This window comes from Amphiura filiformis, chromosome 19 (assembly GCF_039555335.1).
Source record: "Amphiura filiformis chromosome 19, Afil_fr2py, whole genome shotgun sequence".
NCBI lineage: Eukaryota > Metazoa > Echinodermata > Ophiuroidea > Amphilepidida > Amphiuridae > Amphiura > Amphiura filiformis.
Genome location: NC_092646.1, coordinates 26,324,639 through 26,445,963, shown reverse-complemented (window position 1 = coordinate 26,445,963; position 121,325 = coordinate 26,324,639). Strand labels below are relative to the sequence as shown.

The 121,325-nt window shown below is 38.3% G+C and overlaps 3 protein-coding genes across 3 annotated transcripts in view; all 3 read right to left on the bottom strand.

The window, feature by feature from the left end:
- Positions 1–22,724: 22,724 nt before the first annotated feature.
- On the bottom strand, positions 22,725–41,718 carry LOC140140313 (transient receptor potential cation channel subfamily M member 5-like). Its single transcript, XM_072162087.1, has 9 exons — positions 41,662–41,718; positions 41,182–41,316; positions 40,092–40,319; positions 38,905–39,079; positions 31,110–31,269; positions 29,267–29,448; positions 28,165–28,270; positions 27,087–27,177; positions 22,725–22,953 (listed from the first exon to the last, which is right to left on the bottom strand). Exons 1-9 carry the CDS (start codon positions 41,704–41,706, stop codon positions 22,936–22,938), a joined length of 1,140 nt encoding a protein of 379 aa, XP_072018188.1. The 5' UTR covers positions 41,707–41,718; the 3' UTR covers positions 22,725–22,935.
- A 2,213-nt stretch (positions 41,719–43,931) lies between these two features.
- Positions 43,932–75,532, bottom strand: LOC140140471 (transient receptor potential cation channel subfamily M member-like 2). The gene is made up of 15 exons (XM_072162231.1): positions 75,280–75,532; positions 74,245–74,484; positions 70,499–70,685; positions 69,612–69,811; positions 69,143–69,299; positions 67,999–68,294; positions 57,736–57,880; positions 56,950–57,115; positions 55,700–55,866; positions 55,145–55,251; positions 50,817–50,969; positions 49,434–49,490; positions 47,314–47,401; positions 45,980–46,184; positions 43,932–44,163 (listed from the first exon to the last, which is right to left on the bottom strand). The coding sequence occupies exons 1-15, from the start codon at positions 75,334–75,336 to the stop codon at positions 43,932–43,934; spliced, it is 2,457 nt and encodes an 818-aa protein (XP_072018332.1). The 5' UTR covers positions 75,337–75,532.
- Positions 75,533–113,506: 37,974 nt separating this feature from the next.
- LOC140140470 (uncharacterized) overlaps positions 113,507–121,325 on the bottom strand; it is a 235,312-nt gene continuing 227,493 nt past the window's right edge. The window contains exons 80-81 of the mRNA XM_072162230.1: positions 119,511–119,814; positions 113,507–117,800 (exon numbers count right to left, since the gene is read on the bottom strand). Coding sequence (XP_072018331.1) covers positions 119,515–119,814 — 300 coding nt within the window. The 3' untranslated portion in view covers positions 113,507–117,800; positions 119,511–119,514. The remainder of the gene's footprint in view (positions 117,801–119,510; positions 119,815–121,325) is intronic.

The window sequence follows — 121,325 nt, the reverse complement described above, 5'->3', positions numbered from 1 at the left end:
ATCACGAGTGCATTCCCAGACAAACGAGCACCTAGACCAGTGACTTTGACTCGCGTAGTGAAGCGGACACTGCTTAGCAACGACTTTGACACGGACGCATACCTGGGCGCAAGCAAGCAGATATGTTCGCGTCTACGGAACATGTTGTATTTGATGCGAGCGATAATGGCGCTGGAATCACACAAACCAGCGCGCCTTTCTCTCCAGTCGCGTGTACAGAACATGTTGCATTTAACACGAGTGATAATGGCGCAGCAATCACGCAAAGCGCGTCTTTCTCTCCAGATATGAACGCTTTTTTTCTCCGCGTCCGACCAACCGACCAAAATCACCTTGGATGGGCTTTTGTCTAACACACGCGTCGCGTCACGTCACGTCACGTCACGTCACGTCGCGTCGCGTCACGTCACGTTGATATCTTCTTAAAAGTTACAAACAAGTCATACGGATTCAGTTCACGATTTCGTTTAGTTTTTCCCGGGGTGTTTCCGCATCGAACCCGTCAGTATCCCAGGCCCACAGTGAAATGGTTATCGGCGTGGCGAACAATCAAACTTGCCCCATTGCCACTGCAGGATTTTGCAATAGAAGCTACCGGGAACCAAATTACATGGACCGGCAATGGCGCCAATGCACGACCCCAATTGAAACCAGCCAGTCCACCTAATTAATTATTCATGAGCCCAGCACATGACCAGATTCGGCAGCCATCGGAAAAAGCCGAGGTGGATTTATGAATGAAAACAAGCTTTTATGAAGATCCGGAAAGTGCCGATTGATGATTTTCGGAAAATTAAAGATGGCGGGCTGTCACTACAGTTTTCAGAATGGGAATACATGCTACCGAACGGAAGTTATAGCTGTTTGAAAAATGACTTTTTACCAGCATGAAAACACACAAAATTTGTGAGTGTCATAGAAGCTTAAATTTCATCCTTTCGTAACTTGATTAAAAAATTTGTTATGGTAAAGAAGGAATTAGTTTAGCGTAAATGCAAGTTTGTTTCATGCAGTCATGCTCTTGTTTACATTGCTCGGTCGTGCATTTCCTTGTTCGCAAGCAATATTCATGATGGTTTTTCTCATGAAATTCTGCCAAAAAGTGACCAATCTCACGCACGTGATTGGCTGGTTTTGAGCATGTGATAGTCATTACTTATTTAGTAGTAGTGCTTTTGCTCATTTGCATAGATGAAATTCGGTTAACGTTGGCAAGTTTGAGTGTGTGGCGATTGCTGACGGCCGCACACCACCAAATAAGCCCCATCGAAATGCACGTAAAAGGGCAAACAGATTCGCGATTTTACCTTCCATGAATTTCCAGACACGATCATTTATTTAAAAAATGACTTTTTTCTATGGCAAAATATTTACTTGTATTTGTATGAAAAAATATTCCTTATTAATTTTACTTGGCCTATACAAATCGTCGGTCGCAACACATAGTGGCGTAGAGTGATTTTCTAAATATTCCGTTTCACATAGTGGCGTATAGCTTTAGAGCTAACTATTATCCTATAACAGTTATTCCTTGTTAACTATTAAAGACACATTTTAGTAGCTTGAACCTTAAACTTCAATTTCAAATGGAATCGGGACACTGAGAGATAACAGTGGAGAAGTATAGACCCCGTTTCTAGCAGCATATCCTTCAAAAACGGTTTGCTGTGAAACGTATTTTGTCCTTCACGTACGCCACTATGTGTTGCGACCGACGAAATGTAGGTCCTACCAGCTTTAAACCACGATGAGTAGGTCAAAGGTCAAATTAGGGTCATGGTCACACAACATTAATGGGGGTGGTCAGTGATTATTGTGACCAAGCCTGGTCAAAATCCGATGTAGTATACGGGTGCTAGACTCATTTTGAAATGTTGCCAGAAAGAAGAAAAATGACCTTTGACCCCTTATTTGTGTACATCCTATATGAAGCATGAGTAGGGGATTCTTCTAAAATATTTTGGTGGAAATCGGCTTAATCGTCTAGAAGCCTTAGTATAAAAAAAAAAAAAAAATCACATTTTCAACTATATAATCAAGGTCAAAGGTCAAATTGGGGTACAAACCATAAATGGGAGTGGTCAGTGGTCATTCTGACCAAGTTTGGTTAAATCCAACTTAGTATGTGGATGTTATAGCGATTTGAAATGTTGCCAGAAGAAAGAAATGCGGGTGAAAGAAAGCATTTGGCAACATTTGTTGCCAAATGCAAAAAAAGGAGCAAAAGACAACCGAGACGAGAGCAAATATCCCCTACTGCGAATTATATGACCAGCTATTTACACCGCCATCAAAGAAGACCAAATAATACCGCATCATATACCTCACAGATTCTGCAAAAATGGCTAACGTGTTTTATAAGTCTGAAACACGCGAATGAGGTAGCTTATTTTGTTTTGATAGGCCATTTTCACGTGTGTTTCAGTGGGAGCATTATTTAGTGGTTTGCGCACTGTACGTAGCCTCCGTCGCAGGCTACTCGTGTTTTTATCACACTCATAGTTTGAGAAAAGCGAAAACGCACCGCCTGCAAAAGAGGCTACACTAAACTAGGATACGGGCTGTGGTTTAAAAGTAGTTCCAGCAATCCCGATTATTTTATTCATTGAAGCTTTGCTGTGCTTTGCGCCCGGCTTTGCGGCATTGATGAAAAGCTGGAATTCCATGGACTATTTCACGGACTATTTATCACGTAGGGAGATAAGGGTAATTGTGGAGTTAATAATTTATTATGAACTTTTGATAACATTTCAACGTGACGCGACGTGACGTGACGTGACGCGACGTGACACGACGTGACGTGACGTGACGTGACGCGACGCGTGTGTTAGATAAAAGCCCCTTGGATGCGTGGCTTCACCTACTGCCCTGGTTAGGGATGGGCACTCATAGGTCTAGGTGGTATGTCTATGAGTGCGTTGGCATGGTTGGATTCACTTCCGCGATACTCACACACAATCGCACACGCTGGCGTATATCGCGCAGTGTACGCAAAAATTCGTCACGCTATTGAAAGTTCATTCAATTGGAATTCCCTCAGCCGAATTCCTACTGAAGACATAAATCATCTACACATGTCAGATGTATATATTGTATTAGCAAATAAGTAGTAATATAGCCTTTAGAGACGTCGCCACTTCCGGTTACGGGTCAAAGGTCAAACCAGGTCAAAGGTCAAAGGTCACTTCCGGATCGTGGGTCATGAGGTCACCCGGAAGTGGTCAAAGGTCAACGGGTGTCAAAGGTCAACCGGAAGTGCCGCCATTTTGAAAGGTCAACCGGAAATACCGCCATTTTGAAAAGGTCAACCGGAAATACCGCCATTTTGAAAAGGTCAACCGGAAATGCCGCCATTTTGAATCGAGAAAAAATTTCCACAAAAAATTCCCCAAAAAAAAATTTCAAAAAAAACAATATCAAAAAAAAAAAATTCAAAAAATTTTCAAAAAAAAAATTTTCAAAAAAATTTTCCAAAAAAATTTTCCAAAAAAAAAAAAAAAAAAAAAAAAAAAAAAAAAAAAAAAAAAAAAAAAAAAAAAAAAAAAAAATAAAATTTCAAAAAAAAAAAATAAAAAAAAAAAAAAAAAAAAAAAAAAAAAAAAAAAAAAAAAAAAAAAAAAAAAAAAAATTAAAAAAAAAAATTTCAAAAAAAAAAAAAATTCAAAACAATTTGGGAAAAAAATCATGAGGACGTGGCTAATTGCCACAGATGAATATGAATGAGCGAATGTAAATAAGGGATGTTAATATTTAGGGACGTTAATATTTAGGGACGGTGAAATGAGTGAATGAGCAGTGAAAATGAGTGAATGAGCAGTGAAATGAGCGAATGAGCAGGGAAATGAGTGAATGAGCAATGAAATGAGCAAATGAGCATCGAAATGAGCAAATGAGCAGGGTAATGAGCAAATGAGCATGGAAATGAGCAAATGAGCAGTGAAATGAGCATGGAAAGGAGTCAATGAGCATGAAAAATGAAATAAACAAACGTAAGATTCTATCTTCTTTTAAAACTTTTATTAGCAACTTCCAGAAAAGAGCGGTCGATTAACGCGCTTTAATCATCGCTTTCCATCTCGTCATCCTCTTCGTCCTGTTGGAAAAGCCCTGTGAATTGAGATCGATGTTTAGCCAACGTTATTTTCACCGCTTTGCCTACGTCCATGCCTTTATCCGTCTTCTCTTCTAGGTCGATCACGATATCCTGATGAGTTTCGTCATATTTCAAATGGACGTTATGTGCCAAAAATGTCCCGTAGCTGTCAAAAAATCTCGTTTAACGGCCCATACAGTCTTCATATTAGCCTTTTCCCCGGCCAGGTCTTCAGCCATACCTTCGTTGACGTACTTTTCGTATTTTTGGGTCCTCATCTCGCGAGTAGCAACTCTGGCCCGTTTAAGCCATTCTCGATACGTGACATTATCCTCCAACTCCACGTCGCTATCTTCTCCGGATGTCGCGCTTCCCCGCTCGGAATCATCCGTCCCCGAATTTTCGGGTTCGGAATCGTCCGTCTCGGAGCGTTCCTCCTCTTCGCCGTGCATCATTTTCACGTGTCTCCTCAAGTTGAATGATCGATCGAAATGTTTGTCGCACGCGTGACAAGAGTGGGGTTTGAACGCTGAAATAGAAGCCATGCATGCGTCGACTCCTCGAGAGTTGATCTCCAAATGACAAGAACGAGGTGAAACCGACCTTTTTATAACCTGCTCTTTGACTCATTTCGCTGCTCATTTGCTCATTTCACTGCTCTTTGACTCATTTCGCTGCTCATTTCATTGCTCATTTGCTCTTTTCACTGCTCATTTGCTCATTTCACTGCTCATTTGCTCATTTCACTGCTCATTTGCTCATTTCACTGCTCATTTCACTGCTCATTTGCTCATTTTACGTGCTCATTGACTCATTTCCCTGCTCATTTGCTCATTTCCCTGCTCATTTGCTCATTTCGCTGCTCATTGACCCATTTTCTTGCTCATTCGCTCATTTTGCTGCTCATTCGCTCATTGCACTACTCACTTGTTCGTCAAAGGTCACGAGGTCCTGTCCGGGTCAAAGGTCAACCGGAAATACAGCCATTTTGAAAAGGTTAACCGGAAATGCCCCTCATTAATATTCAGATATGCTAATTAGCCACGCCCCCTCATTAATATTTATATATGCATGAGCTAGCTCGCGAATATACATGAGAAAATTTTTTTGGAAAATTTTTTGAAATTTTTTTGAAAATTTTTTTGAATTTTTTTTTTTGAAATTTTTTTTTGAAATTTTTTTTTGTGTTTTTTTTTGAATTTTTTTGGGGGAATTTTTTTTGGAAATTTTTTCTCGATTCAAAATGGCGGCATTTCCGGTTGACCTTTTCAAAATGGCGGTATTTCCGGTTGACCTTTTCAAAATGGCGGTATTTCCGGTTGACCTTTCAAAATGGCGGCACTTCCGGTTGACCTTTGACACCTGTTGACCTTTGACCACTTCCGGGTGACCTCATGACCCACGATCCGGAAGTGACCTTTGACCTTTGACCTGGTTTGACCTTTGACCCGTAACCGGAAGTGGCGACGTCTCTAAAGGCTATATTACTACTCAAATATCCACAAAAGCATTCATTATAAATTTATTTTGATGATTTGTCATATTTTATGCCATTATTATATCCTTAAAACTAACCGGTGGATTTGCGAACAATTTGTCGACATAAATGACGTTATTTTTAGTAATATGCAGACGAATGGCCAAATTACCTGTTGTGATAAATTTATCTGTACAAATTGTCGCACTCTGAGTGACATAGGCCTATGGTACGGTATATTTGCAACCCTGCTGTGGATATGTGAACAATTTGTCGACATAAATGACGCTTGCGGAGAAATTATTAGAAAAAAAAAAAGGGTTGTTTTGCCTAGGCCTGTCCTAGGCCTATGCTAGGTATGATCATCAAATTTCGAAGTAGCCTTTTTAGTACTTTTTTTGGTCCTGGTGACAACCCTGCAAGTAGGATATTTCACATTGAAATTGTTTTGTTTAGAAAGGTGATTATTTAACTTGGGCAAATGTATTTTTCCCAATTCTGTGACCATCATTGATGGTACCTTACAATGAATACCTGTACAAAAAAGCAAGTACCCATTATGCAACATTTTTCAGCACAGCAATCAATTTTACAGAAAAGAGATTTTATTTGAAAAAATCTTACTATCAGTATCACTGTATGATAACTTTTGCTGTATAAAGGTGTACCAATTGACACTTTTTGACTTTCAACCTTAAGTTTCTGGTGTCCAAATTTCAATTTTTTTGTATTTCCTACACAGTATATATAATCATCCGGGGCTCATGATACGTGATTATAGCCTAGTTTCCTTGTGTGTAGCCTCAGTACGAAGGCTACAGCATCAATGTATTGAAAAATGCAGGGTCCATCGATCATGTCAGTAAATGAATAGGGCCTAGGCCTAGGCCTATTTTGTTTTGGGACTGATTATTCGGACTACCACCCGGCATGCAGGTATTCCTACATTAAATACAACAGAATTATTACCATTGCAAGATGGCTTAAAGCTAGCATTTCAAGTATATCTTATAAGCTAATAACAAATGGTGCCCGCTGGAATCTCTTGAGGCATTGTCTTTTTTAAAGACATTTCTTGTTTATACTGGGCACCTAAAAAGGGTGGCTCTGTTGCATTCTTACTCATCAAGACATGTTTACATGCATGTCGTTTATTTATTTGATGTTTATTATGAGCTTGTCTAGTACTATTTTGTTCCTTAGACATTGGCCTTTCAATTTCTGAAACACAAATTTATGATTTTCATTTGTACTAATTACTGCAACTCGTTAAGTTTAATTAGTCAGGGGTGGCTCATGTGATGGAGGATCATGTGGTGGAGGATCACAATGCTGTACAATGGTGATCCTCCGCCACATGATCTTCAATAAACATTATTGATGGATTTCTATTTTCTACTTGTTTCTGTACTTGATCTCGGCTAAATGATATCATGTTTAGCATTCATTGCCTCAGTATTTGTTAATTAGACAATTAAAATTTAATAATTATTTGTTGCTACACTAATAAAGTTCATTGACCTCTATGCATTTGAATAGGGATTTAATGTAGGGAACATTCAAAAGGGTGCTACGGGCAAACAAAACATGATAAAAGGCTCAAATTTCTTAAGCAGACCTTGGTTGTGATCCTCTTTACTTTAGTAAACTAAAAACTAGTAAAACATAGAAGGTTTGCGACAAATCTAAAAGAGCGCCCTCACACTCAATTTTGGTCCAAAAAGTCAATTTTTACAAAAACGCTTTGTCGAATTCTCTTTTTTTAAAGAGAATTCGACAAAGCGTTTTTGTTAAAACTTTCAAAACTGGATTGTTGAGCTTAGTTTACATCTAGTTACATCCCTCAATCATGAAAATTTGCATTTCCAGTGCCAAATAAGGTGTGTTTTGAAGAAATTTATATAAATATAGATATTGTTGACAACCCTGTATCTACATTTTGAATTACTTGACCGCCATAAGGGAGCGATCGTTATTTATGGCAGGGGGGAATGGGTAAATTTAGGGGGGAACACAAAATATTTTTGTGGTCTTGAGGGGGGAAACTGAAATTTTAGTTGAACCAGGAGGGGGATTGTTAAATTTTAAATGGAGAAAATTGGGAAAACAAGGGGAACGTGAAAATTTTGAGCGGACGCGAGGGGGAACGCGAAATTTTTGTCGATATTTTTGCCAAAACACCCATTCCCCCCCCCCCCTGCCGTAAATAACGATCGGTCCCTAAGTTCCATATGACTGGGTGGGCAATTAAGTTAGCTATTTTAAACATTTGTCAAATTTTTACATTATCGATGTACGTCGGGGGTGACACCCCTAACTGAATTAATATTTTCATCCTTATTTTGCTTGTTACACCCTGTATATTTTATGGGCCACCCTGTATAATGACTCCCATTGTTTCGTTTCTGAAATCATCCGAGTATATGCTCTCAGAATATATAGGGGAGAGCGGGGAGTGTTCGCCCTATTTTTTTCTGACCAGCCTAGCGATGTCAATTTTAAGGTTATAGGGATGTCCTGATTAGCCCATGTGAAAGCCCCATGTCTTAGCTATATACGGCCACAAGCCCAGAACTATAGGCCTTACAATAGCAACAGGATAGAGCAAACAAAAAAGTTTTGCAAAGTGGCGAACTTGCCCCATATTGGGGCAGGTTCGCCCATATGGTGGGGTAAGTTCACCCTAATCACAAAAAAGGTTTAAACATTGCATAACAATAACATATTAAATGCAAACATTTAGCAAGAGTATACAGGGCATTCATTCTCTTCTGGGGAGTTACTAATTATTTGTTGCAGGGGTCGGGTCAGGGGAAAATGTAGGGGTCCAAAGTGAGCTTAAACGTATCATGTTTACAACTTCGGGGAGATTATGGATTAGGACATTAACGGTGGTATGAGTAATACTGATACCACATAACTTTAAAAAAACATGCTTTTCAGTAGTTTTACCTTGTTTGATGGTATAATTATAAATTATTTGCATAATACGCTGATGGGGCAGGTCCGCCCTCCAGTTTGGGGTAAGTCCGCCCGGGGAAGATAAAGGGCGAACATGCCCCATCCCAAAAGGGCGAACGTGCCCCTTGTGCACATTTTTGTATTTTCTTCAGGGTATGCAAAATACCAATCGAATAAGGAGTTTATAACTGCATTAAATCTTTGACAAATCCCATATGTTCCCTATACAGATTTCCAGTAAAACCATCTGTATTTATAAATCAATGATAATACAACATTATTAATGCAAGAAAAAATTACGTTTTGGTGTAATTTTTTTGTTTTGGCTGTAGTTCGATGAACACGTCCCTATATGTCGCGTAGCTAATATGAGAAATTTATAATGACCTATGTCACCTAATTTTGCCATCACCAAATTCCCCGATAGCCGTAGTGCTGAGAAACAAGGGGTGGGTGAACCTGCCCCCAGGGCGAACACTCCCCGCTCTCCCCTACTTTAATTGGGTTCTAATGTAAACTTTTGAAGTTATAGTACCAAACCTGTAAAAACATGTGATTCGCTTGAAAAATACACATGCATCGCAATTGGTGCCCAACATAAAAAACATGACCATCTTGTAAATATTTAAATGAAGGTAAATATAATTTAAGTAAAACAGGCTTTTCTTCAATTCTCCACGTTCCGCTCAGAAGTAAACACTAATACTCGCGCCTCCCGGCGCGAGGCGAGCAATTAGGATTTTCGCCAGCGTTAGCTGGCTATGATCTAATTCGGAGATCGTCTATGAGCGTGTTTCTACAGGCGCACCGCTAAGTTACCGCTAAATGGATAACGCTATCTTACCGTTATCTTACCGTTTAACCTGCTGTTTCCACAGACAGGTTTTTGCCATTGGCGTGTTCATACCGTTTAATCTGAATGACAAACATAATGTATTTTGTACGGTAGTATGGCCAGAATATTGCATCGTAGGCCTAGAATTAATGCTAGAATGGATTGTTTAATGGTTGATTATTGCTAAATAATCACTTTTTTTTGTTATATTTTGGAAATCAAGAGAAAAGTTTTACATTTTACACAGTTTTTTGTCTATTTTGTAGCATTTACAAATTTCCATGAGCAAACCCCGAATTCTGTGAGTTATTCTGTTTTTCCGTATCACGGATAAATTGTGGCTTTACATAATAGTTTGGACTTGTTATGTTGCCCAGGCTGTTATTAACGTTTCTGTCATGTCGTCTGTCCAATTAACATGTTGATTAACAGCCATTTTGTTTGATTTTGCTCAATAATCGGCAAGTTACCGCTTCGGTCTGTTTCCACAGAAAATCTACCCGCTTCGTCAACGGTAAAACCTACTCCAACGAGGTTTCCGTTGGCGATGAAAAGGCGTTGCAAAAAGGCGTTGGAGGCTGTTTCCACAAGAGCGTGTTTCTACAGGCGCACCGCTAAGTTACCGCTAAATGGATAACGCTATCTTACCGTTATCTTACCGTTTAACCTGCTGTTTCCACAGACAGGGTTTTGCCGTTGGCGTGTTCATACCGTTTAATCTGAATGACAAACATGTTTTAAAAGTGTATTTTGTACGGTAGTATGGCCAGAATATTGCATCGTAGGCCTAGAATTAATGCTAGAATGGATTGTTTAATGGTTGATTATTGCTAAATAATCACTTTTTTTGGTTATATTTTGCAAATCAAGAGGAAAGTTTTACATTTTACACAGTTTTTCACTATTTTGTAGCATTTACAAATTTCCGTGAGCAAACCCCGAATTCCGTGAGTTTTTCTGTTTTTCCGTATCACGGATAAATTGTGGCTTTACATAACAGTTTGGACTTGTTATGTTGCCCAGGCTGTTTATATTAACGTTTTTGTCATGTCGTCTGTCCAATTAACATGTTGATTAACAGCCATTTTGTTTGATTTTGCTCAATAATCGGCAAGTTACCGCTTCGGTCTGTTTCCACAGAAAATCTACCCGCTTCGTCAACGGCAAAACCTACTCCAACGAGGTTTCCGTTGGCGATGAAAAGGCGTTGCAAAAAGGCGTTGGAGGCTGTTTCCACAGGAGTGATTAACGGTTCCATACCGTTTCCAAAGCGGTATTTGGCTCTGTAGAAACACGCTCATTAACGGTTCCATACCGTTTCCAAAGCGGTATTTGGCTCTGTAGAAACACGCTCTTTGTTTGCTAAAGAGATTACGGGGTACTAGCATTGGTTTGAATTACTTTGCGGAACTTTTTATGGTGAAAATATATAATAGACCTATTATTGGATTTGTAAGAAAAAGAAAGTATGTTTTGCCGTTTCAACGAATGAAAACGAGTAAGAATTTCAAAAGTTATGGTTTGAAGGAAATATGACATTAAAAGTTCATGCCAGGCCTATAATAGTTTCCACAGCATATCAACGAAAGAAAATTATAGAATCCTTGTTATCAGGCGTTCTTAGATTTACATTAGCAGACCTCCTGGAGATCAGCACAGCATGAGATGTGAGTGTATTGATAACATGATTAAAACCTTTATGGACGTAAAAGTCAAAGTAAAAATATCCTATATCCTGTATCGTCTTATGGATAAAAATGACTCAAAATGTCATTTATGAAATAATTTATCTTAAACATCAGTTTTGTCTTTTCAACGGGAAAAATTCGATGCAATTTTAGGGCCTATTTTTGATATGGGTATAATTTATATACATGTAGGCAGTAGCGTAGCTAGCGGGGTGGCAAGGGGGGCAGAGTGCCACCCCTGACAAAAAATGAAAGAAAAAGTGCCCCTCCGACAAAAAATGAAAGAAAATCTGGAGGGCAAAGGAAAAGAAAAGGGGCAAGGGCATCCCGATCATGCGCCAAAATAGTGTAAAATACAATTTCTTTGCGCGCTGCGAGCGCATGTTGTCACTATAAAGCCCTTTTTTATCCAGATCATGGGCGAAAATAGTGTAAAATACAATTTTTTGCGCGCTACGCACGCACAACGTCACATACCCAATAAAGCCTTTTTTGGAAGCTCGAAGACATGTACAGTCTCTCTAAAAACAAAACCGGTATAATTATGTATTGTATGATGCAACTGCAATTGTTTTTCGTCTGTGCCCCAAAAAATTATTTTGCCCCCTCTGACCAAGAAAGCTGGCTACGCCGCTGCATGTAGGCCTATTATAATTGAACAATATCAGTCTTTATACATTTTATAATGTGCTATATTAAGTATAAATTGCGAATTAATATAAAATTAATGTGCATGTATAAGGCAAGTAGGATGGCAGTTTTTAGCCAATTAACTAAAAACTGCATTTCTTTATATTAATAATGAGCGAAGGGTAGCCTAAAAGGCAGAAAAGACAAAAAGACAGAACAATTTGGAGTAATTAATTGACAGGAAGTTATAGGAGTTGTTTGGTTTGCTGTTTCTGTGTGCATGTTCTCATCATTGATGGTTTGGTGGACTGTCATGAAACATGATGGATCATAAAAAAGAGTGATCATATAAAAATGCCGCCACCCAAACTTATTACAAGGCATCTTCTGCATTGAAGCTGGCTTTCCCTTTAAAGGGAATTTTTATTAGGGGATGTCCCCAAATAGAAAAAATAGGGGGGGGGGGCGTGTACCCCCATTCTACCGTTTCTGCTGCCTATGATTGGAATATAACATAATGGTCAAAATACAGTAATAATATTATTTGTACTACATAAAACACATATTGTCAAATGTGAACACTAAAGAAGAACAGAGCAGACTAGAAGGAACTGACACATAGCTCAATATAAATATAAATAAGATATCTCTGACAGTAGAGTATTGAACGATTTATCAAAATATATCATGTACCAGGCCCGCGGAATGTTATTGAAAGTGAGGGGGCGAAATTGTTCAGTATACTAAAATGTAATAAATGGCAGCAGAGCGGTCATCGTGTTGCGCTTGCGCGACGCAGGGCTAGGGGGGTCTCTGAATGGAATGTGCCCAATCAGAAGTAAGAAACTTTTGCAGAATGAAGACCTAATTGAAACGATTTGGTGGCCCATTTGGCACTATTATTGTGTAAAATTTTAGTCTGAAAAAGCCGAATTTGTGAAATAAGCGGTCCATGCCGGGACTCCATGAAGCCTTTCGTTGACAATTTTTCCCGGTTATTGTGTTTTAAAACATAAATTGGCAAATGTCAAAAGCAGAAGCGAAAATGGGCACTGTCCACTACGCAGGGGGGTTTTGAAAATTTTTGCGAAATAAAGGTCCAATTGAAGCTATTTGGTGCATCATTTTTACACTATTAAAATCATTGCTTTAAACAGAAAAAAGGGCCCGAACTCTCTTTGCAAAATTTTAAATGTTGCACAAGTCCACTGACATTTCGCAAGACTTGAGACTCAAATACTAAACTCAACTAAAGCATGATGTATGCCTATGGATCGATGTTGAAGTTGGCATGGAGTCCGTCTTAAACTTGATACCGACTTTGATAGCAAAATGTGACGGGCCCTGCATATATCAGCGGGCCCGCAGTAATTTTCATTTAGGACAAGGATCCGCCTTCAAGTAATGCCTAGGACTTACTTCCGATCGACCCGACCGGGCGGGTTTTTAAACATGGGCCTACTGAATTACGTGCAATTTAACTTTTTATCTCCTTTTCTCTTCTCTTTTCTCCTTCCCCCCCTTTCTCTTCTCTCCTTTCCCCTTCTTTTTCTCTTTGCTAAAAAGGGAGGGGCGAATGCCCCTGCCCCCAGTCGCGGTCAGCAAGTGAGCAGTTGCTGACAAGGCCACCCTGTTATTTTGGCCAAATAGCCCCTTTTTTTTTTTTTGCTTTAATTGTTTTCTGCAAGGTTCAAAGGTGCGGTGCGGTAGAATAGAACTGACAAGGTTATATTCTATTTATGCCTGCATTTATGAGTCTTTTCATTAAATTTTGCCCGTTTTGGCCACAGTAATTAAGGTCAAGGGCCCCAACTTTAATATTTGGTAATACAATTTCTATAGAATCAGGACTACGAATGGGTACCTAGAGCATTACACATTCTCAAAATACAAGTAGGTCGTGTGCAGGCCTGTAGCAAGTGGGTGGACAGGGTGGACGAAGTCTAGGGGCCCGAGGGTTCAGGAGCCCGAGCAAAAGCGAAAATGAAATAAAGGCTGATAAAGGAGATGTTAAAATGGCCTCGCACCGCTCCTTGTCCAGCTTTGTCCATGGACCCCCCGAGGCTCTTGCTCTGCCCCTGAGTGTATGTTATTGATTTGGTTAACCGATTTGAGTGCATGCATGGATGAAGTTCCTACTATTTAGAATATCTGAATATTAAAACCCTAACCCAAACGACTTAAGATCGTAGATCCATCCTTATTTTAGTGATAAAGTTTTTATTCGACCATCCATGAATCCAACCATAGTTTTCGACAGCGAAATCCATGATTTTCATTTCAGTCTTGTAAAATAGTTCCAGCAGATATTGACTTTATAGTACTTGTTATTTAGTTTGAAATAGTCATTTTCTTACATTTTTTTGTATTTTATGCCCGAAAAACGAGCTTTTATTCAAATCATTTCATTCGTTGCAAATAAAACAAAACAATAATAATATATACAAGTATAAAAAGAATACTGACAAAAAATACATACAATACAAACAAATGCCAGTCATTTCCTTTTATATATATTTAGGAGAAAATTTGGTGAAAATCGCATGGTCGTAGAAATTTTAGCCGCAAATCAATTTTGCCAATACTTTTGTACATAGTTAACCCCCCAGGTCATGTTTAGGTTCTGGTCTGTAGGCCTATAACCCCCTAAAAAACTCATGGGCGAAGTTCAGGTTTGTAAGAATTAAAAAATTTTACCGTAAAATACACAAGGATTTAAAAAAAATGGTATATCCAAGCACTATGTTTTTATCCCACATTTTTTACTTATGAAGTTTTGCATTTGACCTTTGGAATTACATTATGAGGTTTTTCCTGCCCAGCGGCGATATAGGTTTCTGGTCTGTGTATACCCTAAACCACAAAAAAAAAAAAAAAAAACAACAAAAAACAGCTCATGGGCGAAGTTCAGGTCTGTAAGAATCAAAAATCTTACCGTAAAATACGAAATGTTATGCCTAATTTTAACACTAGGATTTTTTTAAAAAAGGTATATCCAAGTACTATGTATTTATTCCACATTATTAAAAAAAATGAATTATCAAGAGCCACTAAGTCTAAAAATTACATATACAAAACTTTAAAATTACAGATTTAATAAAGTCACCGCAAAAATTAAAAAAAAACCAGTAGGTTATATACAAAACATTAAAAATCTGCAGTCATTAAGTCGCAAGTTAAAATTTGACGGAAATCGTACCGGTACATTAAGGTTTTAAGGCCGTATAATGTTTTGGTTCTCGTCCAGAGGATTTTCATGAATTGATTGTATATATTGTATATTTTATTATAAATCACATAGCAGCCAACGGCTGAATTGCATGACATTTACATTAAAAATAGCATTATGAAAAATACATACATTTATAATTAAAACACTCAAACATTAAAAACATACAAATAAATAAGAACACATTATAATTGCACTTGACTGGATTTGGAACAATATAAAAAAATGACTGGCAATAAAAGCAAATTACATTGCTTTTAGGATGTTGGTGAGAAATGGTAGGGGACTATTTTGAAATCTGTTGGTCCTACATCTAAAAGAGTCAAATTTTGGTTGTCTTCTAAGAGTCATGTGGGAGTGATACTTACTAGGTGGAAACCAGTGTGAGAACCTCACAGACGTGCTTGCTTTCAGGGCAAATTCCTTGCAGATGTTTTGTCTCCTCTCAGACAACGAATGAAGTTCAAGGGTAGCTAAGGAATCTGCATAGGTAGTATACTTTCTACCAAGGATGTATTTGCAAACACGTCTCTGAATTTTCTCAAGCTGGGCCACCTGATTATGAGTAATACGATTGGCCTTCGCATACATTGAATCAACTTGTTCATCCCAACATAAATTGTTTTGGATCATAACACCCAGGAGTTTAACCTTCTCAACAACAGCTAATTTATGATCATCAATGGACAGATCAACATGTGGGGTAGCCTTCTTACCAAAATAAACTTGCATGGCCTGACATTTTGAAGGGTTCAACTTCAATTTATTGCTCTTAGACCACTCATTCAGGGCATCAAGATTCTCTTGGATTGCACTATCATCACTATATGCCCGATTTTCACCTATTGTCAGGTCATCAACGTATTTCCAGACTCTGTTTGTATGCTGGACATCATTCAATGCATAGTTGATCATGGCAAGAAAGGTAATAGGTCCCATGTTGGTACCTTGTGGAACACCTCCAGAGAGAGTAACCCATTCAGAAAAGGTTTGCTTGTACTTAACCCTTTGTTTACGGGAGGAAAGGAAGTCAATCACCCACTCCACAATTGCAGGGGAGACGCCCATCTTCAACAAATTGATGACAGCAATTCTGTGGTCTATCATGTCGAAGGCTTTGGTATAGTCCGTAAGGACAAGAGTGCTAACATTACCAGCCTTTTCAGCTCCAGAAACCATATGATGGTAAACATCAATGAGGCAGTGGGTGGTTGACATTCCTTTCTGATTACCATATTGTCGGTGATCAATGTGGGGCTGAATAGCATCAAGGACCCATTTGGCTACACGACCTTCAGCAACCTTGGCAAGACCAGCTGTAAGAGAAATTGGCCTAAGTTTGTCAATGGAAGGGGGGTTTGCTTTGGAATAGGCACTACATTAGCTTCCTTCCACTGAGAGGGTACTTTACCTTGCCTGAGAGAAGAATTGATAATATCTGCAACAGGCCTACTGAGTTCATAGGCAAATTCTTTCAGAACTCTTGGTGGAACATTATCCGGACCTCCTGCTTTTGAAGCTGATAATTTCTTAAGATCACCATAAATATCCCAGGGTTGAATGATAGGGGGTGGATCTTTACTGGGCAAGTATGCAGGAAGATCATCCAGCTTGAGTGCTGTTTGAGACTGAGAGAAACTGGCTAAGTGGATATTAATTTCATTGGCAACCGCTACATAATTTGTAGGATCAATGTTGGGGACATGAATAGTGTTCTCGACCTTATTCATGTTGGCAAGGTTACGAATCTCCCTGTGCCATTTACCTGGTTCAAGTTTTTGTTACTTTCTGATCTTGTTGATGTTGTGAGAAACTTTTGCTTTCCGAATTTCTCGGATCACTTTATTTCTGAGCTTATTTCTAGCATACTTGTTTCCATCAGCAAAAGCCTTCTGTCTCAGACCAATGAGGGCCTTAACACGATCCGTCATCCAAGGTTTGTCACGAGAGTGTAACTTGACAGTCTTGGATGGAAGGAATGCGTCAATGCCCCCACTTAGAATGTGATAGAAGGCATTTGCCTTGGATTGAACATCATTTATGTCATACACTTCAGTCCAGGTCTGGTTCTGTATCCACAGACCGAAAGCTCTGAGATTAGAGTCCTTAATTGGTTGGATTGTCCTTGACTGTATAGTATTGATAGGTTTAGACTGAATGGGAAACCAGCTGACACAGTTGTGGTCGCTTCGACCAATGGGAGATCTAACACTCGGGCGCTTGTACAACTCCGAAAAGTCAGAAATGATCAGATCTAAAATAGCACCCTCTCTTGTTGGTAAATCGACAACTTGTGTAAGCTTGTTTCCCAGACATAATGACTTAATATTTGTTCTATTAAAGTCTCCTAAAATGACTACACCAGCTTGGGGCTTACTAGTGCGTACAAAATCTACTGTCTCAATTAAGTGTGAAACCAACAAATCTTGATGTGGCGAGTCTGGAGGAATATATACAGCTCCAACAACCAAATATGGTGCTCTCCTGGGCAGCTTGGGATGTGAAACTAGCAGCCATGTAACCTCCAATTCAGCTGGAACCATGTCATTAGCATCTTCCATTAACTCAGCTTTAATGTTATCACGAACGTAAATCAAAAGACCTCCACCACGACGGTCAACTCGGCAATTGCTAAATGCATTATAGTTCTCAAGGGTGTATTGTTCAGGTGCCGTGTCAAGTGTAACCCATGACTCGGTGACGACTGCCAAATCAGCATGGTCATGCTTCATTGCTTGCTCAAGTTCATCGGTCTTTTTAAGAACTGAACGTGCGTTTGTAAGAAAGATTCGTGGCAGGAAACTAGATTCTCTTTTTGTTGGGGGCACTAATGATTTAGGTAAGCTGCGTAGGCACTTGGGCCTACAGGAATCTAGAGGTTTATGAACATCATGATCATGTCTACGGTTCGAGACCACAGTTTGGATTGGTCTTTGCTTGTATTTACCAGCACTGCACCCACGCCGGGTTGTCTTAGCAATGCCAAGTTCCTTAAAGTGATTCCATTTATCTTTATGGAAAGGTTTATTATTGTTATCTTGCATATTTCTACCAATGGACATCAGTTTTTGAATTGTATATTGAATACGTGTCATAATGTTACAGACAGCCTGTAACCCATCAGCAGCGGCGATGAATTCAGCAGTCTTGTTATTGCACTCGTAAAGCTTAAAGTTCTTACCAGTCTTGAATATTGCACAAATCGATAAAGAAAACGACGAACAGCACCATCACACTAGTCACAAGTTTAAGTAGTATAACAACAGCTTACACATAAAGTTAGACGATATCTAAAACGGTGAAAAATTGCACATAAAACAGTTCATCAACGGAGCAAAATAAAATTCCTGTCGGCAGCATAATAGCGCCCCCAATCTCCTCCTGAGGGGTGAGTTTTTAAAAAAATGTAAAATGACTCATAAATGAGCATTGTCAGTACTTTTCGGTCTTTTCCAACAGTACTTGAGGAAAGGATGAGCCCCCCTTTTTTTTCAAATGTGAGATTCTGAGGGATAAACCCCTTATAAAATGCAGTGATCCTTGTTCTCTACTAAACTTATTTTATATGTAGGCCTATGAAGTTTTCATAAATCATTCTTAATTCTTAAAAAAATTCAAAATCTAAACAAAATGGGCAAATCCCAGAAATTAAGGAGGGAAGGGACGAGAACCAAAACATTAATTTGATACGGCCTAACGATGACTACTCCTGTTTCCAGATACAGCATTATTTTTTTGGAATTACACAAATATCATCCTGTTTTACCAGATAAAACATGTAGTCTCAGGATGAAAACCGAGCTCAATCCTAAATCCTTTAGCTCGATCTAACTGGGAATAAAAGTTAAAATTCCATGTTCAATCAATTGTTTTGGGAAAAAGAGCCAAAAACAAAATCCCTTTATTCTGTATGTTTTCTGACAATAACTGTCACTCAAGTTACAGACTTGGCATAAGTCGAGCATTCAAAATCATGCGTCGAGGCTAAAAAGATCAAATGCGTATTCCTATGTTGTCTTTACTTTATAGTGATTGATTATAAAGATCTCACACCACCAAATAAATCCCCATAGAAATATGTACTAAATTTGCCTCAAGAAAACGTCATTTTTTCTTGGTAAGAGCGACTCAGTTCTTAGTCCCTCAGCCTGGGAAAAAATTAGGTTGACCGTCATTACGACTGACCCTCGATATCGTAAGATGTCTAATTTACATGCAAAACCATGCCAGTGTTTCTGTATAGAAAAGGCTGCTCACAATCATTAAAAAATACTCAATCTCTCCCATAGGCCTATTTGGTAGGCCCTACATTTGCAGGAGTTGATAATACTAATCATGACCGATCCAAATTTAGCCAAAATCATGCAAATATCCATGTATGTACATGATCCACCAGTGGAGCTTCTGCGACCCCTACGCAGAACTTCCGTTAGTGGATTAACTGCGCACGGTGGACGCAGGGAATTCACAGTCGGATTTTCGGCGCACGGGCGCTAAAACTCCCCTCCGTATATAGGCGCCGGTGGAGTATTTCTGCGCTCGGTCGCAGGGAATCCACTGACGGATTTTTGGCGCACGTGCGCTGAAACTCCCTTCCGTATATAGGCGCCGGTGGAGTATTTCTGCGCACGGTCGCAGGGAATCCACAGTCGGATTTTCGGCGCACGTGCGCTGAAACTCCCCTCTGTATATAGGCGCCGGTGGAGTATTTCTGCGCACGGTCGCAGGGAATCCACTGACGGATTTTCGGCGCATGTGCGCAGAAACTCCCCTCCGTATATAGGCGCCGGTGGAGTATTTCTGCGCACGGTCGCAGGGAATCCACTGACGGATTTTCGGCGCACGTGCGCTGAAACTCCCTTCCGTATATAGGCGCCGGTGGAGTATTTCTGCGCACGGTCGCAGGGAATCCACTGACGGATTTTCGGCTCACGTTTTTCTTGAATTCTTAATATGATTTAATATTTGCCTACCCTAGAATGTTTAATAAGTGATAAAACATATATAGGCCCTAAAATAATATTTTTACTTTCTACCATTTAATAATGTTAAATCATAACAATTCATGAGATGATTAAATCGTGCGCTGAAAATCCGTCAGTGGATTCTCTGCGACCGTGCGCAGAATTACTCCACCGGAGCTATAATACGGAGGGGAGTTTCTGCGCACGTGCGCCGAAAGTCCGACTGTGGATTTCCCTGCGACCATGCGCAGAAATACTCCATCGTTCTGACTCTAAAAATATATATAATATTTCTTACTTTCTAAGTTATTTTTTTAAACAAGGTTTTTAAACATGAACTGACAGTGGATTCCCTGCGACCGTGCGCAGAATTACTCCACCGGAGCTCTATCATACGGAAGGGAGTTTCTGCGCATGTTTTTTAAACATGAAACTTGATGCGCAGAACTGACTCTAAACATATAGGCCCTAAAATAATATTTTTACTTTCTACCATTTAATAATGTTTAATAGATTAAAGTTAATGATTAAAACGTGCGCCGAAAATCCGTCAGTGGATTCCCTGCGACCGTGCGCAGAATTACTCCACCGTAACTATATACGGAGGGGATTTTCAGCGCACGTGCGCCGAAAATCCGTCAGTGGATTCCTCTTTGCGACCGTGCGCAGAATTACTCCACCGTAACTATATACGGAGGGGATTTTCAGTGCACGTGCGCAGAAAATCCGACTGTGGATTCCTTGCGTCCACCGTGCGCAGATAATCCACTATCGGAAGTTCTGCGTAGGGGTCGCAGAAGCTCCACTGGTGGATAGCTTACATAACTCAAAATATCTGCTCATTTTAATGCTTTCTCTGAGAAATGCATCAAGGGCGCACAACCATATATAATACTATTTGGTGGTGAGAAATCGAAAGGAGAATGTGAACATGGTGAAGCACCATTGCAAAAAATCCGAATGCATAAACTGAAATTAGTCTTTCGGCCTGATTGTCACAGGGCCAAAAACACGTGTTTTCCGCACTTATTTCCAAAAAATGGCCAAATATCAACATTTGACTTTTTATGTAAGTTAAGTCCAACTAAAGGATTAGCATTGAGCTGCGTTTTATTTTGCAGAACGGGTTACATTTTGTTGCTAATCTCCAAAAATTAGTGCTGTATTTTTAATATTCTGGAATCGAGAGCGTCATCAAATTACAATGTGCGCATGGTGCAGGAGAGATGGAAATGGGGACGGAAACGAGCAGGTATGGGCGAGCTGAAAAGAGGGAGAGAGGCCATATGCGATTGTTAGCAGACGCATGCATGAGAGGGGTGAATTTGAAATAAAATGGCTTGCAAAAAATGCCATTACGTTTTGTTACCTGAAGAGATTTGATCATGTCTCACTTCCTTTTCAACTAAATTGATGGTAATAACTCTTGTAGTGAGGGATCAACATTTAACCACAAATTGCCCCAGGCAAAATTCACTTCCTGGGAACCAAATACCACACAGGGTCATTTTTATGCAACTCATTGACCCATTGGAGTTATATACTGCCTCTAGCTATTTATAATAACATCCTTGTAATCTGGTCAGCACATTGACAGATCTATACAAACCGCAGGAGGGAATTCAAGTTTTGATAGTTCTTTTGATTAATTCTCTCCAGGTAGTGAAACGTAATGCTAAAAATTAGGCCATTAAGCCAATATTGTAAAATTTGCAAAATAATAACTGTTATTTCTTTTTCACAAAAATGTTAGTTTTAACTATCACATCAAACGAAGTGAAGTGAAATAAAATCGCCATTTTATTCCGTGTATTGGCGATTCTGATTGGCTAAATTGTAAAATCAGTTTTCAGCAATATTTTTAGATTTTCTGGTTAACGATTGTTATTTCTTTTTCACAAAATGTTAGTTTTAACTATCAGATATACGTATATGAGGTAAAATAAAATAAAACTGACATTTAATTCAGTGTATTGGCGAATCTAGCCTTGATTCAAGGCTTCTGCCTTTTTCTCTTCTTTCTTCCTTTTTAAAAAATTACTTTACCATTTACTTTTGCTCCATGAAACCTTACCCAATTGAATATAAATGCTACGGTTTATATACGCCTATTTGCTTAATATAGATCATTGTTTTTTTCTGAATTGCCATGTCATTCTTGGATGTCAATCTATTCATGCACTGAGCATGCTGGTTTTGACTACAGAGGGGCCTGAGGGTTCATGTGTCTGACCATGGTCTGACCAGGGTGTCACTTCCCTAATCTAACTTGGGAATCCCTGCTGGCTGCTTACAAAAGCATCAAGCACACTGTATACAACAGACAGGGTATTCTCACACTAAGAGGACATTCCTTCAGTTTTAGCAGAAGTTAAATCTTGGAATCCCGAGATGTTTAAACATCTTTAAATTAAGAAGCCTTGTTTTTCACAGGGTTGTTTAACATTACAATCTTGTAAAAATCAGAAATTTGAAAAAACAAATAGGGGCCTCCCAACCAGTAGCCTAAATCTAGTTTAGAATATCAGATACCTGATCAGATCACAGAACACCAAAATAACAGGTGCAAAGGAGACAATGGCAATGGTTATATTGGGTCAAGTTGAGAGGGGCGAGGGCAAGGACGGCACTATACACCAAGCAAGAACAGGACAAGAAAATCCATGTATTCAAGATTAAAAAGGTAAAAATTGGGCATTACCGGTACTAATTTACATCAATGGGAACATTGTATATGTCCTCCCACCCCAATGCCACATACTTATTACAAAGCACCCAGAGCAAAGCACCTATACTAAGGAAAAATACATAGAAATGTTAACATATAAAACATGCAAATATATATATAAATCATGATCTAAGATCTATACATACATAGAGCCCTAAAATCTAAAATTATACAAATTTTTCCAAAATTTCCAAAACTCAGTGTTGTGCCAATTGCCAATTCGGCTCTTTCCTATGGTGCAGATGTAACAGCAATTGCAGATGTAACAGCAATTGCAGATGTAACAGCAGTTGCAGATGTAACAGCAGTTACTTGTACCGCGTTGCTAGATCATGGCAATACCCGCACCTATTAAAATAATTAAAAGGAAATAAATAATGATTAATTGTATGCTTTGAATCCTCTAGAACATTTGCAGTATCATATGTATCAGTAACATTTCTTCTCATTTGATACGTTCTTTGATGTTTGGTAGGTTTATACCAAAGATACTATTGCAAGTAAGTAATTGATAAATTACAAATGATACAAATGGTCAAATGAGTAGTACATAATTACATATCATTTCAAAGCTCAACAGAAAGAAGGCTTCTGATCTGGATAGTACGATGGGATGTATGCAGAGCACATATTGTACGGCAGTTCCACATTGATCCCATAAACAGATCGCTTCAATGACATCCTTAGCTAAGGAACTGGTGATTCCAATCCCAAACAAGGGCAAAGATGCAAGATTGACGGACAACTACCGTGGCATCACCATCGCCTCCATCATCGGGAAAGTCTTAGAACACGTCATTCAACACCGACTTTGTAATGATTATTTAAAACCATAATCATGAAGACAAACACTTTCTACTTCCTTCACATTTGGATCTGTACCAAACCAGACATTCCATAGATATTACAAGTTGGAAACAAGTGTCTTAGAACATCATGACCTTTTATGGTTATGACTAACTTCTCCTAATTATAATATGTTTTTAACTTGAGAAGGGGGATGTAATGATTATGAACATTCCTTAAAACCATAATCATAAAGACTAACACTTTCTACTTCCTTCACATTTGGATCTGTACCAAACCAGACATTCCATAGATATTACAAGTTGGAAACAAGTGTCTTAGAACATCATGACCTTATATGGTTATGACTAACTTCTCCTAATTATAATATGTTTTTAACTTGAGAAGGGGGATGTAATGATTATGAACATTCCTTAAAACCATAATCATAAAGACTAACACTTTCTACTTCCTTCACATTTGGATCTGTACCAAACCAGACATTCCATAGATATTACAAGTTAGAAACAAGTGTCTTAGAACATCATGACCTTATATGGTTATGACTAAATTCTCCTAATTATAATATAAGAATCATCCAATGACTATATTTAATATTAATATTCATAAGACCATACCTGATAACCATGCTTGATAATATAATCAAATCACTTGTATTTGAGATCATGAAGAATCAACAATTCTAATAAAATACTACAATAGTATATATTGAGTCTGGAAGACCATCATTACAGACTTCACATCCAGACCAAACAGGGACAAAGCAAACTGCAGGGAGGCTTCACAAGATCAAGGTACATCCTTAGCTTATGCTGCGCTGTTGGTATCTAAAATTATTGCAGAAGCAGAACTTGAGACCCAAAGAAAGAGCTCCTTGTGACTCCCTGATGCAAGAAAGGCGTTTGATTTCGTCTACCAAAATGAAATTCTGCATAAGCTTTTCTATTCCGGCCTGGATCCACCTCTTTGGATGCTAGTGAAAGGAATGTACCAGGATGCTTCAAGTGAAGTCAAGTGGGAAGGAGAAATGTCAAGACCATTCATACTCAAGCAAGGAGTCAGATAAGGGAGTGTTTTATCAACAAACTGCTACAGAATATTTATTAATGACTTGCTCAAGATGCTCTAAATTTCAGGTGTCGGAGCTTCAGTTGGCAACATATATGTTGGCTCCCCAACAATCCCAACATGTGCAGATGATTCGGACAAAAGCATGCTTCTGATCTACAATTCCAAAACCCCTGCTGATGAGTCATTACGTTTCATACCTAAGGTTGAGCTTTACCAACAGAAACCACTGGTTATCATGTCGGCTTACAGACCAGCAAGAAATGATTGGGACTATACTCCCAGAAATGTTGCCAGGTCATACGCGACATCATGACCAGATTTCCATCTGCTACTGTGTGGGTGAGTGGCGACTCCAATCACCATTAATGAATGCTTCCTGTGCACCTTCCACGATCTCGGCCTAACCCAGATTGTTGATTTTTGTACAGGCAAGACAGTTTTGGTCCTTTACTAAAGGCAAAAGATGTGACAACACTGGAGTCGCCCCCATCATGTAGGATGGTATTATTCAATCTGATTGTCAATCTTCAATCACGACTGATTGGGGGGGTGCAGGGTCACCTTCTTGCATGGATCCGTTTCTTTTTATCTGGTTGACCCCAGCAGGTTGTTTTGGAAGGGAAGAGGAGCACCACATCAAGCGTAACATCAGGTGTTCCCCAAGGGTCCGTTTTTAGTCTATATAAACGACTTACCTAATGCTGTCACACCAGGAAACTTAATGTGGCAGGATTCACAGCATTCTAAGCTTTGCAATGAAGCACTTGGAATTGCCAAGGATTGTGCACACCTTGGAATTCTCCGCTCTACCGAGAAGAGGGCCAACTCCAACGTACTCATCGATCGTATCCAATTAGCAAGAAGAACGATCTATGCTCTGATGGGTGTCGGCCTACATGGCAACAGCGGTGTTAACACACTTCTGTCACAGTGGCGTAACTGCCGGGGGGCAGGGGGCATTCCCCCCTGGCAAAAATTGCCTGTTTGGGCCCCCGCCCCCTAGAGCTATTTGGGCCCCCGCCCCCCTAGTTCAAGGAAAAAAGAGTAAAAAGGAGAAAGAGGAAAAAATATGTTGCTTTTAGGGCGCTAGCTCCTATAATCCTTTTTTTTTTTTGCTTTTTTTTTTTTCAAACCACCGGAAAAAAAATTGGGTCAACCTTTTGAGGAAGGGGCGGCAAAATTTTTTTGTTTGGTGGATTTGGGCACCCGCCCCATACAGGCTTGCCCCACCCCCCGGAAAAAATCCCAGCTACGCCACTGTCAGCCAGGATGATCACTACTCTCATCATCCCCCAGATATGTTCTGGAAACCGTATTGATCAAAGCAACCGATCTTGCTAAGCTTGAGAAATACCACGAAAAGGTGCTTCATCTGAAGCATACCAGATGAAGCATCTACCAGACAGATGAAGCATCTACCAGACCAGACTTAGTCGCTAACGAGGCTGTGTTCCTCCTGATTGGACAGCTCCCTATTGAAGGTATACCAGACAAACGGATATTACAAAACAAATATTTGGAGCGATAACAAGGAGTGACTGCATCAAGAGGGATCTAACACTCAGGCAACTGGCGGGGAAGGATATCAAATCCAATAGCTGGTCTACCAGATGGGCACACCCTACTTGCCGATCCCTTGTCCATGTTGTCCTACAATATAATTGAAGGAAACTGTCTCAAGTACAATCGACATGAATTGCTAAGGGCGTGTGAAGGGGCGTGAAACAAGACAATGCTGAAGACTGGGACTGCATATCATGGGATGAAGCCACATCATGTTTGGTCTACAGTCAACTTGAACACCAAAGATGCTGCTGTAAAAGCATGCCTTTTGACAGGCAACTAGGCAGGAGAAAAAGACTCAATACTACCCAGGGACCGATAGCACGTGTCTTCTGTGCAGGAAAGCCCAGAAAATGTGAAGCCTTTCCGAAACATTGCAGGATACAAGGAAACATCTTCATCAAGTGCAGCAGGCAGTTGAGAATGGCTATACATGGATTGGAGAACACTACAAAAGAGCTCTCGCCCTATAAGTCAGCTTATATTGGACCGCACCATGGAAGGAACTCTCCCATTCCCACCAAAAGGACAAAGACTGGATGCTATAGAAAGCGTAACAAGAAGACTGTGTATTGCACTTCACCGTACTAGGAAATTTCTCGATGGATAAATCTTTGTGGCTGTTTTGTGTGGGGGTGTGGGGGGGGGGGGTGTGGGGGGGTGTTTAATGGATTTTATTAACTATGCTGGATTTTGTGTCGTCAAGTGACTTTTCGTGTTAGATAGAACTTTTTGATGCACTTTTTGGTGTTTTTAATTATGGCCTCCACCTAACCCTGTCTACAGGGGTGCACCTATTGTGAAGCGGGGATCTACGTAACTACTATACTACTACTACTACTACTACATTGTGTACCCTTTGTTTGTTAGACTTCTGCACGTGTCTTGTTGTTTTGTGTTGAGTGTCATTTTTGTAAGGTGGTGCAAAACTTTTTCAGGCTTTTGAATTCTGTTGCATCACCTCTTGTGTTTTTTGCTGTTGTATTATACTTTGTAGTTTTGATGGTTAAAATTGAACTGAACTGAACTTAAATACGTACCGGTACCTTATCAAAGCGCTCATCAACATGACTTTTGAAAAGTTTTAGCTGGCTCTCCAACATGTCAAGGCGATCAGGCATCTGTTCCTTCCTATACGAAAACAAAAGATATCGTCGAATTTAACTTTGCTGCTTTGCTAGATTGATTGAAATCAAAACTTCGAATGTACTACATTATGAAACAGCCCGAAAAGGTTGACCCAAATTTTTTAGATGGTTTGAAAAAGTGAAGAGTAATCCGCCTAATTATAGGCGCTAGTGACCAAAATCCTGTATTTTAGGGTTTATAACCTTAAATATGGCCGTTTTCAATTCATTGTTTCATCTTAATGATCTTATCAGAAATTCTCCGGCTCAAACTGGTATAAACAGTGACCACTTCCCCCGAATGACTATGTTTCCCGACTAATAGGTCAAACTAGGGGGGCTGTTCCCCACACCTTTGCGCATGCCACTGGGAGGACTGTGCCCGTTCGTTTAGCTGACATGTGCAAATGAATTGCAAACAGCATAAAAATGGTTTTGAGAGTGCGTTCTCTATTGTTGATATATTTGTTTTCTTACGGAGAAAAAGGGTATAGCATCACCGGTGCCGATCCGATATTTTAGCAGTATGCGTAAAATCGGTCCGATAGGACATCAAATTTGATTATCGGTTGAGCTCATTAAGGGGGTACTACACCCATGTGGTAAATTTGTGACTATTTTTGCATTTTTCTCAAAAAATAATTACACACTGGTAACAAAAGTTATGTATATTATTGGGGCAAGGAATCCCATTACTACACTGAAATTTCAGTGACTCAAGACAAGCGGTTCAGTATATATGATAGGAAATGAGGTACATCCTAGCGGTACCTTATTTCTGATCATAAATAACAAACCGCTTGTCTTGGGTCACTGAAATTCCAGTGTAGTAATTGGATTCCTTGCCCCTATAATATACATAACTTTTTGTTACCACTGTGTTATTAGTTTTTGAGAAAAATGCAAAAATAGACACAAATTTATCGAGGGGTGTAGTACCCCCTTAACTGTTGAATGTTCAAACTTGATTTGGATATTTGTATAATCCTACCTATCCTGCTCTTGTTCATCTTGTCGCTTCTTCATAATGTAGTCGTATACCACCTGTTTCTCCAATGCTTTGATGTGACGCTGTTGGTCTTCGTTGAACCCAAGTTCTGTAAAAATAACAACTTAATTAAAGCAATAATTCAATATGGATTTTTATTTGTTTCTCACAAAATATTAATTCGCTATCAGATATGTCCCCTTTTAATTTCGCGCCAAAGAAATGAGGTAAAAAACACACAAGAAAATCGCTATTTCAGGGGTACTCATATAGCCCCGTATAATAGCCCATTAGTCTCGAAAACTCTAATGTCCTGCATATTACGTTCTTGCTCAAGTAACATTATAACGTGTATGCGGTGATTTTGAATGAACCTTTCTATTTTACATCCAGCCAACACAAAACATTTTATCGAAAACGTTTATATGTCAAGTTGTAAAAGGGTAAATAAGACATTTTAAAAACATTCAGAAAACTTGATGTAGAACTATAACATAATGTTATTAAAGGAGTAATTCGTGATCCTAGCATCCTCATTTTATGACATGTTTCAGTAGATATCCACAAAAAAGGCTTATTCCCAAAATTTCAGTTGATTCCGATTTTGCGTTTGCGAGTTGTGCTGTTGTAATTTCGTTCTGGTATACCAGAACGTAATTCAAATCTGACGATATTTTTGCTAAACGAATTAATCTGCAGAAAATCTTTAGCAAATAAACATTATGTAGTTAGAGGTTTCCAGTGGTATAAAAATCTCAACTTTTTTGGAGAAAAGTGGGGGAATGAGACTGTGGATCTTTTAAATGTTGCAAAATATTTTGCAAAAATGTTTGTCAAAAATATCTTGCAATAACATTTTGACATTTAAAAAAGTAATGATATTTATTAAGTGTTTCAAAACATTTGCAAAAATGTTTGCCAAAACTGTTTGCCAAAAATATTTTACAATAATATTTTGACATTTTTGTTTTCATATAAAATATTTTGAAAATGGTTTCATGACCTATATTTATTAAATGTCATGAACCGGTGAGCGATAGGATGCGTGAAATAAACAAAGGGTCCCCATGTTTTTGCGCATGACTGCAATGTATTCGAAACTTACTCAATGTTGGAGAATTCCACGTCCAGATATTTCTAAACATAAAGCGACCAAGACGCCAGAAGTGCACAATGATGATGAACGGTGGTGCTAAACTCGGTTTCTTGTAGTACTCCTTTGTAATGCTGTAGCGCATAAATCTCCAGAAAAGTTCATTTTTCTCATTTACTCTCTCGTATGTGTTGCTTAAAAATACAAGCATATTGAAAGGAAAATTCGTTATCGTTATGATATATGACGTCATTGCTAATAATAATACACAAATACCAGTCTTTCATAAATTCGCGACTCAAAGAATGACCCCGGCAATCACAAATTTATGCCTTATATGTTAGAAAAATAATTATCAAGCACGAATCACGTGGTTTTATTTAAAACAAACTCATATTGACCATAACACTGAATAAAACAGCCGGCTCTCAACACGCGATATTTAAAATTCCCGCGCCGAAATTATCCAGTGTAATGACGTCATGGTTATTTGTGCTCAATTGTTGTCAGCCTTCATTGTATTACTGGGGCGTCATTGCAGTCGACAATCTTGGCGTCCGGGAATTTTGAATATCGCGTGTTGAGAGACGGTTGCTTTAATTCGATTTTATGGTCAATGATTTGAGTTTGTTTAAAATAAAACCACGTAATTTGCGCTTGATAATTAATTTTCTAACATATAAAGCATAGCTATCATTTATGTATACTGTGGATTCCATCTCCACCAAAAAAAGTAGCATATCTATATATCTTTACACTTGTACCACTTTTAAAACTAAACAGTATTTGGGTAAATTTATGCTTTTAATAGATACATATTATGAATTCAATGTGACCTCAAGAAGTAAAGGGGGGGGGCTTTGGTGGCGCCAGCGGCCAAAATGAAGGGGCGGCGGAAGAAGGGGCGGCAAAAACGAAGGGGTCGGCAAAAAGAATTAGTAAATAAAAAAGGGCGGAAAAATTTGATAAAGCATAAAATTTTTTGCTCTTCACTTTTTCAAACGACCGAGAAAAAAATTGGGTCAACCTTTTCGGGCTGTTGAGGAAGGGCGGCAAAATTTAATTTTTTCAGCCCCCCCCCAGGTTTGGGCGGCCACGGTACGTCACTGAGGCGGCTGTACTGCAAACATTGTATTATTGCAAGACTAATCTATTGTTACGTTTTTTGTGGAAGGTGTCTGCATGTCGTGTCTTTCGCAAACAAATCACTCATTTTAGAGGCACATAAGTATCTATGTAAGTGGGATTCTATGGTACGGTATTGCATTAAAACGGACCGCGCCCATATCGTACCAAGAGACCGGTCCCATCACTATTTATGCCAGGAGGAGCGTAGCCTTGTTCAAGGTTTTTTGTAAGTTTCCTCCCTCATGACCAGCACTTTAATCCTAGTTTCTATAATCTGCACTGCTTTTGGGGCTCGCCAAGTCCATGATATGAGGGCACAGATTGCGGCTACTATATAATCATGCGTAAGTTGAACGATCGAACTCGGGTTGAGCCTACGAGCCCGTACTAGCCCAAATTCGATTTGTCAGCATACGCACGGTCATTAATAGCCGTAATCTGTGGCCCTCACCTGCTCACTGACTTCGCGAGCCCAAAAATAGTTCAAGCAGGGAGGAAATTGTAGAAGGCCTTGAACAAGGCTAGGAGGAGCGGGGTGATGGACTTAAGAGGAACACGATTTATTTGCAGGAGGAAACAATAACTTCAGAAATCAATGAAATTTTTTTAGCGAAACACAAGGGGGAATCCGTAACCTCAAAATTTTGCGGTTTTTTATTCAGTTAAATTCTTACTAGGGCATGCTTTTTAAACTGAAAACCCGATAAGCAAGATAAATCGTCATTACCTGAACATAGCAATAAGAAGGTTCAGAAGCAGCGCGTTACTTAAAATCATCCAAAGAGCAAGACAGAACACTCCCCATCCAACGTGCTCAGGACATCGCATAGCTCCATCAAGTTGTATCGCTGTCTCATTGGTTGTACAACCACCATCATCTGCCGTGACTAAATAAAAACATCCATAATTAGACCATCTTATTCTTAATTTGATAGTTTGTCTCAAAGCCCTTTCCCAGTTGTAAACATATTAATGCGGCAAGCGGTTTTTTACTGGTTTTTTTTCCTTTAATGTTTTTTTTTTATCTGTGAGACACGCTGTTTTAAATGCTAGAGTGAACAATAGCACATGAGGAGTGACACAAGTCAAGAACTTATACAGCCACCTAGGCACTATGAAAGACCACATGGGCCAATCAGTGGTTCACTGCTGCAAGTTAGAAACAACAAGAGTGAAGGGGAACAGTAGCATCAGACACATGAAATGTAATGAGATGCTTATGCACTCTGCTCTTGAAGGATGGTGCGCGTGCGCCGTTGTCAGTCACGTCTCTGAATACTCCATCTGGTAGGCTATTCCAAACGTGAACTGCAGTGTGGATGAAGGTCCTGCCAGTAGATATATATATATATATATATATAGAAACTTTTACTGTGAGAGCATGACAAGCTGGAGCGGGTAGCTCTTCTGACAATAACTGGTTTTGGTAGCAATGCATGCCTTCAGATCTGGTTGACACAGGCTGGTGTGCATTTTGTAGAGGACTGTTGCTGAAACCTGACGTCTTTGATGGAGAGATGTGATGTTCAGCTCTGTAATCGCTTGATCTTCGGTTACACCTATGATTCGAAGGGCCTTCCTCAGGATAGAGTCTAATGATCCTAGAGCGGTGGCGCTGGCACTCATCCAAGAGAGTGAGGCGTATTCCATCACACTGCTAACTTGGACCATGTAAACGGTTGCTCTGCCTCTCACATTAAGTTTGTTTGCAACTCTCCTCAGAGCGCCCAACATCTGTCCTGCTCTGGATGAGACGGTGGAGATGTGCTTTGTCCAAGTCAGCTTGTCAACTGTGACTCCCAAGATCTCCAGCTCCTCCTTCTCAGCCAGTTTGGTGGTACCAGACAGAAGATCTAGCTTGGTTGGATTCATCTTTCTTGATATTGTCACTGCCTTATATTTTGATGGCTCGAAGGTCACCTTTCATCTGTGTGCCCAGATCCTCACTTTCTCCAAGTCTCTGTTTAGGCTAGCAGTAACAGCTTCAGGGTTGCCTCTAGATGTAATATCGCAAAACAAGGTGGGATCATTTGCATAGAGGTATAGCAGGTTTTCACACTCATCATCCAGGTCATCAATGAAGACAGAGAATAAAAGTGGCCCCAATATTGACCCCTGGGGAACTGGTTCATTGATGGAGGAAGTACTTGATGACTGGCCAGATAGGACAACTTTGATGAAACGATCTGTCAGGTAGCTCCTAATCCAAGTGAGCAGCTTGCCGGATACTCCTTTTGCCATGAGTTTCGAGCAAAGGCCATTATGCCAGACCTTGTCAAATGCTCCTTTGATGTCCAGGGCTATCCGAGGCGCACTTCGCTGCCTCTGTCCAGGGAGTTGGACCACCAGTCAGAATGGTGAGGATGTCAGCTGTGCTGTGCTGTGGCCTAAATCCAAACTGTCTATCTGAAATCAGTTGGTTTCCAAGGAGGTACTTCTGGAGTTGTTCTGTACAACAGCCTCCAACAGACCTTGCTAATGATGCAGAGCAGAGAGATGGGGCGGTACATAGTTGGATTAGACTTTGAATCTCTCTTGTGAATAGGGATGAAAGATGCAGTTTTCAATTGGCTTGGGAAAACTCCCTTGGAGAAGCATAGCTGAAACAGCAGGCTGGATGGTCTTGCAAGTTCTGCGCTGCACTCTTTTAGGACTCTTGAAGGAATTTCGTCAGGACCAGTAGCTTGATCTGGTTGCAGATTCCTGAGAAGCTTCCTAGCATATTTGACCTTGAAGGCTATCTTTTTCATTTATTTATTTATTTATGAAATTGTTTTTAAAAAGGAAGAAAGAAATTTCTCAGGCCTTTATCAACTACAATTTACAGCTGCTTAAAAAAAAAAAAAAAAAAAAAAGAGAAAGAAAAAAATCCTGACTTACCTACCTATTTTTTTTTTATGTTACGCCAATCTGCCAATCAAACAATTTTCTTTTTGTGGCCTTATCCCTGTATTCATTCCTTGTGTTATTCTTTTTTCAGCTACTGATTGTCAGGAATAATGAATGTCGGGATAGGCATCTGAAATCACGTGACGAAACCGGAAGATGTAGCCTAGGTCTAGACAATAGGCGGATTAGCGGCCATTTTGTCTTCTACATGATTTTATTCACGTGTCCTTATATTTTATAGTACACAAATATATAAGTTAATCGGTTTACTATTTTAAAATTATATTTTGAGTATACAATATATTCTGTAGTAAAAAGATCAAATGACGATGATTGTGTAACGGGATTTCCCCTCTATAAGGGGCGCACCATTAGATTTCAGGGGGGCATGGGAGTTTTTGAAAAAAAAACTTTGCCCACTAGTGAAAAAAAAAAAAAACTTTGCCCACTAGTGAGAAAAAAAAAAAACTTTGCCTCACTGATGAGTAAAAAAAAATTTCCCCACCCAACTTTGTATAAAATGTACATTAAAATTGAAAAAAATAACTTCACCGCCGAAGGCGGTGAAAAACAAATTTGGTGCTCTTGGAGGCGAAAAAAAAAAAATTCCGCCGCCTTCGGCGGCGGAAAAAAAAAATTCTGCCTGACCCAAACTCCCATGCCCCCCTGAGAATCTAATGGTGCGTCCCTAAATAGCTTGTTTTTCCATTATTTTGCAAGCCAAATAATCACGTGTTTTGCGGCCACATCAAGGTATTTTTTGTACCACACTTAAGTTGTTATTGTAAAGTTCTGCATTGTATTGGGTGTGTATAGACGACGTTAGTCAGGAAGCGGCTTCGGCCTTTGTGAGGATTTGGAAATCGCGGACGCTGATTGGACGGAGGTCAGCTGATCCAAACTTTGGCGTGGGTCTTGAGCTGGGCGATTTGGAAAACTTGTCAGACGAGACCGAAAGACTGACAACGACTGTGTGCGGACCGTGTTACGTGATGGATAGGCGAGTAGAAAGCGACGAGAGAAGACAATATTTCGACAAATGGACAGATAATATTACTTTTGTATGTTTTTCTGGAGGAGTAAGACGAGAATTTGGAAGAGATGGAGATTACTGTGACAATATTTTCGTGTGTACAAGACAGAGCAAAATTGACAGCAGCAAATGGACAATGCAAATTTACCCAGTTGACGAGTTATAAATTGTGACGACATTTTACTTCGTGGTATGCTGAGAAATGGGGGAAGATTCGCATTATTTGAGTGGATATTATCGCCTAGATTGAGGTTATATCTTCAATGGAGTTTTGGCAGCTCATGACGTATGCAATGGACATGATATTTTCAAGTGATTTAGCGAAGACGCCGTTTTCTTCCATCGCATGGATTTATTAATTTCTTCGAAAGTGCACTCGCGACAACGGCAGACAAGCATCATCAACAGGCGACGACATTGGACATTGTGTGTATATTTTTAATGTGAGTTTATGATTTTTGATATGCATATCTAAATGTAAACAAACAATTTGTGCTTCTTGAGGGGGGGATGAGTTAAACAAATGTTTGCCAAATTGGGATGTGTTTTGTGCAATGTTTTGGGTTGTATTTGTTTTGGACATTGTTTTGAGAGTCAAAATATCTAAAATTGGGTCAGAGTTCAAGTTCAGGTCATTGTTTGGCTGGGATTGGGTCAAAACCTTGTGGAAAGTAAATTGGGTTAAAATATTATGTTTTGTAAAACAAGCAGCACAGATGATTGGGAATTGTCATGACATTTTGTGTACAGAAAGTTGACCTTTGTGTAAATAGAGATTTGAAGCTATTTCATCATGTTGATTGACATTTTATAGCTAAAGTATGGTGCGCCAAAAGCGTCATAATTGCGATTGTGAGCATGGTTCAGATTTTGTGCACTTTGCGAAAAAGTAGGTCAGGTTGAAATAATGTGTGACTTTAAATAACATGTAGTTGCATAATTTACCAAATTTTTGCATGCTGATTGCGTAATCATATTTCAGGTTTGGCTAAATGCTTTGTGTAGAGGTATATTAGTGCACCATTTGATTCAAGATTTGTAGGCCTATAAAAATGTGTTGATAAAATGTGTATTCATGCTTTGTAAATAACTTGTGTACAAGTAAGAAACCATGTTGTGTACTTTGGCAAAACACTGGTAAATACAATTGTGTATTTATAACTTGGTCATGGCAAGCCATTGCTGACAAAATTAGCATTGAAATTGATGATTGGTGTGTGACAAAAATAGATCATTAAAAATGTGATGAATGATGCAGCCATTGTTGAAATATTGTACAAGTGTGTATAAAAAGCTTGTGTTATATTAAAAAGATTGTCTTTCAAGTGGAAATCTGCGCAGTGGTGCAGAATGTGTTGATGTTGTTCCCAGCATCAACTCCCGAAGGTGGTGCGCAACATAGATTACCATGAGGACATTCACTAAACACATGTTCAGTGTGTAGGCGTAATATGGTTTCAAAAATAATGCTTGCAGTGTGCATTCATGTCATTTTTGTGAAATAATTGTAAAATGTAATATTAATGTTGGCAATTGCGCTTTTGTGGCTTATGCATTTAGGAGTTGCAGATTAGACGAGTTGTGAGAGGGCTTTAGTGAGAGTTTAGAGACGCGAGGGTTTGAGGCGCTCAAATTGCGAGTTAACATTGTGTACAGTGTTAGAGTCATAATGGATTGTGTGGTATTAAAAGATTTTACATGTACGTGAAAGAGTCGTAATGTAAATGTATTGCATGGGATTGTGGATTAAAACAGTTATCGCGGGTACGGATTTAATAAGTGAAAAATGGTTTGATTCATGTGTTCGGCAAACTTTCGGGTCATGTGACCATTAAAAATGATTCAACCTACGTGTTTTAATTAACTTTCAGGTGTGACATTAAACATGGTTCGACTCACGCATTTTTGCCAACTTCCGGGTGAGACCATTAAAATAGTTTAGGCCCAGGTGTTGCGGGTAAAATTATTAAAGGAAAGGTGCGAGAATATTGGGAAACGAGAAGTACAGTTGTAGTCGAAGCCATATTGAGTATAGGAGTAAGGTAAAAATCAATTGTGAGGTTTGGCATTTCAAATAGTTTGTGCATGAAGTTAATAGTACAGTGACCTTTGTTTATAATGTATTTACATGTGTCAGGTACTTTGATGAATCCTAAAAAAAGGTACCTTGATAAAAAAGTATTCTTTGTTTATGTAAATTGTGAAACTTTATGTAAAATGATGTAATGCGTTTAATCATAAAAAGGTATGGCAGGCCATTTGGGTCATAATACAGGTATGGTATGCCATTTGCGTCATAACACAGCAGATAAAACACACTGTTGCTAATTGTTTAATTAAACAGCTGTGCATTGTAAACTAAATCATTCCTTTCAGTCAAGTATGGTAAGCCATTTGTGACATAAACTGTTATTCATGTAGTAGATTAAGATGCATTTTGTAGAGTAAGAACATTTAATAAAACTTGTTAACAAATAATAATATTCATTGTTTATTGTGTTTTTAAGCCTGACCAGGATTCCTTTGACGGATACCTCGGTGTGTTCTGCCACACCAACTTACCCTGATGGTGGCAGTATTTCTGTTCGCATAAATCTGCGCTTTTAGAAACCAGTCTTCGCTACTTTTATATTTTACCCTAAAAGGAGGGGTGGCGCTGCTCCAATTAATTTGGCAAATCCGCTCGGCCATCATTTAAAAAAAAAAAAGGGTAAGCCAGCGCTCAACCCTGCGTCCCTTTTACAATTGAATACATGAATACAAAAGCCACTTAAGTCCATGCGAAGTTATTTTGAGAGAAAAAACCATGTATCATTTTAATTCCTTCAGTTAGATTTACCTGGTCAATATGGTAAGTTTTACGTGCAAATGAGTGGATTAACCTGTATTAGGTATGACGATTAGCATTTCAGGGACTTCGTGGGGTTCATTTTAAATTTTGGACTTAGGTGGTTTTTGAATCATATACAAAGACAACAATGTTAGAATGAGATTACCACTAGTAAGATAATACAAAATAAAGCACACAGGTATGTATAATGTTGATAAGCATTCTGCCATGTAATATAAACCACACACTTTCCTTTATTAAACCCATTTTTGTTCAAAAGTCATTCTCTAGCAATGAATGTGTTACAAGTGGACTTTTATACATACTGGATTTCAATCAATGTGTTACTCAAATCATGGAATTGGGTGATTCTTTCATACATGCTATTTTTCACATGCCCAATAGACACAGAGAATGAATTTGAGTTGTTCTTTCATGCATATGACAGGCCTATGTATAGCAACAATTTCCCATGCTTAACTCAATTTGGCCAAAGTATGGACTTAGGTGGCTTTTGTATTCATATATTCAATTGTTCAGGTATTATATGCTTGATAGAATTAAACTGTTTGACCAGCTAGTATTCTCCTCCGCCGTCAGTGTGATTCCAGTCACTCCACGTACCGTGTTGCGAAGGTGGAGGAGTCTAAAGCTGTATTGACGAACACGCATGCGTTAAAAATGATGTAGCCTAGGTCGTAAGGTCGAACAATAGCGTGACGTAGTTTCCGGCATTGTTCCTATGCACTTTCACCCTCCTGTGATTGTGCATTACATTTTTGATACGAATAGATTACTCTCTCATCTCTCAATGCTCAAGGCGCAGGGCCGTTCCGACCATTAGGCCAGGTAAGGCGGTCGCCTAGGGCGGCAAATGTAGAGGGGCGCAAAAAGGGAAAAAAAAAAACGGAAATGGAGAAAGAAAAGTGAAGAAAAAATGACAGCGCCTCCCGTAGGGAACGCCGAATTGACCAATTCAGGATCGATTCTGCGCCCCTCCAAGTGTTGAAAGTCAAAATTTTCCTGCGCAGTTTGTACAAGTTCATTATTTTGCAATATCAATTTAAGACCGATATTCAATATCATTATAACCCAAATTAATTAGTGGTAAAACCCTAGCTCCGCCACTGAAAAAAAAATGATTAACGCTTTTTGGTGGTATGCTCGGGGAGGGAGAGGCTTTGCCTAGGGCGGCAAAATCCCTAGGAACGGCCCTGTCAAGGCGGTTTCACTCTGGTTAAGATGAACAATTTTATTGAGATTTATGATTTAGTCTATTTTGACGTCTGACGATATCAGACTTGAGATTTTTGTGTGGTGGGTAGACAGAACAGTGCGGAAGACAAATTACAGATGATTTGCCGTGGAAAGCGACATATACATAACATGTCGCAGAGCGAACTTATGCATATGAACCTCTATCCCAAACCAACACACACCTGCATGACACATATTTCAGGGCTCCGCTGGAAACCCCTTTCTCGTGAGCCGTCCTGTATAATATGGAGGTCCTATATTAAAACCATTTTTTCTAAGAGTATTTTTTATTTTTACGTGCATTTCAATTTAGTGGTGTGCTCCCACGACAATTCAAAGGTTATGCACGGTTTATAGTAATTTGCCATTCAACGGTATGCAGAAATCACGACGAGTTAGGTAAAATGAATCGCGTATGACATTTCACAGGTTTATGTAGCTGCGGTTTATAGTGATTTGGCATTCGTCGGTACGCGGAAGTCAATTATGCGTTTCCTGCATTTCGTTACTTACCATCGATACTGTCGAGGGCAAGTTCCCCATAGATTTGAAAGTATGGCCGATATATGATGGATGTGACGAGAGACACCGGATCAGAGGTATGCGGATACAGGATTGCAGTTGTTGACATTCCATAGGCGAGGAGCAGAATGATCATAATGGTAAGTATTACAAGCACGTCAAGTATCTAGAAAAGCAATGTCACAAAAAATCTCTTTAAAATGTGAAAGGGTCTGTAACAGTTCCCGTGGAAACATTTGCCTTGATTTTTCGGGATTGGCCTCGGTGATCACTACTCAGCATTCCAAAAAATACAGCACTAATTTTTTGGGATAAAAAAAATATTATCAAGTTCTGCCAAATGAAACAGCTCAATCCTAATCATTCACTTAGTCCTAACTGGAGATAAAAGAAAACGTTCACTATTTTACTATTTTCTTGAAAAAAGAGCCAAAAACATACACTTTTGGCATGTTTTCTGACAATTGAGTCATAAAAATCACACTTGGAACAAGTCTAAGCATTCAAAATCTTGAGTATATGCTGAAATTATGCTCTAATTTTCACTTTTTTTTGTGTTTAATTAAATCGTTGGCTAAGAATGAAACATGTACAAGTCTTTGGGCTTGATTGTCACAGTATACGAAAAACACCCTAATTTCCAAAAGTGGCCAAATATTTAAATTTTACTTTTATTACTAGTTCTAGTAGGGAGTAGTTCTTTATCCATACACATTTAGAAGCATGAAAGAGTAGAAAAAGAATATGATTTTTGGTCGTAAGGGTGTCGATATCCTAAGCAATTGTAATAATAAGCATGTTCTTGTTCCCCTTTCCGAAGAGAAATAAAGGTATTGGTTTTAGCCACTGGTTTCAATCAACGCGATACTCGTACTCGCTATTTGAACCAATCGGAGACGCATAGCAACAACGGGACTGATCGATTTTAAGCCCTAGGTAGTTCCTTGTAAAATATAGGATTTAATTTGATTAAAATTTGTAATACTTATGATATTTCAATTTGAATTGAAGTGTTTAAGAATAAGAATAAAGGTATTGTTTTTAACTGCTGTCGTGCATCTATCGTCTCATATAACACGGGCGAAATCATTATTTTTGGCGTAAAACAACTCGGCTTCGCCTCGTTGTTTTACTTACCTTTATTCTATAATTAATAGCCGGAACATGACCATACATACCATTTGTCCAACCATTAGCACTTTCGGTCCTGTAAATTTAAACGGTGTAAGCTCGTGCAGCAATCGGAAGTAAAACCCAAAGAGACTGAAAGCTAAGATGATCCTAGCCTCATTCCTGCCGAATGCTGTGAGACGAAGTATCATACCAACGGTGAACAGAGTGAGATTGAAGATGTCATTCCAATTCCATGGCACTCTGAAGTATCTTTTCGGTGAGTGGGCAATCATCTGCAGAAAGACATAGTTGAAACCATGGCTCTTTTCGTAAAACTTAATTTTACAACGCGATGGTCTTCCCTATCTTAGGGAACTTAAAATACTATTTATTAAACAATTTTCTAAACTCAAACTAACTGATATAACTTTGACGATTAGGAAATGTAGTGTCCATATCCAACAATGCACCAAAAGTATCCAACATACAATAAAAACCGTAAAACTGCATCTAAAAGCACCTCTGCTTCTAAACGTGCAAATAATTTGTAGAGGGTGCGCTTCATTCTAACGTTTTGCCCTGGTTTTGTCGGAGGTACTCGTCTATAAGCAGAGATGCTTCTAGAAGAGGTTTTACAGGATACCATTCAAGCTTGTGTTTTAGATTGTTGTGTAGCACTTCACCCGTCTGCATGTTCAAACTTGGGTCTGTTTTAAATGATCTTCCCGTAGGAACTCGACAACGACCCATACTATGAGACAGTTACGGCTCTCTTCGCCAAGCTGGCACACTGAGTCCAATTTCTACAAACTTAACGTTCTTCAGGAAATGCCATTGCATAAGACTTGCGTCTTGCTCCTAAAACGGTGCAATATTTGATCTAACGCGTAAACGAGAAAAACAGCTGTCGAGTGCAGATCCGTCGGTGACAGCAAAGTTCATTTCCCATTGAAAAAGCGTTGATTCGACGGATCTGCAGTCGACCATTCTGAAAAACTGATTCCAGTCTCTAAAGGACATGAGAGACATCGACCCCTGGAAAAGTGCATGAATATTAGAAACGTTTTCCCACATCGCATCTTACATAATTTTAAGCTTTTGAGTCATATAATATTGGGGTTTTCTTATGATACTAAAAATGAAGGTTTTCAGTACCTCGCGGATTTCTTCAGCAATGAATGTTGCAACCCAAACCATCAATACATATTCCACTTCTTGCGGCCAACGGCTTGCTAACTGATCAGATAACATCATGTATGAGAACAAAGCCAGAAACAATAGATAGAACATCTGGATACAAAAAAGAACAGAAATAAACCGTTACGTTTGCACAGTATTTTTGTGGGACCCGAGAGCACATAGGACACATCAAAATTGCATTTTGAAAACGAAAAATGTCCTTCTGATATCAAATAATTTTGATTTTTTTTTTGAAATTCAGGATATAATACAAATTTATGACAAATTATTATAAATGATATTTTTGACATTTAAAGTGTTTCAAAGAGCAATGCAATGATTGGAAATTAAGAGAGGGTTGAAACCAAGATCTCTGTAATCGTGGTAATTATGTCATACACGTATTATCACGTACGTCTGAAGGTAAACTGTATTGAACGTGTGCTTGGAACCTACCAAGTACTGGCAGAATGCGACTCGAGGAGCCTGAACAAAGTCCATGAATTTGACACAAAATCTGAAATGGAAAGACAACACACACAAAAAACGAAAAGCATGAAATATTAAGTATTTGCACAAAGTATAGCGTAGCGTGGCGGACCGTTTGAGGGGAGGAAGATCATGATTGAGCACCAGACCTGATGGGGGAGCCATTTCGGCAATTTTCAAATCGATTGCTTACCCCTCCCCCGTGCTCTATATCGATTCGCCACTTGTACACATTCCGAGCTCGTCAGAATGAGCCTCACACCTACTTCACCGGCATTGGACGCGATACCAGGCGATACTGAATGCGGACGTCAATTTCATACGGCAATTCTCGATTCACAATAAGATGCGCCACCAGCGGTTGCTCTTGGTACTCAACGAGGATCGACATCGTCGTGATCAACAGATAGAAAATAGATCTGGTAGAATTGGAAATTGCTGTTTTAGTGTGCATTCGCGAGTAACATCATTATATTGATATTCAAACACACATTGACATAATATGACGTGGTATATCGAAAGCAGGCACTTTTGGGCAGGATCTAAAATGGAGTATAGTAATTGACGGGTGATTTTTTCACAATTTGGGTTTTCTGCAAATTTATGATGCTAATGTTTAAAACTATTGTCTGATTGTCTTTTTCAAGGTCATTCCTACTCTCAACATTATCAATAATTATCAAAAAGGCCGACATCTAAATTTCCATATCTTCGCTTCTAGGAATGTCCGATTTCATACTAGCGGCGTTTTGGAGCAAAATAACTATATTTAAGATTATGTAAAAACCTCAAAATTGATAACCTGCCCAAAAGTGTATGTTTTAACATGACACGTCACATATGTTCCTTGGTTGTACTCAGGGGCGTAGCCAGCTGTCTTGGTCGGAGGGGGGGGCAAAATAAAATTTCTTGGGGGGGGCACAGAAGAAAAAAATGCAGTTGCATCATACAATACATAGAGACTGTATGTCTTCGAGCTTCCTGAATAGGCCTTATTTGGATGGTGTGCGCGGCAGCGCGAAAAAAATGGTATTTTACACTATTTTCGCCCATTATCCGACTGAAAAGGGCTTTATTGTTACAATGTGCGCGCGTAGCGTGGAAAATTTTGTATTTTACACTATTTTGGCCCTGAATTTTGCTACAAAAGGGGCTCCTTGCTCTTTTCCTTTGCCCTCCTGATTTTCTCTTTCATTTTTTGTCAGAGGGGCACTTTTTTCTTTCATTCTTTGTCAGGTGGGGCACTCTGGCCCACCTGCCACACCGCTGGCTACGCTACTGGTTGTACATATTACGCAGGCTTTGGATGTCGACTTTATCCCATGATGCACTGCGTAATTGGCCTCTCCCCTGCAACCGCTGGAGGCGCATATCGTATTGTGATTCAAAATTTAAAGCAACATGACATTACGCATTCGTACAACATCCACAAACAAAAGTGTACACACTAGCTCGGGCACCATTCACTCGCTTGCACACAGTACAACCTCCATGTTCGATATTAGGAGGGGCGTATCCAGGGGAAATCCCCCCCGCAAATTTTCTTAAAGGGATAAAAAGGGGACGGCAAAGAGTAAAGTGGCCATAATGACCAAAAATTGGACGAAATATTGACAAATGGGGACGGAAATTTGGCTTTGCAGCCTAACACTAAAATCCTAGCTATTCGCTACCGGATATCAGTCTATCCAGTGGGCTTGTCATAAAGGCAGCATAATTTATTTTTGCAAACATAATGGCTTTAATGGGCCACAATACACTTAATAAATACGCGGCCCGATGAAATCGGATTCGTTCATTTAAAACTATGGGGATAGAATTTGATGTACGAGTAAAAACTATTGATCTTTGTGATCAGAAGCGCAGAAATTCAAATTTTAATGGAGAATATAGAGCAAAAATATTTATGCCTCTTCAGATGAAACACAAATCTAAGTCAATTTCAGAAAAGAATTATAATAATTAACCCTGAATTTGTCCTCGATGTGTGTTCACCCCCCAAATCGTTTGAAATTTGAAACGCCTGCTTAGGGAAACCGTTATGGCGCCATTTAGTAAATAACATTCTTACCGTACTATATTTATTCGAAAGTTAGTGGGGTTTTAGATTGTAATGATATTAACATACATGTTTGTTTTGGGACTTTCTGAATATTCCTTGCCTAATATCGTTTATGCGTGATTGCTGCACTATCCAGGCACTACTTTTGAAACATGATATGAAATATTTAATAGGCCTACCTTGCGTCGTCTCCAGGTTTGTCTAGTCCATGCCGCCAAACTTTATCTACCAGAGCCTGTATCCCAGCATGCCCAATGAACGACAGATTCACTGATAACTCGGCAAGTTTTAGGCATGTTGTATCGCCCCAGGAAGGTACGTGACGAAGAACCACATTAAAAGTATCCGCGGTTTTCGAGGTGGCTTCACAAGCATCAAGAGATTCATAAGCAAGCGCCGCAAATTTCCTATGAAAAAAATCAGCAAAAATAATTACTATCATATCAGTGTGATATCCCTGATCTGAGTCAGCCTACCAATCTATATTTAAGATTTCAAAGGTCTGCTTATCATTACTTTTGGGCTCTGTTGCTTAGTATACTATCCAGAGAGGTTGCGTCCTCGGCTTCGCCTCGGCTGTGAGTCTGTGAGGGCGTCGCCTTGGCTGCGAGACCTCGGTTGTGAGTCTGTGAGGGCCAGAGACTACGGCTAAGTCTGCCTAGACTGTAGTCTGCATGCGCTTGTATTATAAGCCAACAAGCTTAGGCCTATGTTATAGAATGACACTAAACCGAGTTGTTGCTTGTCACCTCTCGCTTTTCCAATAGAGTGTCCAACGTTGACATTACTTCTTCAATCACTCCATCTGAGGAAGTTTGCAACCTCGGCGTCATTCTGGACAGCTGTCTCACCATGAGTGGTCATGTCAACAACATCTGCAAGAACCCCGGCAAGAACGCCTCGTATCATGCTATGCCATTCATAGAATCGGGGAAGTTACGCCGTTACCTCGATGCAGCAAATACCGAAAAGCTTGTTCATGCTTTCATAACTTCTAGATTAGACAATTGTAACTGTATGGTCTTCCGGACAAAGAACTTAACAAGCTTCAATGAATACCGAATGCCGCGGCAAGACTTCTTACACTTAGGAAAAAACGGGACCACATTACACCTGTCACGTTCCAGTTGCACTGGCTGCCGATCCGTCAGAGGATAATGTTGCATCTGACGTACAAAGCATTGAACGAGCAGTCTGCAGCTTATATCCATGTCTATTCATATTACCCTCCAAGGACTTTCCGATCAGCTTCTCGGTATCTTCTCCAGAAATCCGCGTGGAAAACAAAAACGTACGGCAGAAGCTTCACACACGTAGCGCCAGCTCTGTGGAATAACCTCCCTCTTGCTCTTCGATATCCTCAGACTTTTCTCAATTCAAATCTCGCCTCAAGACACAAATGTTCAGCCATGCCTACGACTCATAAACTTCTGCTTTCTTTGTGTGAAATAACGTGTTTTTCCGTTTTGTATAATTGCTGAACCACTAACAACAAGTCACTCACATTTCTATACAACCTTCTTCTGGAATGAACATTTTGGTTCTATAGGGAGCGACATTAATGCTTTAGACTTGGAGGAATTTGCCACATTTCTCCCAGCTGCTCCAACCTGTGTTCCCGAAACATACCTTTGTTTTACTGCCTGGAGGAAGGCATACGGACTGTCATGACTTCCGTAAAAACTCGATATCTAGCATATGTGCTTACTATCGAGCGCCTTTAAAACATGCAAACATGAAGAGCTCCATCCACAAAAGTGTAAAGGGGTTTGAGCAAATCATCGATACACATAGTTATATACGAACAAGTACACCTGCAAATGTGTGTCTCAACCCCATAGCGCCGGACTTTGGTACAATTTGATGTTTTCAAAAGCGCTCGATAGTAAGCACTTATGCTAACTATCGAGTTTTTACGGTATAACAGGGTAATAATCAGGACGAACTGAAAGGTAACCAATACACCTCACCTTCGCAGTGGTAGTCTCTATTTTCTATTCATTTTGTATGAGCACTCATGAGTGAAATTTCCTAAATGTTGATCTAATAAAATATTACTGGACTTGACTTGTATTAATAACTGGAAAAAGTAGAAAAAATAAAAAGAGTACATGTATATTAGTAACAGATGAGATTGTTTAATACTAATCAGGAAAGTTGAACTTCCTGTAATAATTCATGCAAAATCATTATGATGTACAGCAAAAAAACCACCATAGTTACTTTTTCATCTTTTGGAGATGTTCCTGCTGTTCCGTGTATCTGGATGATATTTTCTTGGATTGATTCTTGTACATATTACTAGCGGCTAATGCCGAAGCTATAGGTTCCGAGTCCTCCTCCCAAAAATACAACGCCATCTCGTCGTACCCACACAACAGAGCGAAGATGAACAAATGTCTGTAAGGGTCGTCTACTGGGTCTTTCTCTGGGGGGAAATATAACATACGAGTAAAAAATTGACAGCCCTATGACTCCAGGGGAAGATAAAAGTGTACATGATGTATCAGCAGTGGCGTAGCAGGAGCATCAGGGGCCCATGGACAAGGAGCAGTACGGGCCCTTTTAACCAGGGCGGGATTTAGCCTACCTCATGGAGGCCCTGGGCCAGGCCAAAATTTGGAAGCCCCGAACTCACGCGCGTGCCGAGGAAGGCATGTGCACTCATGTCAGTGGCCAAGTTTTGGTTTAACTAAAGGCGGACTAAGGGAGACTAACATATTTTGTTCAATTCAATTTCAGACTATTTTGACCACAGATCAACATGAACTTTGCTGTTTGAATTTGCGCGAAGCGCTGAGATTTTTTGCTATTTTGACCAAAAACATGTTGTTATTGGGGTTAAAAGAAAGATGCATAGGGCAATTTTGGGGCCCCAGAATTTGGGGGGGGGGGCCCATCTGGCCCAATGGTATAAAAATCCGGACCTGCTCTCCATTATCAGCCCTTATTTAATTCTCGCTTTTGTGCTCGGGGCCCCTGAACCCTCGGGGCCCATGGACTTCGTCCACCCTGTCCCCCCGCTTGCTACGCGCCTGTGTATCAGGCCCGTACGCAGGGGGGTGTGCGGGTGTCCCCCCCCATGTGCAAAAGTATACAAAAAGTCCCAAAATATGACAATTTGCGAGCGTAGCGAGCCAAAAAATCGGGGTTTTTACACTTTTTTGGCCAAAAAGGTCCAAATTTTTGAGGAAGAGTTCACTTTTACAAAATCGCCCCCCTTGGAAAAAAGGTCCACTTTTTCAAAATCAGAAAAAAAAAAAAAAAAAATCCTGCATACGGGCCTAAAATGTAACAAGGAAAAGGGATGGGCTCGCAGATGTAAACAAAGTATAGACACCGGAAGGATATCAGCATATGCTTTGCATTGATATTCGACGACACAAAGCCCAATATAATATTCATCGATTGGCGAGAAGTCCATCTTGGTGCGCATGCACAAAATATGCATGTATTCATAGGACTCATTCGAATCGAAGTTGGCTTCCAAATGACTACCCAATCTGGTCACTCTGCCTGGTATCATCACATTGTGGTAATACATAAATATTACTTACCTTGTCCTCGATTATCCCCGTGGTAATAAGAAAATTTATCAAAAGCGAGTTCCTGCATCACTTCCTGAACCGTATCCAGCACATTGCCCTGGAATGGTAATGAAACGGTAATGTGATTTTCACAAGTGACGCGCAGTGTATTTTACCCATACGAAAAATCATTCCGTACAGTGCATGCACAGATCCTGACAGTGACGCAATCAACCAATCAGCGTTTGGGAAATCGTTAACCCAATGACGATATCGCTGCAATTTCATTGATAGAATTCAAAATCATTCAAAAACACGAATTTTTAATTGCAAATATTTAATTTTTGTGTGTATGAATGTCAATGTCTATCTCAGTATCTGTCAGTGATATATCGTAGCGTGGAATGCGCTGAAGGTGGTGAAGCGGATCCCTTGCAGATTTGGCGGATCTTTTGTTTTTTGTGACATTAAAAATCCATCTTTCGCATGGCCGCTGTGTGTGTTTCCCGGGTGTGTGGGGGTGTACGTGAATGGGGGTTGGCTATGCACAGGCGGCGGATGACATGATCGAGCCGGCAACTCGTGAAACCGCCCGGCCGTATGGCATTTTCCATATACTCGGTTAGTTTTGTGGGGTTCATTATCGAACCCCAACGGTTTTAGCTTGTATTTATATTATTTATCAACATAGGCCTATTTGTTTGTGATATTTTAAGCGTTTTAAAATTTCAAAATTATCCCATTCAATTACACGGTTGACGATGAAAATTTACTGAATTTAGGGACTGCACTTCATACACCACCTGGCTATGCACGCATGGATTCTGTTGATACGACCTGCATGCAGAAACACTATAATACTGCTGGCTGGGTGTACCAGTCGTAGCAGGGTGTAAAAATATACAACAAAGTCAATGTTTATTCTCAATTACATTATGGTGTAAAGCATTTGAATAATTTAACAATAATTTGAACCTGAAAAAATTGAACATGAAACTTCATGAGTGATTTTTCAACATATTTGACTGTTGGATAAATATGAGTGCTGCAGCTTTGGAGGTAATGCAACATGGCGCATTACTTTGAAGTTGGTAATGGGTAAATTACACTGTGTGACGTCCGGGCAAAATTTACAAGGGGTTGCATAATCGCCCGGTCGGTTCGACGATGGGACAAATGCGCAAGAAGCATGTGGCATATTTTGCAATTTTGCCGAAATGGGTCATAATGGGATAATTCGTCGGCTGTATTCCATAGTGGCGTATAGTGATTTTTGGTCATTTTTTTGAAAATTGGCACATATGTTTTTAATGATGTCCTCTTTCATTTTTTCTAAGTCTCATCAGTCATAATTAGCTAATTAATTAGTAATTAATTAATTAAATGTGGCGTATAGTTACAAAGTGACATTTTTCGTATTCCATAGTGGCGTGGCGTATCGACCATACGCCACTTTTTATACACATTTTATAATTATGAAATATCGGCAAAATGAAAAACATCGTATGTCATAGTGGCGTACACGTATCGGACCTATACGCCACTATGGAATACGAACGACGAAAAGTAACGCCATAGGGATTACACGGCGACCGAGGTGGCGTACGGTTAACGTTAGATTAGGGTATTGCGTTTTGTTTGTTTTCCATAGTGACGTATAGTTTTATTTTCAGTTTGCCAGCAATAGTATGTATTTATTTCTTTTGAAAAATATATAACAATAAAATCTATTTAGATTACTACACAAATTTCACATCATTTACAAAATATAATGAATGTCTGATTTACACAACTCGATTTTAAATTGGCATTTCTTCAAACCCGATTTTCTCGAAAAGTTGTTTATTCGCGGCGCCCCACTATACGCCACTATGGAATACGGACGACGAATTGTGGCTTAAAACGTGAATGGGTCACAATTTTAAAGCAATTCTGTCCCGGTATTTCGATACTGGGGAAAGCTTTCCGCCTGCCCCGTCGGGCTGCCCCGGAAAGCAACTCAATCTTTACCATAGGCTATCTACTCCTACACACGTTGGTAGTTCGCGGGTTTCTCAATCTGAAATACATACTAGTGCATTTTTAAAAAGAGCGCAAAAAAAAAAAAAAAAAAAGGTGTTTTAGAAAGATTTTTTTTGTAAACGATATACCTCGGATTCAATGATTCTCCACATGTGATCAGGTAAGGATTGGGCATCATCATTCACCTGCAAAATAATGGACATAGAATTACAATAGTGGTTAAGTTTGGAGCTTTCAGTTTATTTGGAAGGGTAGGCCCGAATATCTGAGCTGAGGTCATCATTAATTTGTTTCCTTATTTAAATATGGGGGTATACATCCGTTAAGGCGAGTGCGATGGCACGAGTCGTATTTTTCCAGTTTTAGCCATACCCCATGAGAACTACCTGCCGATTGGCCAAAAAGAAGTTTTCATTATCAATTGGCCCAATCAGCAACAGCTCCATTCTGATTAGACTACCCCGTAGTCCACTTGCCCATTGTGCATACTCTGGATATTGTATTAAGCTTAAAACTCTGATTTAATTAATGTGTGCACAATTGATAGATTTTCACATCTGATCAGTCACCCTACTCCCTCTGTTTGTTAGCTTCAAATTTCGGGGTTCGCTATCAATAAACTGGTAGATTCCAAAATCAGAATTGTTCAGTATTAAAGTGAGCCGTTATAATTATGCAAGATAATGTTGCATTCAATTACTTTTATTGTCACTAATCGTCTGATATTTTTAACTCTTTATGAACATTTTACTATTGAATACTTTAATTTTAATAAACATCAGTATAATTTTGAGTTCATCGAAATGGGTTCATCATGACTAATAATAACATATTTTAAATAAAATTCGACTATGGCATAGTCTAAATTCGGGGTTCGCTATCAATAAACTGGTAGATTCCAAAATCAGAATTGTTCAGTATTAAAGTGAGCCGTTATAATTATGCAAGATAATGTTGCATTCAATTAATTTTATTGTCACTAATCGTCTGATATTTTTAACTCTTTATGACCATTTTACTATTGAATACTTTAATTTTAATAAACATCAGTATAATTTTGAGTTCAACGAAATGGGTTCATCATGATTAATAATAACATATTTTTAATAAAATTCGACTATGGCATAGTCTAAATTCGGGGTTCGCTATCAATAAACTGGTAGATTCCAAAATCAGAATTGTTCAGTATTAAAGTGAGCCGTTATAATTATGCAAGATAATGTTGCATTCAATTACTTTTATTGTCACTAATCGTCTGATATTTTTAACTCTTTATGACCATTTTACTATTGAATACTTTAATTTTAATAAACATCAGTATAATTTTGAGTTCAACGAAATGGGTTCATCATGACTAATAATAACATATTTTTAATAAAATTCGACTATGGCATAGTCTACATTCTGATTGGTGATTAAAGTGACGATATCATGTAATTGACCAATCAGAGGCAATGTTAGATCGGCAGGTAGTGCTCAGTACTCTCATGGAACTTGTAATAACAACTAACCTTGGAATACAGATGCTTGATAAAACCCCACGTTACACATTTATCCAAGTCTACAACGTCGTTGTCGATTAGTAACTTCACAAATTCTACTTGGTTTTTCAAGATATTTTCTCTCAGTAGGGCTCCTAATACAAGCTCATCCACATTGTAAGCCTGCGAATGGAAAACATATACTGAATACTTGAAATATAAATAGATAAATTACAGTAAAGAGGTAAAAATGAATAACTAAATTTCATAGCCATCGATATATAGCAAAGATCTCGCTCCATCCAGTTCCAATATTTATGTCTGGCGGTTTTAGATGATTTGACTTATTGCCAAGCAGTTTGTCGGCAAATTCCTGTCCAGTGCAGTCTATCATGTTGTCATCAACCTATTTGATTGTAATGCATTTGTTTAGAGTGTGAGACGAACTGTCGCGGTGGATTGCAATCATGCTTTTGTTGAGCCCGCCATATTTACGGTATGATACGTCACACACCGACATCGCCTGGTAAATAATTACATTGTACTGCAGGGAAACTAAAATCAATACCCGGGATTGATACACGTGTATGTGCTATGCACGATTTGATATTAAGACGATAAATCTTTGGATGCCAGGGTAGAAAATGATGAATATCTCCCGTAATATTTACTTTCTAAAGAAGCCGATTTTAAGGCTTGCACTTGAATATATATGTTAAAAGAACATGATAGTCGTTAGTGAGCGTATTGACAATGAACCGTGCGTTTTGAACTCAAAACTGACAAAAATTCATATTTTATATGTGCAGAACAGAAAAAAATGACAGCTGCCCTCATTCGTAAACAATCAGGGTAACGAAAATATCACGTTACAAGCGCAATGCGGACCACGGGTGGAGGCTACACCACATTTCGCCATACTGCATTTTAGAAACGCTAGCTGCTAGAATAAGAAAAATCTTAATGCTAATTTATTGCACATTCTAGGGAAGCGTGGTTACCGTTTTAAAATAACCGAGTGAGAGGGTTTTCAAGAAAATATTATTTCCCGTCAAAACTGAAGCATCCTCTGTATAAAAGAAAACATGAATATTAACTGCACATCATATTATAACGATTCGTGATACCCAATTGTGGCACATTTGATGTCGTTTATGAGGCAGAGAATTTTATTTCAATTTTATATAGACCTACGCCAAAATATTTTTTTAATTGAGCGAGAATGGCGATAGAAAAAACGTTGAAAATTCCATGTATAAATTACATTCGACCCCACAAATGATTACTGTTTCGTTTTTATGGTAATCTAATCTTTTATTTCCTGAAATAAAATTATGGGTCTAATGTGGATTAATTGTATAATTGATGAAAACATCGACGTGTATAAAAGAAGCTACAAGAAAAATGGTAGGCCACGCCACATTGATAATCTATGCTTTTAGTATACGGCGAGTTCGTAGCGCACGTGTGAATCAAAATCGATATACTATTGTGCGTGTATAGCCTCATTTATTGTCCTATATTTCTGTATATAAAACACGTAGTTATCAACAATTGAGCGCTATTAATACACATTAATGTTTTAAACAAATAAAATTCCAAAATATGGTACGTTTTCTGTCTTTGCTTGTCACTTGGTATGTTGAAGTAATGAAGTTGCGATTATATTTTTTAATTTTCATCATGAAACCATCAAGCCTGATATCCGAGCGGTCTAAGACGCTGGTGTTATGTCAATATCGTATAGGAGTACATTATAGCGGCTCAGTACAGCGTGGGTTCGAACCCCGCCGGAGCCTCTGACAAAATAAATTTATTTTTTTTAAATTTCATATTATGTTAGGGAAATGTGGCTGGGAGAATGTATGTATGGCGAAGAGTGGTGTGGGTGGAGGCAGTCTAATGCAGATGGCTCACTGATATCTACAGAGGTTAGTCACCGGGCTATTGTCAATAGCCTTAGTCGGCTGTCTCTCGGCCCATTATGCGTCTCAAAACAATCAAACAGGTCGGAACAAAATGCGTGGCTATTGAAGAACAAGTGGATTCGGCCTATAATCATGGCGATTTCTGCCATGAAGATATTGGGGCGATGACGCTGTGCGTCATATGCACAACCTCTATTGAAATCTGTATTTGAAGTGGTTTGGTAGTTATCTCGGTGGAGCGCTAGTGCTCGCCCCGTGACCATCGTTATTAAAATGATCAATGAATAATGCAAATTGCACATCGTTGCCAACGTTTGGTTGTTTGATATAATAATAAAACTGTAATTTTTAAGAAACGTTGAACAATGATGGCGCTATACATCTTAAATCTTGTTTGCATCTTTACAAGGGGTAGACACTTGTATAATGGCATTGGAACATGAGAAAAATATCATGAATTTTAAGTTATATTATTTAGTTCATTTAAAGGAAGTCTCTGGTAATCACAGCATTATGTAAGAAAAATAATCATCAAGCGCAAATCACGTGGTTTTATTTAAAGCAAGCTTATAGTGAACATTAAAACGAATAAAAACATCCGTCTCTCAACACGCGATATTCAAAATTCCCGGGTGCCGAAATTGTCGAGTGCAAGTGACGTCCAAGTAACACAATGAAGGCTGACGACAATTAAAGCCATATTATACCATTTGCTGAGGTAGACGCCCTCACTGAATTTTTAAAATTCCCTTTTTACACGATTAAATTGTACTTTATTAAACCAATATACCCTACAAAAAAACAAGACTCTAGATGCTGTAGTTTTGTCAAAATCCGAGATTTTGAATAAAACGCCAAAACCGGCGCTTTATTATTACGATGGAATTATTAGTCGAACGCATACACGATGTTCATAACACATAGTACGTACACGGCGTGCGGGACGGTGATATACACAACAAATGGTCGTACCACAACATGACCGAAGGAGTGGTACGTATTGGCGACATGTGCGCTGGTAGTAAATTCCAATTGTCTTTGCTTTGCCGTGGTTGTTCGGCTCAAAAATAAAAGGGGATATAATTATCTGACAGTAAAAGCTAACATTTTATGGCAAAGAAATGCTAATCTATTTTGTTTGAAAATGTTATGATATGGCTTTAAGCACAAATAACCATTACGTCATTGCGCTTAGATAATTTCGGCGCGGGAATTTTGAATATCGTGTGTTGAGAGCTGACTTTTTATGGTCAATATGAGTTTGTTTGAAATAAAACCATGTGATTCGTGCTTGATAACTATTTTCTAACATATGCCTTAATGTTATGAGACTCCCTTTAAATTTAAAATAAATGTAAATAGCACCCTCAATTTTCGCACAAATGTACAGTTTATAGAATAAAAATTGCCACAAAAAGCAGAAAAAGATGAATATCTGTCTTAAAAATAGCTTTAAGAGTCATTCCGTCTCAACTGACCCTCTTTTCAACAAATCAGTGACGCGACGCACGGAAGAGGGGGGTCTTGACAAATCTTTAGAGGGCTATTTCTTGAAAACAATTTGGAATACAAGGCTAAATTTGTGTGTGTGCTCATTCTGGCCCTAAAACAATATCTAGGGGGAGTTTCTATGGGCTATACCCATAGACATATCACTTGTTTGTCTGGGCTATACCCGGCTACCCAGGGCCGTCGCTAGAGGGGGTGGTTATGGGGGTGTGACACCCCAATACACAATTTAGTCGGCAAATGTAGTCAAAGGTATGTGTGATTATCGGCAAATTGTGAGAGCCATATAAAAGATTAATGTGTTACGAAATTGTGTTGTTGTAACGTAATAGACCTACTGTTAATGGTATAGAAGTTACTAGTTATTTATTTGAAAAAAAATTGACTCCTACCCCCATTTCCCCCCCCCCCTTTTCTGAGCGCTGTCCTGGCTAAAATTTTTTTTGGTCAACAAATTACAAAAAATTTCCGTCGGCAAACCATATTTTACGCCCCCCGAATCATATTGGTCTAGCGACGCCCCTGCGGCTACCTGTACATGTATAGACCCGTGACGTCACGCAGACGTCACGGGTCTATTAGATCTGTTGATTAAATGCACTTTTTGGCCCAGATCTATGCTGTTTCGTATATTTATCAGCGTTTCCAACCCTTTTGAAACCATTCTAAGGCATTATATATGCGCTACAATGTCAAAATTGTGGCTACATCCTAGATATCTCGGGCATCTCAGTTCATTACCTGGTTTTTGCATATGAAAATAATTGAGGTGTTCCATCAAAGCTTTCGTCGTGTGCTGCCACTTAGCGGTGGTTCCGGGAACTTTGCGTCTAGACCTCAATGGGGATTGTAAAATGCAACAATTGTATGCAAATCAAAAATGCGATAAACCATGAGAAGGCAAAAGATTTCATTATTTACCTTCCAATTATATGTAAAGCTGGAACCAAACATCTGCTCTTTCAATGCTTCGTGATATCCCCATAGTAAAGCCAACGTTGTATTCACATCAATGCTCTGTTCGTCATCTACATAAATAAGTATAATATTCCCAGTGGGCACACAGGTCAGTTTCTGACGTTGTATCGACATTGTATCAACGTCCGATTTCGGCGTTGAAATAAGGTTGAAGTCACTTTGTATTTGCAAATGGGCATCAACCTTGATACAACGTTGTATCAACGTTGATACAACGTCGAAATCCTAACCTGTGCCCACTGGGATACTGTTAGTTTTTTGATACGTATATGTATAATATAATGTATTGTTTGATTGTTATGGCGACGGGAAACCCATTTGTGCGTGCGGACGGACTCGAACCTTTTATTTCAAGTATAGGATGTTTAGACAAACGGCAGAAAAAAAATCGCAAGACACTTTTGGACAAAGTTATCCGCTCTGTGATTTTTACAAGCAAGTCGTACCAGATAACAAACCAACAATAACTGAAAATAAAATATTACAAATAAAAGTTACCTCTTCTTAAGGCTTCAAGAATTGCCGCTTGGATTCCTCCTTCGCAACTTCCATCATAAATATTCAGTAGATTGGGTTTCTTCGCGGCTTCTTTGATCAGGTCAAACGTGCTATCGACGTCTACATCACGTCGTATAATTTCCTTGAGTTCGGCTTTTATTGTACTCCTGAAAATAACACAACTGGTAAGTGAAATTGGTTTAAAGAAATACTGGCATGGTTACCACGTTTAAAGGACGTCTCCGGCAATATAATATTATCAAGTACGAATCACATGGTTTTATTTCAAACAAACTCATATTGACCATAAAAAAGAATAAAAACAGTCGGCCCTTAACACGCGATATTCAAAATTCCCGCGCCGAAATTGTGTAAGTGCAATGACGTAATGGTTATTTGTGCTCAATTGTCGTCAGCCTTCATTGTATTACTGGGACGTCATTGCACTTGACAATTTCGGCGCCCGGGAATTTGAATATCGCGTATTGGTCACATGAGTTTGTTTTAAATAAAACCACGTGATTCGTGCTTGATAATTATTTTTCTTTCATATAAGGTATACCGTAAAACCCCGTCTACAAGCATATATTGTGTTTTTAATAAAAGCTTAATTAATTCGAAGCAAGCGTTAACATACCAATACAATTGATCGGTCTTAAAATAATACTTGTTTGTATATGCTTGGATCCGTAATTTATTTGCTCAAACTCCATAATGGCGACTGGATTAATGTAGCTTTCATCAGAAGCACACTATATGTTTGTAGACGGGGTTTTACGGTAATGTTGTAATTGCCGGATACATCCTTTAAGCCGAAAGCTAGGTTTTGGCCGTTGTTTGGGGTTTCTGATATGATTATGAGAGAGCAAAATATTTTTTCATGCTAAAAATAAAAGTGTCGATGATCACATTTGTATCAATTGAATCAAAACTTGTCTTATTTTATTAAGAATATCACATGCCATCATGTGCCCCTTGTGAGAAGGCAGAACCAGTTTTTTTGCTGTAATTTTGCTCAAAATTGGTTGATTTCCCCCCCCCCCGAAATTCACTTTTCCCCCTGCTGCCCCCCCCCCCCCACCCCCCAAATAAGATGCTAGCCACAATCAAACATGAACCATAGCTAATAGGCTTAGGATTACGGTAACATAACATAACATAACATAACAACGGCACTTAAAATATGAACATTGCACTTTACAAACAAATAACAAATGCGGTACAATATTTAATACGCCTACTGTACTTACTCGTCTAGATTCGGTAGATTCGGCCCTTCGAATGCGTGTGCTAGCACGTTAGCAGCACGGCCAGAATCAGCGACGATGACCAGCGGTGTACCCGCTTTTATGGAGGAACATGCTTGCTTGATACTATTTATTCCTCCCTCAACAAGGACACACACGACTGCCACATCTAGAACAAAAGTAAAAAGATAAAAATGTATCACAATTACTACTTGAACAATGTTTTACACGTGTGTACCAAACAAAAATGAATGAAAATGGGATGTTGGGGTTGCGACCAGCAACTATTCTAAACTAAAACTCAACCTTAAACTCAATTTCAAGGTCAAGCTTAACTCTTCACGCGGGTGTCGACTGCAGACAATTACAAAATATCAGAAATGTAAATTTTCATGACTATATTTGGAATCAGCATGAAAAATGCATTAAAATGAGTACAAACAAGCCTAGTATTGATTCAGTAGTTTTTAAGATAACTCTTGATATTTTGAGAAAATATTTCAAAACTTGAACTTTTTCCATTGAAGCGCATGGCTAGCATGCAGAGCATTAAGCTCATTCTGTAACTGAAATCATCTCTATCTCGAGCACATTTTGACATGATCTAATCATGGATATAGTCGACTACTGTTTCCATAGTCTGATGAAGAGAGTGTTCTTCGTTTTATTTTGATTTTACGTCTATAATCAAAGTTCTTTATTAGCTTCGCTGCTTTATTTATATCATCACTGTAATTTGATTTCATTAACAGCCTACATTATGGTAAACAGAAAAAGACAAATACAAACCTTTGCACACGAGGAGATCAAAGCGCATACTCGGTTTGTCTCCGTGCCATTTAGTCGGTTGTATCTTAAAGAAACGAGCTCGAACTGTAGAACTGAATCTGCTGGTGGCAACAGTAGTGTCTCTGTCACTAGTCCCATCGAATTCCTAGGAAAATATCACGAAATTCAGATAATATAGAGAGCTCGATTGAATGTCCTTGCTCTGTGGTAAATTTACGATGTTTTGTACTCAATTAAGGGCTGGGGTATGAACGTTTGGACAGTATTTATTTTGGGACATTAGAGCACATCAGACATATCGAATTGCATTCTGAATACGAAGAATGTCATTCTGATATCAAATAATTTTGTTTTTTAATTCGCAATTTAATACACATTTTATGGCAAATCATTAAAATTGATATTTTGATATTTAACAGTACTCGAAGTAAACTTTATAAATCTGATGATTTATACTTAACGTGTATGTAGGTGGGATGAAATGCCGACGATCAATTGAAAATTTTGACCTTTCGTATTGAAGATATGGATTTTTTTTCCCAAAACACCAAAAAAAATTAGGTCTTTTTGGGAAAAAATCTATATCTTCAATATGAAAGGTCAAAATTTTCAATTGACCGTCGGCTTTTCCTCCCTGCTACATACACTTTAAGAATATATCATTAGATTTATATAATTTACTTCGAGGGCTGTTATATATCAAAAATGTGAAAAATATCAAATTTTTATAATTTGTCATAAAATTTGTATTATATTGTGATTTTCAAAAAATGAAAATTATTTGATATCAGAAAGACATTCTTCGTATTCAGAATGCAATTCGATAGGTCTGAGGTGCTCTCATGTCCCACAAAAAATACTGTCGAAACGCAATAAACGCTCATTTTAGATCCCTTAATCATCAATGCTGATTATGTGGCTACCAGTAATCAATCAATACCGATTTTTTGATTTTTTGTTAGGCTACCTACCAGAACTCAGTTAATCAATGCTGATAGGCCTATCAGATGCCGATTTTTTGGCTACCAATACCAGTACTCACTCAAACAATGCCGATTTGTGATCATCTACCCAGTCAGAACAAATTGGACTCTGTCATCTTACGAACATTGACATACCTACATTCACAACATTTGAATATACTGTTGTGTCCAACATGTCTCGCTCATTTTACATCATCATTGTATATAGACCATCGCCATCTGCTGTCAATAAGTTCAAATTGTCATCTTTCCTTCTTGAAATAGAGGATTTCATTGACTGTGTGAACTTACTGCCTGGCAAAGTCCTACTTGTTGGAGATTGGAATGTGCACTTTGATTTGCCTACCAAGAGTGATGTTAAACGTGTGTCTACTTGCCTGTCATCAGTTGGCATGAGTCAACATGTGACCGAGCCAACACATAGGAGTGGCCATATCCTTGACGTTGTTGTAACCAGAGTTTCTGACAACTTAATTCATGATATCTGTGTTGATTGTGTCACTTTCACCATAGATCACTTTATGGTTAACTGCTCCATTAACTTATCCAAACAGCGCCCATCTAAAACTGTTCGGACCTTTCGCAGATATAGAAGCATTGATCATCAACGCTTCTCAGAAGATCTTTCTATGAAAATGCTGGCTATCTCGCAGAAGTGTTATTCCAATGTTGACGATTTGTTCAATGAATATAACCGCTCTTGCCTAGAAGTTCTTGACAGCCATGCTCCGTCAATAACAAGGAGGTCGAGTATGTCACACCAACCGGGTTGGTTTGGTGAAAAAGTTAATGAAGCCATTAGAGAACGCAGGCGCTGTGAGCGGAAATGGAGGAAGTCTCGGTCATCTATTCATCGTGAAGAATTCCTCACCTCAAAACAGAGTGTCAAGGACCTTGTAGCTGAATCAAAAACTGAGTATTATAAGAACAAATTTGAGACGTCTTGTAGTGTTAAGGACATGTACAATGTTGTTAAGGGGGTACTACACCCATCGCATTTTTTTACGGGTTTTTGCATTTTGTGAAGAAATGAGAAATAAAAATTGGACATAGTGGTATGCAAAATGAAGGGGCAAATCTTCTCGTTCTATTGGTGGCATCGGTATCAATGTAGCTTACATGCTTTTGAAGGTAGAAGCCAAAAGGTGGTACATCACTGATGTTTTAAATTCACTTCATTTTGGAAAGCTTGCTATCAACGGATTTCGTTAAAATTTTGGATATGTGTTGCTAACGCATTAGAGAAATAATGTTGATATGTAAAATGGGAATAAGTGGTTCCTGATGGCTTCATGAACTTGGTGATTTTCAGTGCTCCACATCTATCAAAAACGAACTGGTTAAAATGCTTCTATTTTCAATGTTGAGCTATATTTTGTATTTTTAACTAGCGACATTATTTCACTGAAACTTAATTAAGCCATAGGTAACAGGTTACCACAACCATACTACAGCAATGTTGAAAAAATTGCATTTCTCGTCACCTATACCCACCATATTTCGTAAGTGCGTTAAGCTTATATTTGCGATTTTGGTAACTATTTTACCTTTTGTTTTCTAACCCGTTTCAACTAGGAACTCCAAAATTGATACAGTGATAGCATATTTTAAGCGGAGTCATATCATTTGTAACTTACCTATGATTGTCGCTATCCAAGGCAAAAAAATCAAATATTGTGTATATTTCCATAGAGTTCTGCACGATATACGGTAGCCGAATTTTGACACACGACAATTTTGACAAGTGTTCACCCACAATCCATTGCGTTATACGAGTTGCCGAGTTTTGGTATATAGGGTACCTGCAGGTAATATGGGACCATTAAGGACGTTTAGCTTATTTGCATAAAAACTAAAGAAGATATGCCCACAAGAGATTGTTATGATGAACAACATGTCCTTTAAGATTAATAAAACAGGCAATGTTACCTTGTTTTTATGTTTGTTTGGACGCTATGACGTCAAAATGACGTCATCGTCAAGTGTCCCATATTACCTGCATGTGCAGGTAATATGGGACACTGTGTTATCTCTATGGTGAAAATCAAAAGTTCAGAAAATCACTCTTTTGTTCTAAAAACATTTTTGTTACATGATTTTGAATGTTAAATGCAAATTTCTACAAGAAAATTCAATTTTCTAAATAGTTTTGCTTTTCGCATTGACAATGCATACAATTTCCTATGTGTCCCATATTACCTGCACCCATTCAGTTGAAAATCAGAGAAAATAATCATTTATAAAAGGAAAGTGCCACTTGTCAGTGGAATTTTACCTGCTGATAAGCTTAACCCATCACCTAAAGATCATAAAAATGACAAATGCCCCTCAGTACCAGAGTTTTTGGATACACAATCATAAAATGTGACGTCATTGATTTTATATCAGGCCAAAAAACGACATAATTTTTGGGCAATTTCACTCTTTTTGGCATTGATTTCCAAGAGTTTGATACTCAGACTCCAAAACTGCATTTCTAGAAGCACAATTGATGTTTCTAAACACTTAACAAATCAACTTAAAGTGTTTACCTTCTCTAAGCTACCTTTTGTTAAAATGAAAACAGGTGTCCCATATTACCTGCTGTCCCATATTACCTGCACCTACCCTATTTAGGTATTTTTAAGATCAAATACGGAGCCATGGAGAAGGAAAAAACAAATTTTAGACAAGCCAAGACGGGCCGGGCCGGGGGGGCACAGGAATTTGGGAAAATTTGGCAGATCGAAGGGGGAATTTTGGCGCACATTAAATGGGACACGACTGATTTTTAAATAACACGCACAAGGCTTTGGAATCACGTCACGGGTATGCCTACAGAATAGAAACGCAGTAAAAATCATGAACAAATTCCTGCACGTTATCCGGCACGCTCAGGCCTATAACGTAGGCCCTACGCTCGAATTTAGACATTCCCATCTATACAATTTTAAAGGCCTATCCATTGATCCCAGCAAAGTGTAAAAAATTAAAATTGTTTAGAAATGTCTAAAAGTGAAGGATAAGTCATTTAAATTGTCATTTAATATTTTTGAAATATATATCGAGGGCACGGTGGCTCAGTGGTTACGGCCTTGGACTCATAATCTGAGAGCTTGCTTGACGTGCGTGGGTTCGAGTCCCCGTCCCGCCACCGTGTTGCGCCCTTCGGCAAGGCGCTTTGTCACGCTTGCCTCACCCCACCCAGGTGCAATGGGAAGCTGTTAGGGGTAGTCACAGTCGTTGTAGGCCTACTAATGAACCCTGCGCCATTTGTAGGCAGCAAACGTGGTTCCGACATATTCTAATAACGGCGGAATAAATGTAAAGCGCTTTGAGGCTGTTTACGGCATAAAGCGCTATATAAATATCTACATTTTATTATTTATTTATTTGGCATAGGATCCTAACAGCAGTAGGCCAATTGACAAAGTTGAAGCCCGATATAATGTAGGTGGCCTATCATAGGCTTATCCCGGCTAGTAATCAGATTCGTGTAAAATGTCTGATGATTTTTTCCCGGGATGAGATTTTGTCTTTAATAGGCCTACTCAGCGTTTGGCTAAACCACTAATAGGCCTACTATAAGGGGGCTGGCATTTTCTTCGGAAGGGGGTCACAAATATGTCAGTGACCGGAGTCAATTTTTTATGCCCCCCCCCCCCCCATCGCGGGCAAAAAATTTTTACGACCCCCCCCTATCGCGGGTCGAAAAATTTTATGACCCCCCCCCCCCTTCCAACTACACAGACTCAAGAAAAATTATTCATTGCCGGAACTAAGGCGCGGAGCGCGTCAAAACTTAAAAGTGAAAAAAGTGTGTGGAGCGCGTTAAAACTTTTATTGTAAGTGTAAAGAAGGCGCGCGGAGCGTGTAAAAATTTTGCATAGATTGTATGCACATTTCGATTGCAAAGATAAAGAATGCGCGCGCGCGGGAAAATTTTGAGTCACCAGCCCTTAATAATTCTATAACCCCCCTATTTTGGGTGTTAAAAAATTATAACCCCCCCTATTTTTGGTCTGAAAATTCTATGACCCCCCCAGTATTTTTGGGACCCCCCCCCCCCGAAGAAAATGCCAGCCCCTAACAACAAACAGGGACAACAAAGGCGATTATGAAGGCCGGGGAAGGGGTAAGATTATAAGAAATTCAGTTGGTAGGCCTACACCATTTGGAAATCCCCCAGTGAGCCCCTTATCATGCTTATTTCATCATCTAATATTTTAATTATATGACTGCCCCTGGCTATAACCTTTAACTTTCATTTTTCCGTGTTACCTTTAAAATGTAGGCCTACGCCTATTATTTTGCGGAATTGTAGGCCTATACTCGTGCTTTTCACCGCTGATTAAGTTTATATTATCGCAACTCGCCATCTGGGGTGGTGAATTTCTTTCCCCATGCCAACAAATCTTTGTCCTCCCCACTTTGACATGCCAACCCCCCTCTATCGACATAGGCCTACCAAAACATTGTCCCCCTAGGCCTACATGGCAACCGGTATACTTTTAGGCAGGCCGAGAAGGGGCAAGCAAGTTTTGGCACGTAGGCCTATATTATTGCAAAAGCCAAGTATTAATATACTCCTTTAAAATGCCTCTTCTGGCACAAAAGAAATACCGGTAGCAGAGTGATGCCACGTGCACATGTGCATTGACATTGGCCAATATCTATGGGGTGTAATAGGTCTACTATTATTTATTATTCACTTTTTCTACTCACTTTATTAGGGCTATACCATTTAAAATGTCTAAAATTGCGGAATTGTTAAAATGTCTTAATTTGCGGAAATGAGCAAATTTCTCATACGTTCAGTGCCGTACATAAGGGGGGGGGCAAGGGGGGAAGCTACCCCAACCCCCTGGGGAAAGTCCGCCCCCCCTTTGGATGCGGTCGCCCTGAAGAATTTTACTAGGGTCTTTTTTGTACTTTTGAGCCTATTTTGTTTCGTTAAAGATTTCCCCCTTGAATGAGGGTTTCCCCTTTCACTCCTTTGCCCCCCCCCCTTAAAAAGTCCTAGCTACGCCCATGATCCCCATGACGCCACTTCACGGGGGGAGGGGGGGCTAACATACATTTCTGGTGGGTATGCTCCTGGGGTATGCTTCCCCAGAATTTAGTAGGGTCCGGGGACTGAGCCCGGGGGTGCTGACGGCGTACCGGGGTAGGCCTACATGCCGGAAAGGGATCATTTTGGAGGTGCCAATAAATATAAAAGGTGGTCTTTTGGAGCTGCGAATAGTCAAAATTGGGTCTTTCTTGGCTTTCTGGGTGAATAACGCCTGAAAAAAACCAGACATGTGAAGAATGATCGAGCGATGTAGGTCTTAGAGCTGAAATTGTCAAGTTTCCGTGTTTACGTATGCCTGCGCCTGCGCCTATAGCTCTATTTTGGTCACGGGTCTTTTGGAGCTGCGGAATCCAAAAATGGAGGGGGGGTCATTCCGGGAGAGCATACCCGTATGGTCTTTTGTGTTAAGTTCCAACGCTTAAAATTCAATTTTAATAACACGACGGTCACAATCTTGATTTTATCAGGGATTTTACCAAGAGAAGGTGCTAGGCATACATGCTCATGTTTGAATCTGGCAACTTTGAACTTATGCTGTATTGCGGTAGTCTTGTAGCCGTCCGGCCCTGTTCAGTTTTATACACGCATTTGAATAGGAATTGTTTTGCGCACTTACCTAATGTTTATGGAGCACATTTTCTTCATTAGTTTGTCAAGTTGATGTCAAATGTTCTATTCTATATTATTTGGCAATAGTGTTTTTTTTGCCTATAGTATGTCCAAACATGGTCCAATGTTGTAATTTGTTGTTTTTGATCGCAAAGGTCGGATATTTTTATTCCCGATTTAACTGTGCAACCGCCGGAGGGCTTCGCAAGGGTGCAGAATTCGGCGGAAGTTTGACGGTAATTTTGCCTTTTTTGACACTAAAACGCATTCGATCCTTAATTTTATTTCAACAAAATTTTTGATTAGGTAGCATACTAATGAGGCGGCTACAATTTTTTACCAAATCTTAAAGAATTATTATTCTCAAATGTCTGACCTGTGTATTTCCTATTGGTAATACAAATTGACGTGTCAGCCCTAAACATACATAGGCAGGTCGTATTTTGGACTGGTAGCAAGTCTAATACTGTCTACGTGAATATCGATGAATGTTAGAAACGGCAGAAACCGGTTGTGACGGAGACTACGTGGTAGCGTCCTTAACAACCAGTCAACTTTAAGACAAATAGGTGAAAAGGACACTTTCACGATGTTTTTCATATTTTTTTATTTCACATGATCAGTGCATATATCGCCTTGCTTGAAATGATAAAATATTTTTTTAGACCAATCAAACCAATATATGGGTGTAGTACGCCCTTAACGAGCTCCTCAACAAGGACTCAAATCCTATCCCTGATACAGAGAATCCTGTTGATCTTGCAAATGCTTTTGGTAAATATTTTATTGGCAAGGTCAACAAGATCAGGGACGAGGTTGACAAATCTGTGGTTAATGATGATGTGAATGTTTTTAATATCTAATCTGGTAGTGTAAGTGCTAACATTGCATTCAATCATTTTACACATGTGTCAGATGACGAGTTGTTACAGGTTATAACTAAGTGTCCAAACAAACAGTGTGTTCTGGATGTTCTCCCCACATGGCTCATAAAACAACATGTCAATATCTTGCTCCCTACACTCACAAAAATTGTGAATATGTCTTTGTCCACAGGAACCCTCCCAGAAGATCTGCACAGAGCGGTCATTACTCCTGTATTGAAAAAGCCATCCCTCAATAAAAATGAACTTAAGAATTACCGCCCCGTTGCCAATCTCCAGTTAACATCTAAGATCATTGAAAAATGTGCTGTTTCCCAACTGAAAAATCATATTGATGAACATGATCTTGCTGAGCCAATGCAATCGGCATACAGGACCCATCACAGCACTGAGACGGCTCTTGCCCGTGTTCACAATGATTTTTCCCATGCCCTGGACAGTCAACAGGCTGTTCTCCTTATTATGCTCGACCTCTCTGCAGCGTTCGACACTGTCGATCGTAAAATTCTGCTGCAGAGGGTCGCTGATGAGTTTGGTATCACTGGTGTTGCACAACAGTGGCTCTCATCCTATCTCGAGAATAGATCTTGCCGTGTTGCTGTAAGCGGTGCATATTCAAATGACATCTTGCTTCAGCATGGCCTACCTCAAGGGTCGGTTATTGGACCACTTGGGTTTGTTCTATACACTCACAATGTTGGTCGCATCATTCGCCATCACCATCTGATGTACCATGTATATGCTGACGATATACAAATATATTTACCTGTTGATCCTACAATTCCTGGTAATATTTCATGTGCTATTTTCAAGATTTCTCAATGTGTTAGGGATATTAACGCATGGATGATAACAAACAAACTTAAGTTAAATCCCGATAAAACAGAGTTTTTTGTTATGTCATCTTCTCATCATAAATCCCGGTTGCAGGATGTCACCTTCAATATTGGTGATGATATCATTCCTCAATCATCCAATGTGCGAAACTTGGGTTTTATTTTTGATAACCAATTGAATATGGACAAACATATAACTAACCTGAGCCAAACCATAAACTGGCAAATATGCAATCTGTACAGAATCCGGAAGTATATCGATCAAGACACCTGTGCCAATATTGTCAGAGCCATGATTTTATCCCGCCTGGACTACTGTAATGTTTTGTTCAACAATATTGCGCAAAAGGATATTGATCGATTACAACGGCTCCAGAATAAATGTGCCCGCTTAGTCTTCTTGTCGCCGAGACGCACTTCCATCAGTCCCTGTTGAAAGAACTCCATTGGCTTCGTATAAAGGAACGCATTACTTTCAAAACTCTGCTTTATATATACAAGTCACTGAATGGGCTGTGTCCCCGGTATATCGATGAGTGCCTAACTGTTAAACGTCCTCATGAGGGCTCAGTCACCACACGTTCGGACCACGGTCTCAATCTGCGTGTACCAAGGACGAACAAGGGTGCCGGGGACAGGGCCTTTTCAGTGGCTGCTCCTTACAAATGGAACTCAATCCCCCTAAATATCCGCAGTGCCCAAACTGTCACCGGGTTCAAATCCCTTCTGAAAACATACCTTTTCTCATGATGTTGCTTTTGTTTTGTTTTGTTTTGTTTTCTGTGTTTCTGCGCTTTGTATCCTCTGGCATTAGGCGCATTATAAATGCCGTGTTACTTACTGTTACTTACTTACTATCTATCTATCTAATCAGATGCCGATTTTGGGCTACCTATACCAGTACTCAATCAAATGCTAATTTTTGGCTAGCTACCAGTACTCAATCAAATGCCAATTTTAGGCTAGCTACCAGTACTCAACCAAATGCCGATTTTGGGCTAGCTACCAGTACTCAATCAAATGCTAATTTTCGGCTAGCTACCAGTACTCAATCAAATGCCAATTTTCGGCTAGCTACCAGTACTCAACCAAATGCCGATTTTAGTCTAGCTACCCGTACTCAATCAAATGCCAATTTTAGGCCACCTACCAGTACTCAATCAAATGCTAATTTTCGGCTAGCTACCAGAACTCAATCAAATGCAGATTTTAGGCCAGCTACCAGTACTCAATCAAATGCCAATTTTGGGCTAGCTACCAGTACTCAGTAAAATGCCGATTTTGGGCTAGCTACCAGTACTCAATCAAATGCTAATTTTGGGCTAGCTACCAGTACTCAATCAAATGCCGTTTTCGGGCTATCTATATACCGCTACTCAATCAATACCAATTCATGGCTAACTAGGTAGCTAAAACTCGCCATTGATTGAACTTACCCGTACTCAATGAATGCCTACCAAAACCTACATGTACCTAATGTTACTAAAACCCAAAAAGGTTTGATCCTCGACCGTCCTATATTACTAGCCTTCAGAGATTCCAACTTAAGCCTAAACAAACCACACCCCGTAAAAGTTCTGCATTGATTGCTTTGATAAGTTAGCAGTTAGCATGCCATTCCTCTTCGCTGAAACCTCTTTAACACATTTGGTATATGTTTTCACCATTGGCCTATATGACAACATCCACGCGCGGTATTGGTAGTTAGCGATAGCCAGTCCATTTCAGTGCGGCAAAGTCAACAAATTTCTGTTGTCTGTAGGCGTCTTTTGTTTCTGCACTGAGGGCAATCATGTCTTACGAGCTTTGCTCTTGTGATTGTCCTACCATCCTTTTCTTGATATTTTGTTATTGTATATAATATGATGCATGATGGTGAAATAAACTATAAAACTTACCTTGTTATCCACCACCTTCCAATCCCTCTCATTATCACTGTACAGAACCTTGAATTTTGTAACCCACATGTCAGCTTGAGGGTTCCCCTTCATTTGCAATCCATTCACACGCCTTGGGTATGTCATATCCAGGGAGATCCATTGGTTACCGTCGCCAACGTCGGCTATCCAGGCTTCCGAATCGTCGAGTCCAATCTTTGTATGGTGGCAGGTACGGTGAGTTGAACTGGAACAGGAAATTTGTTCCTTTCTATTCACTTTGTCTTTACATGCTAGATATTGCGTTTCACCGAAGGCTTCAAAATAAAAGTCATTAATAACATATAATGATGTATATTCATACGTAGCGGTAAACGTAAATAGGAAGCAATTTTAGACTTCTACGCTACTCAATTTTTGTACACTCACCGGAGCGCTTTCACCGGGTCAACCGGCGTCTTCAGCGGATGTTATTGCTCTGAAGATTTGTTGTTGCTAGTGATGTTGTTGGAACACCTCCGATGTTCATAAATCCAAAACAGAACATAAATCCAAAGCGGCCAGTTCTAAGTCAGCAATCAAGGAACATATTGACAGGAGCAAAGGGCACCAGATTGACTGGGAAAACGTGAAAGTGTTAGAGAGGGAGTCTAAGGACTTCCCTCGTAGGGTCTTGGAAGCCATCCATATCAGAACCAAAAGACCCAGACTGAACCGTGACAAAGGGTTAGACATCGACCCTGTTTGGGACAACCTCCTGACCCCCGGAACCAAGGGGCGCCACCACATCTTCAAGCTTGACGTCATCTACATCTATGACGTCATCGGAGGTGCTCCAACAACATCACTAGCAACAACAAATCTTCAGAGCAATAACATCCGCTGAAGACGCCGGTTGACCCGGTGAAAGCGCTCCGGTGAGTGTACTAAAATTGAGTAGCGTAGAAGTCTAAAATTGCTTCCCATTAATAACATGTTTGGATGTTTGTATAAACAGTAGCTCGATGCGGAGATCTCCTTTCTACAATAAAATTATTGGATTGGGTGTAATATGGAGAGTATGCCCAATTAATGGGCACCTGTACTGCGGAGTCTACGAGAACCAAAAAATCAATTTGGTACCAATTTGGTACTTTGATACTCTCATGTAATGGGCAATACTTACTCCTCATTTCTCTTTCCAATTTTACTCGCAATTCGATATCCAATCTTTGATCTGTTGTGTCATCTACAAAGATGAAATGACTGTGGTTTGGGTCTAATGCTTCATCGATGAAGTTTTCCGTCACATTGAAATATGTCCGACATTCTAGCTCAGCTACCTGCCAAATTAAGGAAATGGCGTACACTGTAAAAATTGTGTTTAGGTAAGAATTGGCAATACAAATTTTAAACAAAATCCTTCCGAAAATCTCAAATTTCACGCGCTAATTTCACCACTTTCCTTTTTTAACTTGAACGGGTTTGACCAGATCAACAGCCGCGTCCAAATGCAATGCAACTCGAAACTTGAAAATAAGATTGTATTGGTACGAGGCGAGGTAAACAACCAATTTGGAAAAATAATGTGCATTTTCGGAGCAGCGACCAAAAACAGGGGTCTTAAACGCAATATCTCTGCACTTTCGCTATACCTGATGGTTTGTGACGGATTTCTCCAATTTGTCTCTGACATCATCATCAACGCATTTCCAGCCACATACTCCGAGAGTTATTGGATCAGCATTGTCATCGGATCCTTTAGGCTTGTGGGCCCATTCGTATTCGCTCAAGCCTCTGGCTGTGTACTTCATAACTCCTTCGTGAGCTCCACCCGAGATAACCATTGCGAGATCTGGATTGAAAAAGCATAAAAAAACCAAAAAAACAAAACAAAACAAAAACAAAAATTAAAACAATAATTGACCTGTGCAGCTTCCTTTTTTGTCCCCCCCCAAAAAAAAAACAACACCTACATTTTGGGTTAATATAGGGCAAAATTGCAAAATTGCGCACTGGCCAATCTAATTGCTAAAACAGTGTGAAATTGAAATTTTTTGCGCACTTCGCGTGCTATTTTTTGTGTCAGGTTTTATAATATCCAAATTACACATCTTTAGCTGGATCCGCCCTTTTTCGCTAAAACATTTGAAACATTTTGGGTCGCAGACACGCAATCATGTAAATTGTGGCCGAGCAGAGAGACCTGGAAAAGTTCTCAGGAGTGGGTCCCCTTTCAAAAACCTGGATCCGCCCCTGTCGTACATCCCCACCAAAATGAAAACCAATATATCCCGTTGTATTTTAAGAACTGACAATTTGTATATTCCGTTTCGAAAAGATTAGAGTAATCAATCCCGATTGTCACAATTCATCCAGGTGCTGGCGTGCTGCTTCTCCTGACCCTACAATACTACTAATATCAGCCGCCCTTTTGGGAGCATTGTCGTGTTTTTTTACATGTGCGTGTTAACCGGGATGTTAACCACGAAAATATTTTAAAACATTCCATATAATCAAACAAATATACCGTAACACATACCTTCATTTTTGACAGCAGCGTCAACAAGACCTTTGCGAAAAACCTCTTTGACGACCGCATTCCTAGGAAAGTCCCAAGCTCCTCCAGTAACAGATAACACTAGGCCGGGCGGCAAGGTCATATTCCACTCAGTACTCATCCATTTGCATAGGGCTTTCACATCTACATCTGGTTTTACCTTCACAAACTGAAATTAATAATGCAAGAAGAAGAATTAAAATAAAAACTATTCCAAAGTCGTAAAGCCAGATATGTGATTAAAAGCTACACCAGTAGGCCCGGTCCCCGCACTCCGTTCATCCGCGGGTATTCATGCTCGTCGAAAATTTCGCGAAATAAGGGGTGTTTTGAGATAAAGAAACGCGATTCGCGAAACACACAAAAAAGGGGTGTTGTTTTTTCAAACCACGTGTTCGCGAAATTGACAAAAAGGCTATTTTCATCGAGTAGCCTACGCGTTTCTGCTAGAAAAGGGTATTATTAGAAATATCGTTCGCGTTTTAGGGAAAATAGGGGTATTATCGAAGGGCAAATAATTCGCGAAATCGTTAAAAAAAGGAGGGTGTTTCCCCTAAAAACTTCGCGAAATGAGATGCAAAATGGGGTGTTTTTAAAGTTCACCGACAAGCATGAATACCTGCGGATGGACGGAGTGCGGGGACCGGGCCAGTAGGCCCTGGATAACTCAAAAAAGGGTGAAAGGTCATTGCTGGACCACAATGAACAGAATGTAACGAATCTAAAATGCCAGCAAATATAAGAGCACCAATGATGCTGTAGCTCAATGTTTCTGGATATCTTCTTTTTCGACCGCCGTCACTACTGACGATTGGCTATACTATCTGGCTGCAGCCCCTTACCTCCTTCTTCCAAGCTGTTCTGTTCTGAGCTAGACCATGTAGACGCTTGGCTTGCACTAGGTTCATACCTGTCCATTCTTTGATGTTGTCATTTCATTTCATTTCATATTTATTTAGTCTTATCAACATCAACAATTTACATTTTAAAAGGCACATATAGAAAATACTTAAATACATTTTATAAAAACAGAATAAGAATATAAACAGCACAAATTTATAGAGAGCACGTTGATAAGACCAAGGATAGCCCAAAAAGCCTTTAAAAGGGGACAACATCAATGACAAAGAAGGAAACAAACAAAACAGTCAAGTACTAGAACTACCCCCCTTCTTGTGATCTTGCTTTTGTAGCAAGATGAGCTTTTACTTCTTTTTTGAAGTTGGCATAGCCATTGATGGATTTAATATTGCTTGGGAGACAGTTCCAGGCCTTGACTGTAGTGTATTGGAAGGTGGTACTACCAATTTGCCCATGAAACTTTGGAACAACAAAATCTGTCAATCTGTCGTCCTCTCTTCCCTTTCCCTTCAACTTTTCCTTCTATTATCTGGAGTGTTAATGCACTGCCACTTTCTCTGAAGATGTGACCAAGGTATGTTAATTTTCTTGTCATCAACTCTCAGCAGCTATCTATTCACACCAAGTTCACTAAGGATGCTCATGTCTCTTCTTTTATCCTAACTGGTGTTTAGCATTCTTCTCCTGTATCACATTTCAGCAGCAAGCCCCGGGCAGCAAGCACCCGGTTCACATCTACTTTGGTCAAAGTCCAGCCCTCCAAGCCATAAAGGAGTACACTCCATACCATATCTTGATCAGTTTCATTTATACTTCTGTTGCAAGGTTCCGATCATTCCACAGATCCTGAAGTTCAACTGTTCTTCCTGTGGCCATTTCAATAATGGCTTTGATGTCTGCCGTGCAATTTGTATTGTATGTTTTCGCCGAGCCCAGATACTTCAAGTGGTTGACATGTTCAACTTCTTCTCCATCTATTGTGATGTTGTACTTTTTTCCTTCTGTCTCAGCAACCAGAAGTTTTCTTCACATTGAGTATGAGATTCATGTCTTTGCCAGTTACATCTATGTTGCCAATCTTTCTATGTTATCGACTGATGTTTCAAGGAGTGCGTCTGCATATCGGAGGTTTGAGATTGGTATACCTCCTACTGTGATGCCATAAGTATCTACATCAGCACCCCTCATCGCTTTCTCTGTGTCTGTCACGAAAAGATATGTGACGAAATGCAGCCATGACTCACACCTTTGGTCTTACTGAACTCATCTGTATTTTCACCATTTCATCTGATCTTTACTCTCTGGTTTACATACAAGGATTGTAGCAGAAACACAAGATGTACTGGGAAGCCCATTTCTTTAATTACACCATGCAAACAGATTAACGTGGCTGACTGAATCAAACGCCTTTGTATAATCAATGAACATGACGAAAACTTCATCACCTATACTCAAATATCTTCTCCATTAGTATCTGAAGGCATACCAAAATGTCTCTGGTTCCTCGGCCTTTCCTGTAAGCAGCTTATTCTTCTGGTAGTTCTTGCTTCAGGCAGTTCTTCATGTTCTTTGCTCTGGTATACCTGATGAGTGCGATGGTCCGGTAGTTGGAACATTGCTGGGGTCCCCAGCCTTTTAACATCACAAACTCCTGTATTTTCATGTCTTCTGGCCATACACAACTTGTCCATATACTTATGTAAAGTTGGTGTAAAGTTTCTAGTCCATACCGTCCTGAGGCTTTTACTAGCTCGGCAGGTATACCGCCAAGACCTGGTGATTTCCCAGTCTTGAGTTTGCTAACTGCATGCTCAACTTCACTTTACTTCACACAGGAGGTGGAGGGTCTACCTCTTCAACCGGTGCTTTGGCATGGAAAGTGGTACTTCTCCATCTGGTTTTCCAAACAGCTTTCCACCATGCATATTCTTTCCATCTGTTCATGATATCTTCCGACTCACTGAGAAATTTTCCTTCTCTATCCTTGATGCATGCTTGCTGTATTGGAGTGGACTTAGGTTTTACTGATCTAAACATTGCCTTGGATTTCCCGGTTGCATCAAAGTCTATAATCTGCTTACATAGTTCTTCGAGCCATGTTGTCTTGTCTCCTTTGCTCCTTTTCTGGATCTCAGCACGCAGCTCTTTTATTTGTTTCGATGTTTCTAGGTTGGCGTGTTACTTTGTTTGCGCAACCTGCTCTTTTCCTTAGCTAGATCAAGTACTTCGTGGCTAATCCATGGCTTTTTGGGAACTCTTTTGGCTCTTCCAATTGTTTGCTCAGCTGTCTGTGTTGACCAGAAGGATGCAGGTTTGGTTTCATTTAATAATTATATTTCGGTTCATCGCTTCATTTCTGAAATGTTATTCGGTTTCATACTCAATCTTGGCCTCTGGGTGGGGTCATTCAGCCTCTGCGACTCTCGGGAATATATTGTGGGCTCTTGTTACATTCTATAGGGTCCAGAACTTAAAAGTTCCCCCTAATACGTTTTAGAATAAGTCAAAATATATTTTACGAAATGTAAAAAGATATGTATAGCCCTATTTGTTTTAAACATGTGGGCCAATTTATAGCGTCACTCGTCATTGCGTTCAATCACAATGGTTAATTGTGTAAGAAAAGAGGCCGTTTTAAAAGTTGCACCATAGCAGTCAGGTTTTCTTTAACAAACACATGAATAGACGTGGCCTACTGTATTGTTTGAGAGACTGTTGCATCTGAGTCCATAGGAGTCAGCTCTCGTTTTTGTATTGCTCAAACAAATCGACATTTTTCTTACGTATGCACGGTCAGGCTCTTACGTACACTTTGTACGTAAGTGAAAATGGCAAAATGGGGTAATATAAGATAATCGATACTCTACCTTACGATTTCCAATTGGTCTTGGTTTTGTTTTCAGTCGATGTGTACTTTCTTCAGTGAACTTAAACTCTCCATTGAAGTTGAAGGGTGAGCTGGGTTGTTGCTGTGTCCCCGGTTGTGTCTGCGGTTGTGGATTCACAGGTGGCTGTGTCGGTGGTTTTGGAGTTGGCTGTGCCTGTGGTGGTGGTGGTGGATTCACAGTTGACCCTCCATTCGGATTCGCATTATTTTGTTGATTATTCTTCATTAGAAAAAAACAAACAGTATTAATCGGATTCCGATATCTGCAATTATTTGAACATCCATTTTTTGCCCAGTCCATGCCGGCCTTTAATATTGACAGAATATAACCAGTATAATATGTTTCAAAGGAGAATTTAAAAAAAACCCATAAATTGAATTCTAAAAAGAATTATGCCTAAAACTAAAACGAATTTTGAAGAAGAGGGGGGGGAGATTTCAAACGTAGATTTTCAGAGAAGAAATAAATTTACCTGGGAACGCGTGGGTAGTTTGGGGTGAGCAAAATGTCTGCTCTTTTGGACCCCCACCCCCCCCGGGCTGGAGCCGAGCCTATACCACGTTTACATTGGGCAAAAGTCGTAATCGACTTCAGCTGCATTTTGAATTACGACAGCAGATTAATTCGTGGGTGTTTACACTACATCGGCTGAATTCGATTCCAAATTCGCATTCACGAATATCGAATTCGTTTGTTACCAATGGTTACGGCATCCGTGTTCGTTTACATTTAGCAAAAAGTCGTAATTAATGACGACTTATTCGAATTCACTTGAAATGAATGATGATACAAGTCATCATTGGAATCAAATGATAGTCATATAACGACACAAAAAGATAAGTGACTATCATTGAGGACTGAGTTCCGCAGTCCACATTCGAATTACGACTTTGGAATTACGATTAATTACAACTCTACCTGTTTACATGTATGATACGAATTAAGTCGATTACAACTTTAGTGAATTCGATTACGACTTTCGCCCAATGTAAACGGGGTACTACATGTACTTACCACATTTCCTGTTCCACCTGCTGGTTGTGGCGTTAAAGGTATATACGACGTCGACATTGTCCTGACTGCACCAGTAGGCCCTAGATCTTATGATAGATTAATCTTCCGCTCCTGTTTTTATGACCAAAAGAAACCAAAACTTTAATCATTGATTGGTTACCCACGACATGATCTCAACACAAATGTTTCATGAAAGGAGGCCTTTATACTTGTTTACCAAATCGAGAACATTCGACCTCCCAACCGGCCTGCCAACGGCGCCAATCGGTTATAAATTCATGAATAGGCCGAGTCCTCGATATTGCATATAGATTATCTTATCAAATTGCATGAACCGACTCATTATTTAGTCATCTTAACACCCATTAACAATCTTATCCGTTTGAACACAGATATTGGAACACATTACCCTAAATACTGTAATAATAGCCTTTGTTACTCCATTATTATGAAACACGGAAGTTTTTTCCCGCATTTCAGTGAGTGATGCCAACGCCGCGCCTTAGGCGCACAACTTGGCTACTTGCCGCTACTAAAAAAAGCATGCCGCTATATACTACTTGCCTAAAATTGGGCTACTTTTGCCAGTCTCAGAGCTTCTCAGTCTCAAATAATTTTCCAAATCCTGGTCAATAATGATAAGATTGTTTCCGAATTAAGAAACTACCTGAACCTTCTGCCTGAGACCTTCTTCCTGTCAAAATACTTAGTTTGCCAAACGAAATATAGTTCACTTATGGTTTTTTATTGTTGTTTTTTTGTTGTTGTTGTTTTCTGTTGCTGTTGTTCCCGGCTGTTTTTTTGTTTGTTTGTTTTTTTTGTTTGTTTTTTGTTTGTTTTGTTTTTGATTGTTTTAGTTTAACCGGAGAAGATCATCTTCTCTGGTTTGACATACCCACAAAATTCAGAACTACTTCCCTGCTTGGACCAAGTTTGGACTTTGTTCCAAAATTGCAAAGAATAATGCAATAATTATCGTACTATTATGGCAGTATCAGTGCACCATTACAACACCAATTGCGCGGCGTTTCTTTATGCAAAATGAAATTAGTTATGAAAAATATCATAATTATTGTTAGTATGTGAAATTGTAGGCCCCCTCAGACACCCCCCTGCGTCGCGCAAGCGCGACGTACTGCCGCGCCTATGATTCTCCTTTTGTGCCTCCCCAGGCTCCCCTTTTCAAAAATACTGGATCCGCTACTGCATAAGTCTGCCATGGGGGTAGTCTCCTACACAGCCAGTTTGCGTCGGTCTGACACTCGTCGATCCTCCTATAGCCACATACAGTCTGGCCCGAGACACTACCATGGGGGCAAGTATATTACAAATTGCTGAAATATTTAAGGGATGGGGTATGAACGTTTGGACAGTATTTATTTTGGGACATTAGAGCACATCAGACATATCGAATTGCATTCTGAATACGAAGAATGTCCTTCTGATATCAAATAATTTTGATTTTGTGAAATTCACAATGTAATACACATTTTATGGCAAATGATTAAAATGATATTTTTGATATTTAACAGTACTCGAAGTAAATTTGTGACCATCCACCACAACTGAGCCCGGATGTCGCCAGTGCCACTATTGAGATATGCTCCATTGAACTTAACAATAAACAATAGAAAACAAAGGATTTATTGACTGTTTTATTGATTTTTCACTACTTAAATGTCAAGTACCATAGACATGATATACATCATTTTAAAGCTAATTTCAATTTTTGGTTGAATATCTCAAAAATGATGATTGGCGACTTCAGGGCTCAGTTGTGCTGGATGGTCACATTTTATAAATCTGATGATTTATACTTAAAGTGCATGCAGGTGGGATGAAAAGCCGACGATCAATTGAAAATTTTGACCTTTCGTATTAAAGATATGGATTTTCCCCAAAACACCAAAAAACAAGAGCACCAATGGCGCTGTGGCTCTGCGCTTTTTTCGTAACAGTGAAAGAAATTGTTCTTGGAGTCGATTGTGCAATGTGACAGATCACATTCAATGGGTACATCTCATTTGCAGAGTATATAAGAATACATCAATCAATTTAGGGAATTACTATTTAGCGACATGAATCGAATCGTGTGGAATTGGATAGAAATGGGTCCAAGTGGACCGAAACTGATCAAAATACATAGGCCAATGTCAAAAATAGTGTTGTCTGTTTATACAAATTTATCTCAGTTGACCCCAGGTGACCCTGAAATGGCCTTCCAAAACTTTGGCTCTAAATAGTGACTGTACCCACCAGGTTTCATGCCTATCCAACAGTTTTTACTCATTTGACCTCAGATGACCCCTGGTGACCCGAAATGACCTTCCACAAATTTGACTCCAAATGTTGACTGTACCCACAAAGTTTCATGCCTATGTGACAGCTGTTACTAAATTGACCTCAGATGACCCATGGTGACCCTGAAATGACCTCCCCAAAATTTGGCTCTAAATGTTGACTGTAGGCCTTACCTACCATGTTTCATGCTTATATAACAGTTTTTACTAATTTGACTTTAAATGACCTCTGGATGAACTCAGGTGACCCTGAAATGACCTTCCCAAAATTGGGCTCTAAATGGCGACTGTACCCGCCAAGATTCATGCCCATCCGACATTTTTTACTAAGTTGACCTCAGATGACCCCTGGTGACCCCAAAATGACCTCCAAAAAGTTTAACTCCAAATGTTGACTGTACCCACCAAGTTTCATGCTCATCCGACAATTTTTATTAATTTGACCTCAAATGACCCCTAGTGACCCCAAAATGACCTTCCACAAAATTGACTCTAAATGTTGACTGTACACACCAAGTTTCATGCCCATCCGATAGTTGATACTAATTTGACCTCAAATGACCCCTGGTGACCCCAAAATGACCTTCCAAAAATTTGACTCATAATGTTGACTGTACCCACCAAGTTTCATACCCATATGACAGTTTTTACGAATTAGACCTGAGATGACCCCAAAATGTGACTGCATCCACCAAGTTTCATGTCCGTCCAAAAGTTTTTACTAATTTGACCTCAGATGACCCCTGGTGACCCGTTATGACCTTCCACAAATTTGACTCAAAATGTTGACAGTACCCACAAAGTTTCATGCCCATGTGACAGCTGTTACTAAATTGACCTCAGATGACCCATGGTGACCCTGAAATGACCTTCCAAAAATGTGGCTCTAAATGTTGACTGTAGGCCCTACCTACCATGTTTCATGTTCATATAACATTTTTTACTAATTTGACTTTAAATGACCCCTGGATGACCTCAGGTGACCCTGAAATGACCTTCCCAAAATTGGGCTCTAAATGGCGACTGTACCCGCCAAGATTCATGCCCATCCGACAGTTTTTACTAAGTTGACCTCAGATGACCCCTGGTGACCCCAAAATGACCTCCAAAAAGTTTACCTCCAAATGTTGACTGTACCCACCAAGTTTCATGCTCATCCGACAGTTTTTACTAATTTGACCTCAAATGACCCTAGTAACCCCAAAATGACCTTCCAAAAATTTGACTCTAAATGTTGACTGTACCCACCAAGTTTCATGCCCATCCGACAGTTGTTACTAATTTGACCTCAATTGACCCCTGGTGACCCCCAAATGACCTTCCCAAAATTTGACTCAAAATGTTGACTGTACCCACCAAGTTTCATACCCATATGACAGTTTTTACGAATTAGACCTCAGATGACCCCAAAATGACCTTTTAATAATTTGACTCCAAATGTTGACTGTACCCACAAAGTTTCATGCCCATACGACAATTGTTACTAATTTGACCTCAGATGACCCATGGTGACCCGGAAATGACCTTCCAAAAATTGTGACTCTAAATGTTGACCGCACCCACCAAGTTTCATGCCCATACGACAGTTTTTAATAATTTGACCACAAACGACCCCTGGTGACCCCGAAATGACCTTCTTAAAATTTGGCTCTAAATGTTGACTGCACCCACCAAGTTTCATGCCCATACGACAGTATTTACTAATTTGACCTCAGATGACGACCCCTGGTGACCCTGAAATAACCTTCCAAAAAGTTGACTCCAAATGTTGACTGTAGCTACCAAGTTTCATGCCCATCCAACAGTTTTTACTAATTTGACCTCAGATGACCTCTGGTGACCCCGAAATGACCTTCACAAAAATTGGCTATAAATGTTGATTGTACCCACCAAGTTTCATACCCATACGATAGTTTTTACTAATTTGACCTCAGATGACCCCTGGTGACCCCGAATTGACCTTCCAAAAATTTGACCCCAAATGTTGACTGTACCCACCCCCGTTTCATGCCCTTACGACAGTTGTTACTAATTTCCGAAAGCAATCGGGTCAAATTATTATTTTTTGGTAACTTTTTCTGATATTGGGGAATATTTTTTTAAGTGATTTCCCCTCCCCACCCACCCCCCCCCCCCGGCTGCCATTGATTGCTTGACATTCCTTTTGATTTCTCTCAAAAACTTAACTCATGATTAATATTGCACAGCCTAGAGTAAAACATTAAACTTTGCAACTTTCAATCAACATGATCAATGATTTCTGAGACCACTAATTTCAGTCACATTTGAATTCAATAATTTAATATGAACATATATTTCAACTTTTCTATTTCTGCCACCCCCCCCTTATGAATTATTCATTCATAAATGTGATGACCTTGGGACCGTCCAATCAGAATCAACATGATCAATCAATGCGCCGTAAGGTCATGACCTCTGGTGAAACCAAAATAAACAGTCAAAATGGCGAGATTGGTCGGCACAGTCGATGTAACATCGATCAAATAAACCGTGGTCTTGAATTTCTTAAGAAGTCCTGGCCTAAAAACCATGTTGTTTTTCAGGAGAAAACATATTAATCTTTGATATTCTGAAGTATAAAATTGTTGGGCAAAGTGGAACATCATTTATTTAGACTGTTTTTGCTATGGAAAAATACGAAATATTTTCAATTTTGCGAAGAGGGGTAAATCAAATTGAAAATATAATTTCTCCTCAGAATCATGTCCACAATATGGTTTAATTGACCGTTTCTAACAATTAAATCTACAAAGAGCGTGATGAAATACGAAGAGCTTGCATGACTTTCGGTCCGTGAGATAACAGGTGCACTTGACTTGCCAAAGAAAAATAGTGCAATCCGTCTATTTCCGTCATCTTCTCGCAACTTAATTTATACAGACCAAAATAACCTCTAGCACACACAGGGAACCAAGCAAAGGGATTGAAATTGCTCGTTTCTCATGACGATTTCGGACTTTTCTTTCATAAAATAATTACTTTCCCCACCTCATTTCAACCCAATATGGAGTGCAATCGATTGAAAAATAACTTATAGAAAGCTAGAACTCAATTTTATAAGCACATATCGCACACAGAAATAACTTTAGCATAAAAAAGCACCATCGGAAGTGGCCGAAAAATGAAGCAAAATACAGCGTCCACTTAGTGCGATCACGATGGCTCGTCAAGCAAGCTTGGAGCCAAAAATAGGTCTTTTTAGGAAAAAAATCAATATCTTCAATATGAAAGTCAAAATTTTCAATTGATCGTCGGCTTTTCCTCACAGCTACATACACTTTAAGAATATATCATTAGATTTATAAAATTTACTTCGAGGACTGTTATAGGCCCTATATCAAAAAAAGTGAACAATTTTAATAATTTGTCACAACTTTTAATAATTTGTCACAAATTTTAATAATTTGTCACAAATTTTAATAATTTGTCACAAATTTTAATAATTTGTCACAAAATTTGTATTATATCGTAAATTTCAAAAAATGAAAATTATTTGATTTCAGAAAGACATTCTTCGTATTCAGAATGCAATTCGATATGTCTGATGCGCTCTCATGTCCCACAAAAAATACTGTCGAAACGCTCATTCCAGATCCCTTCAGAGAGGTTATGATTTCCAAACATCCGATATCCGTGCAATCAAATGGATTTTGAATAGATTGTGTTCCGGTACTACGTTTGCAACGTCTCTTACATGTAGTATATACTTACGCGGAAATGAATCACAAACTGACGACGTCGAGTCCGACTTTTCTGGTCCTCCTGATAAAGTTTTATGCTTTCAAGCGGGCCGGAGCTTTAACAAGAAATGTCTTTAAAAAGACAACGCCATGGATGCAGATCAACTTAATAACTTTGAATTGCAAGTACTTGGAATGCTAGTAAATTTGAATGTTTGGCACAACTAACCGGGTGTGAAATATTGGCATTTATTGGTAAATACACCACCAATGACATACTAGGAAATACTCAAAATTTTCATGTTGAAAGCTGAATTGAAAAATGTGTGCGAAATAGGTCTACATTTAAAAGGGCATTTCGTGATCCACAGCCTCGTCCCCCCCCCACACACACTTTTCTCAAAAAAAGTTGAGATTTTTATATCACTGGAAACCTCTGGCTACATAATGTTTATTTACAAAATATTTCTGGCAGATTAATTCGTTTTGCAAAGATATCGTGAAATTTGAATTTCGTTTTGGTATACCAGAACGAAATTAGGCCCTACAACACATTGTCTATGGAGCATTGTAATACACATAATCATGCATAACTCGCAAACGCAAAATCGGAATAAACTGAAATTTTTGGAATAAGCTTTTTTCGTGGATATACTGAAAAATGTCACAAAAAGAGGATGCTAGGATCACAAAATACTCCTTTAATTCTTACCTGTAACAAACTGCTCAATTGAAATCACATCATCCGAGTTATACAACAATCTATATTCAGACAACCTTAAGAATGTTTGCTGCTTAAGGGATTTCATATCAAGTCATAACTCCATATCTCTGTTCTTTACCTCTTCTGTGTTTTACCATTATTTTTACCATTTACCAATGTTTGGTAAATTACAGTTAAAATATGGATATCCAACAAGCTTGAACTATAAATTAGCTCCCGATAGAGGGCAGGGCTTAATGAGGTAAATTAAAACCACAAACCACAAAAGATCGCCGATAACAGCCGCTTAATAGGGATATCCAACTAGATTGCCCGCAGGCCTATCGATTATAAAGAACCACAAGCCGTGAAATATGGATATCCAACAAATTAAGACCACAAACCGCGAAAGATCAACAACAACTGCCGCTCAATATTGATATCCAACTAGATTGCCCGCAAGGCTATAAAGAACCACAAACTGCGAAAGTTGGATATGCAACTAGATTGCCCCGCAGGGCTACAAAGAACCACAAATCGCGAAATTTGGATATCCAACAAGCTTAAACTATAAATTAGCTCCCGATAGAATCCGAAATTCGGATAGCCAAGTAAATTGCCCCGCAGGGCTACAAAGAACCACAAACATTAAAACACGATTATCTTGCATTTAGACGCTTCCGTCGTATAGGCTTAAATATATGCGCATTAACCAGTTCCGACTTGAAGTAGGCCTAAATCGGACTTACTCTCTGTGTCTCTCGGGCATTGTCAACATTGGGTGTGTGTTGTTCATATTTACATTTTCTTCACATATTTACGTGTATTAAAATGTATATTAACATTACAGTCACGCGTGACGGGCAAGTTTTAAAAATAAACGACTGATAAAGTTTTGTTTATTTTTGTTTATTGTCATGAATCAAGAATAGCAATCTCAAACATCTATTTTTCGTTTTATTCGTTTTATGGAGCACTTCGCACCTTTGTTCCATAACCATTAGGGTATAGGACATTTTTTGTTTTTGATATAGCCCCCGAATGAAATGTATTTAATTATGTTTGTACTCACTAAGGTAGCATTGTGTGTGAATTTTACATCCGAACTAGAGGCTATTCTTTTTTATGGGCATTTTAGTGTCTAAAATGGCCCAAAATGAGGGTTTTTCAATATTGCCGTCCATTTCTAATCGTCACCCCATAGGCTTTACATGTAAAATAAAAAGGCTCGTAAAAAAATAATAGCCTCTAGTTCGGATGTAAAATTCACACCAAATGCTTTTTGAGTGATTACAAAGATAATTAAATACTTTTCATTCGGGGGCTATGTGGAATTTTTTTTTATGTATTCCTTGTACAATGACATTTCACAATAAAATGTCCATTGGAAACAAAGGTGTTCGTAACCTGATGACTTTCCAAGCTTGGAGCTGATTGGCTACATTCATAAAAAGAAAAGAAATCTACCAAAAAAACGTTGACAACGTAAAGAAATCAGTGTTTTTATTTTATTTCAACATAATACAGCGTTTCCAACAAGATTACAAGCCTATTATACTTGTTATTCGTTTAATTCAAACATTAATCATGATTATTATAAAACAACACACAATAGGATATTGGTTTCAGGGGGTCAAAAAGGTCAAAATTTTGTCCACTTTTCACAAAATCGGCCCTCTCCCTTGGAAAAAGGTCCACTTTTTCCAAATCAGCACCCCCAAATGAAATCCTGCGTACGGGCCTGATTGGTTTACCATGCAAGAACAAGATAATAATTAACCTTTCAGGTCGTTTCAGAAAGCTTACAAATTAATATCGCATTTGCACATTAAAGATACATAACACTTCTGGAAATGTTTTAAATTTATATAAATATGATAAAGTTTAAATCAGTATCTTTTAATACAAATAGGACCAAGTTTAAAAAAAAGTGAGCCGAGGTGGGTTTTTTTAAACTTGCTGATTTCTTTACGTTGTCAACTTTTTTTTTGTAGATTAATATTACACGTTATAAAAAGTAATTGTCTATAGTAGGCCCTATCTGACAAACACGATTTTCTCTCTGAATTGGCCTATTTTTACGTGTAAGAAAAATCAATCGCATTATCGTGTTCACGTTCGAAATGACCCCCGCGACTGTCAAACAGTCAAGGTAAAATGAATCAAGTATAGGATGTTTTCACTAAAATCTCTGCTGGCCTTGTGGGTGAGGCCAAAGTTCCCAAACATGAGGAAACAGAGATGAGGAAATGTGCTGCAGTGGTGGCTGAAAATAAATGGGTCGATTATTTGGATATTTTGGATGAAGTGGAATGGAATGATATTCATAGTGCTAATTTTAATTGCACTATTGAAACTCAGTTGAGGTCCTTTTATTTTAAATTATTTCATAGGGCAATCTGTACTAACAAATTTCTTCATAGAATCGGTAGAGCTGACTCGCCAAATTGTTATTTTTGCAACAATATGCCTGAAACACTTGTGCATTTATTTTGTGAATGTGTTTAAGGTTACCCCTATTTGGGATGAATTATGCTTTTTAATCAATAGTGTGTCTGAGGAGTCTTTTACATTTACCAATTTTGAAAAAATGTTTGGTGTTACCAATTTGTCCGAACATGATAGTTGTGTCAATTTTCTTTTTTTATGTTTGAAATTTTATTTGCACAGATGTAAATTTCAACAAACCCAGCCGAATTTGGTTGCTTTTTAAAATTTGGTTAAAATTAAGAGAAACACCGAATATAAAATTGCTGAAAGCAAGGGAAAGCTTAGTAAGCATTTTAAGAGATGGACCCTTGATCTTGAAGCCTCTTAAATTGTTTTACTCCTTTAATATTTGTTTTTCTTTGTTATTGCTTTTGGCTACATCATTGCACCATCCGTGTTTGTTTGTTTGTTTTGTATGTTGTGTTGTGTTGTGATTGTTGTTTTGTTTGTGTTGGGGTGATTGTGTTGGGGTGGGTGGGTTTGGGTCTATGTTCTTACCCTGTTATTAAAGGTTTCACTTTTTGATACATTTTTTTTATGAAGCTATGTATTGAGTACTAACTATTGAAATAACATTGAAGGGGTCTGGTGGATAGGCCATTATTTGTACACATGTTTTTCTCCCACCACCAGATCTAAGTACAGGGAATGAAATAATAATAAAAAAAGTATAATGACTACGAATGAATGATTCAATATACACGTATTTCCATGAAAGCGCATCAACATGTAGGCCTACTGCTCATCAGTACCGATATCTTTGTATGTACCCTTTGTTAAAAACTTAAAATTTGTAGAAAGCAGTTTCGGTTTTCATTTCAGTTTGTTACAAGGCCCTTCACATTAAATTCTTAGTTTACTGTTTAAGATTTTTAAAAAGGCACGGGGTAACTTTTAATTATTAATTATTAATCACTTATTATTTTCTTTATTTTTAAATGAGTGATCACAGACCAATATCAACATTACATTTTGTTACTGCAGATTTAATTATATTGCAGTTATGGTTGATTTTATGTACTGATATTAATAATGCAGGGGTGTTCTTTGTTTGTTCGGCATCATAGTTAGGATGATAAAAGTAACAAATTAATGTAATTAAAATGTCATCTAATAAAGAAAATGTCAAATAAAAATCAAATAATTGAATTGTAACCGGCACCAGAATAGCTGGTCTTAATAATAAAGCATAAATGTTTGGAAGACGAAAGAAAAGAATAAATAAACTAATAATATAGAGAATACAATAGATAGTTAGGGAACAAACCAAAAGATCGATGACGTCCTATAAACGTAACTAGTTTTGTTTCTCAGCCAACCCCCTCCCTCCCTACCAGAAACGTAATAATGAAATGTTGCAAATTTTGACATATAATAATAAAGACACATTCTTCTGACCGATGTTTTTGTACAAACGTAATCGAGTATTTTTACCCCCCCCCCTAAACGAAACTAGTTTCGTTTATAGGACGTCATCGATCTTTTGGTTTGTTCCCTTAGATAATAGTGTTAACAAATATAAAGAGTGAGGGAGAAAACTTTTTAGGACTTAAGTTAATAATGTTTACTGAAGGACCAGTAGTGAATAGGCTGGGATTTAAGGTATTTGCATTTTGCTTATCTGACAACAATAGGGCATTCTTTACATTCTGGAAGTTGTTCTCATCTCTACCAACTCTTTTACAATATTTTAAAGTAGTTTTAATATGCATTATATTTAGTATGTTAGGCACAGGCGGCGGATGACATGATCGAGCCGGCAACTCGTGAAACCGCCCGACCGTATGGCATTTTCCATATACTGGGTTCGTTTTGTGGGGTTCATTATCGAACCCCAACGGTTTTAGCTTGTATTTATATTATTTATCAACATAGGCCTATTTGTTTGTGATATTTCAAGCGTTTTAAAATTTCAAAATAATCCCATTCAATTACACGGTTGACGATGAAAATTTACTGAATTTAGGGAATGCACGTCATACACCACCTGGTTAGGCATTATAGGTATTCTGTTGAAGAGTTTGAAATTTAATTTTGTTTATCTGGGTTTGTGATACAGAAGTCACTTCCATCTGAGCCTCCAACTACTCAACATCAACACCAACTTAGTCTTCATATCATATTATCATTAATTGCATATTGTTTATACTTATTATTATCATTAAAGCCGGAGCATAACATCGTATATCTACAAGTTTTCCATCTGTGTGTATTATTTATTGCGTAGCGGAATTTTTCCACCCTGTTACAGAATATTTTGCAATTCTCAATTTTAGATGCGATAACAGTAAACTCAAAATCAATTGTGAAGAGCCTAACCAGGTGGTGGCCGCATCGTCAACCGTGTAATTGAATGGGACTATTTTGAAATTTTAAAACGCTTGAAATATCACAAACAAATAGGCATATGTTGATAAATTGGTCAGGCCTTAATCTGAGGAACGGGCGGTGGAGGACAAACAGACAATTTTTTTTATGCCTTATGGGCAGTGTAAGATATCTTATATCTCCTCTGGGTTTGTTACATCCAGCCATGGACCCAATAATTATCCAGCATTGCACCAATGCTAGGCCTATTTTAAGCCATCGTCATTACCTTTCCGTGGGAGGGGATTACGTGAATAGTGGATTGCCAAGATTACCTAATAGCATAGATAAATTTCCAAATCATGGTCATGCAAGTAGGCCTAAATGATAAGATCGTTTCCGAATTGAGACACAACCGGAACCTTCTGCCTCCGAACTCCTTCCTGTCAAAATACTTAGTTTTGCCGAACATTGCCGAACGAAATATAGTTCAATTATATTATGTTTTTAGGGGCTATGCAATAATTATGAACTTTCCCTCTCTCGGCCTGCCAAAAATTCGTTGCCCCCCCTTGCGCATGCCAAATTTTTGGGATCCCAATTTACGTACATGTTGTGAGCGCAACACGAGCAGGAAAATAGCGTTTTATTTAAAAGGCGTCCCATGAATGTGTGCCAAAAATTGCTTGCCCCACCTCTCGGCTTGCCAAAAATTTTACTCTCCCCCGGTGCTGCGTGCAAAACCACATACCTTTGCAAAATATGATATTTTGCATATGCAAAACATACTTTCCAAAATATGTAGTTTTGCATATGCAAAACTACATACTTCGGCAAAATATGTAGTTTTGCATATGCAAAATATCATACTTTACGGTCACTATGAAAAAATACAAGTTTTGCTGGGAAACCCCGTGCAGTTCGTGTTTGTGAATAAGGGCGCATGTCACAATGATTGGTAACTTATATTTTAAAAGGCAAAATATAGCGGACTGTGTATGTAACAAATGAATTAGCAATATCTGTATCTGTCTCCACAATCCTAAAGTATTAGGCTACATATAATATAAATTATTCTTTGAAAGTAGAGAATATTAGAACAGTGACCATGGATCCATTCTGCCCCTAAAGCGAACAACACATAGGGCCTACACGGCCTTGACCCGCGGTTGTCTAAATTCTGAGGGATTTGCATGCTGGTCAGGTAGAAGATAAATAACAGAGTAACCTTCAGCTTCTTCGTGTTTGGTCAGACCTACCGTATAGGCGTAGGCTACATGGGGTGTATCCTGCATAAATTAGTGTTCTTGTTAAGACTAGTATACCTCAGGTTCAAACACATCTTTCACACTAGTGTACGCTGCATGACTGTATGTTTCTGTTTTCAGGGATGATTATAATGTCTATAATAAATGATGAGGGACATTAATTTGGTGGTATGCACCCTTACAACACACCTCGCGCGGTGTTTCTTTATGCAAAATAAAAGTTATGCAAAACATCATACTTTGTTAGTATGTAGATATGAATGCTATACCGGGCTCATAATTCATTACCCTTAGTTTAACCTGAGACTATTATACCTGTTCAGGTATAGTCTCAGGTTTAACAGAGAAGATCATTTGCACCCACACAATATTCAGAAGTAATTGGGTGATTATGTTACTGACGCATGCTTGAACCAAGTTTGCACTTTGTTCTCAAAATTACCAAAAATAATAGGCAATAATTATTATAGTAAGGTGACGGTATGGTAGTATCAGTAGGCCTACTCATTACAGAGGGCACGGTGGCTCAGTGGTTACGGCCTTGGACTCATAATCTGAGAGCTTGCTTTACGTGCGTGGGTTCGAGTCCCCGTCACGCCACCGTGTTGCGCCCTTGGGCAAGGCGCTTTGTCTCGCTTGCTTCACCCCACCCAGGTGCAATGGGAAGCTGTTAGGGGTAGTCACAGTCGTTGTGCTGATGAACCCTGGGCCATTTGTAGGCAGCAAACGTGGTTCCGACATATTCTAATAACGGCGGAATAAATGTAAAGCGCTTTGAGGCTGTTTACGGCATAAAGCGCTCCCGGAAAGCGCTATATAAATATCTACATTTATTTATTTACAACACCATTTGCGCGGAGTTTCTTTAGGCAAATTGAAATTTAATAGTTATGCAAAATATCATACTGATTTTGTTCAGTATGTGAAATTGTATGCCATGGCCTGCCATGGGAGGCAAGTTGCTGAGGGGGGGCACTTGGACACAAATGACCCTACGGGTATGTTCCCCCGGAAAGACCCCCCTTTTTGGATTTCATTTCACAGCTCCGAAAGACCCCCTATTTAACCAAAATAGAGCTCCAAAAGACCCTTGAATTTCAGCTCTATAAACACCCCAAAATTGCTCATTCCTCATATTTCTGGGGTTTTTTCAGGCGCAACCATGCAGAAAGCCAAGAAAGACCCTTGATTTTGACTGTTCACAGCTCCAAAAGTCCCCTTTTACTTGTTTGCAGCTCCGAAAGACCCCTTTTACCGGTACGACGTCTAGCTCCCAAAGACCCACCACCGCGAAATTCCTGGGAAACATACCCACCAAAATTTTTTGATGTGCCCCCCACCCAACCACTACCACCCCCACCCGAGGGTGAAATAATATCTCTCAGTACTTACGCGGAAATGAATCACAAGCAGACGGCGTCGACTTTTCTGGTCCTGTATATAGTTTTCGTGAATTCAGCTTCTGTATGCGTCGCGTCCTCTTCACACTCCCGTGCAGCTTCCTCCCGGGGAGTGACCACTGAGCTCGAGATACTCTATCTAAAATACTGGTTTAGATTTTACTCTCTAGCATTATCTTGCTGTGACCACGAATGAATGATGCACCATATATTTTTTGAATATTTTACTACCCTCACTTAAGTAGTTTTCTTCTGTCTCCTTCTCTTTGTCGTCATAAAAATTGTTATTAAAAACAACAAGGCCTTTTACAACAGGATGTTACGTAATCGTAGTGAAAATAAAATGACCCAATGTTGTGTGACGTCATCATATATAAAATGGACAAAAGAGTCCAGTCCAAGGATAATTGGTTTTTCTTACCAAGCGAAGACGTCGTTGAGCGATTGTGTAAACAATATCGTATTGATTGATTGATTGATTGGTTGTTCAGGCGTTTCATATAGGCCACCCATATGAATGTTGTTTTTAGGCAAAATAAGATTAAAAAAAAACATGTTTCACGTCCGGGTTTTTGAAAAAAAAGGAGGAAGAGGGGCTTTTATTTTTATCGCAAAATCGGTGTAAATACCCATAATTAGAGCTATTTTAGCGTATACAATAATACCTGGAAAGAGGAGGAGGCCTCTTTTTATTTGTTGTGAGATAGGCCCCCTCTAACTATCACAAAACCTTATAAAAGTGTTTCTTGTATATTAGCAAGGCTATAGAAAGCACCTCTACTTCCTAGACATATTTTTGTGTCAGTTCCTGCAGAACTGACACCTTTAGTACAGGTTTGACGATCACGTGACAAATCGAATCTGTGACGTCAATATTAATATCGATATCAATTTAAGGCTGTTCTAGTTAAATTACATACCCATTGGCATTTTGGCTGTTCCATTTAATTTACATACTCAACATTTCCCTGTGCACTTAGTCCATGAATTGATCCTGATTTGCATTGTCGTATAGAGTTGTATTTTTGTACACAACAGGGATGTTACTATTGTTTTAACTAAATGAAGCATACTTTTGCTTTTATCTTTCTTTTTCTTTTATTAATTATAAATTAGGTGATTTAATTAATATAATTCTTTGTTTCAGCGACCCAGGGGTAAACAGACAAACAAAAACATAGGTCAAAATCCTTCAATTTCTGTGAAAATTGAACAAAAAGTACCCAAATCTCTACATTTTATATCTCCCTGTGTTATAGACAAATTTTATACGTCACATTTAAAATCATTTAAAATGACTTATAAATTGCCTTATGCTATAATCATGATAAAATAATGGGGTCTTATACATTTGTATTGTGTGAACTTTGTTTTTACATGCCTTTGGCTTCCAGGTTAGTTTCTCGGAGCTGGTGAGGTGTATCTGGGTGTAACTTGGTAGGGTGGTGGTAAGTGGCTGCCCTAAGACTTGATGCATTTTTTGCGCAAAATATTGTTTTTTGGGTTTTTTTTTGCCATTTCGAAGAACTGGTGAGGCGTATAGGGATGTAACTTGATGAGGTTGTGGTAAGCGGCAGTTTCTCGGAGCTGGTGAGGTGTATTGGGGTATAACTTGGTAGGGTGGTGGTAAGTGGCTGCCCTAAGACTTGATGCAATTTTTGGCGCAAATTAGGTAGCTAATTTGCATATTTAACTTAATTGTTTTTGGGTGGTTTTTTTTTGCCATTTCGAAGAACTGGTGAGGCGTATAGGGATGTAACTTGATGAGGTTGTGGTAAGCGGCAGTCGTAAGATCCGATGCAATTTTTGTCGCAAGATATGCAAATCAGCCATCTCATTTTCCTTTTTTTTCTATTTTTAAAAACGCTTTTTGCCATTTTTCGGAACTGGTAGGGGGTATATAGATGTAACTTGGTATGGTGGTGGTAAAGGGGCAGTCTTAAGATCCAACGTGATTTTTGTCGCAAAATATTCAAATTAGCCACCTCATTTGCATATTTTTTTATTTTTAAAAGGCTTTTTGCCATTTATTAGAACTGGTGAGGCGTATAGAGATTTAACTTGGTGGGATGGTGGTAAGCAATGGTAAGGGGCAGCTACCTCATTTGCATATTTTTTATTTTTAAAAACGTTTTTAGCTAAAATAGAAGGCTGACGCCGCGCCAAAACACGTATGTAAGTGTATAATTATTTAATGATAAATGAACTACCACTAAATGTTCCTGTCAGTGCTGCAGTGCAAAACTTCTCATGTAATTCCATCTTTAACATTACATTCAAATAATAATTACATTGTAAATTGGAACTGACACCAATTTTTTTCAGGAATATCTTGTTTTGAAAAGTTATAACTGAATTTCAAAAAATAAAAATAAAATTGAAGAAACCTCAAAAAAGGAAGCGGGAGGGGACGTGAAACATGTTTTATTTTTTATTTGGCCTTATGTGTACTTAATATCTGGAAGGAAAAAAAATTAAAAGGGCCGGATTTACAATAGGGCCCGGGCCCAGGGCCCCTAAATTTTGGGGCCCCAAAATTGCCCTGTGCAGTGGGCATCTTCCAATTTAACCGAAAAAACACCATGTTTTGGGCCAAAATAGGGTACAAAAATTGCACAATTTTGCGCGCTTCGCACGCACTGGCCTGTTATATAGCAAAATGCAGCTTCAATTTGGGCTAAATAGTCTAAAAAAGAAATTTTTTCGCACGCTTCGCGCTCAAATGTCCTAGTAGAATCATGCGAAAAACTTGGCCACTTGAGTGCACATGACTTCCTCACGGTGCGTTTAGGAGCCTCCAAATTTTAGCCTGGCCCAGGGCCCCCAAAGAGTAAACCGGCCCTGAACTTGAAGGTACATTGACGTGGCGTGGGGGAACCAGCCCGGGGAACAAGCTTTTATACCATACTGCTGTGGCGAGTAAACGACTGTATTGAACATCTTTATCATCCTTTCAACGACTTTTTTCACTCAGATTGAATTGATTCACCCCCATTCACCACGTCCATTGCCGTGAGCCAACACACCGTCATCATCCCTATATGTTCGTGTTAAAAATTGCCGTGGTAGTACGATAAATCCTCACGTTTTTCAACAACTACGCATGGTGATTTTGTTTGAGATAGGCCGTGCGACTCAGGCTATGCATACAATTTGAGATTTTGAGAGCCGGCCACACTGTTTCTATTCTATGTTTTACGATTTTCGCATGATCAGTATATGGCTGGCCGTAACCGCCACAACGTGGAGCTGCTACGCGTAGGTTACTTTTCGCTTCGCTGAGCTAAATTGACCAATCATGTTAGATCTTTTCATTACGCGGAGCCAGTTGATGCATCATCGTTCCAGAGAGAGAAAACTCTTGCCAAAATTAATGTTTACTATGTGGATTTTAAATGAATCGAATGTAAATAAACCACCAACAGTTGTACAGGATCAATACCATTGTTTGATTAGTGTATAGTCAATGTTACCTTGCATGCATGTGCCATGTGTGTGGCGTGTTTGTTTGTTTGTCTACTGTGTCAGGCCAGGATCACTGACACCCACGGTACTGATACTGTCATACTATCACGGTGATCATATTGTTGAATGTTGTTGACTTTAAAATAATCATGATGCAGTCATGTCTACAGTAGAATTCACCACGACCTTTGAAGGACTTAAACCCCATTAAAAGCTATTAAACCAAGATAACACTCAATGAAAACAGCTCAACTATGTTACATCAGATCTTCTCTGGTTAAATACACACTGCACTTGTGTCTGTTTTACCTGTGCAATGAACAATGAGCTGGTATTATAGTTTCAGTTGGGTGAATGATTATAAAGCGAACGCAAGGTAACAATACTGTCTGGGCTTTTGTTTACGAAATGAGACAATAGTCTGCTTATTGTTAACCAGCGTTCTTGAAAATGAGAAGCATAATGGTTTGCAGACTTAACACGGTTTAGAAATAATTTGTTCATATTTTTTGGTGTTATCTGTCGTTTACATATCCTTCCTAAAACACAAAAGTACCAATATTTCCAAACACCTAAATTAGCTAAAAATTTAGGAAATGTTACAAAACTATATTTTCTAGAATTTCAGAGAATACTTTAAATATTGACTGATTATTTTTTACACAGTGACGTCATATAGGCAATGGCATAATACTTCTAACATACACTAGGTCACGCGTCAATGGTGAGCGCACTGAGTATTGTGTATAGGAGAACGGGCAGTACCGTAACTACAGTATGTATGGCCTACTACTAGTATATAAAGTAAATCCGAACTGGTTTGCTGAAGGTCGAATTCCGCAGGCCACGCCGCGCAAGATGTACAAATCAGCTCCCGGCGATACACTGCAGATCGCAGAATTGTGTGCATGGTTTACCACCACTCTGCCTAGCTATATAGTTGTGTACAATACTGTATGAGTTTCTTGTGAGTGCATGTCCATCTTAATAATAAGTCGGTTCGTACTTTTCATAAATTACTTTTTGAATCATAACTATCGTGACCGAGGATATCTTGCAACTACGTGAAGCTCGTCTGGCAAATTCTTAATGACTAAATTCGCTTCACGTAATGAGTAAGTCGTACTTGATTGGTCAGTTTTACCTCCGAGTAATGAAAAACTCTAACATGATTGGTCAATTTGGCTCCACGGAACAAAAAGTCAGCTACGCGTAGCAGCTCCACGTTGTGGCGGTTGCGGCCTACCATATCAGTATCCCATATGATATTTCTATTGTAAGAAAATTTTATTTGTTGTCACGTAAATCACAGGTTTCGTTTAAATGTACTAACTGGAAATTAAATGTACTAATTAGTGAGGACCGGTATTTTGCTGTGGATATGTTTAACTGCAATTTTGATGTAAAACATTTGAAATCCTGGGTAAAAATTTTGATAATATTTAACTCTTTGAGAAAATTATTTTATAAAGGAATGCTGGTAAAACCAGGTGCAATACAATGTACATTATTGACACACTATCACGCTCTTTATCTTCGTCAATAATAGAATAATCGATTTCAATCGAATTGAATGCATGAGTTTGTAGTTGACTACTGAGCGACCTAAGCGATCGATTGCTAGCCAATCAGATAGAACTCCTTTTCTTGCGTTCAGTGAAATACCACTCGCCTGTCGCTCACTACCACTCGCCCGTCGCTCACCAACGGAGTATTAAATTTATATTTATCGTATAGGACGTCGACGGTGTGGCAACATGGACAGGGCAGGGAAACTCAATTATCAATCGTTGTTGGTAGGACCATGTAGGCTTTGGGGACTCGGGCAGCCGACAGGCCTTCGAGACTAGATCTGGGCAGAATGTCATTGACATTGGGGCTGTCAATTGCGTTTGAAGGGGGTTCCCAAACACGTGGTGGATCATGACATTTGTTGACGTACAAAAAATACAGGTGGTAAACACTGGGTGTATCCAGATTGTTGGAGGGGGGGGGGGTGGATTGCTAGACCAGTCTAAATGGGGATTTTGGCCAAATGACGAAAGTGATGACCCAATTTGTTTTTGCACAGTACACCACCAGCGGGGGCACTACTGTGCCGCATTGTCCCACAATAGGGAGTAGGGTGGACACTAAACACAAATTACCATACAGGTTTATTTCCCTGGAAAGACCCTCTTTTCTGAATTGTTACAGCTCCGAAAGACCCCCTAAATTTGACCAAAATAGATTTTCTGACAGATCCTTGATTTTGATAATTCAACTCTAAAAAGACCCCTACAATTGTCATCCGAAAATCTTCAGGCAATTTTCTACCAGAAAGCCAAGAAAGACCTTGATTTCATTGATATGGTAGTAGCCATTCTAAGGGGGGGGGGCTTTTAGGGGTGAGTGTTGAGGGGAATCTGATTTTTTTTACTTGAACTATGAGGGTAAACATTTACTTAAAAGTTTTAAAAGGGGGGAATGCGAAAATTTTGAGCGGACGCGAAGGGGGGGGGGCGTAAAATTTTGTGAAACAAACTAAAAAACCTGCATAGATTTAGCATATGCCTAATTCACCCGAAGTTCTCTAACTTTAGGCCCTATCCTAACCCTATTTACGCCCGGTATGCAAACATTGATCAGCTGAGTGACAGGTGCATTGCACCTACGCTGCCGCATATCATTATCTGCCAGCGGCGCACCAAAGTGAAACTTTATATTCGTATTATTACGCACGCAAAAAGAGTGCTTTAGAATTGTTGATGAGGGCTGAATTAAAAGTCATTCTTAACCCATTTTGTAACTGCTAACTGTCGTACCAAAATGTAAAAGGATGTTAGGGCCTATACTTAATTAAATTAATACTTGTAAAATAATAAATTCATGTTCGCAGACTACACGAAGTGATGCGGTCGAAACCATTTGACCTGATTTGACAAAGTTTGTGCTTCACAAACGGCTGCTTGGCGTCTGCTTGGTAAAAAGTTTTTCGTGTTGTGGCATCTTTTGGTGTAAAATTATGTCGAACTTTCCTCTACCAAGAATATATGGATCAAGGGAATTCATACTAGGCTGAACAATGAAGCAGATGTGGTGCAAAAAGTAAGTGTTTCTCGTTTATCGCTCTAAAATTGTTAGAGGTTTTCATAAGCCCATGATAGGCCCCTACATGTGATACGGGCCATTGGAAGACTATCCGAGAGACCGAGCCGAGGGCACTATGCTTTGGTGAAATGCATTAGTTTGTATATAGGCCTATAGTTTGTTTGTTTACCCAGGTTGGTCCGTGAGGAACACATGCTAATCCATGGAAAACCATGGACCGTTCCAAGCTCATACATATGCACAAGCCTGGATAGCCAGTGTAGGCTAATATATATGGCCGTGCGTCGTGAACTGGTGTACTCAATAGGGTGGTGTTGTTTCATATTTTAGTAAAAAATGACTTATGTAATAAGCAAGCACCTTTAATCATTTCTAATGCAATCAAATTTGCATTCATTTTAAAGCCTATAGTGTACTCCTTAATTTGATACCAAACTTAATATTCACTGAGGTTTTTAATTAAAAAGTTGTAAGTAATTAAGTAAACGAAGACGCAGGGTGGTGTAATTGGGATACGGAATTGGGATACGGCACCATGTAAAGTCTATGGGAGAAATGAGCACTTTGGTCATCAAGGTTTTTCTATATTACAACAATGAATAAAGTCTTTAAATAAGATATTGCCTAAAGGCCTAGAATGTACTCTTTAATTTGGTACCAAATTTGATGTTCTGAGATTTGAAATAAATAAGATTTAATTAATTAAGTAAACGAAGACGCCGGGTGGTGCAAAATTGGGATACGGCACCATGTAAAGTCTATGGGAGAAACGAGCACTCATCAGTTCATCATGGTTTTCTACATTACAACAATGAATGAAGTCTTTGAATCTGTACTTTTATACTAAAGATCTATTTGTTTTGTGATAAAGATCTGTGTTAATATAAATAAATAAATAAATTAATTAATTAATAATTTAATTAATTAATTAATTAATTAATTTTAAATTAACACAGATCTTGGGACACCGAAATCTGAAGACAACCATCTCAGGTTTTTTTTTAACTGCCATAAATCAGTTGTAATTGATTTTAACAGGCCTGTATTAAATAGCCATTAAATAAATTAATTTAATAAATTAATCATTTTAAATTAATCATTTTAAAATTAATTATTTTAAAATTAATTATCTAATATTAAATAAATAAATAAATAAATAAATAAATAAGTAATAACTACAGACCAAAATTTAATATTTGCTCACTGCTCAGCCTCATTCATAATATTGGAATTTTAAAATTGGACATTTAAAATAATATGCACACATTTATATTATAAATGATTATATTTTTTATAATTGCTCACTGCATGTGAGCTATTAAAGAGTGTCAAGAGTTATAATAAAAATTCCTTTAAAAAAGGAATGTGGCGCCCAATGTGAGCTGGACGGGATATGGTGAATTCCATGGTGATTAGATTTGGTATTATAATGATTTTTTTAGGGAAGAGTAGAAGATGATCAAATACGAGAGAAATGCTTCATGGAATGAAGCTTACGTGTCAATGTGCGATTATGTGGGGTGGGAGTTCTGTTTTGGGGGCCGTTGAAGTGAGGATATTGCTTTGGATATTGAATATTGTTGAATTTCGTTATCAGGGCCTAGGGTATATGATGGATAACTAGAAGACACAAATAAGTAAGCTTCCCCCTAGTCATCTATACACTCATTCTTGTCACACGACGAATTTCGACAAAGTCATGTAAACGTAATTTCGTTTTTCACCCGACCTCCGTCCAGAAACAATCCTGAAATGTTGAAAACTTGGGGTCGGCGCACTCATGCCAGTTTATAAGGTATAGGCTACTCTGTGTCTTTTGTAGCCAACCATGTGGCTAAGAGAGGCTAGGAAATACTTAAACTAATACAAAACAATCATACCCTCCTTTCATATCAAACAATACCAAGAAATTGACAGGCCTGTTAAATCAAGGGTAAGATCGATCGTTATTCTTCATGAAATGGGCACAGCCCATTTTTATGTTATTAATTCTGCTAAAAATTAATTAATAAATAACAAAATTACGTCATAATTATGACTTTAAGTCGGCCATAGAACTCTATTTTAAACAGACAAAATAGCCATTGGGGTTTCTTTCACTTTACCTTGCTAGGAACCCTTCCCAGCAGTTAGGCATATTACAATAAATATTATTTTTGCAAATAAACTTCTGACCTTCAACACAGTCATGTCTTCCAAATTTATTCCTTTCTCTGCTGACCAGGATTGATTTTCGTTAATTAATGTTTTGTTTTTTATCAGAGATAGTCACCACAAAGATACTGAGCTGTATTCAAGCACATAAACCATTAGTGATTTCATGTTTGGACAGTGGATGTGTTGGTCAACTATAATTAATTGGTGTTGGTTTAAGGATTAGGTGCACTGTGTGCAATCACTATATTATCAATAACCTCAATTAAATAATCATAGTGCAAAATTTGACCTTAATTTGCAAAGTATGAGTTTTTGTACTCACATTTTCAAAGGTCATTCAATGAATGCACAAATGTATTGGGGTTAAAGAACTGTGCCCTGATAGATGAGCATGTTGTAGATTCTTCACACTGTAAACAACTAGTTCATGTGCAAACATGTTCAAAACATACATAATTAGAATGGTCAAATGTCACCGTCTATCGGGTTCTAAGAGGCGGTAAACTGGTTTAAACCATACAAAGGTCACGGGTTATTTGGTGTTTTTATAAGTCCATTAATTTTGTATTTTAAACAAAGAATATACACACATCATTTTATCCCGTGCATATCAGAAAACAATAATAAAATAAAATCCTAGCATATTGTGGTTTTATTTCTGAGCTGGGCATAATTTTAGCAAAACAATTAAGGAGTAAATCTAGCAAGAGTGAAATTAGAAGCTATTCACAAAGTACATGCCTATATGTGGCCCCTCCGTAGAGGGCGCCACAAAAATTCAGCTGAATTTGGTAGGGCTTGGTTGATGACGCAACCTCTCTGGATAAAAACAACACAGAGCCCGAAACACGCAACCTCTCTGGATAGTATATAAGCAACAGAGCCCGAAAGTATTGCTAGGAAGAACTTGTGGTTAATACCTGTAGTTTTTACATGTTTGAAGTCAACACAAGAGATTAGTTCTTTTAATTTTTTAAAACTGAACAAAATTTACGTCTTTTATGTCAGCATGTTTCGGTGTACCGTGACATCACACCACAGAAAGTACCCTATTTAGGTGTAACCTTATCAAAGTAAACATTTTTAGGATGGTTGTTGCTTGCACTTTACAAATGTATTAATGTTTTTAAGAACACACTAAGATTTTAGTATTAAGAGGCCCTTTTAGCAATTCAAGTATTATTTTTGTATTTTCCTCAAATTTTGATGGAAAATTTTGTAATGTGTCATTCCGTGTATCAAAAAAGTACATCAAGTAGGGGTAACCCTATCAAAGTATACATTTTTGGGTGGGCCATTGCCTCTACTTTGCATCAATAAGGTTGTTTTTTAGATAGGTGCTATGGTTTGGATGTTACATGTTTTTGAGGAGGTGCTACTTTTTGACAACTTTTTCATGCATATTTGGATTTTTACCTGTTTTAGACTTACCCCTGCTGAAAATTAGATGCCATATTTGGAAAGATTGGACTTTTTCCATTCATCATTTTGCTATGATAGGATCTTTAATTTGGAAGTTATGAATGTTTCAATGCAAAATGATGTGCGATCCTAGAAATTTACTAACGAAACGCAAAGGAACACCACTTCAAGACACACGGCCATATGCATGCTGGCCTAGATAGCTTTGATAAACAAAGCAAGAAATGGAAGAAAATAGCTAGGAAAAAGAGAAAAGAGAGAAGGCCACTCCCAAACACAATTGTACAATTTTACTCTTAGCCCTTACTTCGTGAGAAAGGAAACTGGAATTCCAATCTCAGGCCCCGATGCAAAGGCTTGAGCTTAATGACCTAGTTGACCTAGGCCTACTTAATTATAGGGGCCTACTCGTCATGTCGGCCTAGGCCTAAAATTTAGATGCAGGCCTATTATGTTTTACGGTCAGACCTAGGCCTAATTCAATTAAAATTTGCAAGAAGACGAAGATTTAGCAATCTTGAAATGTTCAATGTTCCTCTGCACTGGTAAAGGGGGGGGCGGATTGTTGAAGACCGCTAAAATACAATTAATATTTATTGGTTAAAACCTAATTAGTGCCCGAATCGAAAAGGGCGACTTCCATACCGATGCGCAAGGGGGGGGGTCTGCCGCAAGTGAAGGCCTAATAATTGACACCATTTTGACACTATTAGGCCTATTTGGTTGGAAAAAGTTTAAAAAAGTGTCAAATGAAAGCCCAATTGAAGCCAAATTATTGATAAAGTGTTGGCCTACGGGTGTCCAAAGCATGCAGAAGCGATAACGGCCACTTGTTAATCCATATGAAGGGGAGTAGTTGGAAAATTCTGCAAAATGAAGGTCCAATTGGCACATCAATTTCAGACCTATTATGCCTATTGCTTTAACCCCCACCCCACACCCTCGAACTCAAGTGGCAAAATGTTACTGGTCCACTGTCATGCACCATGCAGACTCACAATTCTCAGGATTGAGTCCGTCTTTAAAGCCATAAATGTAGGGCCTATACGATCTTTCATAGGAAATTGATTTTCTGGCATATTTATGATTTACAAGGAGGCTGGCAAGTGAAGGCCTAATAATTGACACCATTTTGACACTATTATTTGGTTGGAAAAAGTTTTAAAAAGTGTCAAATGAAAGCCCAATTGAAGCCAAATTATTGATAAAGTGTAGGCCTACGGGTGTCCAAAGCATGCAGAAGCGATAACGGCCACTTGTTAATCCATGCATATGAAGGGGAGTAGTTGGAAAATTCTGCAAAATGAAGGTCCAATTGGCACATCAATTTCAGACCTATTATGCCTATTGCTTTAACCCCCACCCCACACCCTCGAACTCAAGTGGCAAAATGTTACTGGTCCACTGTCATGCACCATGCAGACTCACAATTCTCAGTCCGTCTTTAAAGCCATAAATGTAGGGCCTACGATCTTTCATAGGAAATTGATTTTCTGGCATATTTATGATTTACAAGGAGGCTGGCATTTTCTTCGGAAGGAAGGGGGTGGGTCCCAATTACAGGGCCGTCATAAATTTCTGGAAAGAAAAATAGGGGGTGGGGGTCATAAAGTTTTTGATGCCCAAAATGTATCACAAGATGACCATAGTGTGTTAATTTTATTCAAAAAGACTGATTTCAATACAATTTTAGCCTGTTCAAGGGGGTAGGCCTAAGGTGTATCGGTGATGGGGGGCATACATTTTTGTTGACGAAATAGGGAGGGGGTCGCAATTTTATTGACGCTGACTTTTTGTAAATTTGGGACCCCCCTTCCGAAGAAAATGCCATCCCTTAAATTCGTTGTGTTTGTAGGTCAACAGAGCAATTTCGACATAAGGTCTATCATGTAGGCCTAATGAAATTATTAGTTTCCCGTCACCCGCCCGCATCACTTTTTCAATTGACCAAAACTTTCACTATTTTCATAAAAAAGTCAATTATCTGAAAATTGAGATGGAAATAATCAAAATTGAAACTCTCAAAATGTCTGACATCCCCTGCTAATCATAATCAGCAGCTTTTCTTAGTTGTAGGGGTAGAGGATGTGGTAAATAATGAAAATTTAAAGATTACCTCATGTTTCTAGTGATTACAAAAATTGCAAATTTCTTTTCATTTTAATCAAAACAAATTCAAATCTTTCCTCAATCTGTTGCAAAATGCATGAAATGTCTGTAATGATGATCTAAGCTAAAGAAAACGGGAAAAAATCACGGAAATTGGAATTTGAGCACGGAAAATCGAAAATGAAAAATTCTGAAAAAGTAAGCTTAAAATTGACAGAAAAGTAAGAATTTTCTTGAAAAATATTTAAAACTATCCAAAAATTTGCTTTTCTCGCCGTGAATCTTGCTTTTTAGTGCTTTTCTCGCTTTTAAAAGATTCATTTCTACCACGAAAATCTATTTCTGTGGCGAAAGGTTGCAGAATTCGACAACCATTGCAACTAAAAAGCTAAAGTTTGACCTGATTTTCCAGCCTGAATGTACAAAAACAGTCCATTTTCTGGCACATTCAAGCAACAACACAAGTAATATTCTTTATTTACTACTCAAACCTTGCAGTATATTGACCTTTTAAGCTGATTTATGAGGACAAAATTTGTGTATTTTTGATAGTCCGGTCGGCAATTTCCATGCTTTGTTTTGGCATCACTCAGGGGTATGGAGTCAATGAAATACTGCCCTCACTCAATTTTTTTACCTTTTTTGATTTTCGCCAATTTTTGGGCATAAATCTCGCTTTTTTCTCGCATTTTGAAGTTGCCATCTCGCATTTTTGGTCAAAAAATTGCGTTTTTTCTCTAAGCCTAGCTGATACTGTGATGAAAAACATACCAAGGAATTACTTATGTTATACTTCAATGGCAATGTTGAAGGTCGGCTTCAGTAAGGTAGGACAAATAACTAACAAGTTCATGTTGTCATTTTGCTTTGTAAGGTGTTTTTATAGGGATTTATGAGTAAAAGGGAAAATCACGGAAAATGGCAAAATTGCAAAACGGAATTTTGATTTTGTAAAACGGAGAAATGGAGGCTTTAATCTAAGCATTAATGCCTGTTTTGAGATGGTCTTTCATCAACAATATAGTAGGCATAATAGCCATGTAAATGAAAGTTGTGACAATAATGAAATTTTCAAAAATAATGAATAATGAAACCATGACCTCATATTTACTGAAAAAAATGTGACGGGAAACTAATCATTTCATTTCCGCCTAAAGTCATAATTATCCGCCACAGAACTCCATGTAGTGTGTTTTCTTTCACTTCGCCTTAAAGATATGCTGAACATGGACAAAACCCCTTCCCAGTAGATAGGCCTAATTATGATTTCAGTAATTTGGGTAAAGAATAACAAAATCATGACTTTAATACTGACTTGTAACAAAATGTCACGGACCCTGCATTAGGCCTATATTTCCACGCTTTTCGGCCGAGCAATGACTATACTTTCAGGAGCTTTCAAGCACCACAGGCCTACGTCAACCCGACTGTGCAGCCTTTTATGTATGGGCCTACTCAATTGCAATTTAACATGTTTAACTTTCTCTGGTCTTTTTCTTCATTTCTCATTTTTCCTTTCTCATTTTCTCCGTTTTTAATTTTTTTTGAGGGGGAGGGTCGGTGCCTGGGGACACATGTTTTTGTATAATTATACTCATATAGCTCATTATACGGGGCACAAATCGACCAAAATCAGTTTCCCATTGAATCTTCTATATGCCTATAATAATATGCGCAAGCTTTAAAATAAGCTGGCACCCAGGGGCGATTTTGTATTTATTGTATACAATTGAAATTTAAATGACTCTTAACTCTTTTCACTAGATAACAGGACCTAGGAGCTGCATTAACCCAAGCATCTTCATTTTGGGGCTAAAATAGAGTGTTGTTGCAAATTGGTCTGGTAAACACAATTAGGCCTCTTTGTATATAAATACATGGGCATTATTATTTTTGTCTATTTCAGCTACTACAGGATGTATACAGGGAATGGTAATTGAATTAGGAATCGGCCTGGCATATAGGACCCCATCGGCAATGCAGTACGGCCACCCCCAGGATCGGGGAAGAAACGGTAAGGCATAATGCTAACCCTGAGACATAGGGCCTACACCCACCCACCCACACACCCCCTTAGGCATGCCTAGACACACCCACCCACCCAAGTGACAAAAAGTCCACTTTTCAGGGGAAATTTACCCAAGAAACTCTAATTATAAAGACAAATTAACAAAGGGACCATCACCATTTATTCATGTAAACCAAAAATGTGTTAATATCAATGTCTTGTTATATAAAGGTCATACAGTATAACTGACCCGTGATGAGAACCTATTGACAAGCCGGCCATTTTCAAGTTGCTTCCAAGTTTAATTTTGGGGCACCATTTTCGAAACTTTTGTAAACGTTTCCGTGGAACTTCACGCGTCATCATGACTATTCTGCATGAGCGGCTGATGGTGATGTAAATGTAGGCCTACGATCAGTTCACGTGAGGCATCATGGGCGTTGTATCCGTAGCAGGGAAAGTCTTGAATTTTGCATCGATTCTCATTATGCACGCGCAATCTGTCTTAATGTGAAACAATCATCTGTCGGTGAGTTTCTTCTTCATTACTCTATCATTTTAAATAACTAAAGTCTGCACAAAAAGAAACTCAGCTGTTATAAATACGCCTATAGATTCAGAACTATGAATTGTTTTCACAATATTTCAACATAGTGAGAAGGATGATTTATTTACACGCATACCCCATTTGTCCAATGCCGTTCAATATTGACAACACAGCAGAGCTTTTAAAGAAAAATACCCAAATTTAAAAGTTGCAGTTTACAGCCATCAATGGTTATTACACAAGCATGTGACACGTAAAACCCGCCATTATCTTCGCGCTAAACTTCAAATCAATACAAATAGCTGCAACTTTTAAATTCGGGTATTTGCTTTCAAAACGCTGCTGTGTTCTTAATATTGAACCAAATTGAACAAATGGGGTATCAAACTGCGCGTAAATAAATCCCCCTCCTTTTTATGTTGAAATATTGTGAAAACAATTATTAGTTCTGAAGCTATAGGCGTATTTATAACAGCTGAGTTTCTTTTTGTGCAGACTTTAGATATGTTCGGTAAAGGTACAAGCCAATAATTATGTTTATAGGCCTATTGGTCTTTACGGCCTATACAGGTTGGTCTAGGCCTTTAAGGGTGGTCTTAACCCTGGAATTATAGAAACTTTCGGGCATCATAACTGCTAAATTGACAAATTCAGCTTTGTCTAAACTGCTGGTCTAAGGTATATGTCATATTTAGAATGGCAAAGACTTGATAAATTCATCTGTGAGGTCACATTTGGGACAAAATGCTCATTTTGGAGAAAATCCCCCGTTTTTTTCCCCAAATATTTTCGGTCAACATAACAAAAAATTCTTGGGCCAAAAAAGCTTTGTAGGCCTATTAATTTTTAAAAACTAGATAAAAATATCTAGGAACGGTTTTCAAAATTTTTGATATCGGTGTTAAAGAAATGTTTGATTAAAGTAAGTTACTTACTGCTGAAGTAGGTTTTATTTGATAATCAGCAAGCTGAAATCGACGTTACTTGATTTATTATTTATCAACTGCTGACAGGAGGTTTCATGTTATAAATCAGCTAAGCTGATATTGATGATGAAGAGCTATTTCATTATCAGTAAGCTGATAAAACTGATAGTAAGTACCGGTAAGCGATCTACTGCTGATATCGGCGTTGATGAAGTAGTTTTCAAGGATAGGTCAGCTGAGCTGTTAAAGATATATTTGATTATAGTACGCTACCTATACTGCTGACATCGGCCTTGGGTTTCAGTTGATAAATAAGCTAAGCCGATATTTGTGTTAAAGATTTATTTGATTGATTATAAGTAAGCTATATACTGCTGATATTGGCTTTGATGATCAGGGATGAAAGTCCACTTTTGACAATAAGCCTGAAAAGCCTAAAACCAGCGTGAAAATGACCAGAATGGCCCTAAAACGGGCTGAAAATAAAAGAAATTGCGTAAATTAAAACTGGACTACAAAAAAGCCTAAATTCAGGCGAAAGCCTGAAAACTTGCATCCCTGGATGAAGCATGTTTCATAAATCGGCTAAGCTGATATCGCCGCTCAGATGAATCCACGTTGATTATAATCAAGTTGTTATTATGCCTACTGCTGATGAAGTGGGTTTCATTTGATTGATATCGGTGTTGAGAAACCATTTGAGTGAATATATACAAGTTACTGCTGATACCCTACTGGTTTTTTGTTATTTTGTTAAACTGATAATAAGTAAGCTATCTACTACTGATATCGGTGCTGACGAAGTAGTTTTCATTTGATATGCCAACCAAGCTAGCTGTGTTAAAGAAATATTCGATTAAAGAAAGCTTATATCTACTGCTGATATCAGACTCGATGAAGTAAATTTCATTTGATAAAGCAGCTGATATTTGTGTTAAAGAACTACCGTACTTGATTGATAACAAGTAAGCTATCTACTGCTGATATTGGCCTTGATGAAGTAGTTTTCAATTGATATGTCAGCTGAGCCGATATCGAAGATGAATAACTATTCGATTGATTAAAACTGTTCGATTGAAGTTGATATATGCCTACTGCTTATGAAGTGGATTTCATTTGATAAATCAGCTCAGCTGATATCGGAGTCCAGAAACTATTTGAGTGAATATATGTAAGCTATTGCTGATACTCTACTTTTTTATTTTGTTAAACTGATAAGTAAGCTATCTATTGCTGATATCGGCGTTGATGAAGTAGTTTTAACTTGATATGTCAGCTGAGGTGATATTGGTGTTAAAGAAATATTTGATTAAAGTAAGTTAACTGCTGCTGACATCGGCATTGATGAAGTAGGCTTCATTTGATAAATCAGCTAAGCTAATATTGATGATGAAGACCTATTTGATTACCAGTAAGCTGATAATACTGATAATAAGCTATCTAATGCTGATATCGGCGTTAATGAAGTAGTTTTCATTTGATATGTCAGCTGAGCTGATATCGGTGTTGAAGAAATATACGATCCACAACTTACAAGTTCCCCCTAATACTTTTTAGAATAAGTCAAAAAATATTTTACGAAATTTAAAAATGTAAAAAGATATGTATAGCCCTATTTCTTTTACTCGTGTGGACCAATTTATAGCGTCACACGTCATTGTGTTAAGTCACAAGAAAAGAGGCCGTTTTAAAAGTTGCACCTGAGTCCATAGCAGTCAGGTTTTCTTTAACAAACACATGCATAAACCTGGCCTATGTATTGTTTGAGAGCTGACTCCTATGGATTCAGATGCAACTTTTAACACTGTCTAAAACGGTCTCTTTTTTACATAATGAAACATTGTGACTGAACGCAGTGATGTGTGACGCTATAATTTGGTCCGTAGGCCTACGTGTGAAACAAATACGGCTACTCATACCTTTTTACACGTTTCTATTTTGTCAAATATTTTTCGATTTAGTTTAAAAAGTATTTAGGGGGGAACATATACGTTGTGGACCCTATATTTGATTATTAAAAGCTACCTACTGCTGACATCGGCTTTGATGAAGTAGGTTTCATTTGATAAATCAACTAAGCTGATATTGATGATGAAGAAATATTTGATTATCAGTAAGCTGTTAATAAGTCAGCTATCTACTGCTGATGTCGTCGTTGATGAAGTAGTTTGATCTTATAAGTTTCAGGGAATGAGTCAAGGAAGCCAATATTTGCATTTATATTTCCATAGGTCTTGCGGTTTTTGAGTTAAAGGCCGCAATTCATCGATCCCAGCAAAGGTGTACAAAATTTTAATTTTAAAAATATCTAAATTGCTTGAAAGTGAAGGATAAGTTTTTAAAATTGTCACTAGGTACCTTTGAAATGGAAAATTTGGCAGAAAACGATGAAAACAGCAGTATCGACAAAGTTGAAGCCCCATTAAAAAGGCCATTTTCTCCTAAGTAGTAAATATCAGATTAATGTAAAATATCTGATTTTGTCTTTCATACACGGCTTTGCCACTAGCAAGCTATGTTAGGACATACATATATGTCACTAACAAAGGTGCCAAAATCTGAGATTTTTATGAACTTCCGGATGAGCAAATTACTGAATAGGCTTTTAAAGCCAATGATATCAAAACTAAAACTAGGCGTTTTCCCCCTCCCCATAAAAACCATGCACATGGGCAAAAATGACACCACTTATTTCCAATGTTGGGGTCTGTTTATAAAAACCCATATCATTCCTCCTGTGTGTCAGCTTTAATTGTTTAAATATTTGAGTATACCGCTATAATAGGTCATGCCACCCTTCCACCCAACATGCTTGATGCACTTATTTCACCACGCATGAACATTTACAAAACCGCTCTAACACATTTAGACGTCTTAGCTGCTGCTCTTGGTCGGCCAGTACAGCCCAATCCATCTTTACGCAAATTCTGCTCTTAAGCGTTGCATAGGGGATGAGAAGGTTTGAGTGCTGGTGTCTGACATGAGAATGTGCTGCTGAGAAAATACTTACACACATTGCAATCATAAATACTGGTTTGATGTCCGAAGTCGTCATCAAACAATTAGGGTTGACATGAGAGGGTCCAGTCGCAAACAAGCTGCATGAGATCACTTTCATTTCATTTCTGCTGTTTCGTGGCTGTGTTCCGTTGACATCAGCGGGCGTATCTTGTGCATTAGATGCAACATAAAAATAACATCAACAAAGCATGTCCTTTAAAAGTGAGTGACCAGATCAACAAATTCATCCCGCATTTGACCTCATCAAAACTGAGATTTTGGTACAGCTCATTTTTTTCTCATTAATTATCTCAATAAATTTTAACGCCCAATATGCTTCATTTATATGGAGTGAAGAAAAAAATGGTAAAAAGTGGTAACCACCACTGCAAGTATCCTTGGGGCATTACCATACATGCAGTAGATGGCTTACATTGTAAAAAATCAAATAGTTCTTTTAACACCGATATCAGCTTAGATGACTTATCATCCAGCACCCATGTCAGCAGTAGATAGCTTGCTTATATAATCAACCAAATCAAGGTGCATCCTTGTGGTGCGAATGTACACATATTCTGTTTAAATAATGTGATAGTATATAATCTTATATATGTAATTGCCCCAATGGGTTGGAGGAGTCACACCTCTAGGTGACAGTGTCTTGATGCTTCTGACTGTTCCTGGCTAGCCCATTGGGTCTATTTCATTTTTGTTTCTTTATGTATGTATTGTGTAATTTTACTTTGCTTTTTGATGTATTTTAGCTGAATTTGTAAAATAAAATAAACATAAAATAAATTGGTTTTGAACACTGATATCAGCTCAGCAGATTTATCAAATAAAAACTATTTAATCAATGCCAATATCAGCAGTATATAACTTACTGATAATCAACTAAATTGGTCTTGTTGAACACCGACATCGACAGACCTGCTTTTCATATGAAAACCATTGAAGCAAACTGATGTTGTACGCTGGTACAGATAGTTAATCATAGATTAACATTCCAAAAAGGTCTTTAGGATGAACAATCCCCAGCATCAATGCATTTATTGCTTTCTACACCTCTTATATTGTTAAAAGTGATGTTTTTGATGTAATAAGAATAATGCCCAAAGGTTGAGCATTACCTTTGTATAGTAATAGAGTTGCTAGCATACATTGGGGGATATCAGAACCAGGCCCGTGACCAGGATTAATTTGATGGGGGTGCGGGACCTCAAAAAGTGGACCTTTTTGGACCTAACCCTCCTACAAAAACCTCATTATTGGCCCACTTTATGACAAAAAGTGGACCTTTTTAGCACTTTGGGCAAATTTGGGTGGGTGCGTCGCACCCTAACACCCCCCTTGGCTACGGGCCTGAATTTAGAACTGACAAATCTCTACCAATTTTGTAATTTTGCAAAGAAGTAGAAGATACAAGAACCCATTACCGGTTCTCTACAAAAAATGGCTCAGAATGGAGATTGGTGTCAGATGCCCAATGTGGGAATGAAGAATTTGATGAATGGTTGTTTAAGGGGACTCGATCTTTTGTGCGTAATTATAGAGGGCCAGGGGATTCACTCTATCAATAAAAAAATTATTTGAAGAAGTCAAACATGATGCAGTCATGTCTACAGTAGAATTCATCTCGACCTTTGCAGGACTTAAACCCCATTAAAAGCTATTAAACCAAGATAACACTCATTGAAACAGCTCAACTGATTAAATCGGATCTTCTCTGGTTGTGCACATGTGTCTGTTTTCATGTGCGATATCGCAATAAAGCTGGTATTATAGCTTCAGTTGGGTAACCGATTATAAAGGAAACGAAAGGAAACAATGGTATGTGTACCTTTGTTCACGAAATGAGACAATGGCCTGCTTTTTGTAAACCAGCATTCTTGAAAATGAGCAACATAATGATTGTTGACTTAACACGGTTTGGAAATAATTTCTTCATATTTTTGGTGTTATCTGTCGTTTACATATCCTTCCTAAAACACAAAAGTGCGACCCTCTCCAAACACCTAAATTAGCTAAAAATTTAGGACATGTTACAAAACTATATTGTCTAGAATTTTAGAAGAGTACTTTTAATATTGGCCGGTTATTTTTCACACAGCGACGTTAACTAGGCAATGTACTATTACCTATAACATTAACTAAAACACCAAAGTACGAATATTTCCAAACATCTAAATTAGCTAAAAATTTAGGACATGTTAAAAACTATATTTTCTAGAACTTTAGAAGAGTACTTTTAATATTGGCCGGTTATTTTTCACACAGCGACGTTAACTAGTCATATCCCCATACTTTTAACGTAGGGCTATTTGTAGAGGTCACGCGTCAATGGGAAAGAGCACTGTGTATTGTGTATAGGAAAACGGACAGTAACTGCAGTATGAGAGCCCTAGGAATAAAAACTGTAGTGTAATTCACGCCAGATACAATTTCTTTATACGACAAAAATTAATTTTTGTAATTGATCAAAAAACAAACGTTCTATATCAATTTTAAATTTAGCCTGAATCCGTAAATATGGTACCTCTCGCACTTTTTTAGGTCAAGGCTATTTTTACCATTATGCAGCGAACCATTGTTGAAGCTATTTCACATACATGTACAAAACATTCTAGAAAAAGAATGAGAACATATATCTTTTGTTGATTTCGAATGATAATGTCACGAAGTCGTAAATTTTAAGGTCAAATTCCTGAAACCAAAACAAAACATTGCGACGCAGATAATTCCCGACTTACGCAATTTCATCATCACATCAGTGTCTTTATTATTTGTTTGAAACCTTTCCCAAACGTTCGTGCTATTTATGCATAAAACGGCATAAAAACGCATCTTTTTTTAGTAAACAAAATGCTAAAGATGGCATTATGAGATTTATCTTTTATCATTACACTCATCCGCTCAACTGCCACGGTGGCCGAGCGGTAAAGCGCTAGGAAGGAAGTTTATATCGCTGGTTCGAATCCCAACGAAGCATGTGGAAACTTTTTTTCTTCAAAATTCATGATCGCATTCCGACATGAGTCACTTGTCGGTAAATCATGTATCGCATCCTTAAGAATATGACAATGAGTACTATAGCCCAAAACACTCAGTTTTCCACTAACATATCCTTTGTGTGAGGATATGAAAGAGAATACATGAAATTGCGGGCTAAGAGTACTAGTGATTCCAAAATACAAAGCATGAGATAAATTTGCTAATTGTTTGTTTCATGTAAATCAATTCTTTTATATAAAGGAAGAGTGTTTGAGAAGCACGTAACCAGAGTTTTGGAAGAATGTTATCATGAAGACAATATATATGGAAACAAGATGTGTCCTTGAATAGAGTCATTAGGTTTGTTGATTAAAATATACATATTTCCATATTGCTTGACAAATCCTTGGAAGTGAATTTTACTCACTACAATATATTACCTTCACATCGGAGGACTTCACCAGGTATGACTGATTATGGTCATCTGACCCACTTCCTGGGAAACGGGTTTCCGGTCCTTCTTGACATAATTCATTCATAACATGAATTTATCAAAAAGATGAATCCGGATTCCACCGTCTGCAGAATTCATAATAATATGTACTGGCCTGGAGGTTGCCATTTCCACCTCTTGTATGTGAAGAAGCGGGCTTGCATCGTTTATTTCCGATCCTCGCATATATTAATTTGTGTTTCGCATTGTCTTACGCCCTGCCAGGGTGAAGCATTATAGGCCGCCTCCTTCTTCATTATTTAATATATAATTGGACGCTGAGACACAGTGAGAGAGTTATCACGGGGACTTAAGTTGAGATTGCCCGAGTACCGACTGTGAACTCAGGTAGTACAGTGGTAAAGCTCTGGACCGGTAATCCAGCGACCGGGGTTCAATCCCCGCTGAGTCCTGATTTTTTCTCTCTCAATATTTTCATATGCCAGTTTGCTCGAGCCCCAATCGCGTCATTTGGGTCATATATTTGTACAATTTGCTACTATAGACTTGGGTTAATTTGTTTACCTACTTGTGGCACACCTGTACCCTATTTTGGATCAAAGTTTTACAATTTACAATTGTTAATCAAAGTTTAACAATTTGATGCAATTTAATTTAATTATTTTGATGTGACAATTTTTATGGTATGGGTATGACAGTGAATATGAGTGTATTGAGTGACTTGGTGTGTATGCATATTATTTAGGGTGACTGTGTTTGGAAGTACATGTAAGAGGTGCGCTCAAGAGTGAGTGAGGGGGGTGTGTGTTTGTGAGGATAAGTGTGGAGATAAGATTAGTTAAGGGGTTTGCTTTCATAATTATGTGCAATATAATTTTTGTGTTTCTCTTATGCTTTTTTGATGCTTATTTGATTTGGTGTGTGGTGCGTATTATTTGTGTTCACTGTGTTTGGGAGTAAGAGGTGTGCTTAGGTGTCAAGTGGGTGTGTGTGAGTGTGGTGTGATGGGGCGAGTGTGGAGATAAGCTTTTATAATTATGTGCAATATAATTCTGAACATTATAATATCTTTTCTTATGCTTATTTCTTGTAATATGTATTTTAATAACTTTTATGTGTAATAATAGTAAATAATTTTTTGATGTTTTAATATTGTAAAAAGTAACGCAATTTGGCTATTTGCCACAATGTTATTTTCAATAAATATGAAATGAAAAAAATGAAATGAAATGAAAATCAAGTACTCCCCAGGGTCCAATAGCAGTAGCAATTTCACACTTTTAGAAATCCAGTCAATCAACTTAATGTTGGGGTTCATCCATTTTTTATTATGATGTCAAAAAGTATTTACACAAGAATATGCTTTTAAAAAACATGTATCAGTTATTTAGAGTTATTTGTCAGGACCTGTCAGCAGAAAAACAAGTTTTCCATTTGGTCTAACTAACCCATCTAACTCTAAATAACTTATTTGGAGAACCTTTTCTGTGCTGAGAGAGATAAAATGCACATAAAATAATTACCTGAAACTCCCAAAATAAAACTTTCACAAATAAACTATAAAAATAAAACAACCTTACTGTTCTTAGTATGATGTGGACTGTGGTGTACTCGACGATGGCATGTATACACAATGCAATTCAGCTGTGACTACTGATTGATAGATCATTTGTAAGTTATTTTATTTTGAGTATATTTGTGAAATCAAACCAAATTTAAAATTAAACATTAATATGTCAGACCTCAAAGTTAATTTGGGGCATGACATATTTGTATTACATTGTGCACAATAAGTGTTAAATTTTGATTAACATAATTCAAAGGTACAGGTGATAGAGGTCAGTTCAGGAATTAAGAAACTTGTACTAATATCTATGTACAATAGAATACACAAAAAGATAAAATCATTATCAAAATGTGCATTTATGGATTTAAAAAATATTCTAACATAATGCATTTTATGAAAAAATAAACTATACTTATACACTGCATATATTACATTGTATTTACAATCTTCAATAGTCAGAATCTAAATGAGGTTTGTTTTTGTCATCTACATTATGAATATGAAGACAATCTGCATAATCTCAAACTACTACAAGGGGCTTTTCCAGTTGAAATCCATTATCCTATGGAAGACATGACCTTAGGGATGAAATCAAAACTCGACCGGCGTTTGACCGCCGGTTCTATCCGGTTCTGTCCTGTTCCTATTGTTTAGAACAATAGCAACCAAACAGAACCGGACGGAACCGGTGGTCGCGGTCGAGTTTTGATTTCATCCTGTAAGTTTCCCATACATGAGAGTAGATTTCAAATGAAGTCACCCATTCAAGTGATAACATTTGAAATTCACACTCCCCGTGTGGGAAATTAAGGTCATGTCTTTCATAGGGGGCGTATGGATTTCAACTGGAAGGATAAGAGCAGGCAGAGAATTCCACACACCGGAGTATGGGGTGGGATGTGCCTTTCCCGTCAACATGGAGATCTGTGTGTAAGTACACACAGATCTCCATGTTGACGGGAAAGGCACCTCTAGATTTCCTAGGGGCAACTACTACTGCACTACTAGTCCTACTACTACTTCTATTACTACAGAAGAAAGGTAGAAGGCTAAACCTAGCTGACAAGGCTCATCAAATGAACAAATTAGGAGAGAGACCGGAGTGCAAAAAGTGAAAAAGAATACATATATTGTATCCTTTTCACTTTTTGCACTCCTGACTCTTCTCTCCTAATTTGTTCTTTTGATGATTTCTTCCTTGTCAGCTAGGTTTAAAAAGACAGCTAAGGCGGTAGAGGGAGCTTATCCCCTCACTCTGGTAAAGAACCAGCCCTCACCGGTTCACATAATGTAGACTGTAAAAACATTCCTATGGTACACTTACTAATGTCTTACCATTGATGTACCTGATGAATATCATACTAACTATAAAAGATTGTGAATTACTTTGTATATATCTTTTTCACTTCTGTCTCTTCTCCCCAAATTTATTCTTTTGATGAGTTCCTTGTCAGCTAGATTTAGTCCATCTACAACAGTAGTACTATAGAAAGTACTAGAAACACAGCGAAGGAGGTAGAGGGAGTTATTATGGTAAAGAACCAGCCCTCACCATTTAACATAATGTTGACTGTAAAACATTCCTATGGTACACTTACCATTGTTACACCTGTTGAGTATCATACAAACCATAAAGATTGTGAATAACTTTGTATATAGAGTACATTTTTCACCCTGTCTCTTCTGAGTCATCTCCCCTAATTTTTCTCCTTTTGAGGAGTTCTTTAGTACTTTCCTTGTCAGCTAAGTTTAGTCCATCTACTACAGTAGTACTAGAAAGTACTCAAAAGACAGCTAAGGAGGTTGAGGGAGCTTGTTCTCTCACTCTGGTAAAGAACCTAGCTCTCACCGTTTCACATAATGTAGACTGTAAAAACATTCCTATGGTACACTCACTAATGTCTTACCATTGTTGTACCTGATGAGTATCATACTAACTATAAAAGATGAATTACTTTGTATGTTGCCATCAATGCAATGTGATCCATCACATTGAAACATGGCATTTGTCTGAATCCCCAATGTAAAGATAAATGTAGAAATATCATGAAAAATAAAATATTAATAGCAATTTGTACAATTTTGGTTACATAAAGTCAATGCTTACATCCAACATCAATGCGTGAAATGTAATTTTAAAGCAAAAAAAAAAAACTCTGCAACTTGATTGAGAAATAGTCATTTTTGAAGACAACTGCCACATTTTGAAATGATGGGTCACATATATTTATAAGTAGGGGCTTTAAAACTGCACCATTAGCTGTCATGATGTTCATATAGTCTGGTGAACAGTTGGTCTTAATTGTGACATATGCCTTAATCACCTGAACCACATTTTGACAACTAATGGTGACATTTTACTGTAATTTTTAAACAATATTCAATCTTTAATATTCAATCCTTAATAGTTTGTATGATACTCAATAGGTGTAATAATGGTAAGTGTAGCATAGGAATGTTTTTACAATCAACATTATGTTAGCTGCCTTTCAAGTACTTTCTACAGTAGTAGATGGACTAAACTTAGCTGACAAGGAACTAATCTAAAAATAAATTAGGGGAGAAGAGACAGGAGTGAAAAGGGGGCTATTCTAGTTGAAATCCATACACCCCATGTGGAAGATGTGACCCTAATCTTCTACACAGGGAGTGTGAATTACAAATGAGATAACCCGAATGGGCGAGTTCCATTTGCAATCTACACCTCCTGTGTGAGAGATTAACATGATTAAGGTTATGTCGTTCATAGGGGTATACAGACTTCATCAGGAATAACCCAATGTGGGTCAGTACAAGAACATTGTATGTGTCATTTCGGGCAAAATTTACTTATTAATGGATTACGCAAATATAGGTAATCCAGGTAAAATTAAAAAAACTTGGTAAAAAAAAACTGCTTTGCCGTGTTTTTTTTTAAATTTGAAACAAAATGAAAGTAGATATTTTACTTCTACAAGTCACAGAAGCAACTGATAAAATTTGTAATTAAATAATAAAAAAGTTAAACAATAAATATGTAAACAATTTAAACACAAAAATGCTCCTATAAAATGACAAAGATGCAAATACAATGTTCTTGCACATCCCAACAATACATGTTTTAGGATATTATATACTAATTTAAGGCAAGACAAAAACTTGGCTACCCTAAGCAACTTTCTTATTTGATACAACTTTCAAAAGTATATGAAAATCGATTGATGAGATTTAATATCATTCCACGTATGTCATCTGTAATCATGATGTACATGTACATATTGAGGTTTTGGCACATTGTTAACTCTCTCCATACAGGTGTCGACTGCAGACAATAAGTGTGAATTTTTTTAAAATTGAAAAAAGTCAGAATTGCACATTTTCATGACTATTTTTGGAATCGCCATGAAAAATTCATCACAAGGAATGCAAACAAGCCTTGTAATGCGTCAGTGGTTCTTGAGAATATATGTGATCATAATGTACATGTACATATTGAGGTTTTGGCACATTGTTAACTCTCTCCATACAGGTGTCGACTGTAGACAATAAGTGTGCTTTTTTTTAAATTCAAAAATGTCAGAATTGCACATTTTCATGACTATTTTTGGAATCGCCATGAAAAATTCATCACAAGGAATGCAAACAAGCCTTGTAATGCGTCAGTGGTTCTTGAGAATATATGTGATCATAATGTACATGTACATATTGAGGTTTTGGCACATTGTTAACTCTCTCCATACAGGTGTCGACTGTAGACAATAAGTGTGCTTTTTTTAAATTCAAAAATGTCAGAATTGCACATTTTCATGACTATTTTTGGAATCGCCATGAAAAATTCATCACAAGGAATGCAAACAAGCCTTGCAATGGTTCAGTGGTTTTTGAAAGAACTCTTGAAATTTTGAGATCTATTATCTCAAAACTTGAACTTTTTATGTTGCAGCCTATGGCCAATATGCAGAGCATCAACTTTCAACATAAGTTATGATATCAACTTGAAGCTCAGGGTAGCAAGGTTCTGGCCCTGAAATCCTTGTGTCTACTTCTATACATGTGCACTTTACATGTACATGTGACACAATCTGCTCCATGGGGGCCAAAGGAGGCATTTTTGAAAATTGAGTTACTATAATTATTACCTTATACAAACAATAGGCTATCAGATACTGAAAACACCAAAGGTCTAGCATACTTGGTTCTAAAGTTCTGAAGCTTTGTGATTTGTATTTTCTTATGTATTTTCTTGTTCTTTTTTGCCTTTATCTCAATTTCAAATGTGCCGCCTTTGGCCCCCATGGACCAGATCATGTCATATTATGTTTTCTTTTGAATTACTAGAATATCAATAATATCATTTACCGATTGGAAATGTTGTTATATAACTATTTAAATTTTTGTAAATATTATGGAGATAATTTTGTACTTTGTACACTTTACATAGCCATTGCTATTAAGTCATTTATTACATAAATTATGGTTATTTTAAAGTTTTATTGAATTGCAGTATTACATCTTATTCCCATAACCTATATGAGCATTATATATACATATATTTGATATCTAGTAACTACTTCTTTAATTAATTTCAATGATGTCCTTGTCAATGGTGATTTCCATTGTCATGTTGCCACCATATCCTGAAAAAGAATACAAAAATGGTTTTTATTAAAAGTTATAAGAAGACATCTTTTTTTGTTAAACGGTTGTGATTCTAGCATCCTTTTTTTAAAGATTTTCCTCACAAATCAATGTAATAAATATAGAAATCACATTTTTTTTAAGAGATGAAATAAAACATCACAAAACAATGTAATATATAAGAAATCAATTTATTTTAAGCAGTGATGTCAAGTAAAACATCACAATTTTCATCACAAAACAAAGTAATAAAAAGAAATGAACTTTTTTCCAAAGTGAAAAAAAAGACGATGCCAGAGGGTGAACTCTGTGATGTTTTCGTGATGTTCAATTTTTCAACCTTGCCCTAAATCTTGCCCTAATGTGTGTAACAGGTAATCATGTGTGGACAAATAGTTATGCTTACTATCAAGCGCTTTTGAAAACATGAAATTGTACCAAAGTCTGGCGCTCTGCCAACTGAGCTAATGGGGTTGAGACACAAATTTACAGGTTTACTTGTTCATAAATAACTATGTGTATCAATGATTTGCTCAAACCCTTTTACACTTTTGTGGATGGGTACTTCATGTTTGCATGTTTTAAAAGCGCTCGATAGTAAGCACATATGCTTACGGTACTATAAATTTTTAGGGAAATTGCTGTATTTCCTAAACATAAATTCATTGATATAAAAAGGATACTATTGGTATTTGGTAAAACCCATACATTATGTTCTAAGCTTCCAATTTGGATTTTATTTTTGCAGTAAATTAAAGAAACCCAATTTATACAATTATTCAGGGTTCCTTTTATGCGTTAACAATCGCGTATATGCATGTGACGTCAAGCATGTACATAGGACCTTGTGGAAAATAATGTTCGCTGGACGGCTGGCAGTATGCTTGATTTGTAAAAGGAAATCTAAAAAAAAATAATAGCTCCAGTACCAATCTTTCAGAATCACCCTGAATTTCAAATAGAATTAGTACATTCCAACTCTATTTGAAACTTACACTCCCTCTGTTGAAGATTTAGGTTGAATCTTTCTCAGAGGGTGTATGCAATTCATATGGAGCTGCCTTTATGTGTTCATTCCATTTAAATTTCATACTCCCCCTGTGGAAGATATTTCCAAAATTTACATGGGGAATGTGGATTTCAAGTGGAATAGCTCAGTTTTCCTGGTTTACCCTTCATGTAAAACTGCATGTAATTAGCCTAGCAAAGAAATCTGTTATCGAAGACTATGCAGCATATATTCCGTAAGCTGCTTAGCCATAAAGTACGATTTCGGTCAAATTTTAATTTTGTTATTCTTTGCCAAAAATTATTACAGAATATTAGTAACAACTGTCAAGGAGGTTTCTGATCATCTGAAGCCGCAATAATTAAGAAAACCACTTAGCCGCTTAGCTGTAGAGCTCTTTGGGGGAATTGCCAGGGAATCGCCGGTTATATTATGAAGGCATTGTTGTGGAGCAAATCATAAAGTATGGCTTTAATTTCTCAATGGAGTATTTACACAAATCGAACTCATGATGAATATCTGACACCAAGGAATACACCGTCGTTGGGCACGAAAAACCTCCTATGTGTCATTGGCCCCCGAACATATTTAAAGCAAAACCTCCTATGTAACCTGTTGGCAGTTTTGTTTTAAACAGGTTCAGGGGCCACAAGCACATATAGGAGGTTTTTCCTGCCCAACAAGTCACCCTTTTGCTCACCTGTTTATTCTGGATCAACACAGTTATAGTGTACCTCCATATACTTGGAATTCTCTGGGCAATGATCTACATCAGGCTCTGGCGGGGGAACAAGCACTTTACAAGTTTTCTTGTCTTCACAGTTAAATTTCAGGTAGGCCACTGTGCCACCCCATCGGCAATCAGTGGAAAGGATCTTCCCCTTCCCATTAGGACAGACCTCACTTCCTTCAAGACGACCATAGTTGCTGTCTTCTGCTATTTTGATGCGTTTGTGTCCACAGTCGAGTTCCAAGTGTGCAGGAGCTCCTTTACCATCACATACCTGTATCAATGAATGAATGAATAATGAGATGTATAACACAATACAGAATATTATTAAGGGAAGATGAGGTATTGTTGGTCGAAGCAACCTAAAATTTGATTTTCATTATCTATATCAATATATTATTGAAAAATAACACCTTGATGTTTGGCAAAAGTTCATTCTACAAATCGTATACTTTGCAAACTTGCTTAATTTATTGTTGTTAAATAAGTTATGTATGTTTTACAAAAGTGTTGTTGTTTCAGCCCTCTTTACAACGTAACTCAAGAACCGCATCACCTATTAAAGTATATCTGTGATATCTGCAGTTTTTGCCAAAGCTCACTACAATTCGTTCGATGCTGTGAACTACCAAATCACAATAGTTTAAAATAGTTAATAACCTTAAGGGGGTACTACACCCCGGCCCTGACCATTTTTTTGCCAATTTTTGCATTTTTCTCAAAAATTATAGTGCATTGGCGATAAGTAAGATATGTATATTGTAGGGGCAAGGACTACAACTATACTGCACTGGAGATTTCATTTCAGCATGGACAACAGTTGTAGAGTTAGTCAAAAATGAGGGAAAACCAATATTTGATCAATAAATCAATAACTACTTGCCGTGAGTTGATGAATTTTCAGTGCAGTAGTTGTAGTCCTTGCCCCTATAATATACATATCTCACTTGTCACAAATACGCTATAATTTTTGAGAAAAATCCAAAAATAGGCAAAAAATTGGACTGGGGTGTAGTACCCCCTTAAGTTTTACAAATTTACAATGATAAAACCATTACCCAATACATGAAAACTTTAACATAATATGTGTTCATAGCAGGAGCCAAAAATACAAAGTCAATTGTTTGCATAGGCACTACTTGAATTTTCAGCAGGGGTGTGCCATTTTTATTCAGTTATAGCCATTTAACTAAAACACAGCAATGTACTTCTTAATATTAATACATTAATGAGCCAAGGATGCCAATAATCACATTTATATTTGCATAGGTCTTGCAGTTCTTATGTTAAGGTCAATCAAGGATTCTCAAGTACTATAGGATAAGCCACTCGTTTGCGCAAAAGAAGTCAGTCACACACTCAATGCGTGTTCATGCATGTGATGGCTTGCGGTGTGTAAGAGGTTGAACTGTGGAAGAGGTGATGCATCTTTACGTCATCGTTTAAAAAAAATTAAATTGCGAAATCCAACAAACATTTGGTTGTTTTTTTCCATTACTATCATAGTGTGAAAAACCAAGTAGCTGAGAGGTTAGCTCAATGTGCTAGGAAAATATTATCTGCGATGACCCCATGTTGACTTTGGCTAAATCAGCTGTATTTTTGCTGGAAAGAGTACGTAAAATAGCACTCGACATCGGCCATCTTGGATAAATTTGGTGTACTGAAAATGCCCAGCAACTGTCAATCAAATACGAACTTGCCAATTAAAGTCTGTTCCACTGTAGAAGTACACACAACGTTGTTGTGCAAAAGTGCGTAAATCTTAGGCTAAGGTGCTTGAGC

What these genes read in the sequence shown, in the direction of transcription:
- LOC140140313 (XM_072162087.1), bottom strand. Translation starts at nt 41,706, where the DNA reads ATGGACTTTGTTCAGGCTCCTCGAGTCGCATTCTGCCAGTACTTG. An exon ending in TCGCATTCTGCCAGTACTTG is followed by an intron (nt 41,317 to 41,661) that starts GTAGGTTCCAAG and finishes TTTTGTATCCAG; the next exon opens with ATGTTCTATCTATTGTTTCT. An exon ending in CTTCTTATTGCTATGTTCAG is followed by an intron (nt 29,449 to 31,109) that starts GTAATGACGATT and finishes TGTATTTTTAAG; the next exon opens with CAACACATACGAGAGAGTAA.
- LOC140140471 (XM_072162231.1), bottom strand. Translation starts at nt 75,336, where the DNA reads ATGTCGACGTCGTATATACCTTTAACGCCACAACCAGCAGGTGGAACA. An exon ending in TGATCTCCTCGTGTGCAAAG is followed by an intron (nt 57,116 to 57,735) that starts GTTTGTATTTGT and finishes CTTTTGTTCTAG; the next exon opens with ATGTGGCAGTCGTGTGTGTC. An exon ending in GCTTTACATATAATTGGAAG is followed by an intron (nt 50,970 to 55,144) that starts GTAAATAATGAA and finishes TTCCATTCGCAG; the next exon opens with GCTTACAATGTGGATGAGCT.